The sequence below is a fragment of the Mustela putorius genome, unplaced genomic scaffold (genome assembly GCF_011764305.1).
Source record: "Mustela putorius furo isolate JIRA1106 unplaced genomic scaffold, ASM1176430v1.1 tig00537260_pilon_pilon_pilon, whole genome shotgun sequence".
Taxonomy (NCBI): Eukaryota; Metazoa; Chordata; class Mammalia; order Carnivora; family Mustelidae; genus Mustela; species Mustela putorius.
Genome location: NW_025422399.1, coordinates 432 through 144,610, shown reverse-complemented (window position 1 = coordinate 144,610; position 144,179 = coordinate 432). Strand labels below are relative to the sequence as shown.

Genomic DNA, 144,179 nt, shown 5'->3' with positions numbered 1-144,179 from the left:
TATATTTGTTGCAAACAACAATGAAGTGTTTAGCTACCGCAGTGAAAAATCAATCAAGCCCTGTTCCATATTCACAGGCTTGCAGTGGCCCCCTGGATTAGATTAACTCCGTGAACGTGTCACTCTGGTGTGGGTAATTTCTCTCACCCTTCGCTCGTCCCGTCCCTCCCCCTCCTGCCCCTGGCGGCGTGGATATTGAGATTTCCCATTGATTGACTGCCCCAAAAGAGAATGCTGGCATGTGATGTGTGTAACTCAGCGGGACGCACATAGTCTGTGTTTATGAAAATAAATAATAATTTCTGTTATCATTATTGATTGCCATCATTATCTGATTGTATCTGTCTGTGTCATGGGGTTTTGGTTATGGGATCAGAAAGCTCTCTCCACAGGAACCTCGGGCATGACCCTCCCCGACAAGCCTCTGCATTTTGATGCTTTTCGCCTCGTGGGATGAGTGTTGGGGATGTCTCCGTCCTATTCTTTGGCCAGTGTTTTGGTGAAACAATGTTAGCTGTGTTCGATGTGAGGCAAAGGAAACTAATTCTGTTGGAATAATAATGGGAGGAGCCCCACATTTATTGAGGATTTGCTGTGTTCTAGGGGACAATGTACATATATTGCCTGATTTTATCTTTGAGATAAAGCCCTTTACTGAGGGACTGAAATAAACCTCATTTTAGAGATGTGAGAACAGGGGAGCCTGGGTGGCTCAGTCAGTTAAAGCGTCTGCCTTCAGCTCAGGTCATGATCCCAGAGTCCTGGGATAGAGCCCCGCATTGGGCTTCCTGCTTAGCAGGGAGCCTGGTTTTCCTTCTGTCTCTGCTGCTCCCCTTGCTTGTGCTCTCTCACTCTCTCTGTCAAATAAATAAGTAAAATCTTTCAAAAAAGAGAGAGAGGAGAGAGAGAGATGTGAGACCAGAAGTCAGAGAGGTTACACAATGTGCCTAAGGTCACACAGCTGGTGCATGGTAGTGTTTTTGGACTGGAATTCATGTTTTTACTATCCTTCCTCTCATATCAAAGAGAATATCTGGGAACGCCTGGGTGGCTCAGTTGGTTAAGCAGCTGCCTTCGGCTCAGGTCATGATCCCAGCGTCCTGGGATCAAGTCCCACATCGGGCTCCTTGCTCCGCAGGGAGCCTGCTTCTTCCCCCACTCTTCCTCTGCCTGCCACTCTGTCTGCCTGTGCTCACTCTCGCTCTCTCTCTCTCTGACTAAATAAATAAAATCTTAAAAAAAAAAAAAAAGAGAGAGAATATCTGGTCTGTTCATCTGAATATACAATGTAAACCATACTCTGAGTCAGCAGGAACTAGAGGACAGCCTGTCAAGGAAACTGTAGAAGCTGCTTGTGTCTTGGGCACAGGTGAGTTTCCCATGTGGTGTTGGGGGAAGGAGGAGCAGAAAGGATGCCTGGAACTAGGTCATGGTTTACCAAAGCTGGGTGATTATCAGACTCTGGGATGGCTTCAATCGTTCCCAGCTCACTGACTCAGAACGTGCGGGAACAGAGCTAAGGGACCTTCCTGTACCTCTCAGCTCTATCCCAGTCCTGAAGACCACCTGGATTTGTGAGGCATTGGCACAATGATGACCTGAAGATCCGCTCCAAGGGGAAGGTTCTCTGGTTTCATTGTTAAGTTCTTTCTTTGACTTCTTCCTTCCCCCTACCTCAGGGTACTACATAGAGTAAGCTGAGGGCCACCTTATTATCAAAACGAAGTTGGCGCTAGAGTGAGTGATCTGATTTGGAAGTAAGCTTCCGCAAGCCATCAGAGTTTAGGTTGCATGTGAGTGGTTCTGCCCTTTAAAACTCAAGTTCTTTCCCCATCCTAGTCCTTATGGAATCAGCAGGCAGCCCACCTGATGGCCCAGTGTGCCCTGAGAGAGAACTCTTTTGCAGACACTCACTAAAATACATACCGTGTGCCAGACTTTCTGCTGCGTACATTACAAAACACCATCTTCTGCAGCCCTGTGGGGGGCGTGCTGTTGTCATCCCCATTTTTACAGATGAAGAATTTTTTACTTCAGAGCTGAAATGACTTACCCACAGGCTATAGCTGCTAAGTGGCAGTCTCATTTTTAACCACATTCTCAAGGACTTTCCGAAGTCTCTGATCGTAACACCATACGGGAGGTCTCCAGGAAAGGGAGCAGCCCACACGTCAGCCATCATCGGTAAGGTGGAAATCACCCCTGTTAATAAAATAGAGTACTATGCCAGCAGTATGTGGCATGATGCCAAGTGAACAGTGGACGGTCAGCATTATTCCCTTTCTCCTCTCCCCTCCCCTCTTGTCTGTCACCCGGAGACCAAGAGTTTCAGGAAAAGTCCGATGAATATAATTGTAAAGATTCAAAGCAGTGTGACGTCAGGGGACCAGCGATCCATTGTGCCTGATTTTGAATTTGTGTTTGTACTGACTCCAGAGCTGCCTCAGATTCAGAGTGCATTCTTGGGCTACAAAATATTTTCTTTCATCTGAAAGCTGCCTTTGTTCTGCTGCCTTTCCAGTGTGTGTAATCAGATCCAGTGTTAATGTAAATATAAGCAGAATCCTATACCTGGTTTAAGATAAAGGTCACTTTGTCTCTTGCTCTTACCCCCCCCCTTTGACGGCGGCCATGGCTTCTTGGATGTGATAGGAACTGGTAAATATAACTTCCCATACATACACTTAATAGTGGTTGGGAAGCTGAGAAGCCCGCTAATATTAGAAAAAGAAAAGAATCCTGTTAGTGAAGAAAATCTTGTTGTTTCCATGGCCTCTGATGCGGTTTATATCTTCTCGTCATGAGCCAGGACTGTATCTAGACTGCAATCTGTTCTCTTCTTGACGTCAGCCATTAACTCATGTGCATTTCAGAGGTGTGGTAAGGTTGGCCCGGCCAGGCTGGCTGCTGGCCCTTCCCAGGCCCTGCAAGCAAGGGTCTTGTCCCTGTCTCAAACCTAATCCACACGGACCCAGATGGACTTTTCTCAAAAGAGAGGTTATCAGTATAGTTTCATTTCCTCACCCATCTTTTCCTTTCAAGAGCTAGTTCTCTGTATATTTTTTACAATAAGCAGAAAATCCAGGCACAGCTGGATGGTTCAAGGAGAAAAGGGCCTCCAATTTCTGAATTTTTAAGGTGGAATTACCTGAATTAGGAGTGTGATGAGAAATAGACTGTCCCCAGACCAGGTCCTGGCTCTGAAACGTGAGCTCACTGTTGCTGCTGCGGTGAGAGGGGTGAGTCCCATGCCCTGACGTGATTTTAACTATTTCCCTAGAGGTTAATGCATGAGAAGGTCCCTTTAGGCAGGGGGTGGGGGAGGTTGGTGGTGCAAAGGATCTGGTTGGAGGAAGACATTTTATAAGGCTACTTTCATGTTTAGAGGAGATTCTTATTAACAGAAAAAAATACTTAATTCTTTGGATTCCTTAGAATGATTGAACTGGAAGGAAAAGAACTTTCTACCTAAGCATGGTAATTTGCTTGAACGGAGGAGAATGGGGTCACACCCTTGTCGTTTGTTGTGATCCAATGGACTTCTGTCCTTTACCAGAAAAATGATAAAGGCAGTGATAAAAACACACAGGCATTCACTCTCACACCTTTCTTGCTCAAGAGTATATGAGGGAAACCCCCACTTACACACATTTAAACAAATTTATTTACTTCAGGGTTTCTTGGGACCTTGAATATACTGATAGAGGATATCAGACTCCAAAAAAGATACATGACATGTGATATTTTCCACTAAATTTAGCTGACCACGACCAAGGGCATCACATGAAAAGCCCTTTTCTCGGCTCATGGGATCACTTTTCTTTATGACATTCTCCTCAAAATGTGGCCTTTGGCCCCATGCCAGTCTACAGATAAAGTACCAGAATGTGAATCATCCTATCACCCAGCCTCTGCCTTGTTCAGCTGACACTTTTATTTTCCAGACCAGGACTTTCTCAGTGAAGGAAGCAATGCAATGATTCTGTCTTAAGCTCCTTATCTTACCATCGACCATTAACAAACAGCTTGTGGTACTGTGACCTCAAGCTGCACAGCAGTCGACCTCACTCGGGGAAATGCTGGCTGAAGAACTGGGTCAAGGAAGAAGGCGTTCACCTGGTGGCATTTTCACTCTGCTCTTCCTGCCTTGCCATCTCAGAATCACATTGATGGGGAAAGATTCTTCACTTTCAAGGTCATTAACATGAACTAAGCACTTAACAGTTCTGGCACAGCTCCAGGCACCTTGCCTACTTCCCCGTTGAAGCTTTACCTGAACTCCAAGAACTTAAGACTGCTCTTGCCAGGGATACCTGGGTGGCTCAGTCTGCTAAGCAATTGACTCTTGGTTTCTACTTAGGGTGTGATTCTCAGGGTTTTGTGAGTTCGAGCCACGCATCAGGCTCTGCCCTCCACACAGAGTCTGCTTACAATTCCTTCTTACCCTCCCTCTGGTCCTGCTCCCACTTGCTCACACGTGTGCTCCCGCTCTCTCTCTCTCCAAAAACAAATAAAATTTTTTAAAACAAAATGAAAAAACTGTTGTTGCCATTTCAGATGAGGAAACTGCTTAACAGTCTGTGCAGGGTTGCTCACTAGCAAGGGACAGAACCAGAGTTCATCCTAGACTCCCCCCTTTTAGCCACCATGGTATCCGGCTTCCCCAAAATCCAGGGTTCTCAACCATCTGAGCCAATGGAGGTTTTATTCACATTGTCAGAAACCTCTTGCAGCAGGAACGCTGCATTAGCTGATCTAGAAACCATCCCTGTTCACAAAAGTCTCCTTCTGTATAACTTAGCATCTCTCTAATCATCATTTATAAAGGGAAGGTTGCACATCCATGGTCCCAGATAGACATGGCTGCCCTCATGGGGCTGACAGTCCATGAGAAACTGGGTGGTTACACCCCTTTGTCTGATAGCGAAACGCACGGACTTGCATCCTTGCCTGATGCTGCAGTCAGCCCTGCCCGAGCTCCTCAGCATTTGCTTCTCTGCTCTGTGATCCCAGTTCCTCTCATTATTTCAGGGTCCAGAGTTCTGCAGCTTTGAATTAAATAAGGACATTGCCTATTTAAAGATTTTATTTATTTGACAGAGATCTCAAGTAGGTGGAGAAGCAGGCAGAGAAAGAGGGGGAAGCAGGCTCACCGCTGAGCAGAGAGCCCTATGAGGGGCTCGATCCCAGGACCCTGAGATCATGACCCAAGCCAAAGACAGAGGCTTAACCCACTGAGCCACCCAGATGCCCCATTTAAATGCCAAAATATCTCAACACAAGGGGAGCCAAATTCCTCCAATTATTCCATTGCATTTGCAAACAAGCAGATGTATAGAAACATGTGAGAGCTTGATTTAAAAAAAAAAAAAAATCATTGGCTCTCCAAATTTAAAGAGCATCTGAGAAAAGTATTAGGCGAGGGGTAGTGAGGGGAGTGGGGGGACATAAGATCATCAATGAGTTCAGGAGTTGTGAAGTTAGATACGGAGACTGAAGTAACCAAAGACAGCCGTATTTGGTCCCCATTGTTGTTTCCCACAATAAAGTCATCTCTGCACCTGAACCCACCGTTGACTGTCACATCAGTCCTGATTAAATGTACCTTTGCCCCACGCCATGGTCAAATCAACTAAGAACAGATGCACCACCCGGGTCTCACTAAATCTACAAGTATTTCTTGAGTCCCTACTATAACCAGGCCTTGCGACGGGCCCTGGAGTGGCAGCCGCAAACATGAATGACCCGGTTCTTGCCCTCGTGGATCTTACAGTCTCTTTTGGTCAGAAAGGAAACGGATCAAATGCCACCCCCGCAATATGAAACTGACACCGGGTGGGGGCTGCAGAAGAGAGGTGGACGGTACACAGGAGAACAGATGGGAGACTTTGATCCATTTGGGGAGAGCAAAGAATAAGTTCCTGAGCAACTCCTAATTGAGCTGAAGCAGAAGGTAGGTGAGGCGAGAGGGAGGAACATTGCAGGCGGAGGACGTGCCTCGGGCCAAGGCCGTGAGGAGGGAGGTTGCACAGGTGAGCAGGGGATGGAACAGGCCAGAGTTTCTGGAATCCTAAGCACGAGGAAATGTGTGGTGACAGCACGGCACAGGTGACAAGGCAGGCAGGTCGTGGCCAGATGTGCTGGGTGTCACAGACCTTGCTCAGGGATCTGCTCTTCCCTTCCAAGAGCAGTGCGTGCCCTTTCTTCTCTGCACTGGTCCTTTTTGGAAACAGCCCTTCTTTGCACTAAATGCTAAATGTTCGGCACCCAAGACAGACATATATACCACTGCAGAAAAGCTGTCGGCACAAACCAGGAAGTTATTGGCAGATGCAAAGGGTTTAAATGGAGGAAGCCGGCGGCATCTTGTTGGTGTGGCCAACAAGATGTTGGTGTGGGGCTGGAGGAAGCCAAGACAGAGTGCACCTGTCAGAACTGCTTACGACGTATAAATCATTACCTCAATTTTCCATGCAAGAATTGGGCCAGAGAGAAAGAAGTGACTGAGGTAGGTTAGCAGTGCAGAACCATTTTAAAAAGCTCTTGACTGCCTCCAAAGCAAGATTTGCTCTACTATCCATGCAGAGAGAACAGAGCCTGTGCCCAGAGGAACAACAGAGACAAATGCCCACTGGTTCCAGGAAGGGGCGATTTGTTTCTCTGGCATTCACTAATGGCTCTTACCACCCATCTAACAAGAGCGGCCACCAAAGCTTTCCCGCACTCCAGAGGGGGAGCCCATTTGGTATTATGCGTGTTTTTTGTGTGCTCCTTGATTTCCCTACTGTGTCATCACCATAGCGATCATGGTTATTGTCATCATTTTCCTTCTCTCAGTCACTGGCCAAAACTCTCCAAGATAACCAGGGACCATCTGGGACTAACCTCCTGTCCCACAGTCCAGGATATCAAGGTGTATCTAGGAGCAGAAAACAACCTAAAAGAAAAGACTTGAATGAAGGACAGCAGATCTGAAGGTGTTCGGTAAAAGTTGAAAAGCCTGAAATGATTGGACGGTACCCAAATATTCATTTCATGTTAGGTTCTATAAAATACCAGAGAGCTAGCAGAATGTGGGAGCCTTGGAAGGCTCCAGTGGCAGAAACCCCAGCACTAAGGAAGCCCAGACTACTGACTTGGGCAGCAGACCTTAAAGGAATGCTGCCTCGTGAGTCTTCTGGGCCCCGGTAGACCGAGGGGACACACCTGTGGGGGAACTCCTTCATTCTCCAGTTCCCCAGGCTTTTGAAAGGGGCTTTGGTCACTGGAACCTGCATTCAAAGGGAACCCGTGGTTTGTCAGCTCTGATATTCCTGTTGCCAGTGATCAAGGAACCTTTCTTCTTTTGCGCCTTCATGTATTTTAAAGAGAAGCATATCTTCAAAATCACAACACAGCCCAAAATGTGTTGGCTGCCAGTTAAAATTCCCTAGGACTTAGAAATGCAGTCTATTTTCTCTGAACAAACCCAAAATATGAGTCAAGACAGTACACAGAGGGATGTGGGAGCTGAGCGAACAAGTCACATGGATACTTTAAAATAAAACAGAATAATTGCTTGTTTGTTCAGAATGTGTGAGCAAAATGTTCTTGTTGCCAGAAGAAAAATGTGAGGCCGACTTATTTCCACTTATCCTCTGGTAAGGGAGGGAAAGCCCACAGTTGGAACTGTTGTGGGAGACAGTCTAGTAGAACAGTTACAAGAGTTTAGAGAAGAACTCTGGATTCGAATCCCAGCTCTGTCTTTGTATGGCTTAGGGCCTTTTATTTTATTTATTTTTAAGAGCGACTGTGCGAGCCAGCTGAGGGAGGGGTTGGGGGAGCAGCGCATGGCAGAAGGGGAGGGAAAGAGAGAATCCTCAAGCAGATGTCCCGCTAAGCACAGGGCCCAATGCAGGGCTCAATCCCAGGACCCTGAGGTCATGACCTGAGGCAAAATCAAGAGTTAGATGCTTAATGGAGTGCGCCACCCAGGCGCCCCTGGCTTTGGGCCTTTTATTTAAGTTTTCAAAGTATTGATTTTGCCCTCAAGAGGGGCCTACATTACCCTACTTACCAGCATAGGGTCTGGTTTTTAGTATTAACCATTCAGTACTAGGTAGCCAGCTTCAGGTTGGGAATTAGGAATGCTCAGTACAGAGATATCATCAGTAAACCCCAGTTATTGTTTTGAGATGGGAACATACAGTTTTGAGAATAGGGGGAAAGGAAAGACTTCTAACTGGATCAAAGGGCCCAAGGTCATTTGCCTAACCCACATCAACCTCAGTATTTAAGATTCTTCAGTGAATGTTCATATCCCTGGCCTAAAGGACATTTCCATTAAAGATTCAGAAATATATGAATACATACAGACAGACGGACTCTCACTGGGAAGGAAAAAAAAGAAAAACCCCTGTAAGTGAAGATAAGGAGATAACAGAAAATATGTCATCAGGTTCAGTCTCTCGATAAAGTCGAGGTATGCTCCCATTCTCTATCAACCTTTTTTGGGTGACCAGTGAACTTTTAAGTTCTCACTGAGCTGAGAAAAGTTCTGTGCTTAGTAGTAACTGCTTCCTAGAGAAGAAGCTACAGCCCTTTTTTTGACGGGAATGGCCTTTGGGATGATAGCCCCATAGTTCATGGAAGGTTGTCAAAAGTTGGCCCAGGATTCTGGTGACAAGGCTTCTTTTAGATTCTCTGCCTCAGCCTCCAGCCATCAGTCAGCGAAAGTGCAGAATTCTTTACCTACATCAAAGGATTCACACTCAGATGTTAGACCTGTCTTTATTTTGTTAGCATTGAAGGTAACCTTTTATGTATCTCACTTTCCCTTACCAAAAGAAAAAAAAAAGTTCTCTTGCTGTTTTTTCCTGTTCTTGACCACTGAGAAAAGAATTGTCTTTTTTCCCCCGGCACAAGCTCATTATTAATCTATTTCATATTCACAAATTCAGATTCAGCATTGGACATTAAAATTGACCTAGCAGAAATTTCCCCCTTAATTGGACCGCTTTTCTATAGAAACCATCCTGCCAGCATCTGTGGTAAGATATGTTCTGGAAAATCAAATGATCAAGTAGAATTAGACTGCTCTCTCTGTTTGCTAACAATGCTATGACTTTGTATAATTCTTACTGATTATCAGAAGGGAAAAAGCTATAACTCAGGCACAGATGAGCTTTATTGGCGTTGGGCCCTCCTAGGGAAGAAAATATATATTTTTTTCATATATATATATGCAGAAGCATTTGCAAGTGCCTTATATGTTGAAAGATTGAAATTCCAAACAGTCTGTAAACTTAGCTTGCTTAAATCTGTAACCTTAAAAAATGAAAATGCCTCCCTATATTTGGTATCATAACTCAAGGGCTGGGTTTATCTTCTTCTCTATAATTAAAGACAAAAAAAATTATAGATCTATAAATATATCTAGAAGAGAATGTCATTTGAAACGAAAGCGTTCTCGTGAAGGAAAAGTAAATAGTTGGGGAGAGCCCAGAGTCAGATGCCTTCAAAGGCTTAGAAATTAACAAGAGAATGTTAAATCACCACCCCAGCCTGAACAGCTGCAGGTTGTCCTTGTAAAGAGGGAGAGGGGTGTCCGCCCCCTTTGTTTACATGCTGAACTGTACTATGGTTCCATTTCCCCTAGCCGTCCTCAAGCATCTCCATTTCTGCTGGTAGCTTCCCCTGTCAAGAGAAATCATGTAACTTTCATCTGTAACGTTTGGACCAACTCTGCTTATGCTTCCTGTGGCCTTTGAGGTATCCCCTCTCCAGCACTCTCCCCGATGAGAAGCCTTTCCATTGCCTCCAGTCTTAGATTCTCCTCCTTTCGGTGGGAGAGCCCACAGATACCCATTGAGTCTGTTCCCTGAGCGAATCTCAGTCTCCTTTGATCCTGTCGTTATGAGACTGAGGAATAATTAGTCCCAGTTTCCTATATTCCAAACAGTTTCAGACCAACTGTGTGAGTTGGTGGTTTGATGCTTGTTCGTCAACAGCACGGAGGCTTTAAAAAAAAAAAAAAAAAAAAAAAAAAAGGCAGTGTTTTTCCTTTGGAGGACTTGAAGAATCTTCATCCATAATCTTCTCCCCTGGAAAATTTACATCTTGCCTCCTTGGACATCTCCCATGGTGAAAACGGCAGCAAACAATTTTCCTCCTCTGTGTCTTTCTTTTCGGCACATTCTTACTTGTCGATCAATAAATTACCCCCTGCCAGCCTCCAGCAGCCTGGATTCCTTCTTCAGCGTTTAGGTCCTTCTTTTGTGTTTAAAAAAGAGCTCATTATTTTTCTCTTAACCTCCAGTGAAATCTTCTCTTGATTCTCTCCCTTTATCTTGCTTATCATTTCACTTAATTCTCAGCCCAACTGGCCTCATCTGCACCTGCCCGGATTCTCCACATTTTCCCCTTTAATAGCTTGAAGTTAATAAGACTACCGTTGGAGTCCCACGCTCTTTCTCTGATCACACCACGATTAGGAAACGGGATTTAATGGTAGTAGCAAGGGATACAATAGAAGGAAAGCCAGGGGCTGCCTGGGTGGCTCAGTGGGTTAAGCCTTTGCCTTCAGCTCAGGTCATGATCTCGGGGTCCTGGGATCAAGTCCCACATCGGGCTCTCTGCTCCCTCCTCTCTCTCTCTCTGTCAAATAAATAAAATCTTAAAAAAAAAAAAAAAAGAAAGAAGAAGAAGAAGAAAGCCAAAGTAGGGTCATCGTCAGGTAGGCAGTTTTCTATTCACTGGGACAGATGGGACCCCGTGTCCGAGGATACCCCTCACAGATTGTCCTTGTTTCATATAGTGGTAGTGAGGATTGCATGAGATAAATCACGTCATGTGCTTGATGGAGTGAAATAGGGCAAGCCCCCTCAAAGCATTAGGTACTATTAGGGTTCTAGAAAGCAAGAGTAAGAGACCTTACCTCACACCTTCCTGGGTTTGGAATCTGCAGCTACACAAGGCCAGCCAGGAGTACCAGCTCTCCATTTGTTTATGCAATAACTCATCCAAGGAAACATTTAGCACTTCCCAACTGTGTAAAGGCACATAAAATAGCATTGAGCCACGGAAAGTCTGAGACCATCTTGTTTGTCGTACCGTTCCAAAGATCCACTGTTGTGCCTGACACAAAGTACGTTACCTATCAATATGTGATATCAATATGTATTCATCACCTAATGTGTCCCCAGTACCATGCTTGTCACTGCCTAATATCACTCTGTTCCCTGAAGTCTAGGCTATGTATTTCTATTGGTATAAGACACAGCTTTAAGTAATATTGAATCGCATAACACATGAAGTTTTTCCTTTCTTGTTGCTTTTTAAAATTGTTCTGATTGTATCAAGCCCAAAGTCCCACTTTGATATAAATACTTTTTAGCCCCTGTAAATTTTTTTTAAAGATTTTATTTATTTATTTGACAGGCAGAGATCACAAGTAGGCAGAGAGGCAGGCAGAGAGAGAGGAGGAAGCAGGCTCCCTGCTGAGCAGAGAGCCCGATGCGGGACTCGATCCCAGGACCCTGAGATCATGACCTGAGCCGAAGGCAGAGGCTTTAACCCGCTGAGCCACCCAGGCGCCCCAGCCCTTGTAAATTTTGATTTTTTAAGACTGAGAGGTAGTTAAGGCTTTCCAGGTGACCCATCTGACTAGAATATAAGAACATTTTTTCATCTTGATAAATGCCCTCTTTAATCCCCATCACCTATCTCACCCATCCCTCCACCCACCTCCCTTGTGGTAACCATCAGTTTGTTCTAAGTCTGTTCTTGGTTTGTCTCTCTCTCTTTCCCCTTTGCTCATTTGTTGTTTTTTTTTTCTTAAATTCCACATAGGAGTAAAATCATATGGTATTTTGTCTTTTCTCTGATTGTCTTCACTTAGCATTATACTCTCTAGCCCTAAGCATGCTGCTGCAAATGGCAAGAGTTCATTTCTTTTTTATGGCTGCATAATATTCCTTATCTTCTTTATATGTTCATCTATCAGTGGACACTACTGTTTCTTCCATAGTTTGGCTATTATAAATAATGCTGCTATAAATATAGGGATGCATGTATGTCACCTTGAATTAACATTTTTGTACTTTTTGGGTAAATACTCAGTAGTGTGATTACTGGATTGTAAGATATTCTATTTTTAGCTTTCTGAGGAAACACCATACTATTTTCCACAGTGACTGCATCAGTTTGCACTCCCACCAACGGTGTGAGAGGGTTCCTTTTTCTCCACGTCCTCACCAACAGTTGTTATTTTTTATATTTTTTGTTTTAGCCATTGTGACAGGTGTAAGGTCATATCTCATTGTAATTTTGATTTGCATTTCCCTGGTGGTGAGTATGTTGAGCATCTTTTCTGTGTCTGTTGGCCATCTGCATGTCTTCTTTGGATAAATGTCTGTTCATGTCTTTTACCCATTTTTAATTGGATTATTTGTTTTTTGGGTGTTGAGTTGTATCAGTTCCTCATATATTTTGGATACTAACCCTTTATCAGATATGTCATTTGCAAATACCTTCTCCCATTCAGTAGGTTGTCTTTTAGTTTTGTTGGTTATTTCCTTCACTGTGCAGAAATTTTTATTTTGATATAGTCCCAATAGTTTACTTTTATTTCTCTTGCCTCAGGAGACACATTTAAGAAAAGTACTGCCATTGCTCATATCAAAGAAATTACTGCCTATGCCCTCTTCTAGGATTTTTATGATTTCAGGTCTCACATTTAGGTCTTCAATCCATTGTGCATTTATTTTTGTATATAATGAAAGAAAGTGTTCCATTTTTATTGTTTTGCATGTAACTGTCCAGTTTTCCCAACATCATTTGTTAAAGAGACTGGCTTTTTCCCATTGTATATTCATTCTTCCTTTATCAAAGATTAATTGACATATAGTTGTAGTTCTATTTCTGGGTTTTCTCTTCTATTTCATTGACTGTGTGTCTATTTTAATGTCAGTACCATGTTTTAATTACTACCACTTTGTAATATAACTTGATGTTTTGAATTACGATATTTCTGGTTTTTTCTTTTTCAAGACTACTTTGGCTATTTGAGGTCTTTTCTGGTTCCATACAAATTTTAGGATTATTTTTTCTAACTCTGTGAAAAATGCTGTTGGTATTTTGATAGGGATCCCATTAAAATCTGTAGATTTTAACATTCGTTCTCCTAATCCATGAGCATGGAATGTCTTTTCCATTTCTTTGTGTCATCTTGAATTTCTTTCATCATTGTTTTATAATCTTCAGAGTGTAGGTCTTTTACCTCCCTTTTTGAGGTTCTTACTAGATATTCTATTGTTTGGGGTACAATTGTAATTAGGATTGTTTTCTTAATTTTACTTTCTGCTGCTTTATTGTTAGTGTTTAGAAATACAACAGATTCCCGCACATTGATTTTGTATCCTGAGTTTATTTATCAGTTCTAGTAGTTTTTTGAGGGACTCTTTAGTGTTTTCTCTATATGCTATCAAGTCACCTGCAAATAGCAAGAGTTTTTCTTCTTCTTTACCAATCCAGATGCCTTCTATTTCTTTTTGTTGTTTGATTACTGTGGCTGGGACTTACAATACTATGTTGAATAAAAGTGGTGACAGTAGACATCCTTGTCTTGTTCCTGATCTTAGGGGAAAGGCTCTCAGTTTTTCCCCATTGAGTATGATATTGGCTATGAATTTTTCATATATAGCCTTTATTATGTTGAGGTATGTTCCCTCTAGATCTGCCTTGCAGGAGGGTTTTAATCATGAATGAATGTTGTACTTTGTCAACTGCTTTTTTCTGAGTCTATTGAAATGATCATTTTTTTATGCTTTCTCTTTGTGATATAATGTATCATGTTAATTGTTTTGCAAATACTGAACCATCTTTGTATCCCAGGAATAAATCCCATTTGATCATGGTCTGTGATTTTTTTATTTTTTTATTTTTTTTTTTAGTTTATTGTTGGATTTGGTTTGCTGATATTTTGTTGGGGACTTTTTCCATCTGTACTCAGCTGAGATATTGGCCTGTAGTTAGCTTTTTGCTAATGTTTTTATCTGGTCTTGGTAACTGGGTGATACTGGCCTCATAGAATGAATCTGACTTATCCTTCCTCTTCTATTTTTTGAATAGTTTAAGGAGACTAGGTATTAACTTTTCTTTAGGTGCTTGGTAGAATTCGTCTGTGAAGCTATTTTGTCCTAGACTTTAGTTTTGGATTTTTGGTTTGTTTGTTTGTTTTTTTTTTCCATTTACTGGCTCAATTTCATTGGGGTATTTGGTCTGTCCAAATTTTCCATTTCTTCCTGCTTTAGTTTTGGAAGATTAAGAATAGATTCTTGTTTTGGGGTTTGGGGAGGTTTTTGCTTGTTTGTTTGTTTGTTTGTTCTTACATTTCACAGAAAACCGTTTTTCGTGTGTTGCTAGATGTAAAGTTCCGTAACAAAGTTAATTTCATTAACTAAAAAGCAGATTCATTTAAAGAAAATGTTAAACAAGTAATAGTCTGGGTAAAGGTGATAAGGTGAAAAAAGAAGAAGAAGAAGAAGAAGAAGAAAAGGAAGCTTTTTCAAAATGAAGATACTTAATCCTTACCCCAAAACAAATGAATTTAAGTCTTAAAGTATAGATGTGAACAATCTGTATTTTCTTTCTCTTTAAGACACATGAGATGAAAAATCAGTTTAGGTATCTCTGAATGAGAAAATCTCCAGTTTCCTTTATGTAAATTTTTTTCGTTCAGTCCACGAACATTTGCTCAGTACCTACTATGTGTAATGCCGTCTTTCCTGGATACTGAAGATAAAATGGAAAACAATTTAGAAATAGACCCTGCCTCCATGGAGCTTACGGACTAGTAGAAGCTTAAAAATATTGTGTTCCCTGATTTTTTTGCCTGCCATAAAAGTTTCTTCTATGCTAAATCACAGCCTGAAAACATATGAAATTGTCATAACTTTGTGTACACTGGTTTGTTTCTGGCATTGAGTTTCCTGTTCGGGGGGAAAGTCTGAAGCCAGTCTTTATTTCTACTTCTCATACTTGACTCATTTTAAAGATCTGCATAACCCATATACTTAGGGTACCATAACTTCACTAGGGTATGCCTTGGTATTAAACTTTGTGTTTTTCTTGGATTACTATACCCTTTCCATCTTTTCAATCTTGGGTTTGAGTCTTTATTTCACAGAATTTATATAGATACATTTTAATCTTTTTTTTAATGTTCACTTCTTTTGATCTTTTTATAACCAACAATTATACATGCATTGGGTCCTCTTTGTTTTGTGTATATATAATTGGTTCTTCATTGATTTTTATATCTTTGTACCTTTTCATTTTGTTTTGTGTCATTTCCTCAAGCCTATAAACCATGTTGTTAAGTCTGATTTCCACTTCCTCTGTTTTACTGTGGTTGCTTCAAGGTAGCTTACTTATATCTATAACTTTTTCTTTTCTCTTTCATTACCTTTCTTTTATGCTAATTTGTTTCTAACCTATATCCATCAGTCCATGTCAGAAAGCCTCCCAATTGTTATTCCTACATTCACTGACCCTCCACTCCCCTCAACCCACCAACAATCTGATAACCACAAAGTACTTAGACGGAGCTTTTAAAAATGCAAATCAGATCTCTCACTCCCGTTTTAGCAGCCTCCATTGGTTTCCCTTATCACTTAGAATGAATTCCAAAGTCCTTATCATGACTTACCCGGGCCCTGTTATTGGCTTCTTCCTGCAAATTATTTGATGATTTGCTTGTATTATTTCATTCTTTTTTTTACACTCTCAATTTCTGAGCTGTTTTTGGAAAAAGATTATTTCATAGCTATAGTATACCAATAGCACCTTGCATTTGGTAAGTGCACAACAAATATTGCCTACCAATAGTTACATTAACTTTTTAAAGTATTTAGTTATCATTCTCTATGTAGTCCTTGACAAAAGAAGATAGAACACCCGTCGTATAAGCCAAAGAGATTGAAATGTGTCAAAAGTTTAGAGTCCATGATATGACATTTTTTTTTAATTCTGACATTGGAATGTTTCATGGCATCATTTATTTCCCTAATTCTGTGTTCATGGCTTCTAAGCTGTCAGTGTTTCCTTCAGATCACTAATTCTATCTTCTGCCTCAGTTACCCTAGCTTTTAGAGAATTAAGGTTAGATTGAAACTCATAGAGAGCCTTGTTAACATCATCCCTGGTGGCTTTCACATATGCCCTAATCAATTTTATCAATTCCATCAAAGGCTTTCTCTAACCTAGCTATTGCCTGGATAATTGTTAGCCTGAATTCCCTTTCTGACATACTGTTTATGTCCATATCCAAAAGCTGTGATGGAGAGGGCCCAGTCTCCGAATTTTTCCTCTGTTGGGCATTCCTCCTCCTAGTAATTTTGGTGAGAGATGGCTGAGGGATATGTAGCTGAATATATCAACTGTGATACAGGCAAGGTGCACTCTGGAACACTTTTGAGCAATTGAGTGTCCCCACCAAAAAGAAAGAAAAAAGAAAAGAGAGAGAGACAGGAAAAGACAAAAAAGAAAAGAGAAGGTCCAGCCTGAATGGGCCCCAAAGGTAAGATTTATAAAATATATATATGAAAACAGACAAACAAAAAGATCAACAAAAGTATATGACAAGGAAAAACAAACAAATAAATAACCCCAAAGTGAAAATGAACCCCAAATATAAGATTTATATACTACCAGAACAAAAACAAATACACAGAAACACTGATGGAAGAAAAAGATGGGAGGGAGGTTATAAATTCTCAGTGTGGGCGAGGAAGGTTACTTTGATTCTTCCTGGATGTATCTTGATATCTTTGTTAAAGGACTCAACTTTCCTGAGATAAAGGGGGATTAAAACTGGTTTACATATATGGGTAGCATTGATTGGGGAAAGGGAATTACCTTGAAGCTTAAGTCTAGAAGAAAATTAATAAATAAAATTAGAAAAGTAAAAGAGAAACAGAGGTGTATGTGTTCAAAAAGGTTATTATGAAATTTGATGTACTGAACATCTCATTTTGATGGTAAATAGGTTAAAAGGTTACATAAAAAACTATGAAAAGAACCAGAATAGTGGGAACGAATTAAAAATAAAAGTTGTATCTTTTATTATTGTATTCAGATTGTGCTTGCATCCTGTCTCTGCTGATCCTAACCAAATGACCTTGTGACTTGTCATTTAACTTCACCGAACTTCAATGCTTTAAATATCTATAAAATATTTATAAAACAGTATCAACTGTGTGGGATTTTTGTGACGCTTGAAGAAGGTAATGGCATATGGGAAATCGTAGATATTTGTAAAAGGGTCAGCAAAGTGACAGTTTTGAAGAGGCTGGGTTCCGCTGTCGTCTAATGCAAGGGTCAGGTTTGTTGAAAAATATTCCTAAAAAATCCCTTAAATCACCCATAAGGTATACAGTACATAGTTTTTATAATCTCTGTACAGAATAATAAGTGTATATAGATATGTACCATATAAAGAATAATTTGTAAATAAAATCTTTAAAAACAACAACAAAAAAAGCTTTAAAAGGGCACCTGGGTGGCTCAGTGGGTTAAAGCCTCCACCTTCGGCTCAGGTCATGATCCCAGGGTCTTGGGATGGAGCCCCGCTTCAGGCTCTCTGCTTGGCAGGGAGCCTGTTTCCTCCTCTCTCTCTGCCTACTTGTGATCTCTCTCTGTCAAATAAATAAATAAAATCTTAAAAAAAAAAAAAAGGAAGAAGAAGAAGAAGAAGAATGTGCACTAGAAAGCTATCAAAAAAAAATTTGAAAGGCCATTTATGAAAAACAGACAGCTCTATTTTTTTTTTTTTTAATAGGTGAGTGGGAGCTGGGGTAAGTGGAGAGTCAGGGGGAGAGGGAAAGAGAGAATCTTAATCAGGCTCCATACCCAGTGTGGAGCCCAACACAGGGCTAGATTTCACAACCCTGAGATCACGACCTGAGCCGAAAACTGAAGTCGTCCACTTAACCAACTGAGCCACCCAGGCATCCCAAGACTGCTTTAAACCCTAGCAGCTCGTTCAGCATATCAAGATGCTAGGGGATGAAACCCACAGTCAGCCGGTCTGAGGAAAGCGCAGATTGACTTCCCACCTCCTACTCCTGCAGGGCTTAACTCCCCTGAGCGGAATGCAGTTGCAATAGTCAAAGTTATTTAAATTTGTTTCCTTCTTTCATTTTTCTGTTTTATGCTAAGCATATATAGTTGAATACACACATTAATGCAATTCAGTGTATAATTATTATTCCCAGATTAGATGTAAAATGCGCTCTCAGGGGAATGTGAAAGAAGTAGAAATCAGGTAGAGTAATTTGGTGTTCAACTGCAGTGATTTTCAATGAACTGCATATTTGTCCTGTTTTCCATCTGTATGATTAGTTTTCCCTTCCTTTTAACTGTTAGCTTCAGAGATTTATGGCTTTTAAAGGGGGTCCCCTGCTTTGGCTATTTGAGAAAATAATTCGTATTCCTCCCTTCAGGAAAAAAAAGAAAATTAAGAGTTTATGGTGTCCTAGGAGTCAGCCTCAAAGGCTGTAAGCTCCATCCTGGCACCCTCCCCCCTGCTCTCCACCATGGTACAGGCTCACATTTTGCAAAACTCCGGGACAAAGAAGAGGTCCAGAATGAATAAGGAAATGGATGCCCACCTTACAAACTTGAGGGGAACAGATAGGATAGCGAGTTCAGTTCTAAAAGGGCAAAGCACAGTGCTGGTACATGCAGAGAGAAAATCCTACCATTCATGCATAGAATATGAAAAGAGGAAGCGAATGTGAATGTGTGGAAAAAAACATGCCAGGGTCTTCGTGAATAATAACATAAAAGTGTTAGGTTGAACCAGACCGGGCATAAGTCATCCAAAATAGTAGGTTGTTCAGAAGTAATTACCAGATTTTACTCAGGATAAACTCTTATTCCTAATACACTGTAACAATGTGGTCTAAAAAAAAGTATGTGATTGCCACAGATAAGTCACAATTTGTAACATTGTTAGGGAATTGAGAGAAGATGGGAAGAGAGAGTTAAAAGAAATGGGTTCATTGCCTGAAGAAGATTGAAGGGTAGTTACAACAGCATTCCAAACACAAGAACTTTTCTATCCAGGGAGGAGTGGCCAGTTGTGTTTTGCTCTTGAACCAGAGACTGTTTTAGAAGTCTGAATTATAATACTAAGAGCTTTAGTCAGGAAATGATTCCAAGAAGGCTGTCAGAATAGTGCCAGGTTGAAAGAGGAAGCTAGAAAATTCGTCCTTTTCTACAGGACTCTTAAAATACCAGATTCTCCACTGGTCTGAGTATATATGTGCATGAGGAATGGGGTAAGTTCTATGAACTAGCACAGTCAGCCTACGGGAGGATTTAAGAAAGGGGTCATTGGAAGTGAGGAATGGAGGTGATTATGAACATGACACGTACAAGGGAAGAGATGAGATTTCTTTTTTTTTTTTTTTTAAGATTTATTTATTTGACAGAGATCACAAGTAGGCAGAGAGGCAGGTGGGGTGGGGGGAGCAGGCTCCCTGCTGAGCAGAGAGCCCTATGCAGGGCTCTTTGTAGGCCTCGATCCCAGGACCCTGGGATCATGACCTGAGCTGAAGGCAGAGGCTCAGCCCCCTGAGCCACCCAGGTGCCCGAGATGAGATTTCTTTACAAGGATTTGACTCTTCCCTTCTTCCTACCTTTCTCCCTCCTCTCCTCTGTAATAGTGACCAGCACTTGGTTTGAAAGTGTAATGGAGACAGGATCAGAGGGACTCTTTGGAAACCACAGTCAGACTCATGAACAGATAGAGTTACCTATCTGAGGAGAGGAGAAAGGGCCAGACACCCAGGGAGAAGCAGGTTAAGAGACCAGGCCACCCCAGGGATGCCTGGGTGGCTAAGTTAGTTGAACATCCAACTGTTGGTTTCAGCTCAGGTCATGATATCAGGGGTTGTGGGGTTGAGTCTTGTGTTGGGCTCCATGCTCAGTGGAGAGCCTGCTAGAGGATTTCTCTCCCTCTACTCCTCCTCCAATCACGTGGGAGTTGGCGGGCAGACATGCTCTCTCTCTTAAAAAAGGAGAGAAAGAGGAGAGGGAGAGACCAGATGGCCCTGGAGAGACAGAGAGAAAAGCAAAACATAGTTCCCAGGTCCCTGAAAACATGCCACATCTCCAGTCCTCATATATGCCATCTCTGGTCCTGACAAGCCCCAAGCTTTTCCTGTCCTACAGTAATCCTCTTGATGGTGTTGTATAGGAGTTTTTCTAAAAAGTAAGTTTGTGGTGGTTTCTGTTTCTTGACGTCTAAACCTTCTGGACTCAATGATTTCCTGCCCCTCAACACCCCTGCCTGCCACTTTCTTCTCGGAGTCTTGCCATTCCTTTTCTCTTGAGGTCCTAGGTGCTGCTGCTTTTCTCAAATGCACTCTTCTCTCTCTGGCCCCATTCCTTCACCTCTGTTCTTTGCCTCTCCCTGCTCTCTCTCCTTGGAACTAGCAAAACTTCTCCTCCTGAGCTCTCTCTTCCCTCACCCACTTCATATAACAGTTCATTTTCCAGGATTATTACATTTCAAATTCAGCCCTGCTGTTGGGGAATGGAAGATCTCAGGTGCCTCCCACTCTGCAGCCAAACTACAGGACACGATGCTGTGTTCTCCAAATTCTGAACTCATTCACCCATCTTCTTCATTATACAGAAAAATCTGGTTATCCAGAGTCCATAATTCATAATTTCACACACTCACACACATACCATTTCTCCACCCCCTGTATTTCACTTTTAAAAGAAAGGGGTAAATCCTGGAGGAGGGGGATGAGGGAGAACTTAGGAAACCATACTCAAGTTAAAAAGCTCAAGTAGTATAGAAGACCTTTGACTAGACATTCATTTATTTGAAAGAAAAAAAAAAAAAAAAAGACCTGGGAATTTTAATTGAACACATAGTATGGACTATGAGGGAGGTAAATCAGTTTTAAACTATAGGGAAAAACACACATGTGGTGTGAAGAATATAGGTCCGTCTATGGTCAGAACTGGTGAATGTGTTCCGTAAAGCAAAGCTTCAGCAGAGGTGAAGCAATCCTTGGCATTGGCAGGGTATGAAGATTGGGGTCTTGGTATAATTTATTTAATGAGGCATAAGATGGGTTAAGAGCTGGTCTCAAGTGTTGCAAGTGCTTTTGTTTGGAGGAAGGGGCTTGGCTGGCTCTTTGATGACCTAGAGAACTAATAGGTAGACCGTGCAAGAAAGTAGATCTGAGCTCATAGGAATGAGGAAGTTGTGCTCATTAGAGCTGCTTTTTTCCCCAGAAAGAATCTTCCCAGGAAGAGTCTGGTGCAGACTGAAAAATCCTAAGAATCCTGCCTTGGCAAGACATTAGACATTGGGATTTTGCTGCTCTTTCTTTTATGCTCCAAAATTAACTCATGGTTACAGCAGCAAGTGAAATAATACTAAACTGTGGACCCACATCTCAGTGCAATTCCTGTTACTAGTTTGGTGTGTGTCTTTTCATACCTTTCTCTTTGCTTACACAAGCACATATTAACATCAGTAGATGGATAGGATTAGGTTTTGTTTTTACAAAGTTGAGACCCATACACATTACTCCACTAAGTAATAGAAGCATCTCTTCAGGTCAATCCTTCCTGGAAGTAATGACAGATATTTTTAAGTATGGGTGTACTATCAGTTGTTAAATCGTCCTCTTATTGATAGACATTTGGGTTGTTCGTAGATTTTGCCACAGTGCAGTTATAACCAACAGTGCTGCAGTAAGTGTGCACAAACATGTATTATCCCAAGCTACTGTTCTATTTTTGTAGAGTAGTATCCATTAAAGTAGGATTTGTTTACACATGAAAAGATGTGTACATTAGTTTTAATACCTACTTCCAGGTCACCTTCTGGAATTTTCTTGCCGTTCATAATCCAACCAGCAAGTGCCCAATTGCTCCTGTCGTTACCAGGATAGGGTATTATTAGTCATTGTAATTTTTACCCATCCAAGTAGGGCTACTACAGATGAGGGAATATAATGTAATTGTTAAGGGTAAGGATGCTCTTGCTAGAATACAGAAGTACCTGTCTCAGCTCTAGCACATGCTACCTGTGTGACTTTAAGCAAGACACATAACTGCTTCGTGTCTCTTATCCTCCTTTGTAAAGAGATATGAATACCTACCTCATAAAATTGTTATGTGTTTTGATGAATTAATAGTGATAAACACTTAGAACAGTGAGTGGCATATAGTAAAATTTTTGTAAGTAAAAATTAAAGATTAATAAGATTAAAGATTCACAAACTTAATTTGCATCTCCTTGATGACTAGTAAAGTTGGCATATTTCTATGTATTTCCTGGTCGTTTGGTTTTCACTTTCTCTCAATTTTCTCTTCATATCCTGTGCCCATATTTTTAATGAGCTGTCTTTTCACCAGTTTTTAGGAACTTTTTGTATATTTTGAATGCTGTCATTTTTGTCTTCCATAAAAGATTTCCTTCCTAATTGTTTATGTAAAACATCAGAGTGTCTCTTTAAAGTTAACATAAAAACCTCAGTCAGTACAGAACTATAAAAATAATTTAAAACTCGGGGCACCTTGGTGGGTCAGTTGGTTAAGCGTCTGCCTTCAGCCCAGATCATGACCCCAGGGTCCTGGGATTGAGTCCCACATCAGGCTCTCTGCTCAGTGCTTCTCCCTTACCCTCCCCCCACTTCTCATGATCTCGCTCTCTTTCTCTCTCTCACTCTCAAATAAATAAAATCTTTAAGATAATAATAATAATTTTAAACTCATATAATCTCCTACCACTAAAGGTAACCATTGTTACAAGTTTGTTGTATGGAAACCCTTCCGTCTAACCTCTCAGATTCATTGGCTGCTCTCAGCCTTGGCTCTAGATATTAGTCAGTTAGGGGGCTTTTGAAGTATCATTACTTGGGTTCCACCTCACAGGCATTCTGACTTAACTGACCAGTGGTCAGGCCCAGGCATCTGTTTTTAATAAGAAGTCTCATTCGATTCTGATATGCAGCCAGGAATGGGAACCAGGGGATGCAGTTCTGAAAGGAGATTCATAATCGTTCCTAAATCATGGTGTCATTCGTAATCACTACCGCCATCTGTTGGCGGGAGGCAGAACTGACACCATTTAGCTATTTGTATAGCTTTGTGCATATCTCTTGAAAGGCCATGTTTCCAAGTTCTTTGTACACCTCCACGTCTTTTCAGTGTCATCACTTCTCAGATGCGACTTCCAACTCTACGATTCTTGAAGTAAATACCAGATTTGTATTTATCTTCTTGGTTCTGTATATTCTGCAGTAACAAATGACAGAAAGTGGTCTGATGCTCCTGAGGTGGTGTCTGTCTTCGGTCATCAAAGACTCAGTGATATTTATGCTAATCACTGATAGGAGAAAGTGTGTGGATAGATTTTAGAAATACTCCTATCAACAGCGGCTGAAAACCAAGACAAAAACAGTTTTGTGATTAACCGAACTAATCAGAAATTACACCCGTTTCCCATCCCATCTCCTTCTCCACCTATAAGTGTTAACTGAAATTTTCCCCTACTGAGATATTTTAAGATGTCTCCTTTTTTTCCTGCAGAATTACACAATGTGAAACATCAAGGGAAATAACAGGAAAGGCAGTGAACAGGGAAACATGCTTTGAGAAATAGCAATGTTGGCAGAAAATGGAAGTGTCTGTGAGAAAAAAAAATAAGATAAAACTGGCAGAATTACAGGCTGCTGCATGGACTGGTAATTAGATAGCGAGTTTATCTTCTGAGGGAAAGATATTTTTCCTGTCTTTTCCATAGAGAGGGCAAAAAAAGTCAAAGACACTAAAAGCATGAAATTGTTGATCTGCCATAAAAACTATCTTTGATGCATTGGGTTTTAAAATATATATATTAATTCCTCGGGCAGTTTTTATGGGTTGTATGTCTTTCTTATAGCTGGTAACAGAGGATAAGTCTTCCAAGTACATAAAAGTGTGTGTGTGTGTGTGTATTATATACATGTGTATATGTATAGGAGTATTTATGTCTATATGAGTGTGTGTGTACATAAATCTATACTTTTTTAATTCCAAACATCTCTGTGAACAGAAACTCTTTGCTACATATTGTATAAGTTAATACTGGGTTTCTTTTTTCTATCCTAGATTTAGACGTTGTGTCTGATGGGTTTCTTTAGGAGCTGGGTTTTTCAACCTCACAATGGTTGATTTGGCGGCCAGATAGTGATTTGTGGCTGGGGGCTGTCCTGTACCTCACAGAACATTTAGCCTTGTCCTTGGCCTCCGCCCACTCGATGCCAGGAGCATACACCCAGCCGTGACAACCAAAACTATCTCCACTCTTGTCCAACAGAAAAATTGGCCACTGATTAGAGGATGCTAGAGTCCTGCTCTGGAGAAGTGAATTTTTACTACCCAATTTACTACCCAATTCCCCAATCTACCAAATTCCCCAATCTAAATTAGAGCCCCTATTTTTTTTTAATGAAACATTATTTTGTTTCCTCTCTTGAAACCCTGTACATCTCCTATCACGGCAGTGACAGTTGACAGGATTATCTACCTCGAGACCTTAATGTCTTTCTTCTCTATTCTACTTTAAGTGCCGCAAATAATCTGTTTTGTTCACTCTCTACACGTACCACGGAGAGCAGTGATTGGCACTTCATAAATGTTTGTCAAATGAAAGAATATAATTCTCAGATATTTAAGAAACGGAAGCACAAAAGCCTGACTTGGTCCAAAGGGGTTTTTCCTCTAAGGCTTATTTCAATCTACATGACAAAGCCAGTAAAAGAAATCAGGGACATATTGAGGCTGTTGAAGGGTGTGATCAGGGAAATCTAAAAATTATATTATTTGGATAGGATTCCCCGGGGGTTTTGGCGGGCTGGTCTTGAGTGGCAGTTTCATTCTGGAAACAGCTCTGGTCTGTCGCCGTAAACCGGAGCCAACCTATCACTCTTGCTTTCTGAACCCCATCCACCACTGGTCCATGGAGGAAACAAGTTTTTTGACCAGGGCAAGGCTTAATGTTTCATTAATTCTCAGAAAGAACATGCCCCAGGACCAGGAAAGATGTGCCTGTGGAAAATAAACCTCGGTGTAGACAGCGCAAGAGACCTTCACGTGATGCTTTTCATGTTTTTAAAAAAATGGAATTAAGATGCATATTTTTTAAAATGAAAAATGACTGGCATTCTTCCCACTGAAAATGGGAAGTAATTGAATTTGTTAGTGGTTTATTTTATTTGACAGTCTTTGTACATACTCGATTTGGTTTGTTACACTGAATTACCCTTTAATAATGGGTACACAGAATGCCAGACTCTGCCCCCCAGGTTGGTTTGATAATTGGATGAACGACCATATTGTTCCAGGGTTTTCATGACAATGTGGACAGAAGCTATTTGGGAAAACTCCTAACCAGAAAAGCCTTCAGCTGTTTATTTATTTATTTATTTATTTTTCTGGTGAAGTTAATTGCTACCCAGTGAACAATCATCCCACTAGCCACTTTTCCTTGGCAATGCCGAGTTCTGTAATCACGACTGAATTCCCTGGTTGGACAGAAAGGACGCCTAAGCCCCAGAGCCAGTAGAAAAAGTCCTGAAGTCTTCCTTTAGCAGTCTCTTGAAATGGACCGTATTTCTACAATTGGTAATCGTAAGAATTCAAATAATAGCGTCCATAGTGGCTGAAGCGAGACTGCCACGTTCAATTCACAGCTTAAATGAGCGTTATGACCTCCTGTGCTTCAGCATCCACATCTAGAAAGTGGGAATAATATCAACACCTTCTTCTTAGGGTTATCGTGAAGGTTCAGTAAGAGGGTATACATTAAGTGCCCAACACTGTCCTGCCCAAAGTAGATTTTCCTTAAATGTTTTTTCCTTACTAGATAGTACTCCTCAGGCCCTGTGCTGAGTTTTCTCAAAAAAGCTACTGGGAGTTGCCAAGTGTAACATCATGCAAGGGACCGTTCACGTGGCAAAAGGTGAAGAAATTCCCCAAGGCCATGTGGCTGGTAAATGGCTCACCTAGGATTCAAGCCCAGGTCTACTTCCAAAATTCTCTTACACCATACAATGTAGACTTGATGTTCGTGCATCCCCTAGAAGATGTCTGAAAACTTCTCTGCCTTCCTGAACATTTATATGTAGACGGCTAAGCATTTTCCATCGTAATGGTAAATAATTACAGAAGATGAGTTCAGGAGTATATTGAACATAGGCAGTTTCAAATAAAACCATTATATCACCTTTTTCATGCATCTACTGGAATTTAAATACCACCTTAACTGGATACTCACCAATGTCCATTGAAAGCATATGGGAGCAAGTTCTTTAAAAGTCAGAACTTTATATTGCTTTTGTTCTTGAAACATGTATTTTCACTTCCCCCAAATAAATGCTAAAAGCCTTTTTTGATTGTTTCTGCAACAAAAATAGGTACCCCCCCGAATATATGAAATTCTCTTGTAGATGTAATTGTTTCTAAAATTATTAATAGAATACAGCTGACCTGAACAACATAAACACATCATTCTGACAAATAATAATTAAACATAAGAAGTAAAACTTTATTAGAAATTCATACTATATTGAGCCGGAGCTGGTGACATTTGTGGAGCATAGATTAAAGGCACCATCCACTTACCTCTCCCAGAAGTGTTTATACCTTGGCTAGTGCGCCACAGTAGGATTGGAGATGGGTGAATGCATGTCTTCTCTGTTTTTCTTTTGCAAAGAGAGATAGGCTGTGGGTATCTCCTGAGATGATTTGCTTTCAGCAAGGAAAATATGTGGAAGTTAGATAAGGGGAAATGGTTGCCTTTTTTTTTTTTCTTTTTTGGTAGAGTGGGGGAGGGCAATAGGATAAGAGTGAGAGAGAATCCCAAGCAGGCTCCACACCCAGTGTGAGCACAAACTCTCAACCCTCAGATCAGACTTTGACCTGAGCCAAAAATCAAGAGACAGGCACTTAACTGACTGAGCCGCCCAGTCGCCCCAAAATGGTCACCTTGAAAACTGTTCCATATAGTTGTTGGGAAGCCATCACATACTCCTGTTTAAGGATGGCTGCTCTGCCACAAAGCTATATGGTTTGGGAACAAGGATACTTACAGGAGGACCCAGTGGCTCGCCTATTTTCAGGCTGACCTACTCGGTCTTCCTTGACACTGAAGAAGTCTGGCTTTATACTAAACTCACAGTAATTGTCATTGGAGAGCGTGAAGGATTTCCTTGAAGAAAGCCCAGAGAGACCTTTGGTGGCAAACTTGAAGTGAGGCTTGCATCCATGACTTCCTAGGTTCTCCACCTGCCTAACCATTTATTGCTTCTGGATGGAAGAGTAAAATCACCCCAGATTCTCCACCCAGCCTTACACCTGTGGTCCCAAGCACCAGGGTCACGGTTTCCTTGCACCAAGGAGGAGGTAGGCAGCTCTCCTCTCTTTCTTTTCCATGTTGAACAGCCACGGTTTCGGCTTCCCCAAAGGGCTTGTCAGGAGCAATGAGAAAGGGAAGGCAGTTGTGTTTTATCTGCCTCCAGAAAGAATCCTAAGGACCCTCTGTGTGCTAACTGCCTGGCATGTGATAATGTTTATTGAAGGTTCTGTCTGGGCCCAGTATGTGGTCATGATATTGCTCTGTGTCCTCCCTGAGTGCGGATACGGAGCACGTAACCCATGACTGTCCTTTGGCCTATCAGTCCCAATATGAAATGTTGGTATCTCAGTATCTCCACTATTGGGAGAGTAGTGGGGAGCATGGGTTGAACAACGAGAAGGAGATATGGAACAAGCATGGAGGGAAACTGATAGCAGTTTTCTCAAAAGGCCCCATAATGCCAATTATGTCATGTGTACTTAACAACCAAGGTTGTTCAAATGCATGCCTGCTGGACTCCAACATATTCGACCCGAGCTTACCAACCAGCTGAAATCCATTCACATCCTTCCACACCTGACACTCTCTCTCTCTCTCTCTCTTCCTTCCCCACGGCTCCATCTTCTTTCTGTTCTGTAGCTCCTCTCGGGCCATCTCTGCTCTCTGAGCCTTGCCTTGAGTCTGTCAGCTTGCTGGGGCACCGGAGGTTGCCATGGTAAACACAGCTGTTGTTTTTTCTCTGTAAAGAGTCGGTGCTCAAAGGCACGGGGGTCCTCACCTCTAGCCTCTTCCTGCTGTGCGTTTTCACAGATGTCGTTTCAAGTGGGGGCCGCAGGGGCTGCAGGATTCTGCACAGCTTCCCCTGTGTGTCTCTGAAGGGGGGCTTCGTGACCCGCCGACGCCCGCCTCAGTGCCATGGAAGATTGTGAAGAATCGCCCGCATGGTCGCCAAATAAGCCCAATGACAGCAACATTCATTTTGTTAGTAAATGGGTTCTGGGGACTGAAAGATGATCTTGTATGTTCCAAGAGGAGGGACAGGAAAGATAATGAGAAAGGAGCCGAGGCAGGAAGAGTAAAGGCCAGGTGGGGAGAGACGGAAGGAGTGGTGAGAGAGGGAGAGCGAGCAAGGAGTTTCTGAGCAGGAAGGCGAGTGTGTTGGACGGCTCCCCGAGTCTCCTTCAGCCTTCCAGTCACATCTGTGATGCAGCACGGACTACTGAGCCCACGTCTGCTGCCATTGCTCCCTTACAGACTCCTCTCCAGCCACAAAGATCCCTTGCTGTTCCTCCGGTACTGTAACCTCAAGTGCCAACGTCACACTTTCCCCCCTTCCCTCACGGGCTCCAACTTTCACACCTGCTCTTCCCTCTGCCAGGAATGCTGTTCCCCAGACAGCCGTCAGCTCCCTCCCGCACTGCATTCTGGTCTTCCCTCAAAAGCCACTCCCCATCCATACCCACCCCCTTCCCCAGTTCAGGCACTCTTCATGTCTCATACAGAGGGGGGACTTGAGCCCATCATTAAGTCACGGCCACCGCCCCCCCCCCAGAAACACGTGGAGTCACACAGTGGTGTACATGTTCTTCATTTTCCATTTTCTCCTGTCTGAGCTTCTGCATGGGTTGGTCCCTCTGAGTACAGCATACCCCCTCCCTTCTCCACCCCCCATTCTGCCTGATGGACTCCTGCAAAGCCCTTTGCACCCTGCCCGGTTTCATAACCCTCTCCCTCTGAGGTCTCCCTGGACCTCCCCAGGTGGACACAGAGCCCATTTGGCCAACATGGCCTGGGCGGTGCCTGGTGGCCTCCATCACAGCACAGATCTTCTGCCCTGAAATATCTCTTTACTTGTTTCAGTCCCACACACCCCACTGTGCTCTTCCAAGGCCCAGAATCGAAATTGACCAACGGCTTAGACTCCCGGAGTCAAGCATGCCAGCCATGCCTACCAGCTGTGTGACTTGCCAGAAATTCCTTAACCTTTCTGGCCTCAGTTGCCTCCTCTGTGCAACAGGGATCGTAATATCTACCAAGCTAAATCATAGAGTACTCATGAGAATTCAGTGATGAGTTGCTGAAATGTTTAAAACCTGCTAAGCAGTCAGCTGGGTGAGGAGACAGTGAGGACGTGTGAAATCCGAGGTGGAGGGCGTGGACGGCCTCTCTCAGGGGGTGTTATTGAACAAAGACCTCAGCGATGAGGAGGAGGCAGCCATGTGGTTCTTTGGGCTCTTTGCACTGCCCTAATATTACAGGTGAGAGCTCTGTCAGCTTTCAGCAGGTTGCACTCTGAGACTGATCTCTTGGGACGTGGCACCCTCTCCAGCTCATCTTCTAATACAATGCGGGCTGTCTTGCCAAGCGGGCTGACATGCTCCTCCTTCGGAACTAGGCTCGGGGCGATGAGGGGAAATGGAATGCAAGTGCAGGAGGAGGAGGCACCTGAGGGAGGGTTTGAAGGGCATCCCGCAGCCCTCTGGGGCTGGGGATGCTCTTCTCATTTCGAGCACAAGGCAGCCTGGTCTCAGCTGATTTGAGCGTCACCCACCATGGCCACCATGCCTCGGAAAAGAGACTTTGACCTACAAGCTAAAGGTCTTGGTTTGTCCAGTTTTTGTCCTGACACTTGGCAGAAAGGGGGCTCTGGTCCTATGAAAACAGTTTGGGCACATGGTTTGGGGGCAGATGAAGCTCTGGGATGGGAGGGAGAAACCCAGACTGTGCTAGCAGCCCCTCTCTGGGTGACTGGACAAGGCACTTCACCTCAGCAGGTCCTGATTCCCTCACCTGCACGTGGTAGGTACTGCCTGGGCCAGTTGTTTTCACACTTGCCTTATTCACAGAAATACTTATTTAAGCAAGATATGATTGGGAATCCCAACGGACTGTCAAGAGTGATGAAGGAGGTAAAACCTAGACAGCCAGGGCTCTCATTAAATTCCCATCCCCCTCCTGCGTGCACACACACACGTGGCCACACACGTGTGCACACACATGCATGCACACACACAGGATTGTCCTTGGGAAAGGCTCTAAGCACCCTTCCAAGATTCATTGTTCCATGAGTCACTGTCACGTCACCATAGCACAGAGTCCTTTCAGAGTATTAGGCTGAACCATACACAGTTATGGAGATTTGATGATTTTTGACCTGCAAAAATGACAATTTCTTATTTCCCTTTAGCAGTTTCGTCTGCAGTAGTGTGCTCACTTGGGAACCACACTGCCTTGGTTCAGCCCCTCGGCTTACTGTCCATGTGACATTGGACGGGATACTTTAGTTCCCTGAACCTTCCCTAGGAAATGAGTGAACAGAAGAATCTTCCCCGGGGCCTCTGCCCCGAGAAGGCAGAGGGTTGAATGAAGCAGAGCCCTGGACTTGGGGCAGGGGTGGGGTTGGGGGTGCTCTAACACAGTGTCTGGCACAGGACACGGAAGCCCTACATGAATGTCATACAGAGAAAGTCCTGACGAGTGCCGGTGGGTCCAACTCAGAGCGCAGTGCCTGGCTCCTCTCCCTGTCTGGCCCAGAAGGCACTAGGTAGCCAGAGCAGTTGGCAAGCACAGTCCCAATGGGGCTTCCTGATGGGCTTGCCGTCCGGCTTGAACCAGACCTCTTCCTTCCTGTGAGGGGCATCATCAGGCAGTGGCCAGGCCTCGCCCCGGGCATGGGAATGGTGCCAGACTAGCTTGAATGATATTCTTCCCTCTGCCTTATCTGGGGGAAGCATCAGAGGCTCCCTCCCCAGACACCTCCGCAGAGCCTTCCCCATTAAGTGGTACATCATGGAATATGTCAGCCTGAATTAGCAGGCAGCCCCATCACGTTAAGCTAACGCTCTGGGCTGGCAGTTCCCACTTTGTAATGCCTCTTGATCCCGGCTGTCACGCTCCCTCCCTGTCACCACAGCCACGGGAAGCCTCTGCAGACAACGTGCTGTAATGAAAGAGGCTAAGCGGAGGACGGGAGGAGGAGCTACAGGAAGTCCTTGCAGATTCCATTTCTTCTGTGGCCCTGGGGAGCCCGCTTTGAGCTCTGCTACATCTGGGGGTGGGGGGCGGGCAGAAGAAGCACAGGTAGCCCTCCAAAGCACCAGGTGGGGAACTCCTTTATGACACACTACAAAAGTGTGGCATGTGTTTTTGAAAGCACACAGAGTCGCCCCCCCCCCATTCAAATACCAGGAACACACCTACAACATCATATTGAGGTTGCTAGAGGCAGCTTAACTGTAAACCTCGTGGACTACCACTACAGTTACTACTATCAGTAACGCTGTCAGTTCCACAAATACTAGTGCTGTGTATGCATGCCACATCTGGACCATTCGTCACTTTCTGTCACGTATGATACATGAGTGTGGTGGGAGACGGTGGAAGGAACACCAGCTCTGCAGTCAAGTAGGCTCTCGTATTAAATTCTGAAAATGGCCTAAAAAAAAATAAATAAATAACTAAAAAAAAAATTTTAAAAAATAATAAAATAAATAAATAAATAAATGAATACTGAAAATGCCTCAGAGTCCCCACAGCCTCCTCTAGCTGGGCAGCCCTGGGCCAGTGACTTCCACTCTCCGAACCTGAGCTCTCTCCTTGTAATAGTACTCCCACGAGTACCTATTTCACAGAGCTGGTGAAAGAATTCCCAGGAAAGATGTATGAAGAATGATTGACACAGAGGAGTAAATGCCCGATAACTATTTGCGAGGAGAGTTCCCAAGAGCAGAGACACTTTTTTAAATCCATTACAAAGTCTTGACTTGGATGCACCCTTCACTGGTGTTGATAGTGTACCCTCTTCCTTTCCAACTTTTTACTTCATTTGTCCTCTAACTTGTACTCCACCGCACCTCAGGAATGATCGCATCAAAAGTTTGATCATACCACAGTCATTGAAAGTCTTTTCATTTCTGCTCATTTCTCTAAAGATAATAGCAAAAATCTTTTGGAGGTGGGGGGCTTGCCTGTGACCTCTCCTGTTACTTCATCTCTTACCAAGGTTCCAATCACTCCCTCTATCTCACCCACATTGACCTATCAGCCCTTCATTCCTGTCCTACCCCCACCACAGGACCTTTGCATGGGCTATTTTCTCCAGCTGGAACATTCTTCTCTCCCCTCCTGGGCTAGTAAACATCTTCTCATCCTTCACAGTTATCCATCCCAAACTTCCTTAGCATCAGCTCTCCAGAACTCTCTGGCCATTTTAGATCCCCCCTTGCATGCTATTCTCTCCTTTGGGACACTTACTGCATTTTATTATAGCATGACTTTGTATTTACCTCCTCCATCTAGACCAGCTGGATGAAGGCAGGAAGTGTCTGGTTTTGCTCACCAGTTGGATCCCACCCCACCCCACCCCCGGCCCTTGCAGTCAAATGCTCTACCACTGCCCCCAGGACCTTGTATATAGCCTAATAAATGTCTTTCAAGGGGGAGAAGAAGGCAAAACAAGAGGATACATTATCTCCACAGATCCCAACTATCCTTCCTGATAACTAGAGGTATTACTGTTAATCACCCATGGTCACACAGCCTTTAGGCTTGCCATGAATCTGTGATGAGGTCTTATAGTTCTTTTAGTTCTTATAAGTTCTTGCCATTCCTGAGCTTATGCTCTAAAACCATCATCCATAATTGGAGGGGAAGGGTTCACAAAGATTTGCCCTCCCCTCCCTCTCCTGGTGGTCGGAGGATTCCTAGCTCTTCCTACATCCACGCCGCCTGTCTAGCACCACAGCAATAGAGTGCTCTGATTCTTCTTTTTTTTTTTTTTTTCTTTTTTTAAAAGATTTTATTTATTTATTTCACAGAGATCACATCATTTATTTATTTCACCACCAGAGATCACAAGTAGGCAGAGAGGCAGGCAGAGAGAGGAGGAAGCTGGCTCCCTGCTGAGCATAGAGTCCATGATCCCTGGACCCTGGGATCATGACCTGAGCTGAAGGCAGAGGCTTTAACCCACTGAGCCACCCAGGCGCCCCTACTCTGATTCTTCTGAATTATTTATCTGATTTTAAAACTCTTCAAAAGTTTGAAGGAGCTAAGCTCCTCCAAGACTGAACTGGGAGAATTCTGTTTTATAAAATGTTACATTGTTGAGATGAGTATACTTCACAAAATGTAACCTTTGTTTCTGCCCTCTTCCCCTCACCCCCTGGGCTGAAACAAATCCAGAACTGAAGTCTTAATTGAGCACCTGCAAACGAATCAGTCAGCAAGTCCGCTCAGTTGCAAGAGATGACTTCCTTAAAAGGGAAATCGTTTTGGTCCTTTTACTTTCTTGTTTCTGGTAAAGGATCACATCTGTGTTTTGTGTTTGTTTTGTTTTGTTTTTAGTCTGCCCCCTGTCAGGCACTGGTAGGTTCTCTCTCACTTTCTCAGGAGCCAGTTCACCCGGGTGTAGTCAGAAGTGCCCTTGAATTCAAAGAGGGAGTCAAAAGTGCATTGCGTCTTTGTTCATATTTGCCAGGAAGAGCTTGGTGTGTTGGAATTAATGTAACCGCCTGATTCTTTGACCTATGGGGAAGATGACATTTGCTCAAATATTCTTATTCACTCATTCAACAAATAATCACTGAGTATACTTTATATATCAGTAAGATGACCACATACTTTATTGTCCAAACTAGGACAGTTCTGATGTGGAAGTGGATATTATGGTACATGAAGACAACAGGTATAAACCAAGATTTTCCCAGGTAAAACAGGATGTCAATGAGTGCTCTATATGCTAATGGCTGAATTTGGGCTCTTAGAATCTTAGGTGGTGATATATTTTCCCAAAATGCCCTTAAAGATTGGAGAAAAAGCCAGGATGGGGTCTAGACCTCCTAAGATCTGTGGTATAAATGTAGATCAAAGTTGAACTAGATATTTCTAAAACTTGCCCACAACTTCCTTTTCATTTATTTATTTATTTATTTATTGGTAATTTTTTTTCAGTGTTCCAAGATTCATTGTTTATACACCACACCTAGTGCTCCACCACCAGGCTGACCCATCCCCCCCCCTCCTCCCCTCCAAAACCCTCAGTCTGTTTCTCAGAATCCACAGTCCCTCATGGCTCATTTCCCCCTCTGATTTCCCCTAACTCACTTCTCCTCTCCTTCACTTACTCCACAAGTAAGTGAAGCCATATGATAATTGACAACTTCCTTTTTAAACTACACTTCTTTTTTTTTTTTTTTTAAGATTTTATTTATTGATTTGACCGAGACACAACAAGAGAGGGAACAGAAGCAGGGGAAGAGGGAGAGGAAAGAAACAGGCTTCCCGCTAAACAGGGAGCCGGATGTGGGCTCGATCCCAGGACCCTGGAATCATGACCTGAGCCAAAGGCAGACGCTTAACGACTGAGCCACCCAGGTGCCCCACTATACTTCTTTTTGAAACAAACAAGAGAGCAGCTTAGAGCAACAGCTCTGGGAGCTAAGGACAGCACTGTAGATTCTCAGTTCAGTGACCCTAGGATGAGGCCCCCTAGAGCAGCCAGGGAAAAACGCTCAGAGCCTATAAAGGGTAAAATTGCCCATGAGGGCTAAGTGATGGTGACATCTTTTGAGAAGGATGTAAAACTGAAAGGAATAGACCAAAAATAAACAAATAAATAAATAAAACTAAAAGCAGCAGAGGAGACAGAAACCTGGGATTTATCAGTCTACTTCTCTAACTTCAAGTTTTTAACTGTGGTCATGATTTTGTGTGAATGGTGAAGGACATAAATGTGCACACGTTTTCCCTGGTGAAGAGCTTTGGTTCTGAAGTGATCTGTTTCTCTTTCATCCCAGGTGCCTGTCCTGAGACCCATGGACCTGATGGTGGAGGCCACCCCACGAAGAGTATTTGCCAACGCACACACATATCACATCAACTCTATATCAGTCAACAGTGACTATGAGACCTACATGTCAGCTGATGACCTGAGGATTAATCTCTGGAACTTTGAAATAACCAATCAAAGTTTTAGTATCCTTTCTTGGGGGCCAATAACCAGGTGGCTTGAATCCTAAGTATTCAGGTATGATCAGGCTTGGGGGGAAGTAGAAGAGAAAGAAGCCATTGCTACCACTGCTCCTAGCAGTTGTGGAGGGCTGTTCCCTTTTCATTTGTGTCGGCATCCATCCTTCTTCCTAACAAACTTAGAGAAGTATTGAATTACTGACGTAGCAGTCCAGCGCTGCCTCTGGGTTCGAACTCAGAGTCAGTTCGTTGGCATAAAAACATTCGTGTGTCGTGAACTCAAGTCAGTTGCAACTTTATCAACTATAAGATAAGACCCCAGAATTCAGTTAGGGTTCCTTCCTCTTGTGAAAGGATTTGTAAATGGCCTCTATGGGCAGCAGGTACTCGTGAGATGGTTTTCGTTTTATCAACATGGTAAAATAATACTGGCTGCCATTTATTGAATGTGAAGCACTACAAGAGGAGCTTCATGCATTGACTCTCATTCTGAGAAGTGCATATATTGTAATTTTACAGATTGATGAATTCCCACAGAGCACACCTGTATAACCAGCATCCAGATCAAGAAACAAAACTGTGTTAGCAACCCTCACATCCCCATCATGCTTCCTTCTAGTCCCCATACACCAAAGGTATATTTGATATAACAACCCCCTAATGTAAATATTACTGTCCCCTATTTAGCTAAAATCCAGAAACATCAAGAAAATTGTTGAATGAGTGTCTGAGCCAACATTCTAATTCCATTACAATGAGTCTCTGTTTCATAATATGGGTCATTTATTCCCTACCTCTCCTGTGGTCCATCCCTCCACAAGCCTGACTCCTCACTTGAATTCCCATTCTCAGGTAATGATTTCTCTATCCAGGCTGCTGAGCACCTGACCTGGGAGTCATTATGGATTTTTTTTTTCTCACTCACCAACCTCCCTACGCCCAGCCCAATCTATGAGTCCCACTAGTGCTTACTCTGAAGTATATCTCCGATCAGCTCCTTGCTCTCTCTCCCTCTCCACTCCTGCTACCCTCCATGAGCATAGGCCACTATCCCTTCCTCTATGTGACTATAGTAATCTCCTGTTTAGTCACCTTTTTTTTCTTGATCTTCTACATAGTTCATGTTCCCATAAAAGAGTGGACCTTTCAGTATTTAATTCAGATTTCATTCTTCCCCTGCTTAAGACACTCTAATAACTTCCCAGTGGATTTAGAATAAAACCCAAGTTCTTTACCTTGAACTTTAAGATTCTCTATGGCCTGGTCCCTGCCTCCCTCTTTGATATCCTGTCATATCACTCTCCCCAAATTCACTCTGCTTCAGCCAACTCATCTCTTCTGTTCCTGGATAAACCTTGTTCTTATGTCTCTTCTTTGTATTTGCTGTCCCCCTTTCTGGAATACTCTGTCCCCAGAGTTCACATGGCTAACTACATCCCATCGTTCACATTTCAAACTCATGGCACCTCCTCAGTGGCCCTTTTCCCATTAACTACCAAGTAGCTACCAATAGCCTTCTATCCCTCTTATCTTCACAGTACATATCACTATTTGAAATTGGGTGCGTGTGTGTATTTTGGATTTCCCCATGTTTAACTGTAAATTCTATGAGAGAAGGGACTTTATATGATCCATTCCTATATCTGAGTACCTAGAACATTCTGAGATACAGAAAATGCCATTTTGATTAGCCAGGGCAAGTTTGAAGTGTGATAGATCACTGAAACAGAACTATCCAGTAGACAGTTGATTGCTTTTTTTTTTTTTTTAATATTTACTTAGAAAGAATGAGCTGGAGAGGGGCAGAGGGAGAGGAACAAGCAGACTCCCTAGTGAGCAGGGAGCCTGACCCAGAGCTCAATCTCACAACCCTGGGATTGTCACCTTAGCTGAAACCAAGAGTCAGATGCTTAACTGACTGAGCCGCCCAAGTGCCCCAGCGATCATGAAATTTAAGCTGGAAATTTCACTTAAAAGTACGTTCGTTATAGTAAAGCTATGAATCTTTTGATAAAAATAGACTACATAGTGTCTCAAACACAAAGAAGATGATTTCTGTTATAAAGTCCATTATGATCATCCCCACCAAAAAGCAATCTCCTCCAAACTGTGAATCAAAGAAATAGGTCCTTCCATCTTGCAGCTCCCCACTGTCACCAGCCTGACCTGCAGTCAAGACAACAAAAGGAAATATTGTAGAGAACCCCACACAGGAGGCTCTTTTGGGCCAGGCCCTCAAATAGCATGAATCCCATTGGTTAGAAGTCAGTCACATGTCTACCTCTAACTGCAAAGCACGCTGGGAAATGTAGTGTAGCTATGTGTGTTTAAAAAATATATATATTGACCCGGTTTTGGTACACAGTTAGCTAGTCTCCACCACAGAAAAGTGCTTGATAGTTGCCCAAGGCTTTTTTTCCCTTACGTCTTTATTTAAATAGCAGTGAACTTACAGTATTATATTAGTTTCAGCTGTACAATATGATGATTCAACACTTGCATAAGTCACCCAGTGCTCATCACGACCCTCCTTAATGTCTATCACCTATTCCACACATCCCCCACTCGCCTCCCCTCCAGTAGCCATTACTTTGTTCTCTATATGGAAGAATCTGTTTCTTGGTTTGCCAAGGTCTTCTAAGAAAGGCAGTTTAAGCAAGCAATGGCAGTGATGGAGGCACTAAGACCTGATCCTCAGGACCATGACTGACACCTCCTGTTGGTTACAGAGCAGACTCTACCTACTATCTGAGCCTCAGAAGGTCTGCCTACACATTTTGTCTGGAAGTTCAACCGCAAATAGGATGAATGTGGGTTGTGGTTCCTCTCTCCCTTTACACCTTTTCCAAGAGCCAGGAATCTGCTTGGTCTCAGCTGCTCTCTCTCTGAGCGCCTGCTGTCCCCTGTCTAGGTGACATGTTTTCTGGATTTGCCTCTAGGCCTTCAAGAGGGAGGGGGGTTTCTTTAGGCATTTGGGGAGACAGATGCCTTGGGGAGAATGCAAAGGGGAAATATTAATAGCACAATTTAGGTTATATTCTGCAGATGTGTGACAGCCTGCCAGATGCCGGCATACAAATGAGACTGTGCCACTCACCCTGAAAGCAGCCATATGTAAAATCATCATCGTCATCATGAGGATGATGATCACTGGTATCTATTCAGTTCTTTTCAACCACACCGCCTTAAGTGCTGAGCTGACGGTACAAACTGGGACCCTTTTGCCTCTTGTCACTGAAGTGTAGCCACCTCTGGGGGAGGATGCGGCCAGCTTTCAAAACACCCTCAGAAAAACACCAGCCAGCAGGCAGCTCTTATTAAATCACACAGTGTTTAGTGCCATTTCCGTTATGCCTCTTGTCCACTGCGGGGGCTGGAAAACGTGGTTCAGGTTAGAATGCTGGGAGTTCCCAGAGCACAGTAGGAGTACAACAGGGTTGGTAGTGAAGGGGCTTCTAAGCATGATGGGGCCTTTCTTTGTTTTCAGAATTAGCATTTACAACCGTGAGGACTAGAAAAATAGAACTATCATATCAGTCTGATGATTTCATAGATCCTGAAAAATCCACTTAAGTTACAGAGGAAGTATATGTGAATAAAAGTGAATAGTAAGACAAGCGGTCTTGCAGTCTGGTTAAAAAATAGTCATGACTTCCCCTGCCTGGCATTTGGTGTGACACTGGCATTATGGTTGAGAACACAGGCTGTGGAGTCCTAAAAGTTCTAGAAGCTCTCAAAGTCCTAAAGTTTACTCTCAGCTATACCACTTGCTGAGTATGGAAGCTTTAACATGGTTCTTAATTTATCCGGCCCTCTGTTTCATGATCTTTAGAGAGGAGCTTTATCAGAGAGGATTGTGAGAACTTTTTAAAAGATTATATTTTATTTATTTATATTTAAAAGATTTATATGTTTAATATGTGTATGTGGATAAATTTTATATATACAATTGACCCTTCGACAGCAGGGGTTTGAACTACACCAGTCCACTTACACACTGATTTTTTTTTTTTTGATAAATGCAGTACAGTACTATAAATGTATTTTTCTCTTCCTTATGATAGTCTTAATAATGTTCTCTTTTCTCCAGCTTGCTTTATTATAAAAATATAGGTTATAATTATATATAGCATACAAAATATGTGTTAATCAATTTAGGCTATCAGTAAGGTTTCTGGTCAACAGTAAGGTATTCGTCATTAAGATTTAAGGGAGCCAGAATTTACCTGTGGATTTTTGATAGCACGGGTGTCTCTGGCCCTAGTCCCCACATTGTTCAAGGGTCAACTGCATATAAAATATATCCATATATGTGTATATACCTATATATGTATGTACATATATGGACACATATAATGCTTGTACATAGATGCACACAGAAACATACATGCTTAGGTCAGTGCCCTGCTAAATGAGCAATCAGCAGGTTTCAAAACAAGGATGATCATCATGGGAAGAACAAGGAAACTAAAAAAGTTGAATGATAGTATAGTGGATTCTATTCTGCTTAATTCATTGTCTGGTCTTCTCCATTCTAGACTCTTCCTTCGGTTTTGCAGTTGGATGCTCTTTTCAAGATGTTGCTCATTCTACTCTAGATCCACATGCTTGCAGGATCTCCAAGGCCCAGGGCCTTGTGCTTAATACCAGATCATATTGTATCATTCCTGGCCTCATGACAGCTTGAATCCTCTCCCTTCCCTCCATAGCCAATCTGTCTTTGTCTTATATAACAGGTTCTGTCTTGAAATGGTCAGACTGTGTGGCCTTAATGGGTTAACTACTTTAGGATAATAATAACAACTCATTGCTAGGGTAGTGATTTCTAAGGCAAGAAGCAACCCTAATTTTCAAATTAGTTTTCTGTGGTATACTTCAGATACTTAGAACTCTCTCCTCAAGATTAAGAATGAGTTCACCAGTCCTTTACTAGTCCAATATGGGACCTATTAATAGACTCCTGTCAAGTAAAAGTAAAGAGACAGCCTTCAACAACTGGATAGTGGGTACCTAGTTTGTGTCCAGCGCTGCACTTAAGCCACGGAGATAGAAAAAGTGAAAAGAAATTTCCTGCTTTCAGAATGACATTCATCAAATAATCACTCCCTCCTGCCACATGCCCTTTGTTCATGCTAGACCAATCTCCCCGAACCTCTTTGTAATTACAAACAGAAGAAAGCCCTGTGAGGAAAGGAAATACAGTTGTGTGAATGCTTCGTTTTTGAAATCTGATTCAGATGAGAGAGTAAAAGAAGACTTTGCAGAGGAATTGATGATTGGGTTGAGATCTGAAAGAGAAAGAGTATGAGCTAACTTGGCAAAGTGGTCGGGGGAGATTGGTCTAGCATGTACGAAGGGCATGTTGCAGGAGGGAGGATGACGATGTTGGGGGAACTCTAGAAAGGCCATTGTGACTAGAGCTCAGAGAATGTGGTGGAACATAGTGTAAGCAAGCCAGCAGAAGCCACATCTTACAGAAGTCTGTTCTCTGGGCATGACACAGAACATCTCTCTGAGAGAAGACATCTGGAATCAGAGGGTGCTTCATTACTGACCTTGGTCTTAGCAGCCCTGTGCATCAGCTTCATTTGCCAACTAAGCTGAGGCCCTTTGGGACTGGATTCCCTCATTAGGGGACCTCAACTCCTGGCTTTTGTCTCTCTGGAGTACCTTGGACAGCGGCCTTCCTTTCATTCTGGTGGGATTCTACCAGCCAGGCTTTGAAGGAGACTGTGGGGCCTGATACCAGTTCGTCTCCCTTATTGCTGCTCTGGCTTCCATCCACAAATGTACATATCACTCTGAGACTGGCATTTAGTGTAAAAGGAGAGCATTCCAGTGACAGCCCTGGTGGGTTTTTGAAGGCCTGGTGCTTTGCTTATGTGGCTGCTGACTCTCTGTGCCATACCTCAGATTTGATGAGATGAGGGATTTCCCTCTGCGTGGAGAAAGCCCCTTGGACCTCATGTTGTCAAGGGATCAGGCAAGAATGCAGCTAGGCAGACTTCTTGGGCTTTTTGAGCTTCCTAGAGAAGTAGAGCTTAGTCGTTAAGAGTGTTTAGTAGTTAGTAGTAGTTAGCTTGGAAGTTAGACTCAGGAGTTACATTCAGTGGATTGGAATCCAGTTTTATCTCCTAAAATATGTGTGACCTTGAAGAGTTGCTTAACATCTCTCTGACCCTCCATTTCCTCATCTGTTAAGGGAGATAATAATACCAGGTATCTTGTAAGGTTATTGTGGGATTAAATGAAATCATCATGTCAACTTCTTAGCCAAGCACCTGGCACAGAGAAGAGACTTAATAAATAGAAGCTATTATTATCTGTAACATTTTCTCAGGCCTCTGTTCTTCTAATCTTGTTGCCTGGATCCCATTCTTTTAAAAGAAAAAAAAAAAGGTAAATGATTTACAGTATCCAGGCCTGGCATCTTGACCTATTATTGACCTACTATAGATTTTCTGCATTTTAAAAAAACTATGCCTAAGGAAGGCTGCTAAGTCACAGTGACTTAAAGTAAAATCCATAAACATTTATTGAACACTTACTATGTGTACTGGAAATGCCAAGATGAGTAAAACTCCATCCCTGTTATTATGGCTCTTATAATCTGAAGGGTAGATGAATCAGAGTTCAACCAGAGAAGCAAAACTTTTGGGGGAGCAGTGTGTGTATGTGTGTGTATCTGTCTGTTCGTCTGTCTTTCTGCCTACAGAGAGAAAGAAAGGACAGGAGGGAGTGGGAGAGGTACTGACTTATTAAAATGAATTAGCCTTGCAATTGTGTGGCTAGCCAAGCAAGTCCGGGATCTATAAGGCAATCAGTCAGGAATGGAAAAATCACAGGTGGGTTGGAATAGCACAAGCACGAATTGAAGCTTGTCCACACATCGTGGTCAGGAAGACAGAACAGTTTTGAACCCAGCTGCCTTTAGGAGTCACTTACTCAGGGGAGGCCTAAAATTTCCCTTAAATATCTTCCAGCTGATTAATCCAGGCCCACCTAGGATAATCTTCCATTGATGAACTTCAGGTCAACCTCTTGGGGTCTTTAATCACATCTGCAGAATCTCTTACAGCAGATTCCCTAACAATAGAACTTGTGGGAGGAAGAGTGTGTGTGTGTAAGAGACAGAGAGAGGGAGAGAGAGATACACAACAGCTGCTTCCTCCCTTCTGTCCTCCAAACCTCCTGAGCCCATGTTAGCCCAACATAACCAGAAATATCCTACAAAGGGAACACTAGGGATTCAGCCTAACTAAGTTAACATATCACAAAACCAGCAAAGCAAGTATGTGGACAAAGGGAGACAGACATGTTGTCATCCTAGGGAAGGTGAGACTAAGAATTTTTGGAGCCTGTATTAAGTACCAGGTATGTTCTACACATCATCTCTTGTAGTTTCTGCCCTCTTTTTGTAGATGAGCTATCAAGTCTAAAGGCTTTCAATATTATGTAGCTGGTCACAGACTTGGGGATTAAAATCTCAGTCACTCTTACTTCATACTCCAGTGAGATATCCTCTAGCTCACCATCTCAGACTACTCAGTTAGTACTAATAATATGGACTTCATATTAGATGTATTCAAGGTGCTAGGACACAGGACAGGGAGAATCATGAAGGAAAGGCTAGAATGCATCATAAAGGGTAACATCCGAACTGAACTGTGAAGGGAATACTGGGTGTTTGCTAATGATGGAATTCACGCTCTATGTCACGTGAATAGTAGAGTCCACAGTTATGGGATTTTCAAGTGCTCCTCCCCCAAATCATGAAGATAATCTCAGCCCAGTGTCTTTTGTAGCTCACTACATACTCATAAGCAGTAACTAATGTGGCACCATGTGTCTCTTTGTCAGTATCTCATATTGAGCCTAGCAATTGGCAAACCCTCCATAAATATTTGCACATTGGCTTTTTTTAAGCTCTTAAAAGAGGAATATCCCTTAGAGTCCTCTTCAGAGATTGCCAGTGTCTTATCATCAAGTAACACATCCATTCAGCTAACAAGATCTGGAAGCTTGGTAATCAGTACTTAATATCCAAAGATTGTATTCAGACTTTGGAAAGGCGGGGGGGAGGAAGTTCATGTCCCCTAAAAGGAAATCCAACTCTAATGTGATTAAGAATGTTCTCCATGTTCGGTACTGACAGACTCTAACTATGGCAACACGAAAAACTTCAACTGCTCTTGAACATGGGTGTCTTTCCCCGGCCAGGGTAGACTCCACTCTCCAGCCGGGTCTGCAGAAAGGCCTCCTGTTCAGTTTTCCTGCCCTTGATTGGCTTAGGTGGGGCTTAGCAAATGAAACAAAACAAAAACAAAAGAAATCTTGTTATTACCAACCAAATCTGCACAGATAAAGACAGAAGCATGCAAGGTTGTCAGCTTCAAAAGCCCACGAAACTAATGCATAAGCTATCTGTGGAAAAATAAATTTTTTTGAGATGGGATTATTCAGTCTACTGTAAAGCTATTTAATAACTTTCTCCATGAAATTATTTCATAATCAAAATTCTCAGAGGTTATTGGAGTAAATAAGATAATGCCCATTCAAAGATGAAAAAAATCAAAACCCAGAGAGAAAAAAAAATGGCTTTCCTATGTTCTGCAAGCAAAACAGACTTGGAATCAAAATTGAATCCCAATCTCCTGACCCAGTTTTGTTCCAAGCATGATATTTATCACAGTACCATCTTGAACTTTACCCATGGTGATCAGGCCTCTGGTCTTTCACCTGTCTCATGGATGGTTCTAACACAAGGAAACTACTTTTTAATATTTATTGTTTAAAAATAAGTATTTATTGTAGAGATTATTAGAATCACCTATAATCTCACCGCTTAGTTTTGATTGTATATACAGGGAATACACATCACAGTTTAACATCATGCTAGCTAAGTCAACTACAAGGGCTGAGAAAAACAAATAAATAATAAAAGGAGAAAAAAATATTAACTCTATTTCTCCAGAAAACTGCCTTCCATTCAGCCTAGGACCTACACACACCCTGTCAACCCACACAAGTACCATTTCTCCCTCTCTTCCCTGCTTTCTTTTTCTGCTTAGCAGTCATTACTGTCTAGTATATTATATATTATGCTGATCTGCCTTGCTTTGTGACCATGTGCCCTGCTAGGATATAGGCTCCACAGATCAGGAGGATGTTTTAGATGTTTTGGTCATGGCTGTATCCACCCCCACCCCCCCTCCAACCCAGAAAAGTACTAGCAGTTTCTCTGTAAACATTTGTGGATTTACGTGAAGGAATGAATGAATGAGCGAATGGTAAAGGTAAATTACTCTTTGTAAACTAGACTTACTAAAGGGTAACTTACATGCTGACCTTCCATCTAATCCCTATAAGATACTAACCACATTTCCTTCCATTCTATATTCTCTCTCTCTGTCCCTCTTCCTCTGTGTTTTTTTTTACATGACTCTGGTCAGACTGTGTATATATGTATCTAACTTCTCTCACCTAATTTTATATATAAATATATATATATATATTTTATATGCACACATTTATACTATACATATATATTTATAGTATATATAGTATAATAATATATACTATATAATTCATATAATACCTTGTCCTTTCCTGTCCTGAAATACTACTTGATTAAGAGAAAATGGGGAAATGATAACTGATAATTGAAAATTCATAGACCCACCCAGATGGAACTATTACTAACATTTAGAATCTTACCTTTTGGCTCATCAGTTCCAGAGTGTAAGTTTTAAATGACCTTATGATCGTGCTATAGATGCCGTGTTTCACAGCTTTTTAACAGATTTAGAATTTCATTGCAGAAACAATTTAATGAGGAAGATCAAAATTTACTTCCCTATTTCTGTATATACAGTTTATTGTTGCTCTCTTTTTTAATCGTGTTGCAGTAGACTTTTTTTTTTTTTTTTTTTTTTTGTAGAAAGCTTTTTCCAAATTGGAGATGAAGGAAATGACTTTTGAATGGCCCCCGTGCTACCCCTTAGCGTCCTGCCATTACCTTCTCTATTCCCTCACCCCACTGGTGATGTAATTTATGACTCTGGCTTCTTATTTGTTTCAAGCCAATCCCTTAAGGGGTGACCTCCCAGTGTCTTCAATTATTATTTTAAATGATGCCTTAGGCCCTGCCTGGCACAGTGATGCCCTCACCTTCCGTCCTTCCGCCTTCCAAGCATGGAGCTCAGCTGCCAAACTAGCTGTGCCCCCTCCTGTCCTCGGAGCTGCCTCCAGAGTCCCAACCGAGAAGCAGATTAACCCCTTTTGTTAGCAGAGGTAATTTGTCTGGGCTCAGCATTAATAAGGAATGCCATAAGCAGTTGGGGTCAGGAAGAACAGATCTGTCAAGCCCCAGGGTTAATTTAATAGCAATCTGTTGGCTGTCTGCCTTGTATATTAGCCATGAATCCGGTGTTATGCTTTGCTTTTGCCATTTAGTTCTTCGGGACAACAGGGAAATAATTTGGATAGAGAGTTCCAAAGCAAAGGGAAGAGAAAATTGACTGTCAAAATGCATCATTCTGTTTTCAAGATAATACAGGAAGCCACGCACTGCTTATCTCTTTTCTCTTTCCCTCCCGACATGAAGGGCAAAACCACATATGCCGAGGGCATGCATCTCCCTTTAGAACAGAGTAAGAGGAAAGTCCTGGGTTTCTATATGCGAAATACCCCACCCCTTCCTCCCCATCAGCCGCAGAATTTAGGTAACTAGTCCCCTCCCGCATGTTTTTTAGAACTCAGCAGATCCTCCATCAGTGAACAGTTCAAGAAATCCCATATGTTTCTGTTCCAGTTGATGGCTCAAAAAAGAAAAAAGTAATTATCCCATCATAGGAGACAGGAATCCTGCGTCAGATGCTGTGTCCAAACTCTGATTCTGAAAAATGTGGCCACCAAAGTGGTCAGTGAATTTAAAAAAACACAGTGAATTTTAAAATGCCCTCTGGGATTCGCTGGAGGGAGAGAGCCAGGATGACTGCAGTCAGAAGGGCTGTCTCTGGAGGGTCCCTCCTCAGGGGAGGGAGAGTAGCCTGTGGCCCAGCGCCCAGGCCCTGAACTTAGACAGACCGGGTTGGAATCCCAGCTCCGCCCCCTGCTCTGTGACCTGGGTTACTTCATCTCAGTTACTGCTTCTTCCCCTGGAGAGCAGGCCTGTTCCCAGTACTGACCTCAGAAGGCAGAGAGGAAGGTCAAATGAGACAATGCGTGGCACTCGGTAAATATTAACTGTTGATTATTATCCTCTTGCTGTCCTTGACATCACAGTTATTAAAGAGAGAATTGGAGCCATTGCTGAACCCCCTGGAGTCAGACATTCTAGTCAAAAGGGCGATGCTTGGGGATGAGGGATGATGGGGAGGCATCAACGTCCAGCTTGGGTGGCAGGGAGGGAGGGAATGCAGGAAGGAGGAAGCCTAGATCCAGAGGAAGCAGCCCTACGCAGAGTCCGGAGCCCATGCCCGTGGTGCTGTTCTGGGTGCTGGGGGATGTTCCTTCCTGCTTTCATGGATATCTTTAAGCTCTGCATTTTCACACGTTCTGACTTCGGGCTGTTATTTTTAGGTAAGAAAGAAATAACAGTAGCTGTAGCACCTCCCCCTCCCACACAGCAATGATCCCTTCCAGTTAGGCTTGTTTTTAGAGCTCTCCTGGTAGCGGTTGAGAAAGCTGACACCAGATTTTCGTGCCCTATTTTAGGAAAAGAGAAACACGCTCCCTGGCGTGCTAGGCTCTGGAGGCTCTTTCTAGAGGGCGATGAGATCTGTCAGCAGCTACATGCGAGTCTCTGCTCACCCGATCCCCCAGCTCCCCAGCCATGGTCACCTAAGCCCAGGGCAGGGGCCTGGTGTGGGTGGGGGGAGGGCAGAAGAGAACATCAGAGAGGCAGCTTAGGGCCTCCTGGGGCCCAGCCTCCTGCGCCCCAGCAAGCAGTGCTAACTGCAATCAGATTTAAAACCTTGGCAGCTGTTGAGTTGAAAGGTAGTGTTTTGTGAATCCAGGGGACCCACCTGCTCTGGAGACCCAAGTCATATTCGCATCTGGGCTTGGTGGGGGAAATGGTAGTAAGACGTAGTGTTAGTTGAGTCGCGAACTAATTTTAGAAAGCCCCGACAGGGCTTCTGAGAGATAATTGAAGGGGAGAAAGGCACAACAGACTACAGAGCCCTTATGGCGCCAGATCGCTTGCTGGAGCACAGCAAACGTGCGGGAACGGGTGACTGTGTCCATGCCGGTGTGACTGAAGATACCAGCACATTTACTTGTACCTCATCTGTGCTCCAAGGAGAGGACTGTGCCCCTAACTTTAAGAAAAGCAGAAAAGGTTTGCCTCTATCCTAGCCTAAGAGCAGAGTCTGTGTCATGTTATTGCTTGTTCAGTCGATGCACTGTTTCCCAAAACGGGATGGAGGAGCTCCCGGCACAGACATCAACATTCTTCTTAATTGATATGCATTTATTTCACATATATTATTTAAAATGTAACTAGCCCCTTAAACCCATGGTTTCATGACTTTTAGCTTACGGCTTCGACAAGGCTAAGGGAACGAAGGGAGTCAATAGTGAAACCAATCGGAAGCACACGTGTTGAGCAGATCCCCGCCGGAGATGTATGTGTGGGCGCAGTCACAAAGGGGGCTCACCAGTGGGGAAGTCTAGGAAAAGTGGGAATCGCTTTGGTCAGGTTTCCCGTGTGGCAGCATCCGCGTCATGAGCCCCGTGCCTTTGCAGGCAGTTTCAGGTCCTCAGCGCCTCAGCCAGGTGCCCCCCAACCTGCATGCAGGTGCCCCGAGCTCTGGGGTAGCACAGACCCGTCCCTTCCCTCCTGATGGACCTCGTGCCCACGGAGTTATGTCCATAATTCAAAGACCAGATGTTTCATTTCCGTATACAGGGATGTGGTCTTGAAAAATGGAGTTATAATAGTTCTTGATCAGAAAGGAAAATACTAAAGAAGGAAAAAAAAAAAAAAAAACCATGCTAAAACAAAGATATATTCCATGGGAGGCTGAAACGGTCCCACCATGCAACTGGGGGCTTTTTTGGGGGGCGCTTAAAACTCCCAGCCAAGCTCTAAAGCAAATCACAGCTTCTGGAAGCTTGAGGTCCCATGTATCTTCGGGGAGTGAAACGGTGTGTAATTCCTCGAGGGCACAAGTTTTTCTCCTGAGAGGAAATCCTGGTGCCACCCCTCCAGCAATGGGACATGGGGCAGGCCCCCCCCTCCACCCCTGACAAATCGGGATCAGGAAGGGATAGGTTATCGCGATGTTCTGAGGCTTAACTGAACTAAAATACATGATCTGCTTTGCACAGCAACGGGCCTACAAAGAGTCAGTGCTCACTAAGTAGTGGTAGCAGCCACTGTTACTCTCACCAGTGTGCTGTGAAAGATCTCACGGATTTCATGGGAGAGGATTCACAGTCTACTGTGGACCTCAGTTGTCAACCCAGGAGTCTGGGGAAAGATGCAAGTAAACTGAATTATTTAGCTTGGTGGGGCTGGCTTCATGACCACTGTTGTTAGAGGAGAAATGGAAGTCTTTGCAGTTCAAGTTCAGCACCTGTTAGCGTGATAGCATGAGCAGATAAGTCTGGTGGTCGATGGGGCATGTTCTCCCTGGGGGAGACCTGAGTTCTAATGATGCCTCCGAGCCCTGGGCATCCCTAGGCCTCTCTGCCAAGACCAGGAAGTCCTGCCCGGGTGCTTGTGTGGTTCCTCTGCGGATTCGCCGCGAGCGGTAAATGCTCACAGGTTACACTAAAATCAGGCGGTACTACTACGCGTCACCCCTGAGGTCCTGCCTGCTTGTCCCGGTTCCATCCTTGACCCGCCTGTGCCAGATATCGTGGACATTAAGCCGGCCAACATGGAGGAGCTCACGGAGGTGATCACAGCGGCCGAGTTCCACCCGCATCACTGCAACAGCTTCGTGTACAGCAGCAGCAAAGGGACGATCCGGCTGTGTGACATGAGGGCATCGGCCTTGTGTGACAGGCACAGCAAATGTGAGTAGTGAGCCTCGCGCCGCGGATGGGGTGCGCCGGGTGGGCGGGCCCCAGACCTGTGGGAGGAGAAGGGGAGAGCCTAGAGGACACGGATCCCCATCCATCCCCACCTGACAGCCTCTGGGGGCCAAGTCCGGGCATTGGCCTGACTCAGGAGTCCGCTCCACATCTGGTGTTTTGGTACGCGTGCCCCTTCGCGTTCAGTTCCACCAACGTTCGCTTAAGGTTGTGGAATCCCCAGGTGAATGGGACACGAGCCCGGTCGCATCGCCTTGTGACCTGATCCAAATTATGTTTTAACATCACTCTGGCTGCTGTGGGGAGAATGAGCTTGAGGAGTCCCCTGAAGGGAGACCGGTTTGGGGATCGCTGCGATAGGCTGGGGTGGGGGCCAGGGGGAGGAGCGTGTCCTGGTTAGGGGCTGGTGGCTTCTGCACAGACCTTCACAGTCAAGAGGGCTCCTGGACAATGTGAGAGGCTGAGAGTAGGCAGGCAATCACGAATGGCTGCTGGGGGTGTGACGAGGTTAATCACAGTCTACTGCATATTTAAAACTTGCTATGAGAGTAGATCTTAAAAGTTCTCTTCACCAGAAAAAGAATTTGCAACTCTCTGCAGTGATGAATGTTAACTAGGCTTATTGGTGATTATTTTGTGATGTATACATACATCAAACCCTTACATCGTATGCCTGAAACTAACACAATGTCATATTTCAAGTGTATCAATTAAAAAAGAAAAAAAGAATAATACCCATGGGAAGGGGTTAGTGCCTTCCTGAAGAGGGTGTGGCTTTGGGAGCCAGAACTCTACTCTAGAGGTCTAGTGGGCACCGGGGAAGAGCTTCAGAGAAAGGGGATGGGTTAAACAAGCAGCCAGACTCAAAGCTCATGGTCGTGCAGGGTTTCAAGGCCCTGTTGGAGAGAAGTAGCTCCAAACTAGTGGGGACTGAGTACTTAGAAACCAAAGGCTCTAAGACCCCTGTGAGCAGGTGAAGTGTACTGGCACCGACAGTAAGTATTGTGGTGGACAGGGTTTGGTCCTGGAACTTTCTAGAAAAGAAAGTGCTCCCAGAGAAGAAGTGCCTGCAGGCAGTGATAATCCATGTCTAGTGTCAGGCTAAGTAACATGAAGCTGCCACGATGCTCAGAAGGGACCAGAGCTCTTTTCGTTCCCCCATCACCTTCTGCTTTTTAGCCTATACCTTTGGCTGTGGAGACCGAGAAAGGAAGACTTTCTCTCCCATTGTCCCAGTTTCCAGATTCATTCCCTGACATGAGTGATAGGATGCCTGAGTCGGTGTATGGCCAGGACAGGGGTGAATATCTGTGTCATTTTCATCATTTTTCCTTGCTCTTTGGGCATGAGAAGTATCGCACAGGGGAGCTGGTGTGTAGACTGTGGTGGTGTGTAGACTGTGGTAGTGTGTAGACTATAGATTCTGAGCCACACAGACCCAGGTCATAGCCAGGCTTCATCCCTTCTGAGCTGCCTGACTTTGTCCATCTGTCCCTAACCTTTCTGAGCCTGAGTTTGCCGTGGGGCCTAGAGGAACGATTAACAGTTGTGTATTCTATGCTTAAAGCAGATTTCAGTTCAGATTATCTACATTCCAAGTGCTCAGTAGCCACATGTGGCACGTGGTTATCATATTATTAACAGTGTAGGACATTGCCATGACGGTGGGAAGTTCTATTGGAGAGCGCCTTTCTAGACGGTTAGCTCTTTGGACCTATTCTATCTTCTTCATAGCTGTCTCCCCAGCACCTAAACCAGGGCCTGGCACATGAGAGATGATTAATAAATACGTGTTCCTGCGGGGGATGGCACTGATCTTTGAGCAGGACTTACTTAACTTACCTAAGCTGGCAAGAGGAAACATAGTCAAGGCAGAGGGATGAGCACGGGCAAAGGTGCTGAGGCATAAAAGATCAGAACGTTTGCTGGACTGCAGGGTGAGTGAGAAGGCTGGTACGTAGGGAAGGACTTGGAGAAGGAAGTGAGTTGGAGCTCAGGAGGGATGCGGGGGCCCGAGCGTATGGCCATCTCGAAGAGCTTGAATGTTTTCTCCAACCCAGTGAACAGCCACTGAAGTAACCAAGGGGGTAATGAGATCAGGATTTCTCCCAGTCAGGGGCTGGCCTCTACAAGGGAGAAAAGAGAGACAAGGAGACAAGTTAGGAGGATACTATCATGTAGACAGGGATTTCTAACGGCAGCACTATTGAGTCTGGGGTACGTAGTTCTTCGGAGAAGGGTGTTGTCCTTTGTATAATGTTTAGCATCTCTGGCCTTCTCCCCATTGGTTGTGAGTGGCCAAAGCAAGTTGGGACAACCAAAATGATCTGCTGATGTCGTGAAATACCGCGGGGTGGGGGTGGGGGGAGAAAATTGCTCCTGGTTGAGAACTACTTATCTAGACTAAAATCCCTTATCAGTCCTTCAGCATGATTTTCTTATATCTGTGATGTGTCTTTTACTATTGAGAACTCCGAGGGGTCCACTGCAAAGCTAAGTCATCTCCTGCATTTGGTGCACATGAAATTTGGCTCATGACCAGAGATGGACCGAGGCAACATTTCAGGCGCAGTTTTAACACTCAAATGAGTGGTGGAGACAGGGGTTGGGCTGTTCCGCGGAGGTGGGACCCTTGTGACAGATGTCACAAGGAAAGCAGAGGCTGAGTAGTCCTTCTGAACACACATAGGATCTGGTTAGGTGGGAAGCGGGGGGCGGTGCGGGGTGGTGCACACAGGATAGGCAAAAGCCTGAAGTTAGGAAGTTACGTGGAACCTTTATATAGAATCAAGTTTGGGGGAACGAATATCCAAAAAAGAGGTAAAAGAGGGGTGATGGTTCATATCAGGTTGGTCCTGGAAGATCAAAGTTAAATGCGTATGACTTCATGTATTCACTCATTCATGCATTTGTTCATTTACGCATTGAGTATGGACCCCACACTCCTGTGGCAGCCAGTGCTTCTTAAGCATTTCCCCCAAGTCGCACAGCTCGCGGGTCAGGCCGTGAGCCTGGCCACAGAGCAGGAAGGGCCTCCAGCAGCAGTCCAACCTCTCCCGCAGGCCCTGGGTGGCCCGGCCCACCTGCACAGACAGAACAGCGGAGGCCAGAGTCCCTGGGGGAGGAGCCGACCACCACAAACCTACTCTGAAGTCTTATTTTTCTATCCTGAAATTTCACAGGAATGGTGCATTTTACTCCCATAGAATGTTGATTTTCAGTTTAATAATTACACTTCTCCCCCACTCCCAGATTTCAAGCAAAATGGATGTTTCCCAAAAATGCAGTGTACAGCCTGTGGCTTTCTGAACTGCCTGGTGCATCCCCGTATCTTCCTCCCCCTCAGATATGGCCGTGCGGCCCAGGTTGAGAAACACAATCCCTAGTATGTGGACAGTGAGTTGAGATCATTTGGCTGGAGAACAGAGTGACAGAATTTATGTTTTATGGAAGATGAACACAGTGGTGGTGGGAAGAAAGGTAGGACAAGTAGAACATTTTGCACTCATCTCAATACAGAGGCAATTCATAACCTACGTAAGGGTGGTGGCTATGGAAATCAGAAGGAAGGAAAGAGGGAAAGGAACCTTTTTAAAAAGATAACCGTGGGGGACATAAACAGTATCAGAGGTTGGCATTCATGGTGCATGGATACTGGTTGTTCATTGTTCTCCCCTTCTAGACACCGCCCCTCTGAGGTTAAGAACTAAATCTGTTTTTACTCACATCACATTGCCAACGCCTGGCGCATAAGTAGGTGCTCAGTAAATACTTACTTAGTAAAGGCATTAATGCTTGAGGGTGATATAAACAGCGTGTGGAATGGGGACCATGGAGAAGCCACACTGGGGCACAGTGAAGAGTTGGGATTCAGTGGGGGACGTGCTCTGTGTGGGGTGACATGAGCTACATGAGCTACCTCGGGGGGCTGACCTCTCTGGTGAGTGAAGGCAGATCCGGCTCCTGGGCTGCTGACCCAGAGTGGATGTGGGACATGGCACGAGGGGCCCAGGGTCCTCACGGCCCAGTGGGGCAGACACGAGCCTGGGCTTAGGAGTCAGACTCAGACATTGAGGAGGTGGGATGAATCCTGAACCCTTAAGTGTGGGAAAAGGACAAGGCCTTAGAAGCTGCCAGAGCTAGAAAGGTTCTGAGCAGAAGCTTTGGAATCAGAACTCCACTCTGACATTCAATTACTAGGTGACCTCGGGCAAGTTATTTAATTCTTCTGAGCCCCGTGTTCCTCATTTGAAAGTAAAAATCATCAAGACAGCCTCCTCGGGCTGGTGGTTCATGAGAAGTAGATGTCATCACGTGTGTGAGATGCTGGCATCTGCCAGGCACGCAAGAGGCAGGAAGGGGCACAGACGACCTGAATCCCCCTGTTCCTGGCCTGCAGCTGGGGCACAGCACGAAAGCCTCAACCCTTTTCCAGCAGATATATGAAGCCCCATTAGTCATCTGTTTAAGTAGTTTTTATTGAGCACCTACTATATACATCAAGTACTTTACGAGATTGGAGACCCAATGTGAGTGAAACCATACCTGGTTTCCTCCCTCTTAGAGCTTCCTGTCTTTGTTAGTGAGAGTTCTGCAGACAAACAGAACCAATAGGAGGTGGATAAGTAGGTAGGTAGGTAGACTAGGTAGGTAGATAGATATCTCGTAGATACATATGTGTGTGTGCATATAAGAGAGAGATTTATTAGAAGTATTTGGCTCATGAAACTAGAGGCTGACATGTCCCAAGATCCACAGTGGTACAGCAGGAGACCCATAGGAAACAGTGGTATATTTCTAGTCCAAGTCCAAGGACCCAAGTCCAAGGACCCAAGACCCAGGAGAGCTGATGGTATGGTTTTAGTTCAAAGGCCAGTAGGCCCGTGACCCAGGAAGAACCAGTGTTTTCAGTTCAGGTGCAAAGCCAGGAATAAAGGAATGCTCCAGCTCAAAGGAGTCAGGCAGAAGAATTCCCTCTTTTTTTTTTATTTATTTATTTTTTTTATTAACATATAACGTATTATTAGTCTTAAGGGTACAGGTCTGTGAATCGTCAGGCTTACACACTTCACAGCACTCACCATAGCACATACCCTCCCCAATGTCCATAACATAACCCAACCATCCCCTCCCCTGCCCCTCTCTCCACGCCCCCTCCCCCCAGCAACCCTCAGTTTGTTTTGTGAGATTAAGAGTCTCTTATGGTTTGTCTCCCTCCTGATCCCATCTTGTTTCATTTTTTCCTTCCCTACCCCTTAAACCCCCCACATCGCCTCTTAAAAAGAATTCGCTCTTCTTTGGGGAGGGCTGTCAGCCTTTTTGTTCTGTTCAGACCTTCAGCTGATTGGATGAGACCCACCCACATTAGGGAGGGTGATCTGCTTTACTCGGTCTTTCAATTTGAACATAGAAGCCATCCAAAACCACTTTCAGGGGCGCCTGGGTGGCTCAGTGGGTTAAACCGGTGCTTTTGGCTCAGGTCATGATCCCAGGGTCCTGGGATCGAGCCCCGCATCGGGCTCTCTGCTCAGCCGGGAGCCTGCTTCCTTCTCTCTCTCTCTGCCTGCCTCTCTGCCTGCTTGTGATCTCTCTCTGTCAAATAAATAAATAAAATCTTTAAAAAAAAAAAAAAAAACCCACTTTCACCTAGAATAATGCTTGACCAAATATCTGGGCACCGCAGGGCTCAGGTTGATACATAAAATTAACCTTCACACGAAGGAAGAAAGACTCGTTCATCAGGGAATAACAAACAGGACATTGCAGCTATTAAAAAGTAGCATGAAAGAGAGAACCGTGGTGCTAGGAGGGAATGAGACAAGGAGCATGCACCCCAGGCAGTAACCGCCGAGCTGTGACCTGACCCCTGAAAAGCCCCCTGCAAAGGAACAGGGAAGAGTTCCCTGGGCCCATGGAATCAGGAGGCCTGTTCAGCCACAGGCTGCTCCCTGCAGCCTGGGTCACCCAGCCCTAGAGAGGCAGAGCCCCGGGATAGTCCCCAGGGGGGCGCGGGAGCTAGCTTGCGGGCTGTGGGCCTGTGCCGCAGCCCTGCCTCGCCACACTCCACCCCGACACCGACAGCCGCAGGGCTCTGAGCTGCCAGCCGCCAGCCTCCTAATCTAATTAAGAAGCGAAGAAAATTCATTTTCCTGACTCGTCCGAAGTGCCGACCTTCTTCAGTGCACACCCCCTTTTGTTCAGCTGCAGGGGCGGCCCCGGCTCCCGCCGGCTGGGAAAACGAGCTCAGTCTGACCTCTCGCCTGACATTTCATATTGATTTTCTCCATCCTCCTCAAACGCCAGCCGACGATGGCTCAGCCAAGGTGTGTGAACGGAATTGAGACAGTTCATCAGAGTTCAAAATGAAAAGCAACGTTGGCTTTTGGAGATGAGCTCTGAGAAGGAGAGTATTTAATAACCGTCGGCGTTTAATCAAAATACCGAGGAGATCCGTGTGATCAGAGCTGCATATATTAATTTCCATATGTCCCTCACTCTGCATACTCAGCAGGGGTTGGAAGGGATGCTTCACTCCCTCATCTCCCTACTTTCCCTTCTGGCGGTAGCGACAAGGGTTGCATTTGCTGTTTGAGATTTTAATGCCTGGAACAATAGGGTGCGGATGGCAGCAGCCCTTGGCTGGGCTGAACCATGCTTTTCCTTCTCAATTCATGACTGTTGGCAGGTGAGTGGAGAAACTGGCCAGATGGGACCAGTGACAACCTAGGAAATGAAAAAGAAATGACATCTGAACTCCTTCCCAGTACACTGCATAAATCTGGTCCCTGCCCACCTCTCCAACGTTAGCTCCCCATAGTCTGGCCATACAGGCCTTCTTCCTGAACTTCTAACACACCTCAGGACCTTTGCACAGGCTATTCCTCTGCCTGGAATGCTCTTCCAGCATGTTCCTTCTTGTCTGGACTGTTCTTATTTTTTTTAGGTCTGGGAAAATCTGACCTCCTCAGGGAAGATTCCCTTTTTACCTCATTTACACCCTATTTATATCTCATTACCCTGTTTTATTTCTTTATTTTTTCATAGCATCCATCTCTAGATGTTTGCTTTTCCTTTTCTGTCCCAACTAGGATGTAATCTCCATGAGGGCAGGGACCGTATCTCACCAATCACTGAATTCTCAATGCTTCATGTAGTGCCGGTCACTATGGGGCTTCACAAAACATCCATGGTAGAAAAGCAGGCAGATGGGAAAGAAGGTGTATTTGCTTACTAGCCTTGCTGCAACATTCCACAAACTGGGTGACTTAAACACCCATCATCTCCAGCTCTGGCACCAGAAGCCCTATGTCAGAGCACTGACAGGGTTCACCTCTGAGTGCTGTGCAGAAAGGGCCTACTGTAGGCCTGGCTTTCTGATGACTGTCTTCTCCCAGTATCCGCACAGCCTCTTTGCTTGGCACGTGTCTGGGTCCAAAACTCCCTTCTTCCAAGGACACCAGTCCTATTGGATTAGGGTCCACCCTAGGGATGTCATTTGAATGTAAATTGCCTGTTTAAAGACCCTCTGCCCAAATACAGTTACGCTCTGACCTATTCGGAGTTAGGGCTTCAACATAAGAATTTGGTCAGTGAGGGACACAACTCAGGGCCTAACAGAAGACCGGAGTATCATCAGGAGCACGGCCCTGGAAGCCGCAGCAGCAGGTGTGGGTCCCAGGCTCATTTGCTGTGATCCAGAAAAGCCGCAGGTAGAAATCCTCAAATGGAAATGGAGAAAAGAGGGGGCGGGGTGTCCCCTGAAGGGCCCTAGAGACTGAACTTGCCAACAACCTGTGAACATGGTTAAAGATGGAGTGAACGGAGGTGATTAGGATCGACGTGAAGGCGGGCTGCAGGCGCAGACCCACCATGAACGCAGCAAGGCGAAGAGAGTAGGTATAGACGGAGACTGACAGGCAGGGGTGAGGTCAGAATCCTGAGACACAGGCACCCTGCCTGTCTTCCACATTCCCCTCAGAGCAGTATTTGCACTTCTCCGATTTGAAGTCTGTGGTAACAGGAGAGCCCAGCGGGGATGCTGAGCTCCAGAATGGAAACCTAGGGTTCCATCCACACACACCCTTTGACAGGACCTGTCTTAGGTACCGGGATGGGTGAGGCCGTGCACAGCCCAGCTGGGTGTTCCTCGTCTTCATCCTTTTAAGCTGCTGTGGTAGACTCCAGACTGGGGCGCTTAAACGCCCCACATGGATGTGTCTCCGTTCTGGAGGCTGCAAGTCCAAGAGCAAGGCCCAGGCAGATTCCATGTCTGGTGGGGACCTGCCTCCTTGTTCATAGACAGCTGTCACCATGCTGTGTCCTCGCGTGGTGGGAGGGGAGAGGGAGCTCTCCGGGGACTCTGTTTTATAAAGGCACTGTTCCCATTCGTGAAGGCTCCACTGGGGACCTAATCACCTCCCCAAAGCCCCACTTACAAATCCCATCGCACTGGGGATGAGGATTCAACACGTGAATTCGGCAGCGAGGACACACATTCAGTCCACAGCGTTCCTGTGAGCTCCGGGCTTTCTTCCCTTCTTCCAGACTAAACTGAGCGCATGAGCTCAGACGGTGTCGGCGTCGGGGAGGGAAGTCAGTCTGGTGTCCACTGTGGCTCAACTGGGTGACCCAGAACAAGTTTCTTAATCTCTTCTGTGCCTCAGTTTCCTCGTCTATAAAACAGGACCATCTATAAAAAAGGTATGTGGGAATGCATACCTTCTGGGTAGACCTTGTGGGGCTGCCAGGAGAGAGCCTTGTGAAGCCTTAGAACAATGGCCAGCCTGTGTGAGCCCGTGTCAGATAGGGTTGGGATGCTGGAGCTGTCCTGCTTCCCTTCCACATGTGTCTTTTAAGAGTGAGAACAGGAGCAGCGGCAGCAACGGCCATCAATGGAGTCATGTCTGGGACCACTACCTCAGCTAACTTCTAGAACATGTTACGACGCCCGGGAAGTAAGCCAAGGTGCGAGCTCATTCAGACCTCCTGACGGCCTTGTGAGGGGCATACCATCACAAGTCACATTTTACAGATGACGCAGAGGGGAGATGATACTCATGGCCACCAAATATTCCTCTTGTGGCAGAACACGAAACGCTCCCCAGTGACAGAGCTGGAGTGTGACCCAGACCTGTACCCTGTAACCAGGACACCAGAAATCACTTACCCAGCTATGATTTATTCAACACCTAGTCACGCCTGTCTTGACAGAGCTCACATGCCAATTGGGGCGAGGGGGGGCATGCCAGTGTACGAATGAATGTATTCATGTCACCCAGTGACAAAAGCTGCAGAAATAAACAGGGTTAAGGAGTTGCTGGGTGGAGGTATTTGCCTACGGTGGTGGGGAAAGCCTTAGAACTGAGACTTGAATTGTCAAAAGCAGACAGAGATAACATTGAAGCATGAAGGCCCTCACATGGGAAAAACCTTGTGCGTTGGAATAATAGAAGAAAGACCAGAGTATGGGGGGCTGGTGGTCGGAGCCTCGGAGCAGAGGAGGAGGAGGCGGAAAAGGCAACTGGGGACCAGAGGAGGTCATCTGGTAGACCAGGCAAAGCGCCTGGATTCTGTTTAGAGTGAGGTGGAAGCCAGTAGATGGTTCTGAGCAGAGAAGTGGCCAGTACTCTGCGTATAGCCATAAAAGAGATCTCAAAGCGGGAGGCAAGACTGGGAGCAGAGAGACTGGTGAGCAGGCTCTTCCCTCAGCCGGGACAAGAAATGATAGGGACTCTGACCAGGGCGGGGGCACACAAGGGGTGGGAAGTGCACAGAGGCAGAATCTCCTGAGGAGGCAGAGCTCCGCGGAACCACTGAGAGGCCGGCGGTGGAGAGGTCTAGAAACGGAGGAATCTCAGATAACTCATGGGTTTTGGTCTGGAGCGACAGAGGGCATAGTGGGGACATACAGTCGGATGAGGAGACTGAGGCAGGAGCAGGTTGATGTGGAATGACCAGGCATTGTGTCTGGGTGGCACCAGATTGAGGTGTCTCTGCCCACCCCCATCCCCCTCCCCCCCCCTTGTCAGGAAGTCTGCAACACGTGGACACCTGAGTGTGGACGTCAGGTGGGAGGTGCAGGCTGAAGAGAGAATTTAGGAGTCGTGAGCTGCTGGGATATAGAAAAGCATAGGAGGGGGTGAAGTGGCTTAGGGGAGAGGGTGTCAGTGGAGAGGAGCGGACAGTCCTGGACAGAGGCCTAGGGCTCAGCAAAATTCACCTAAGGGTCAGGGAAGAGTGGGTGGTTTTGACAGGAGGCTGAGTAGGAGCCTCCAGGGAGTTAAGAGGAAAACTCGAGCTGGGGAAGAGACAGGTAGGGAACAGTGGGGTGTAAGCCAAGAGAGGAGAGAAGGTCAGGGTGAGGGGCCGGGCGGCTGTGGGCAACAGTGATGGGAGGCCCAGAACCCCCTTCCCTTCCCGGCCATACCGGTGAGTCTGCTGCATAAAGTCAAGATGGGACCTCTGACACTCCCTCATCCAGAGGAAACCAAGGCAGGCTTCCTGGCTAGGGACAGTCAGCACCAACCCTGCAGGGCACTTCCGTCTGCGGTCAGGGGGCTGGTGTGAAGGTGATCTGACTTTTTCATGTTATGGGGGAAAGATAGGAGCTCTAGAGGCCATCAAGTCTGAGTTGTTCTAGTGAACAGTGTAGTCATTAGAAGAACAGCCTGATTCTGTTGTAGATGGAATACAGTTTGATACCCAACCTAAAAATCCAGATCTGAAATTCCATTTTTCTCCAGAAGTGTGTATAGTAGAGGGGATGGCTCTCCTGTATTTGGTTTAAGCCTCATGACAACCCGTGAAGACTGGTTCTGGTAACTGCTATTTCCAGATGAGGCACAGAGAGGTGAGGACATGCGCCCCAAATCACAAGGAAGAAACCAACAGTTGAACCCAGGTCTGTCTTCTTCCAAGAGAAGAATCGATTCTTTTCCTGGCTCTTTGGCAGGTAGCGAAGGAGCTCGACCTTTTGCTAACATCCAGAAGGATTATTTCACAGGGCTCCATTTCATATAATCCCCATCAGCTGGATCCCCCAGCCCAGTAATTTCCAACTGCAGGACTAACTCTGCCCTTGCAGAGAACATGAAATCCACTGTCTCATTCTTCACCCTCATCTACAAACAACTGCCAAGTCCCACCTCTCTAGACCACTAGATCCCTTAATAAAGCTATGGTTCATTCCCCCGGTCTCTGATGGAATGTGCCCGAAGACATCAGTGACAATGCAGCCGCAATGAATCTTAAAACCTCTGAGGTTTGACACAGCTTCCAAAAGGGGTTCACTATTGATCAGGGACATAATTAACTGTTTATTTTAGGGGCGGTGAGGTGAAAAAAACAAGGCCCTTTATTAAAATGCTTTTGCCTGATGACAGGATTACAAACACACAGACACCACTCCCTCCTGGAGAAAAGCCAGAGACTTGCTGTAAGGAGTAGAATTCACTAAAACCAACCCTCCCCTCACCCCAATCCAGTGTCTACCCCATGCAAGCTTAGCAGCCATTAACAGAAGAGCAGCCAAGATCCAAGCCACAGAGTAAAAATAGAATTCCTTCCCCCTTTCCCCAACCTCATTTCCATTTTTGATTAATTTAGCCAGTTCTGTCAATTAGTCATCCTGGAGACTCCAGTTGAGTGCATTTTCCTAAGAACTAGAAGGCTTATTAATTTTGGAGGCAAGTATCATTCATTAGCGGTTGACACCTTCCCAGGCCTGCTCTCTCCCTCACTAGGGGCCTTAGGTGGGAAGGCCGCGTAGCCACAACTGGCTCAGGCATGTGGCTGCAGCCCCAGAGACAAGAGATGGGAAAGGCTGGCCATGACGTTGTAAGTACACCTGGCTGCTTTGGGCGTGGGACATCTCAAAGCCAACTTGTCTGTCATCCTCATCTATGACAAGCCTTCCCTGGCAAAGCGGTCACAGGCACTGGGTAAGCATCCTGACTTTGAGATTCAAGAGAACCTTGGTTAAGGGATACCTGGAAGAAATGTCTCCCCAAGAGAGGCATTGGCCTGGGCAGGATAGGTCTTAGAGGAGCCTGTCTGTTCCTACCACAGGTGACATCAGAAAGTTCACCTCTTCTTCTGTGTATCAGTTTCCTCTGGGTGCTATAACAATATATCACCTAATTTTTCTGTAGGTCAAAAGTCTGACATGGCTCCCATGGGCTAAAACCAAGCTGTTGGCAGGGCTGTGTTCTTCTGGAGTCTCTAAAGGAGAGTCCTCGTCTTTGTTTTTTGAACTTCTAAGAGGCTACGCCCATTCCTTGGCTTCTGGTCCCTTTATCTGAAAGCCCGTGACAGTGGGACGAGTCCTTTAGCATAACACATCTCTGACTTGTCTCTTCTGCCTTCCTCTTCACTTGTAACGTCTTCTATGAGTGTACCGCACCTGCCCAGGTAATCCAGACTAATCTTAGTTTAAGGTCAGCTGATGAGCAACCTTAATTTCATTTACAATCTTAATTCCCCCTTGTAATGAAAAGTAAAATAAAGTGAATTCTGGGGATGAGCACGTGGACGTCCTTCAGGAGTCAACCCTGCCTACCGTCGTCGTCATGTTTCACCAAGTAGGACTCAGTGCCCTCCATCTGACCACCTGATACTATCGGTCGAAATTCTGCTTCCATTGCCACCTGCCCCACTGAATGGTTGAAGCTCTTTATTTGCCCTGTGGCACTTAGCCTAGTGAAGGTGTTAAGCAAATGCACGTCGAACAGCTCTAGTCAGGCAGTATGATCAATTTGCACGTGGGGTTTCTTTTTATATAAATGAAAAGGCTCACATTTTATATAAATGAGAAGGTGGCTGACCTCATCTGTGTTCACCCATTTCTAGCTTTGGGAATGCACTGGCATTCGTAGGCAGGCAAAATAAAGGGCAGAGGAGTCTCTGAAATGAGGGTGATCAACCAGCTTGTCATTCATTTGACAAATATTGATTGCGGCTACTTTGTGCCAGGCTCTGTGTCTAGGCACCAGGAGAATACCTCCTGCCCCCATGGAACCCTGTCCCTGTGGATGGGTAGATGGAGAACATACACACAGGCCAATAAGCTAAGGTGAGATCTTGTAAGAAGTGTTCCTGGAGAAGCAGTGGCAGCAAATGCAGAGGCTGTGATTCCGGACTGTGCTTGCCAGGGCGAGAGGCAAAGGAAGGCCGGTTTGTCTGTCTGTAGTGTGGTGAGGGGAGCAGCAAGAAGGGAAGTGGGGGGAGCAGGCTGGTAGCTCAGGTCACAGAGGACTCTGCTGGCAACTGATGAGTGGTCACTAGGGGATCACTAGGATTCAGGGGTCACCCCACATAACCTGCAGGCCTCATCCCCAGGGTATGCCATGCTAAGGGCTTAAGAGTCGGGCAACTTGGTTGCCCTGTTGGCAAGGTAAGGCGTTTGGCTTTTATTTTAAGTGGAAAGAGGAAACCTAGGAAGGCTTGTGCAAAGGATTGCCATGCATACTTAGGGCGCCTGGGTGGCTCAGTTGGTTAGGCATCTGCCCTCAGCTTAGGTCATGCTCTCAGAGTCCTGGGACCGAGCCCTACATCAGGCTTCCTGCTCAGTAAGGAATCTGCTTATCCCTCTGCCTCTCCCTCATGCTCACTCACTCTCTCTTTCTCTCTCTCTGTGTCAAATAAGTAGATAAAATCTTAAAAAAAAAAAAAAAAGTACCATGTGTAGACTTGTAAATATATCACTCAGGATATGGAAAGAATGAAGTGTGAGAAAGAAAAGTGGATGCTAGGAGAAGAGTTAGAAAGTCATCAAATGGTCCAGGCAAGAGAGAACAGCGGCTTAGATCTAAACTGGCCTCATGTGGGCTGTGCTTTGAGTGGAAAGTGAACTTGACTTGTTTGAAATCTAGACATGGAAGGCGAGGTAAAGGGAAGGATCCAGGGTGATGCCCAGCATTTTGGCCTAAGAAGATGCCCAGACGGAGGGCAGTGAATGAGCGGGCATAGACTAGTGGAAAGACCGTTTGGGAAGGAAGTTCACAAATTCTGTGGACATAAGATTCATATTTAAAAAGGCATAAACAATTATATCAATACCTTCTGTGGTTTAGCATTTTACCACTTACAGAGCCCCTTCATTTGTTTTCTTACTGATCTTCACAAAACCCTGTGAGTTCAGAGTAGTTCCTCCTTTTTGCAGCTTGAGGAAATGAACACCCAGAAACATTAAATCTAACACACCTACGAAAGATGGTGGGTTTATCGTGCGTTTATTTCTTCCTCTGATGAATACGGCCACCTTCTGTACTTGCCCAGCACTGGAGGATAGAGAAGGGAATGGGGAATCTCTCACGTGTGTAATTGACCCATGTTTAAGTATATCAGCTAATTCGAGCCCCCTGTGCTGTTCACATAATTCCATTCTGACAGCTCAGTAGGTGGCATCCGTAACTGAGTTGTGAGATCTGCTGTCCACTCACGCAGCTCCCAGCCCCATCAGCACAGGTCCCTTTATCTGCTGAATTACGCCGAGCACCTGCCGGCCTCCCGTTGTCCTCAAGCACAGCCCAGAGGCAGCACAGGGCAGAGGAAAGCTCACCCCCACCAAGCTTCTTATCATGATACTTGCTTCTATCTTCTCTCACGTCTTTAACCTGAACATAAAGATTTGAATAGGATTTATCTAATGGGTGGTCATCTTCAATCCTGGGGTCGACTCATTCATCCTGAAATTTTTGGTATCATTTCAAAATCCCCAAAATGTCATGAAATTGTCATTGGAGAGTTGACATAAGGGAAGACAGGGTCACCCAGCTTGGGAGAAAAAGATGGTGAGATCAAACAAAGCAAGGAACCAACCAGTGAATAAATAGGAGTCGGGTGTTGTGTTCAACACAGAGGGATAAGCAGCCGTGGAAGAAGTGGCCCCTGGTTTAGTGGACTTACCTCTATTGCACAGGAAGATATGAAACTATGGATGTGTCTTTTTTTTTTTTTTTAAGATTTTATTTACTTATTTGACAGAGATCACAAGTAGGCAGAGAGGCAGGCAGGGCGGGGGTGGGGGAAGCAGGCTCCCTGCTGAGCAGAGAGCCCGATGTGGGGCTCAATCCCAGGACCCTGGGATCATGACCAGAGCCGAAGGCAGAGGCTTTAACCCACTGAGCTACCCAGGCGCCCCAGCTATGGATGTTTCTAACATAAACTTCGTTTTAATTTGAATGTGAACTTCAGATTCCCAGTGTCTGAGAGTGAAACCACTGACTACGTAGTACTTATGCTGACTATCATGTTACATGTTAAAACGAACTGCGATGCCAGATAGCCTCCCTGTATCCTGGGAATTCCTCAAAGTTCCAAATCACGGCATTTTTTCAGTCCCTGTTTGCTGGGATTCTTCTGTGTTTGTGCCAATCTAGAGCCACAGAAATACAGATGTGTGTTAACACAGCACACGGCTGCTCACACCCAGGGAGGTCAGGAAGGAGCAGAAGCATTCCAGCACCCCTGAACAGCACCCAATATATCCCGCATGCTAACTCACGAATGAATGATTGGAGACTTGTTCATAAAAGAACGAACATCAGATCAAATGTAGCATGCATCTGACAATACACTAGGGCTGTGGTTCTGAAGCCAAGGATGAAAATGAAGATGTAGGGTGTTCTCTTGTCCCGCTGCCTAGGAAAAGCAAATGAGCCGACCCTCGGAATTTTCTCAGTTGTAAGCTTTCCTCCTAGAAGTCTTCCTGAAATATTTGTGGTCTGTGTACATGTCTAAAATACAAAATCATATATTACTTAATACTGAGGTCTAGATAACCTCCTTTAAGAGTCATATTGTAATGTTTTATGATGTTCTGACTTTTGTGTCCTGATGAGAACATGAGAGCTCCGCTCTTGAAGTTCAGGATGGGAAGGCACTGGTTCTGAATCCGGTGTCCAGAAGGAGATCAGTGGGGGGGGAGGGCAGTGGGAGGGAGAAGAAGGGACAGGGAGTGCGAGAAGAAGCATTGGAACAGAGCGGCCACCTGATAGCTTTCTGATTTGGAGTTCCTAGCTCTGTTGAGGTTTATGAAGGTAAATCCTAAAGGCCAGTTAGAGGTATCAGTCAGACTTGTGGTTTGGAAACCAGGTTTAAATGAGGCTAGAAAGAGGATACACACTCCGTGGTCAATAGCACTGGTTCTAGGGTCAGACAAACCCGGTGTGGGCCTAACTTCTTGCACGTAAGCTCTGTAAGCCTCAGTGTCTCCCTCCACGCCACGGGGACAAGACTGGAGTCTGCATTATTAGATTGTTAGGAGGATTCAGTGAGATAAAGCCTGGCCCACGGAAAGCACTCAGTATTTATTAATATTTTATTCTTTCCCCGACCATACATGAACTCAGAGTTAGAGATGAGAAAATGAGGGCTCAAGAAAGCAAGTAACTTCGGCAAAGTCAAAGATCTAGTCATAGGCGGAAACCAGATTCAGACCCAGGCCTAAAGCCTGTGGCTGACGCTGTTGAGAAAGAATACCCAGAGATACTGCCCATCATGGCCTCACCAGGCTGGGTAAGCCCGGTCCTGGGAGAGCAGAGGAGGGCTCAGGCCTTCCTCTGGTGGAGTCTGGCTTTCCAGACATCAACCCACCACGGCTCTGGTGTTTCCTGAGCCCCCGCTGAGCAGGCACCGGGAGCAAGCCACAGAGAAGTGTGTGAGCGTCATCTTCAGCCAGGTTCCCTATGAGAACGGGATGCAGACTGTCCCTCCTGTCCTCCCCTTGAACAAGTCATTAAGCCAGAGTGCTTGCTGAGGGACACAGCCTTTATTTTCTGCAGGGATGGCCGAATGCGTTCTGTCTCCGTGGTCCTGGAGGCTCTTTGGAGAGTAAGGGGAGCCCATGTGGGGATGGTGTGTGTAGAGCCAGTGAGGAACAAGAGAGGGCATAGCCAGCTGGTAATAAGGGGCTCAGTTAGTCTGGTGACTGCCCTCCACTTTGCCCCTGCAGCTCTGTGTTACTGTAAAGAGATAGCTCCGTCCTGATTAATCCCGTGATTGGTGAGAGCACAGAGCTAATGACGCCCAGATCAACGTTTAATATTTCAGCCACTCATTGCTTGTACTGGAACCCTGCCTTTTGGCGCCTGCCATTTCCGGGGTAAAGGGCTCACCCTTCCTGGTCATGGGACTAGAGGACAAACAATGTAGAATGGGGCACAGTAGTGGCCCTGAGAGCTGCAGCTGGGTTCACATTCCTGCTCTGCCCCCTCCTGGCCCGTCCTAGGAGCAGGTGACTCTTGGAGCCTCATTTCTTCATTTGTAAAACGGAAATGTTGAGAGTATCACATGCATAAAGTGCTTAGCACAGTGCCTGACAGGTGCGAGACTTTTTCTCCATGCATTCCAACATGGTAGCTAATACCATAGCACGCATGGGAGCTCCAGGAACATTCAAGACACGAGTCTGACTGTCTGTGGATTAGGAACAATGTTTTCCCGTAGAAAGCAGTGCCAGGAACACAGGCATTGCCACAGGGCCATGAGAACACAATGAAGCGATAACCAGCTGACACCACGTCCCTCTCCTCCCCACACCTGGCCCATGTCCAGATGGACCCCCCCAACTCAGCCTTGAACCCCTGACTTCATTCTGCAAGGAGATTACCATCAGCAGGGAGCCGCCCCTCTCTCCTTTCCGTGTTTCTGCCTCTCATTGCAGTGATTATGTATCTGGCCTGGGAAATGGTAACATCTTGGGAGTGCAGGTCTGGTCTCCGTGATGCCATGACAACCGGCTTCCCAGCGATCACCCCTAATAACGACCACACACTCACAGCCCCTTCCACTTGGACCGAGGTTCCCCAGGGAACTCAAGCTTCTCTTGGAACAGCTGCCCAAAGCTTCCTGCTGGGAACAAATTTTCAGAGAGACAGAGAAACAGACAGAAATCAGGGAGACAAGAAGGCTCTCGCCTCTCGTGCCCGGAGTGAGCCCAGAGACCTGAGGACACTGTTGTCATGTTCCAGCAGCCCAGTGGCTATAGGAACGCACACAGTGGGAGGCACGAGGCCCCACCCTTTGCTACTCACCCACCTGACAGAGAGAGGGTGTACTGGAGAAAAAGACCAAATCAGAGCATTAGTGGAGCCAGGCCTCACTGTTAAAAGATTTCTTCATGAGGCTCCCACTGTCAAGGCATCGTGTCCTGAGAATGGGTGCTGCCTCCCTCCCCACCGCTGTAGGCTGGAGACCATGTGCTCCAAAATCTCCAATCAACATCCTTCCAGAATGACAGTTCTCAGAAAGGCAGCAGCCCTGCTTGGCTAATAAGTGATTATTCCTCCCAAAGGAAGGACAGACAGGCCCCAGTTAATACACTTATCTGGGGATGTTGGCCCAAATTCAGCCTTTAGATTGCCAAGTACGCCCTCCGCAGAACACAGGTTCCCACTTCCCCTCTCTGTAGAGCACAGAGTCCAACTGAGTCTCCTTCATGATCAGTGTCTAACCCCAGGGGATTAGACTGGGGTTAGATTAACACTGGGATGCCGTTCTCACTCAGGGAGCACATGCCCCGTAAACACAGGTCCTCAGTATTATTGCATGTGAACCACACGTCGCAGACAACAGCCCGTGTGGCTGACGCATGAATTGCATTTGCCCACACGCTAGAATGTTTTAATTGGTTGCTAACAATGAAACATCTGGATTTCTCAAAAAGACTTGGATTTTACAAATGAGACAGGTTGGCTCTGCTAGACCCACATTCCTGCATGGCAGCGATCCGCTGGAGCAGTGTGGAAACTGCCCCCCCCCCCCGTATCAGTTGTAGACACAGTAGTTTGCCGTAGTCCCCGCCACTCTCTGTTGTAAGTCCATGCCTGCCTCGTCTGTCTCACCATGCCCCTGGCCCCTGCAGGTGGGAGCTCTCTAACCCCCGTGCGAATGATGAGTGGGCTGGGAAGGTCACGGGGCAGTATCAGAAGGGGCCCTGATCTCCGACCTAATCTGGAGGGCCCTGGATGGTGGGCTGATGAGGCGGCACTGTCGGCTGTTGGCAGTAGGGAGTCAGGGAGAGGAGGCAGGGTAGGCATCTTTGCAGGGAATGGCATTGCTTTGGGAAGAATCCAGTACTCATCGGGATCACAGGTAGCCTCGTGTTCTGCTCCACCCTCCTGGGGTCTGGGTCCCATGGCTTGCTCTCTTTGCAGCTGCTCTGTCTTGGTTCCTCTGGACTGTGTCAGCCTCTGGGTACAGCAGCAGGGCGGGGGAAGGAATGCAGGGAGGAGAGGGTGCCCGGCTGTGCTGGTTCATCAGCTCCCCTAAAAGCAGCAGACCAGTCACAGCTCATGCTGGCTTACTTTCTGGGCCAGCTCAGGAAGCAGCACTGCTAAGAGGGGCCCATGGGGAGACAGAGCTGCCTCGAGGCCGAGGGACATCAGAGCAGATTCTGAGAGTCTGGTTGAGCAAAAGAGCACACACACTCTGTCCCCTTCCTTTGATGGTAATACGGGGGAAAGAGGGGTATTAATTTCCTCTTGCTGCTGTAACAAATTACCACAAACATAGTAACTGTCATGATCTCAAATGATACAAAATTATCTTACAATTCTGAAGGTCAGAAATCTAGGATGTGTGACACTGGGCTAAAATCAAGGTGTCTGCAGGGTTCTGTTCTTTTCTGGAGGCTCTGTGAGAGAAGCCGTTTCGTTGCCACTTTCAGATTCTAGAAGCAGCCCACATTCCTTGGCTCCCAGCCCCTTTACTCTAGCTTCAAAGCCAGAGGTGGCTGTGGAAACTTTGTTCCACTGGGTCACTCTGCCTCTTCCTTCCCTTATAGGGCCCCTTGCCGCTCCTTAAGGCACATCCGGATAACCTAGCACAATCCCCCCATTTTAAGGTCAGGTAGTTCACAACCTTAATTCCCTTTGGCCCTCTAAGATAATCACAGGTCCCGGGAATGAAGGCGTGGACATCTTTCGCTTGGGGAGACTTTTCTACCAACCACAGAAGAAACAAGCAACTTTTCTTTCTTTAAAAAAGAAAGGGTGGGGGGGGGGGAGCCTGGGTGGCTTAGTTGGTTAAGCGTCTGCCTTTGGCTCAGGTTATGATCCCAGGGTCCTGGAATCAAGCCCCACATCTGGTTCCCTGTTGGTGGAAAGCCTGCTTCTCCCTCTCCCACTCTTCCTGCTCATATTCCCTGTCTCGCTCTCTCTCTGCCAACAAAATAAATAAAATCTTAAAATTTAAAAAAAGATTTCAACCATGGGTCCCCTCTTTGTTGAAGACAGAACCAAAGCACACAGGATCCTCACCTCTCTTGCTCACTTCGTGACACCCCATGCCTGTCCACGTACCTTGAGTGCATGTGGGTTGAAGACTCTGTGACGCTGGTGTTTGTTGATGCTGAACGTGGCCAGCCACTTCAGTAGGCATCCTATCTGCTTTTCTACCTCTGCTTCTTAAAATGATATCTGCATTTTAAAGATAAGGAATCTGAATCTCAGAAAGCTATGGAAACTTGAAAAAAATCGTCCGGCCTGTAAGTGGCGGGCCACAGATTCTAGCCCAAGTGTATCTGCCAGTACCCACCTCACATATGCACTGGAGGAAAGCACATTTGCAGTCACTAAGCCACAGTCTCATCCTCCATGCTTTCCATGGGATGTCTCTGCGCCAACAGCAGTCCTCCGATCCCACTGTCCCCCCGAAATGGGCGGATTCCTGCTGACTGCCCTGTCCAGCATAGGCACCCCAATCATCTCCTGACCATCAACATCGAGGGTCAGCAATCTAGGGTCTCCAGGCCAAATCTTCCCCACCATCTGTTTTTGCACAACTCTAGTGAAGAATGAGGGTTTGGCATTTTGAAATGGTTGAACGAAGAGGAACCATACTGTCTCATGACCTGTAAAAATTATGTGAAACTGAAATTTGGTGTCCACAAGGAGCACTTGATAGGAATATATGGCCATCTGTTTACAGGTCGTCTGCACTGCTTTCACACTATGATAGCTGCGACAGAGACCGAATGGCCCTTAAAGCCTAAAATTCTTGCTACATGGCTCTTTACATGGAAGGTTTGCTGACCTCTGATCTGTCTAGTGCTTATTGATCCCTCAAGCTTCAGCCTGTAACCAAGCCTTCCCCGATCCCATCAGCTAGATCGGACCCCACTCGCCTGACATGTCTCCTAAGACATATAAGACATATTCCTTATGTCTCCTCCCTCTGAGTTGTAGTCCATTTCTTTTGTCTGAAAAAAAGGTGTGTGGGGGGGGGGGTTGACTCACTATTTCTTAACTTTGAATAATTGTTTATTAGAAGATCTGTTTGTGAAGTATATCCTATATGCTGACCTATTCTGCAAAGTTATAGAAAAGTCAGGGACCAGCATAATCCTTTCTAGATGTATCGCTTACTCTCCATGATGCTATACGTTGGACTCCCGCGGTGCTCACTGCTGAACACGTATTTGTAGAATTAATGGAGGGTTGTATGAAGAGCAAATCGCTAAGGCTGAATCACTGGGCATCACTCCTTTTCAACACAGAATCCTGAGTCTTAATCTGATCTCAGACTCAGTGTGACCTCAGACCTCTGCCATTCTGTAGCCCGTGCCTGGGGATGGTGTCTTGAGGCCCGTAGTAGTATATTCATTACTAATTCATTCTGAAACTTCTTTCACTGTCCTCAGCTGGAGGAAGGCCAGCATGATCAGTCTGTGGGAGTTCTTACCCTCCCTGGGAAAATCACTGGCCATATCTCTCATTGGGCAGAATAACTGGATGTGGCTTCTGGATAGGACAGGTTACTGGCTGCATCTCGGTCGTCGGGCCTTTTCTCTCCAGGCACAAGACTGTTGCCTGCATCTCTCTGAAGGAAAATCGCCATCCGCCCGCCTCTCTAGTTGTGTCGCCACCACAGGGAGGTAGTCAGTCACATCTCCACAGAGAAGAGCGTGCCAGCTGTCCTTCTCTGCAGAAGATGTGTCAACACAAGTGAGCACTTTAAAACCCCAGGTGTGATTCTGAGTCTGTGCCTCTGTCATCATGAACCCACCTTCACGTCTGCCTGCCTTCTTTCCTTTATGCTCCCCTCCTCTGCCTGCGTTACCCATGCCAGGGCAGCGGTGACAACGCGTGCCAGCCAGCCACCACCACTTGTCCCGGGGAAGGTGCGTTCCGAGGGAGTCCAGGACAAGCTGTTACATGTCTGTGTGCCAGCGTAGTTAGAAGACAGAGAAATCCATTTCACAACTAGTAGCTCTTCCGATCTGACCCCAGTGGGAGAACACCGGAGGCTTTTGGGCTCCTCTCACACCACGCTTGCCTGAAGCAGCACCTTCTTCCCTGTTGTTGTGGGTCCAGGCATGAGGCCACATGCTCAACCCAAAAGATCTATCTCATCTCCCCTCCAAAGTGGGTACTCCTCTTAGCTCCATTTGGCAGCTAAGGAAAACGAAGCTAGGAAGGAAGCAAGCCACTTGTCCAAGGCTTTGTAACTTAGAAGCAGCAGAGCTGGAGTTCAGCCTGGGCCAGCTGAGCCTGGGACCACCTGTCCTCTTAGCCACGGCACCGTGGACAGGAGTTCCAGGACAGCATCCAGCATGAGGTCCCGTGAAAGGAGCCACACACAGGAGCACCCTGTACAGACTCTGGGTTCCCTCCAGCCTCTCTTCTCCTGGCCCCAGAGCCCACACGGGCACCCTGCATGCTTCCCCTCACCTTCTGTCCCTGTTGTAATGCAGAAGGTTTTAGCTTTTGGTTTCTCCTAAATCAACAGTTTTCTTCTTTTTTTAATTATTATTTTTCTATTAACGTATAACATATTACTTGCTTCAGGGGTATGAATCATCAGTCTTACACAATTCACAGCACTCACCATAGCACATACCTTCCCCAACGACCATCGCCCAGCCACCTTCTCCCTCCCCTACCCCTCCAGCAACCCTCAGTTTGTTTCCTGAGATCAAGAGTCTCTTACAGTTTGTCTCCCTGCCAGTTCCATCTTGTTTCATTTTTCCCTCCCTTCTCCCCATGAATCCCTGTCCTCCCTCTCAAGTTCCTCATAGCAGAGAGATCATATAATTGTCTTTCTCTGACTGACTTATTTCGCTCAGCATAATACCCTCTAGTTCCATCCATGTTGTTGCAAATGGCAAGATTTCGGGGGATTTTGATGGCTGCATAGTATTCCATTGTGTATATACCACCTCTTCTTGATCCATTCATCTGTTGATGGACATCTAGGTGCTTTCCATAGTTTAGCTATTGTGGACATTGCTGATATAAACATTCAGGTGCACGTGCCCCTTCAGATCACTACATTTGTATCTTTAGGGTTAATACCCAGTAGTGCGATTGCTGGGTTGTAGGGTAGCTCTATTTTCAACTTTTTGAAGAACCTCCATACTGTTTCCCAGAGTGTCTGCACCAGCTTGCATTCCCACCAACAATGTAGGAGGGTTCCCCTTTCTCCACATCCTCGCTAACACCTGTCATGTCTTGACTGGTTATTTTTGGCCATTCTGATTGGTGTGAGCTGGTATCTGACTGTGGCTTTGATTTGTATTTCCCTGATGCCAAGTGATATTGACAATTCTTTCATGTGTCTCTTGGCCATTTGGGTGTCTTCTTTGCAGAAATGTATCTCCATGTCTTCTGCCCACTTCTTGATTAGAGTCTTTGTTCTTTGGGTATTGAGTTTGATAAGTTGTTTATAGATTTTGGATACTAACCCTTTATCTGATATGTCATTTGCAAATATCTTTTCCCAATCTTTCGGTTGTCTTTTGGTTTTGTTGACTGTGTGTCCTTTGCTATGCAAAAGCTTTTGATCTTGATGAACTCCAAATAGTTCATTTTGGCCCTTGCTTCCCTTGTCTTTGGCGATGTTTCTACAAAGAAGTGGCTGTGGTTGAGGTCAAAGAGGTTGCTGCTTGTGTTCTCCTCAAGGATTTTGATGGGTTCCTGTCTCACATTGAGGTCTTTCATCCATTTTGAGTCTGTTTTTGTGTGTGGTGTAAGGAAATGGTCCAGTTTCATTCTTCTGCATGTGGTTGTCCAATTTTCCCAACACGATTTGTTGAAGAGACTGTCTCCATTGGACATTCTTTCCTGCTTTGTTGAAGATTTGTTGACCATAGAGTTGAGGGTCATTTCTGGGCTCTCTATTCTGTTCCACTGATATATGTGTCCTTTTGTGCCAGTATCATACTGTCTTGATGATGACAGCTTTGGAACAGAGCTTGAAGTCTGGAATTGTGATGCCACCAACTTTGATTTTGTTTTTTCAACAGTCCTCTGGCTATTCAGAGTCTTTTCTGGTTCCATATAAATTTAAGGATTACTTGTTCCATTTCTTTGAAAAAAAAAATTGATGGTATTTTGATAGAGATTGCATTAAACATGTAGATTGCTTTGGGTAGCATAGACATTTTCACAATATTTGTTCTTCCAATCCATGAGCATGGAACATTTTTTCCATTTCTTTGTGTCTTCCTCAATTTCTTTCATTAGTGCTTTATAGTTTTCTGAGTACAGCTTCTTTGCTCTTTGGTTAGGTTTATTCGTAGGCATCTTACAGCTTTGGGTGCAGTTGTGAATGGGATTGACTACTTAATTTCTCTTTCTTCTGTCTTGTTGTTGGTGTATAGAAATGCAACTGATTTCTGTGCATTGATTTTATATCCTGACACTTTACTGAATTCCTGTATGAGTTCTAGCAGTTTTGGAGTGGAGTCTTTTGGGTTTTCCACATAAAGTATTACATCATCTGCAAAGAGTGAGAGTTTGACTTCTTCTTTGCCAATTCAGATGACTTTTATCTCTTTTTGTTGTCTGAATGCTGAGGCTAGGACTTCTAGTACTATGATGAATAGCAGTGGTAATAGTGGACATCCCTGCTGTGTTCCTGACCTTAGCAGAAAAGCTCTCAGTTTTCCCCCCATTGAGAATGATATTCACGGTGGGTTTTTCATAGATGGCTTTGATGATATTGAGGTATGTACCCTCCATCCCCACACTTTGAAGAGTTTTGATCAAGAAAGGATGCTGTACTTTGTCAAATGCTTTTTCAGCATCTATTGAAAGGATCATATGGTACTTGTTCTTTCTTTTACTAATGTATTGTATCACATTGATTGATTTGTGGATGTTGAACCAACCTTGCAGCCCAGGAATAAATCCTACCTGGTCGTGGTGAATAATCCTCTTAATGTACTGTTGGATCCTATTGGCCAGTATTTTTGTGAGAATTTTCTGTGTTCATGAAGGATATTGGTCTATAATTCTCTTTTTTGATGGGGTCTTTGGTTTTGGGATCAAGGTAATGTTGGCCTCATAAAATGAGTTTGGAAGTTTTCCTTCCATTTCTATTTTTTGGAACAGTTTCAGGAGAATAGGTATTAAGTTTTCTTTAAATGTTTGGTACAATTCCCCTGGGAAGCCATCTGCCCTGGGCTCTTGTTTGTTGGGAGATTTTTGATGACTGTTTCAATCTCCTTACTGGCTCTGGATCTATTTAGGTTTTCTAGTTCTTCCTGGTTAAGTTTTGGTAGCTTATACATCTCTAGCAATGCATCCATTTCTTCCAGATTGTGAAATTTGCTGGTGTATAGTTGTTCGTAATATGTTCTTGTAATTGTCTGTATTTCTTCAGTGTTGGTTGTGATCTCTCCTCTTTACTTCACGATTTTGTTAATTTGAATCCTTTCTCTTTTCTTTTTGATAAGTCTGACTAGGGGTCATCAATTTTATTAATTCTTTCAAAGAACCAGCTCCTAGTTTCATTGGAAACTACTGTTTTTATATAAATGAATGCTGGCTTCCCCACTCTGATACCTGGGAGCTCTGCCACACTCAGACACCCCTGGTCTGTGTGTGACCCCAAGGGTCCTGAGACCACACTGTCCCCACGAGGGCTCCACCCCTGCTTATCCTTTGGAGCAACATCCCTCAGTGGAACAGACTTCTAACAGTTCCAATTTTGAGCTCCACTGCTTGCCGGGAGGTGGCTCCTCCCCCCATGATCCATCTTCCCATGTATCAGGTCAGATTCACTTCTCCACATGTCCTACCTTCCAGAAAGAGGTAGCTTTTCTGTTCATAGAATTGCTTCTCTTCTTCTTTTCTATCTCCGGTTGAGTTTGTAGGTGTTCAGTGTGGTTTGAGAACTATCTAGCTGAACTCCTGGGACAAGATGAAATTTAGATCTCCTACTCCTCCACCATCTTGCTCCTCCCTCATAAGTTTTCTTCTAAACTCTTCCTCAGTCTCATCACTTCACCTCTGTCCCAGGATTGCAATCCCATCTTCAGTTACCCTGTGGTCTGAGTTCTCTCAGGTGAACAGTGCTCTGCCAGACTCCATGAAGGAGAATATGCTTAGTTACATGCAGACATGTTCCTAGATGCACAGATTATAACACAAAACTCTTTCTGTGCAGGACACCTAATATGCCCTATAAGACTTAAAAGAAGTGTTGGTTGCTTTTGCCTATAGCATCGTAACCCCAGGTATTCTGAGGAACTTTGTACTAGAGAAATGATAGGCTTCAAGTAATGTGTGGAAAAAAAATATATAATACAGTGAAATAGTGGGGAGGGAGATGGTGTGATCCGATAAGATCTGAAGGCAGGACAAAAGCTGTTGGTTCTCAACCAAGGGCAAGTCATACCCTCCCAGGACACAGTTGGCAATTTCTGAAGCCATTTTGGACTGTCCCAAATGTCCCATTTTGGACTGGGGCTTAGGGATTTAGTGGGCAGAAGCCAGGGATGTTGCTAAAGATCCTATAGTGCCCCAATAACAAAGAATGATCCATCCCAAAATTTGGTAGTGCCTAAGTTGAAAAACCTGGATTCCTAAAGAATAAATTTTTTTCTGTTTGCAGGACTTCTCAGCATCTCTAATAGGCTGATTACATTTTCAACCCCCAAAACTGAATAGGAGTTCCCCAAGCTCTTTTGACCTCACATTCCAGTATCCCTGATGTATTCTTGAGTGCCCTGCTGAAGTCACCTTGGGAAGACTAGCCTAGAGTACAGGGGCATTGGTTGAAGAAAATTAAAAGACAAGACCTCTGAGATTCACCAATATTGTGATCTGAGAGGCGGGAGTCACTTGGTAGACAATCCTACCTCCTTCTTATGACAGACAAGAAAATGGGTCCAGAGAGCCAGTGGTGGTCCAGCCTTTGAAATGAGAGGCAGATCAGAGGTTAAAAACATAAACTGGCAAGAAACCAAGTTAAAATCCTTGCTCTGCCTCCTATGAGCAATAGAACCCATGCCTGAGTTGACTGACTAGACTGATTTGTCCAAACCGGAAATAATACCTATGAATATTGAGTGAGATAATGAATACAAAGCACACAGTGTAATGGTTCAACAGGTAGTAGGTATTATTAGGAGCTACTAATTTGTGTCCAGCCTGGATTCCAACATAGCATCCATGACTCCCAGGCTGATCATCTTTCCAGTTTCCCATATGGCCTCATGGGAAGGTAAGGAGTAGATAAACAGAAGTGGGCACTCATAGGTACATCTAGAAAAGTAGGGAGCCCAATTTGATTCAGTTGTTTGAACAGGGAAATGATATTGACGGAGCAAGGGAAGGGCTGATTGTGGAGACAGTGTGACAAGGAGGCAGACAGAGGGTCCTTTGCCTCTGTCTACTTCTCACTAACCATATGATCCTGAGCAAGCTACCTGGCCTCGCTTGGCCTGTCTCATCTCTAAGTAAGGGCAGTGAAAGTACCTTCCTTATAAGTGTGAGTGTAAGTGGGATCATGTGTACAAAGCCTGAGGACCAAGAAAGCATAGATACCATTACTGCTGTTAATGTTGTCATTGGGGTCTCTGAGACACAAGCTCCCTGTTGGCAAATCTGACACATCCCCACTGCTTCAGTTTGGGCTCTTAGGATTCTCATCCAGAGTCCTTCCTCACAAAGGAAATAAAACTTGTCTTTGCTTTGTCAAAGGTCTCTTCTTTTCTCCTCCTGATGGCTTTATGTTCTAGAAGCTAGTTGAAAACCATGTAGGTCAGCAGGATTGTCAATGCTAAGCCAAGGGTCTCCAAGAGAAATGCCCAGGCACTCAATACTTTTGTACCATGTATTTAGTAAATGACCTGGAACACACAGTGGTGTTCCATCTGTATTCCCTTAGCTGGGTCCCCAGCACCTTTCTTTCCCTCCAATAATGCCGTAAAAATCTCACTTACTCATGTCTGTAACTAAATGTGATCAGTTAACATTTGTCCTTTCCTCTAGCCTGTGAGCTCCATGAGAGTAGGACTTGATCTTTCTCCGGGTGTCCTTGGTATACAGGGCCTGGCATGTGTCCACCCCCCCCCCAAAAAAATACTTTGTATGTTCTAGATGATGTACTAAGTGCTCTGTGCATATGTGTGCATGCATGTAAAAGATACTCAAATAGCTGATAAATGATTATTCAGGCTGAATTACTGAAAACCTTGAATTACAGATAACTTCCTATGGAAGGTATTTATTTATTCATACTTTTCAAGGAATTGGAACAAAGTCAAAGTGAATAGAGCATTGCTTTTTCCTTTCAGGACCTAGTGAGTTAATAAGTATTATCTTCCTGTAGAAATTAAAAATAACTTGTTAGTATTCATTCAGCTAACATATTTAGTGAACATGTCTTGTGTTTCAGAGACTATAGCAGGGCAAAATTAAAACCCCTCCCCTCATAGAGCTTGTATCTTAGGGGACACAAAATAAAAAACCAGTGCATATAAACTGGTGGAGAGGGGCATCGAGAAGAAAGGTTGTCTTGCTGACAGGCCACAGGGATTAGAATCCAGGGGTGAGAGATGGCCTAGGGGTCCGGGCTTATTGTGGTATGAGGGTCTTGAGTCATACAAAGTCCTGAGGTCCCCAACCTATGCTTGCTGATGATGATGTAAATTGAGCTCATGAGACCTTACTGTAGAAACTGTATTTCTACAGTGTTTGAAATGAGTTGATTCTGTTGAGGACTTTGGCTATATGAAAAGGATAGGATAGGAGCAGTCACCATTCACCCCTTTACCCACTGTCATCTAATTAATACACAATTTTAAAATATCCAGTGATAACCAGGGGGCAAGAGCCTTCTGGCTTTGTGATTCCATGATTCTATGTAGACTCTACCCTGGTTACCTGTTCAGAGCTAGACCAGTAAGGTCTTGAGCAAGAGGCAGGGCAGAATCACATCATGGTTAAGAACAAGGGCTTTGAAGTCCGGTGGATTTTACTTGCAAAATGCAGCTCTACCCCAGTTGAGCTGTGCTGTCCTCAGACGGGTTACAAACCTCTCTGTGCTTTCGTATTTCATATCTGTGAGCATCATTGCTATGGGAGAAGATTAGTGTAAGGACTAAATGGAATTAAACATGTAAAGCGCAGAGCCTGGAACATAGGAAGCTTCCTGTCAACAGTCATCATCAACACTGTGAATTGTTGCTGCTGAATGAATGAATGAAAAGAAGTCATGGAGTGGATATTAAAACTTGGATATACATAGACAGGGAATAAGCCGCAAAGTACTGTGATGGCCCGTCCATTGTCCGGAACCTACCCTCTTGGGTCATACACAGTAATTAGTGGTGGGATGATGAGAGAATTGTCTTCTTTCGTTCCCCCTCCATCTTCTGGGGCTGTCATTTTCGGGCTTTACGAGGTTGCTACCCTAGCATCCCAATGAGCCATGTATATGGAGAACAGATTGCTAGGTATAACCTTGTAAACGTTCTTTATGTCACTGAAATAGCCCACAAGTTCTATAGTCCTCAGTCCCCAAGTCTCAGTCTGGAATAAATATGATTGGCTGATACAGAACCAGTACATGCTAATGAGGATAAAAATAGCTCCTGACATTTATTGAGAACCTACAGTGTGCCAATCATATGTTCCAAGAAATAGGCATCCCCCTTCTGCAGCTGGGAAAACTGAAATCTTGGAGTAGGAAATAAAATGTGAACAGCTGGTAAGAGACAGAGGCAGAAATTGATGGACTGCAGGGGCCAGCATGCTGATCTGTCCCATTTATGGCAGGTGCATCAGGTGGAGAGGACCATGCCTCAAGGCCCCCACTTGTCTGTTGAGATGTTTGCATGGGGCTTGCCTGAAGTCCCCAACCCTCATGAGGTTCTGTGCAGGAGAAACTAATGTGAAGATCTAGTTCTCAATTATGTTCTCCAAGTCCAAGGGCCTTCCTGAGTGCTTAAAGTCTAAGAGGTTTTTCTGTGTCAGTGGATTTAATTCTCAAGTTCAGTTCTGACTGATGAGGGGTTTTTGTGGTTCTCTTAAATGGTGAGGTGACAAATATTTTGGTTTGGCTGAGAGTTTCATTCGGCAAGGTTTGAAAGGCAACTTATTATAGCCTTAGGCTTTCTGCACAGAATGTGATACTGACGCTATGTGTGTTGAGCAAGAAAGAGAAAGCTCTGGAGGATGTGTTACCTTGCAGAATGGTGTTCCATGTAGCCAAAAATTGTGATACAAACACTTGTTAAGTGGAACCATACTCACTTACTATTGTTACAGGTTAAAAGTAAGTATGGACAAACACACCTAACTCCCCATCCGATATGCTGAGCCCCCAGACACCAAAGAATTCATTCACTGATCTAGCTTTGGTTCTAATCGAGCAACACATGTTTATGGAACATTTGTATGGAAGACTTTCAGTCCATAGAAAAACCAGAAAGAAGCTGACAAAGCAGTTGAGATAAAAGCAAAGGCAAGGATTGTTAAATAATGGGAGACTACCTGAGCTCCTATTAAAAAAGCAGGCCAGACCGATTTGGGGTCTGGGGGGAACTCTTCCACAAAAAGATCATTTAAGGCTAAGATAGTAGTGAGAGATGAGATCTGTGAGTCCCTCAGAGTTTGAGTCAAGGAAGGCAGAACAATCGGGCATAGAAATCGAAAGGTCAAGATATACCTAAGCTTTGGGGCACCTGGGTGGCTCAGTGGGTTAAGCCTCTGCCTTCGGCTCAGGTCATGATCTCAGGGTCCTGGGATCGAGCCCCACATCGGGCTCTCTGCTCAGCAGTGAGCCTGCTTCCCCTTCTCTCTGCCTGCCTCTCTGCCTGCTTATGATCTCTCTCTCTCTGTCAAATTAAAAAAAAAAAAAAAAAAACCTGTGACCTAGAGATATGAAAATAAATATCCACATACAAGCCTGTCCGTGAATATTCATAGTAGCCACAAAGTAGAAACCCAGGTGTTTATCAAGTGTTAAATCGATAAACTACATGTGGTGTATCCATACAGTGGATATGTACCCATATTCTGCCATAAACAGGAGTGAAGGGCTGATACCTATGACAGCATCGGTCAACCATGGCAACGAGGTACCGAGGAAAAGCAGCCAGTCACAGGGAAACTCCATCTCCTGTAATTCCATTTATGGGAAAATTAGGCAATTCCATAGAACAAGAAAACAGATTCGTCATTTCCTAGCACTGCAGGAGTAAGGAATGACGACTAACTGCAAACGGGTATGGAATTCTGGGGGCGGGGGGGGGGGGGAATCAGTTAATGCAATTGTTTGAAATGTAGTCTTTGGTGAAGCTTATACAATTATGTGATTATACTGAAAAAAACCAATGAACTCTAAACTACAAATGAGCAGATTTTTATGGTACATATCTCAAAAATCTTATCTTAAACGCATTTTTTAAGCATCTCAGATGACTCCAGGAGCGGTGACATGCAGCGACCAGGGGAATTGTGAAAGAGTTAGGTATGTCAGCTTGGAGCTTGGCAAGGCTCTGTGCCCAACCTCTGGATGGTACATGTCTTGGGCGAGTCCTTCCATGTAGAAAGAAAATGCAGAAACCAGTGACTGCTCTTTCTGCTTCCAGGTTCTGTACCAGTAACTTGCTTACATCCTGCAGATTCTACTCCAATGAGACTGCTGGCTTTCTGGCTGGCCCAGACGTGATAGAGTTAGTTGATAAGGATGTACTTATTTTCTCTTGTTTTTGCTTCTGTTCTGCAGTTTTTGAAGAGCCTGAAGATCCAAGCAACAGGTCGTTTTTCTCTGAAATTATCTCTTCAATTTCGGATGTGAAGTTCAGCCACAGTGGGAGGTATATCATGACCAGAGACTATCTGACCGTTAAAGTCTGGGATCTCAACATGGAAAACCGCCCCATTGAGACTTACCAGGTACGGACCACTACCTACCCACAGGTACACAAAGCACTTCCTTTGCAGGCCTCCATATCAGCTTCTGGCTGAAAGGCTTACAATGCGCAAGAGTAAGAGACCATACATCATCATGTCATGTATATTGAATAAAACGGTGCAGTCTGTAAGTGCCGTAGGGTATTAGACAAGGGTACATAAGGAGGGAACTTGAATTCAATTTAATCCGTACCTACTGAGTGTTTAATGTGGGCTGCATAGTGTACATAGAAGCTACACAAGACAGTGATGGTGCTGCTCTCCTAGAGCCGACCGTCTGGTGGAGAAGCCCAGGGATGAATAGGGTCTGAGTAGGTGGTGATGCTAGAGATGGTGCTGGTGTTTCGGAATTCAGACCGGATCCCGCCCTAAACAGCCAAGCGGCACTCGGAGACCTTGGAGGAGGTTTATTTCACACCAGTGGGCCCAGAAGAGAGTAATCGCTCAAGGTCTGGGCCCCGAGCACAAACAAAGGGGGTCATTTATACATTTGTACTTCCGTATCTGAGCCACTCTTGGGGCGGCAGTCGGTGGGGCTAGGGGGGAACTTGGAATGGCCCTGGGGTTGGGACTGGGATTCCCCTGGATTGGTCAGCCGCCTCAGAACACGGATTTTCCTTTTCATTCCCCCCTTTGATGCCCCTTTAAACACCTGGTTTAGAGGGCATCGTCTATATTATCTACAGGGCAGTAGTGAGTAAGGAGCATCTGGAATCTGAGCCCGGCAATTGGTGCAGTGGTAAACCTGGTGATGGCATTAAAAATACAAGGACTAAATGCTACGGTGAGGAGCATAAAGAGGAGGCCAATGAGGAGGGGAGAACCAAGGGAACCGTTTGCCGGTTACGGTAACGCGAGAGTTTGCCCCCTGCCCCTCGCTGGGTCGGGCAAGCTGAAGGCAGTGAGGGGAGCCAAAGACCAGGACTGACTGGGGTCAAGAAAACTATAGTGCAGTGTGCTTCAGAGGTGACAGTAGAGGGTGTATGAAAGTGGGGTCCACAACCTTAGAGGGCGCCATCGTGGCTAGCCCGACAGCAGATAAAACCTGTGGACAAGTAAGGGCGGTAAAATACTTGAGTCATTCCGTAAGCCACAACAATGGCAAGTCTCTGGGGAAAGTCCAGTCAGAAGGGTAGGCTCCGACCCCTAGGATGAGGGTATCGTGCTGGTGAGAATGAGGGGTCATGGCGAGCAGGTGTCCGTCCATCGGTAGGGTCTTGTCGGAGTCGAAGCCAGAGTGCATCTGCAGGGTTTGGCAGATGCATTTCCCACTGGTATGGCTCTTCATCCGAGAGATGGGCTTTTGTCACTCTGGAGTGGTGGACCCACGGTGTGACACCAGAGACTCTAAGGGCAGTAGGGAAAGTTAGAACAACAGAGTGAGGCCCTATCCACTGTGGCTTGAGGGGGTCCCTTTTTCAATCTTTGATCCAGACTGAGTCTCCTGCCTGGAAGGAGCGCACCTGGGACCTACCTGGGGCCCTCTCAATGGTATACCTTTGTCATTTACTTAGGGTGGCCCCCAGGGCCTGAAATTGTATTTTTATTTTTTTATCCCCAATCTGATGTAAGTTTCCTGGAAGGCTCCCCAGGCACAGGGGAGGCCGTCCATACAGTAATTTGAAAGGGGAATGACCTAGTGTCCCAGGCATGCAGCGGGCACAGAGGGCCAGGGGCAGCAGATCCGGCTCCAGGAGGCTAGTCTCCTGACAAAACTTTGCTGAAGTTCCCTTGAAGGTGGGATTCATTCACTTTACTACCCCTGAGCTTTGGGGCCAGTAGGCAGTGTAGAGCCTCCAGGAGATGTTGAGACATGGTCAAGACCTGCACAGTACGGGCTCACTGTTACTATGGATTGTTAACGGCAGGCCGAACTGGGGCATGATCTCCCACAAGAGAACTTTGGTTACTTCCCGGCTTTGCTCAGTCCTGGTTGGGAAGACCTTGACCCATTTAGAGAATATCACTAGGAGACATCTGAACCCCCCTGCTCGGCTGCATGGTTATGAAGTCTATTTCTAGATCTTTGAGAGGGGTTACTCCCCTCCTCTGGCTACCTGGCCGGGGCCGCGGTGCAGGCCGAGCACTATATATAGCTCTATATAGGTTGTGCATTGCTCACTGGTTGCTCGGCCCAGGGTTGGCAGCTAGCTGATGCAGCCGTGCTTCTGGAGGAGGGCCTCTAATGCAGTTTTTCCCCAGGTGGGTGAGTGGGTGGTCTTTTTTGACTAGATGCCCTCCTATTGCTGTTCGTATGAGGACGTGTCCTTCTGGCATTACCCACCATCCCTTTTTAGTCAGGGTGGCTCCCTTAGCCATGGCCCTTTTTTTTCTTTTTAGTGTAACTGTGCAGAAAGACTTCTTCTGGGGGTGTCAGGACCATGGTGAGGGAAGGGGCTCTGTCCATGTCCTCACTGGCTGCAGTCTTGGCAGTCTCATCTGCCAGATGATTTGCCCATGCTATGGGGTCGTTTCCTTTCTGGTGTCCCTTACAGTGCAGGATTGCTACTTCCTTTGGAAGACCACTGGGTGCAGGGAGATGGCTACCTTGTTGATGGCCTGCAGGTCTTGGACTGGTCGATATCCCTCTCCTGGCTTCTTAACTGGCGGGAGTGGGGTGTTCCAGGCCAACTGGCACTCAATTAGAATACCTGCTTCTTTAAGTCTGCCCAAATGTTCTAGAATGCCAATCTTCACTTTTTGTTGGAGAGGGCTTTGCCTTTGCCTCTGGAGTTGGGCTCCTGGGATCAGTTCATCAGGGATAGGGGCCCAGTTCTGAGCTAGTCCAGGTGGGCTGTCTTTAGCCCATACTGAAGGTGAGCCTCAACTCCGGCGGGCCATTTGGCTAGGCCTGGGCACTGAATAGCCTCTATTTTTTTCCTTGGTGTGGTAATTGCTGGCACCAGAGTCCCTATCTCCTTTTGCCCTCTGTTTAATTGGAGGCTGTTGTGCCCAATGGCCTCCAAGTTTATCTGAGCCCCAAGCTTAGAGAGTATATCTCGGCCCAGAAGGGGGATGGGGCAATCAGGTAACTAATGGAATTCATGTCAGACCTTATAGCCCCCAAGTTTACACTGACAAACCTGGCAAAAGGGCTGTTTTATTGTCCGTGTCCTGGTAGCCCCAAGGATGGTTGTGGTCTCTTGCTGAAAGGCAGGAGGTGACAACAGAGTGCTCAGTCCCAGTATAACCATAAAAGTCACTGGTTGGCCTCTTATTTGACCATGGGCTCAAGGGGGCTAAGAAGAAGACAGCCTGGTCCCCCTTAGTCTATTTCAGCAAGGCCTATAAGGTCCCCTTTTGGGGGTTTTTCCTTGTAGCAGCTAAGCTTTGGGGCCCTTCCCTGGTTGGGACATTTAGGTTTTTTTAATGACCCTTTCCTCCACAGTAGGCACATTGATCACCGGGCAGGAGGGTCTGGGTTCCCCCCTTTTGGTGGTTGGGGCCTCTCTGCCTCATAGACCTGCCAGCAGGGCCACTCTGAGAACCCTTTCCCAGAATGAACAAGTGGGCTTCATAATACAGCATGGAACGGCTGGGCTGGACTATCCCGTCTTTATCGTGCCTCTCAGGTTCTCCCTTCCCTCGTACCAGCATTTGGAGGATGTTTGGCCCGGTCTGAGGTGCAGCCTGGCTACTGGTCCTGGAGCAAGTGGATCCTCTGGGCCTGGGGCACTAAGGAGACTGATGGTGGAATGTTTGGAACTGGAGGGGGCCATGTGTAGATGGCCTTGGCGGGTGCCTATGGAGGAGCATGATCGGCTTATCCTTGGGATCTCCAGTGAGATCTGTGGAGGCTGGGGCTTCTGTTGGTCTTTGTGGGCCACCTGGATGAGGCAGTTAAGACCCTGGCATGTCCCTGCCTGTTGCAAGCGAATCGCACCCAGTAGGGAGGGTCTGGGCAATTCCTAGTCAGTACGGAAACCGGTCGGGGCGTCCTGGCGCCTCTGTTACAACTGATGAACTGTTGGGACATCCAGTGTCCCTGCTGAAGGCCATGTGACATTAAAGGTGCGCCATTCTAACTCGCATAGAGTTCTCCATTTGCCTGGATGCATCTTAACTCCATCACCTTCTGAAAAGCCCTTTTTAAGATTTTTGATCATGGTCTCAAGAACTGTAGTTTTACTCTGCCTTAATCCCACAGTGATGTGCCCGGGCGTGGTGGCATAGAGACAGACAGAGGGTGGGGGCCCCTCCAGAGGAGAGACCAGTCAGATGCCAGCCTGTCCGCCCTCCCGGAGGAGACTAGGATGCCTCTTAGCCATAGTGAGTCTGTGTAAACCCCAGACTGGCGCCCCAAAGGGCTCGCTAGAGACCCAATGAGGTCACCATGGAAACAGGTTGGGGCCCACTTAGACTCGGTAATCCCAAGACTGTGGAGCCACAGAATCCATCTGCCTGACAAGCCAGGTCAAACTGCACATTCACTCACACATTCATGCCGAAGTTATTACAGTTCCTCCTGCTGCGGGAGGCCCTGCCAGTGGAATTCCTTTTGGAAATTACTTACTAATCCCCCTTTCAGGGTCTTCTCACCTGAGAGACTTCCTTCCCTAGGAAGTCCTACCTGTGAGACCTCTAGATCTCTGGGAGGTGATCAAGGTCCTGCTTCCACCTTGATGGGTGGGTCTGACTGGTCCTGGGGTCCTAGGCCTTACAGGAATCCAACATCAGAACTAGGTCCTCACCTACGCAGTCTCTTCTGAGTCCAGCGGGAACAGCGGAGTGGGGCCAGTCCGAGGCAACCAGGTAGGAGACTGCCAAAGATTAGGCATTTGCCTTCTCCATTACGACCCCTCATTCCGTCACTGCCCTGTCTTAGCCCCCAAACGGGTGGCAAGAACGAGCCAGCGCAGTTGGGTTTCCTGGTCAGGGAACCAAATTTACGGAATGCAGACTGCTTCCTGGCCCCAAAAAAAAAAAAACAAAAACAAAAACAGTAGCACTCAATGACCTTGGAGGATCGGAGGCTTATTTCACACCAGTAGGCCCAGAAGAGAGTAATCGCTCAAGGTCTGAGTCCCAAGCACAAACAAAGGGGGTCATTTATACACGTGTACTTCTGTATCTGTGCCACTCTTGCGGCTGTAGCTGGTGGGACAAGGAGGTATCCTGGAATGGCCCTGGGGTTGGGACTGGGATTCCCCTGCTGGATCAGTCCACAGATTTTCCAGGGCACCTGGGTGGCTCAGTGGGTTAAGCCGCTGCCTTCGGCTCAGGTCATGACCTCAGGGTCCTGGGATCGAGTCCCACATCGGGCTCTCTGCTCAGCAGGGGGCCTGCTTCCCTTCCTCTCTCTCTGCCTGCCTCTCTGCCTACTTGTGATCTCTCTCTGTCAAATAAATAAATAAAATAAAATAAAATAAAAGAACACAGATTTTCCTTATCACTGGGTGCTTGAGGGCACAGGCAAGGAGGGTCAGCCTGGTGAGAAGAGACCCAAAGGCTGCACCCTGACTGCCAGGAACTAGCCAGAACAATAGTATGTTCACAGATGCTATGTTCAGAAAGGAGCCCTTTGTATATTAAATATAGAACATGGGCAGAAAGAAGAGTCTGGAAATGTAGGCCCTGGTAAAGAAGATTCAGTTATTTTGTCTTCAGCCTGAGTGCAAGGGAAAACCATTAGAAGGTTTTTACATTGGAAATGACAGGAGGAGATGATGGCAATTGGCACAGAAATGGTGGCATGCTGATAGAGAGGTAGGAGGAAAGTCTGTGAGTTTCACTTGCTAATTCAGTGTGGAGGGAAGAAGAGGCAAGAAGACGATACAGGTTGTTGGCTTAAGCATTGGCAAAACAGCTGGTAGATTTATGGACAAAGAGAACAAAGGAGAAGGCAGTGTTTAGAATAGAAAGGCTTTTTTTTTTTAGAAGATGAAGACCAGACTTTGAGGCAGAAAGGATTTGAAGAAACTCATTTCAGTAAGAGCACAATAGAAGCAAAGATCAAGAGGCAGGGGTAAACTAGTCTTTTTTTTTTTTTTTTAAGATTTTATTTATTTATTTGCCAGAGATCACAAGTAGACAGAGAGGCAGGCAGAGAGAGAGAGAGGAGGAAGCAGGCTCCCTGCGGAGCAGAGAGCCCGATGCAGGACTCGATCCCAGGACCCTGAGATCATGACCTGAGCTGAAGGCAGCGGCTTGAACCCACTGAGCCACCCAGGCACCCTAAACTAGTCTTTTTTAAAGATATTTTGGGCTAGATTAAAAGAGGTGTGAAAATTTTAGATAGAGGGATTTAAGTTACATATTTTTTTCTTGAGCTATAATTCAGATACCACAATATTCACCCTTTCAAAGTCTACATTAGTATATTCACAAGGCTGTGGAAACCTCATCCCCCTCCAATTCCAGAATATTTTCATCACTGACTAACATGCTGGTTGGGCTGGGGAGGAGAGACTATAGGGGGAGTGGGAGGAGTAGAACAGTTAGCAAGTGATTGCACCTTCTAGCTAGGGCTGAGAGTAGAACAGGATTGGACAACAAATTGGACATGTGGTGTAAGAGCAAGAGAAGCACCAGGAATCATTCCCAGGTTTTTATCCTGAGCAATTAGGAAAATGGTGTTGCCACTTTATGTAGATGAGGGAATCGAGATTTAGTTTGGGACATGTAGAGCCAAGTCAACACCCAGAAATTCCAAATAGATCAGTTTGGGTATACGTTAGCTTAGAGAAAAGCAGCAGTCAGGACCGTGCCCTAGGAGCCCAGTGTTTACAGGTTGGGAAGAGGAAAGGTGAGAGTAAGGTTCTGGGAGCCAAGTAAAGAGATGATTTCAAGGGCGCCTGGGTGGCTCAGTGGGTTAAGCCGCTGCCTTCGGCTCAGGTCATGATCTCAGGGTCCTGGGATCGAGTCCCGCATCGGGCTCTCTGCTCAGCGGGGAGCCTGCTTCCTTCTCTCTCTCTCTCTGCCTGCCTCTCAGTGTACTTGTAATTTCTCTCTGTCAAATAAATAAATAAAATCTTAAAAAAAAAAAAAAAAAGAGATGATTTCAAGGAGGAGGAATCACCAACTACCAAATGCTACTGAATCAAGAAGGAAAGGACTGAAAATGGCCATTGGATTTAGCAATGAGATAGGTGTAGGTGAATGGTATTAATGAAGGCCTGATTGGAGTGGGGTTTGAGAGAGACTATAAATAGAAGGACTACAGGTAGTCCTTCCAAGAGATTTTAGTCTAAAGGGCAACGGTAGAATGGGATATAGACATAAAGAAGTTATCACAGCATCTTTGATGCTGAAGAGAATAAGCCATGACTCCTTGAGGGAACAAGAGGGAACAGAGTCCATTGCAGAAGGCTATAGGTGGGAAGATGGGCAATTCATCCATCAAAGGAAGGAGAGAAGAGTAAATAGCGACGGATGCACTGCGATGGTAGCCATAGATGGTTTCTTCTTGTTGCTTCTGTTTTCTCATAAAATAAGAACAAGGTCATTAGCTGAGTGAGAAGGAAAACTATAAAATACTCATCCATGAAAGAGGCAGAGTTGCTCAGGGATCCAGTTGAGTAAAACGGAAGGAGAGAGATGGACCACTGAACCGCAGATGCATGAGGAAGGAAATAATGGGTGAAGGAAAGTAGACCAAAAAGTGGATCGGAAGAATTGATAGACTCCAGATGGTAAAGGGAGTGAACTAAAAAAGGAGGTAGCAAGAGAGCAGGACTTGTTCAACAGGTATAATTAGGATCGTGGCAAGTCACATCATGTGGCCAAGGAAGCAAAGGATAAAACACATTGAAAATGATGAGACCAAGCAACTGAGAGACCAGAGTAATGATCCAGGAAGAATAATGGCAGGAGATCTGGGTGCTAGAATTGCTTCAAGGAATGTGACAGAGGGACTCAGAACTGTTGCTGACTATAACAAGGTAGTCAGCAGGGAGTTTGGTTGGTGACATGGCTTCAAAGGACTGAGGGCTTTAGAACAGGAATCATTGTCTGGAGCAGCAAGGAGCCCACTTACCCCACTTTGACACAAGAGTGGCCACAGGACAAGCCAATCTTTCAGAAGAAGTTCAGAAAGAAGATTGAGGACACCAAGGACTTTGACCAACTGTGAGTAATGCAGGGTGCCATGAGAAAGTTTTGCAGCCAGAATTCAAGAGGATGTAGGTGGTTGAGATAGTCTATGGTTGAAACAGCCTGCCCCCCAGATCCTGCCAGACTTCAGGGTCCCACTTCACAGCAACTGCCTCAAAGCTATTACCTTCACGTTCAGTTCAGGGTGAAGCCAGCTCGAGTGTCCTCTTCCAGCTGGACACACCTCTTGTGTTACAGAGGACAATGACAACTAGAACCGGAGTGTGGGTGGTATGGACAGAGTTGTGGCCTGCTGGTGAGCCTGGATGACAGAAAACTGGATTTAGTCTCTTCAGTGGCAGGAGCAATTAGTACTTTCATTTTAGAGAAAGGCTTTAAGAGCAAAGCTGGGTTCAGAACCCAGTAAGCTCACTGTAACATGGAATAATCAGCATTTTTAGAGCGTGATTCTCAAAGCAAGTTCAGTGGCAGTAGATGTGGAAATGCTCTTTGTCAAACACTTTAAGAAAGGTCTCATAACGCACATACTGAAATGAAATATTAGAGAAGTATAACTTTAGATAGCATATTTCAAAGCAATTTAGTCAAATTTATATACTGTACCTAGATTGGTAACATACTATGTAAAAGATGGCAAATAAACTGTGACTGAATTTCTAGAACATTGTTGAAAAAGATGATGAAGCCTGGCCCCTTGGGAAATAATCCATCAGCAGTTACTAATGCCTTCTCTGGGGAGGGGACTAAGTAATATGCCTGCTCTGTATTTTCATATACATGTCCACTGGTCTCCAGCATCTTTACAGGAAGGAGAAATTGTAGACTTAAGTATCATTAGTTCTTTTCTGTAGACATCAGTATCATCAGCTTTTTTCAAGCTCTCCTATAAAACAAGGGTTGGCAAACGGTGGCTGGTAGGCCAAATCCAGTCTCCATCTGTTTCAGTAAAAAGTTTTGCTGAAACACAGCCACGCCTGATCATGGGTACATGGTTGCTTTCACACTATGAGGGCAGAGTTCAACAGGTATGACAGAGATGATATAACCCACGAGCTTAAAATACCCGCTATGTGACTCTTTACAAAAGAAGTTTGTTGACCCCCGAAATCTCAGAACCACCCAGCAGAGTTCCCACTTGCTGCGCCTCATGAACAGTCCCATTATCTACAACACAAGGCCTCCACGAGCTCATGATCTGAGAACCTCTATGTTGGGAGGCTCAGTTTAGTGTCTAGAAGGCCATACACAATAGGAACGTGGGCAACAAATATTTGGAACATGAAGAAAAAAGCATCAAATTGGGTGAGTTTTAAGTTTTCTCTTCCTCTGTGTTCTAGATGTTTCTAATCAATGTATCTTACCTTATCCTTTTCTCTGATGGAGAGAGGTCCATCTTGTTTCCCTAAGATTTTATTTTTTCTTTGAGCCACAGAATGTAAACATAACATACCTTCATGGTCGATGTTCTTTTTCTTTAGATGACATCAAGTCAAGGCAATAGGAGCTTCCCAAAATTTAGCTACTGGGGAGGAGAAAATACTGGTTTAGACCGAATTTTCCTTTAGATCCCTCCTGACTTTGTCTTTCAACAATTATTTGTAGAGTTTTTGGCAATGTGGTTCCTAATAATGGACCCACACTTCCAAAGCACACATGTTTTGATGCTTATTATTCACCTGTGATGTTTCTATAAGACAGAAGGCCAAAGGCGAAAGTTTGTATATCAAGAAAAATTTGTGAAGAACATAGACTGAGCCAAAAAAACAAATTTTAGTGATTATAGTGAGATAAATTAATGACTCTCCACTTCTTGTAATTCTGACCCTTGTAGGATTCTAAGGAGTTCTGAATCCTAGAAACCTGCTTAACCATTTGTTTTCAAAACTAGCTTCTCCCTTCTCAAAATAGACACATGCCTTGCCTGAAAAGTGCTCCATATCAGATCAGTGGAATGAGTAGAGGGGAAGAAGGCTGAAAATAAGGAGCTATTTGGCTCATTTTTTTTTTTCTCCAAAAAGTAGGAGAGCTGGAATACAGACATGTCTCATTTTATTACACTTCCAAATGCTGCCTTTTTTATACATATATTCAAACTGAAGTTGACGGCAGCACTGTGTTGAGTAAATCTACCAGCATTGTTTTTCCAGCATCATTTGCTCATTTCAAATCTGTCTCAGTAGTACATGCTATGACAATTCTGTGATGAGTGATCTCTGACTTTACTACTTTACCTGTGTTGGGGTGCCACACACAGTGCCCATATGAGATGGTGAGTTCCAATAATTTATGTTGTGTGGGTTTTGCCTGCTCCACCAACCTGTCCTTCCCCAATCCCTCTCTCCTTCTCTGGCCTCCACATTCCCTGGACACAACAATATAGAATTAGGCCAGTTGATAACCCACCCCTGGTTTCCAAGGGCTCATATGAAAGAAAGTCTCAGCGCTCACTTGAAATCAAAAGCTAGAAGTGAGGAAGCATAGCGAGGAAGCCACATAAAAAGCAAAGTCGGCTGAAAACTGGGCCTCTTGTGCCCATCTGCCCAGTTGTGACCGTATGCAAATATCTTCTCCCATTCTGTCAGTTGTCTTTTGATTTTGTTAACTGTTTCCTTTGCTGTGCAAAAGCTTTTGATCTTGATGAAATCCCAGTAGTTCATTTTTTCCCTTGCTTCCCTTGCCTTTTGCGTTGTTCCTAGGAAGATATTGCTGCGGCAGAGGTCGAAGAGGTTGCTGCCCGTGTTCTCCTCAAGGATTTTGATGGATTCCTTTCGTACATTGAGGTCCTTCATCCATTTTGAGTCTATTTTTGTGTGTGGTGTAAGGAAATGGTCCAATTTCATTTTTCTGCATGTGGCTGTCCAATTTTCCCAGCACCATTTATTGAAAAGGCTGTCTTTTTTCCATTGGACATTCTTTCCTGCTTTGTCGAAGATTAGTTGACCATAGATTTGAGGGTCTATTTCTGGGCTCTCTATTCTGTTCCATTGATCTATGTGTCTGTTTTTGTGCCAGTACCATGTTGTCTTGATGATGACAGCTTTGTAATAGAGCTTGAAGTCCGGAATTGTGATGCCACCAACGTTGGCTTTCTTTTTCAATATCCCTTTGGCTATTCGAGGTCTTTTCTGGTTCCATATAAATTTTAGAATTATTTGTTCCATTTCTTTGAAAAAGATGGATGGTACTTTGATAGGAATTGCATTAAATGTGTAGATTGCTTTAGGTAGCATAGACATTTTCACAATATTTATTCTTCCAATCCAGGAGCATGGAACATTTTTCCATTTCTTTGTGTCTTCCTCAATTTCTTTCATGAGTACTTTATAGTTTTCTGAGTATAGATTCTGTGTCTCTTTGGTTAGGTTTATTCCTAGGTATCTTATGGTTTTGGATGCAATTGTAAATGGGATTGACTCCTTAATATCTCTTTCTTCTGTCTTGCTGTTGGTGTAGAGAAATGCAACTGATTTCTGTGCATTGATTTTATATCCTGACACTTTTACTGAATTCCCTGTATAAGTTCTAGCAGTTTTGGAGTGGAGTCTTTTGGGTTTTTTTCCACATATAGTATCATATCATCTGCGAAGAGTGATAATTTGACTTCTTCTTTGCCGATTTGGATGCCTTTAATTTCCTTTTGTTGTCTGATTGCTGAGGCTAGGACCTCTAGTACGATGTTGAATAGCAGTGGTGATAATGGACATCCCTGCCGTGTTCCTGACCTTAGCGGAAAAGCTTTCAGTTTTTCTCCATTGAGAATGATATTTGCGGTGGGTTTTTCATAGATGGCTTTGATGATATTGAGGTATGTGCCCTCTATCCCTACACTTTGAAGAGTTTTGATCAGGAAGGGATGTTGTACTTTGTCAAATGCTTTTTCAGCATCTATTGAGAGTATCATATGGTTCTTGTTCTTTCTTTTATTGATGTGTTTGTATCACATTGACTGATTTGCGGGATGTTGAACCAACCTTGCAGCCCTGGAATAAATCCCACTTGGTCGTGGTGAATAATCTTTTTAATGTACTGTTGAATCCTATTGGCTAGTATTTTGTTGAGTATTTTCGCATCTGTGTTCATCAAGGATATCGGTCTATAGCTCTCTTTTTTTGGTGGGGATCCTTGTCTGGTTTTGGGATCAAGGTGATGCTGGCCTCATAAAATGAGTTTGGAAGTTTTCCTTCCATTTCTATTTTTTGGAACAGTTTCAGGAGAATAGGAATTAGTTCTTCTTTAAATGTTTGGTAGAATTCCCCCCCGGGAAGCCGTCTGGCCCTGGGCTTTTGTTTGTTTGGAGATTTTTTAATGACTGTTTCAATCTCCTTACTGGTTATGGGTCTGTTCAGGCTTTCTATTTCTTCCTGGTTCAGTTGTGGTAGTTTATATGTTTTCTAGGAATGCATCCATTTCTTCCAGATTGTCAAATTTTATTGCCGTAGAGTTGCTCATAGTATGTTCTTATAATAGTTTGTATTTCTTTGGTGTGTTAGTTGTGATCTCTCCTCTTTCATTCATGATTTTATTTATTTGGGTCCTTTCTCTTTTCTTTTTGATAAGTCGGGCCAGGGGTTTATCAATTTTATTAATTCTTTCAAAGAACCAGCTCCTAGTTTTGTTGATTTGTTCTATTGTTTTTTTGGTTTCTATTTTCATTGATTTCTGCTCTGATCTTTATGATTTCTCTTCTCCTGCTGGGCTTAGGGTTTCTTTCTTGTTCTTTCTCCAGCTCCTTTAGGTGTAGGGTTAGGTTGTGTACCTGAGACCTTTCTTGTTTCTTGAGAAAGGCTTGTACCGCTTATATATTTTCCTCTCAGGACTGCCTTTGTTGTGTCCCACAGATTTTGAACCGTTGTATTTTCATTATCATTTGTTTCCATGATTTTTTTTCAATTCTTCTTTAATTTCCCGGTTGACCCATTCATTCTTTAGAAGGATACTGTTTAGTCTCCATGTATTTGGGTTCTTTCCAAACTTCCTTTTGTGGTTGAGTTCTAGCTTTAGAGCATTGTGGTCTGAAAAATATGCAGGGAATGATCCCAATCTTTTGATATCCCGTTTGAGTCCTGATTTAGGACCGAGGATGTGATCTATTCTGGAGAATGTTCCATGTGCACTAGAGAAGAATGTGTATTCTGTTGCTTTGGGATGAAAATATTCTGAATATATCTGTGATGTCCATCTGGTCCAGTGTGTCATTTAAGGCCTTTATTTCCTTGCTGATCTTTTGCTTGGATGACCTGTCCATTTCAGTGAGGGGAGTGTTAAAGTCCCCTACTATCACTGTATTATTGTTGATGTGTTTCTTTGATTTTGTTATTAATTGGTTTATATAGTTGGCTGCTCCCACATTGGGGGCATAGATATTTAAAATTGTTAAATCTTCTTGTTGGACAGACCCTTTGAGTATGATATAGTGTCCTTCCTCATCTCTTATTATAGTCTTTGGCTTAAAATCTAATTGATCTGATATAAGGATTGCCACTCCTGCTTTCTTCTGATGTCCATTAGCATGGTAATTCTTTTCCACCCCCTCACTTTAAATCTGGAGGTGTCTTCGGGCTTAAAATGTGTTTCTTGGAGGCAACATATAGATGGTTTTTGTTTTTTTTATCCATTCTGATACCCTGTGTCTTTTGACAGGGGCATTTAGCCCATTCACATTCAGGGTAACTATTGAGAGATATGAATTTAGTGCCATTGTATTGCCTGTAAGGTGACTGTTACTGTATATGGTCTCTGTTCCTTTCTGATCTACCACTTTTAGGCTCTCTCTTTGCTTAGAGGACCCCTTTCAATATTTCCTGTAGAGCTGGTTTGGTATTTGCAAATTCTTTCAGTTGTTGTTTGTCCTGGAAGCTCATAATCTCTCCTTCTATTTTCAATGATAGCCTAGCTGGATATAGTATTCTTGGCTGCATGTTTTTCTCGTTTAGTGCTCTGAAAATATCATGCCAGCTCTTTCTGGCCTGCCAGGTCTCTGTGGATAAGTCAGCTGCCAATCTAATATTTTTACCATTGTATGTTACAGACTTCTTTTCCCGGGCTGCTTTCAGGATTTTTTCTTTGTCATTGAGACTTGTAAATTTTACTATTAGGTGACGGGGTGTGGGCCTATTCTTATTGATTTTGAGGGGCGTTCTCTGAACCTCCTGTATTTTGATGCTCGTTCCCTTTGCCATATTGGGGAAATTCTCCCCAATAATTCTCTCCAGTATACCCTTCTGCTCCCCTCTCACTTTCTTCTTCTTCTGGAATCCCAATTATTCTAATGTTGTTTCGTCTTATGGTGTCACTTATCTCTCGAATTCTCCCCTCGTGGTCCAGTAGCTGTTTGTCCCTCTTTTGCTCAGCTTCTTTATTCTCTGTCATTTGGTCTTCTATATCACTAATTCTTTCTTCTGCCTCATTTATCCTAGCAGTTAGAGCCTCCATTTTTGATTGCACCTCATTAATAGCTTTTTTGATTTCACCTTGGTTAGATTTTAGTTCTTTTATTTCTCCAGAAAGGGCTTTTTATATCTCTCGAGAGGGTTTCTCTAATATCTTCCATGCCTTTTTCGAGCCCGGCTAGAACCTTGAGAATTGTCATTCTGAACTCTAGATCTGACATATTACCGATGTCTGTATTGATTAGGTCCCTAGCCTTCGGTACTGCCTCTTGTTCTTTTTTTTGTGTTGAATTTTTACGTCTTGTCATTTTGTCCAGATAAGAGTAAATGAAGGGGCAAGTAAAATACTAAAAGGGTGGCAACAACCCCAGGAAAATATGCTTTAACCAAATTAGAAGAGATCCAAAATCGTGAGTGGGGAGAAAGGGGATAAAAAGAGGTTCAAAAAGGAAGAAAGAAAGAAAAAAGCAAAAAGAAAAGAAAAAAAAAAAAAAAGAAAAGAAAAGAAAAGAATTTTTAAAAAAAGAAAACACCTAAGAAAAATGTAAAATATATACATATATATATATATTAGATAAACTAGTAAAAAAATCGTTAAAAAAGAAAAAGGTAACAGTTAAAAAAAAAAAAAAATTTTACCCGAAGGCGAGAAAAAAAAAAAAAATGAAAAAGAAAAAATTAATTTAACTGCAAGACTAAAAAAAAAAAATCACAGGAAAAAAGCCATGAGTTCCGTGCTTGGCTTTCTCCTCCTCTGGAATTCTGCTGCTCTCCTTGGTATTGAAACCGCACTCCTTGGTAGGTGAACTTGGTCTCGGCTGGATTTCTTGTTGATCTTCTGGGGAGGGGCCTGTTGTAGTGATTCTCAAGTGTCTTTGCCCCAGGCGGAATTACACCGCCCTTACCCGGGGCCGGGGTGAGTAATCCGCTCGGGTTTGCTTTCAGGAGCTTTTGTTCCCTGAGCGCTTTCCTTAGAGTTCCAGAGGACGGGAATACAAATGGCGGCCTCCTGGTCTCCGGCCCGGAGGAGCCGAGAGCCCAGGGCCCCACTCCTCAGTGCGCCCTCAGAGAACAGCGCCCAGTTACTCCCGTCTGCCTGACTTCCGGCCGCGCTCCGAGCTCACCGAGCCTGCGACCGGTTCAAGGTAACACGGAGCTGAGAGCTTACTGTCGGCTCTGTCTCTGTAGCCGGCTTTCCCGTTCCAATACCCGCAAGCTCTGCGACACTCAGACACCCCCGATCCTTCTGTGACCCTGCGGGACCTGAGGCCACGCTGACCCCGCGTGGGCTTCGCCCCGGTTTAGCCTCTGGAGCGATGTCCCTCAGCGGAACAGACTTTTAAAAGTCCTGATTTTGTGCGCGGTTGCTCCGCCGCTTGCCGGGAGCCGGCCCCTCCCCCCGGGGTCTATCTTCCCGTCGCTTTGGATTCACTTCTCCGCCGGTCCTACCTTTCAGAAAGTGGTTGTTTTTCTGTTTCCAGAATTGCTGTTCTTCTTCTCTTCGATCTGCCGATGGATTTTCAGGTGTTTGCAATCTTTAGATAAGCTATCTAGCTGATCTCCGGCTAGCTGAAGCAGTCTCAGCTTGCTACTTCTCCGCCATCTTGACTCCGCTCCCCATCTGCCCAGTTGTGACCGTAAAGGAGGAGTTTCTGAAGGGAATTGAAAGTGCTACCCTAGTGAACAAATGAATGATAAGAAATTGAAACAGCCTTAGAAGAAAGTCTGAGTGGCTCAGAGAGGAGATCCAACCAGCCCCAGCATCCCCTTAAGCCAAAGCACAATCCAGAGCAAGGCCCTAACCCTCTTCCATTCCCTGAAGGCAGAGGTGAAGAGGCTGCAGAAGAAAATGTAAAGCTTGGGAGAGGTTCCATTTATAAAACACTCATAAGGTTCAAGGAAAGAAGCCATCTCCAAAACCTGAAAGCATAAGATTAGCAGCAAGGGCTGATCTAGAAGCTCCAGCAAGTTCTCCAGAAGACCTAGCTGAGACAGTTCATGAAGGGGACTACACCAAGCAATAGATTTTCAGTGTGGACAAAACAGCCTTCAGTTGGAAAAAGACGCCATCAAGGAGTGCATAGCTAGAGAGGAGAAGTCAGCACCTGGCTTTGAAACATCAACGAACAGGCTGACTTTCCTGTTAGGAACGAACACAGCTGGTGACTAAGTTAAAGCCAAAGCTCATTTACCACGCTGAGAATCCTAGGGCTCTTGAGAAACGTGCAAAATCAACACTGCTTGTGCTCTATAAACGGAACAACAAAGCCTGGATGACTGCACTCTGTTTACAACATGGCTTACTAAGTGTTTAAGACCTACTGCTCATGGGGCGCCTGGGTGGCTCAGTGGGTTAAGCCGCTGCCTTCGGCTCAGGTCATGATCTCAGGGTCCTGGGATTGAGTCCCGCATCAGGCTCTCTGCTCAGCAGGGAGCCTGCTACCTCCTCTCTCTCTCTCTGCCTGCGTCTCTGCCTACTTGTGATCGCTCTCTGTCAAATAAATAAATAAAATCTTAAAAAAAAAAAATTCTTTAAAAAAAAAAGACCTACTGCTCAGAAAAAAAAAAAAGAAAGATTCAAAGTACTCCTGCTCACTGATGATGGACCTGGTCACCCAAGAACTTTGAGGTTCATGTACAAGATTTATGTTGTTTGCATGTCTACTAACATAACATCCATTCTCCAGCCCATGGATCAAGAAGTCATTTCGCTTTCAAGTCTTATTATAGAAGAACTACATTTCATAAGGCTTGAGTTGCCCTAGTGATTCCTCTGATGGGTTTAGGCAAAGTAAATGCAAAGCCTTCTGGAAAAAATTTGTTATTCTGGGGAATTCACAGGAAGAAGTTAAACTATCAACATGCGCAGGAGTTTGGAAGCAGTTGATTCCCATCCTCGTGGATGAGTTGGGGAGGCTCCAGACTTTAATGAAGGAAATCACTGCAGCTGTGGTGGAAATAGCACGTGGAGCCTACGGATGGGACTGAGCTTGAGAAGAGGAGGAGCTGCTACTTACTGATGGGCAGATCAAGTCGATTCCTGAGCTGGAATCTACTGGTGAAGATGCTGTAGAGATGGTTGAAATGTCAGAAAAGGCTTTAGAATATCACATAAACTTAGCTGATGAAACAGGGGCAGGGTTTGAGAAAAATTGGCTCCAACTTTGAAAGAAGTTCTGCTCTGTGTAAATGCTATTAAACAACATGGCATGCTACAGAAGAATCCTGTGAAAGACAGAGGCCATGGATGTGGCACACTTGGACTTATTTGAAGAAATTGCCATCCCCATGCCCAGCTTCACCAGCCACCCCTGTGGTCAGTCAGGACAACACTGAGGCATGACCTTCTACTACAAGAGAACAACTCACCTGAAATCTCAGATGACTAGCATTTGTTTTCAGCAATTAAGTATTTTTTAATTAAGGTATATACATTGGTTTTTTTAGATAATGCAGTTTATTGTACACTTAATATAGTGTAAACCTAACTTCTACTCACTTTGTTACGATATTCACTTTATTACCACAGTATCTTCAAGATGTGCCTAGACTAAAAAAACACACTTGGCTTGAAATGCCCACTGGATTAATTCCCTGCTTGGCATACTGCCCTTCAGAAGCCACAGGTCTCTATTTCCTCTGTCACAACCCAGAAACAAGTCAATGGGACATCAAGAAAAGACAAAAAAGATCGGGGGACCCAGAGGCTCATCTTGTTCCCCACCTGTTTTATAAGTAAGTGCTGCTGGGGCACAGCCTCGCTCATCTGCTTATACATGACCTGTGGCTACTTCTGCATCACCAGGGCTGAGTTGAGAGGTCACCACCGAAGTCTATGGCCCACAAAGCATAAGTATTCACTTTCTGGCCCTTGATAGAACAGGTCTGCTGAACGATGGTCAAGATCAGGAATCAGCCCTTTTTTTCCCACAGACTCTCTTCTGCTCCTTTGCTCAGACTCTTAGTAATCACGAGAGATCCGCAGCTGTGCAGACAGAAATGGCCTCCCACGTCAGACCTGTGCCGCTTGTCATATACCTGAAAGGTGGCAGGAGAGGAAGGGAACGACAAGGAGTTAATTTACAGCCGAGATCTCAAGTGCACGACATAAACCTCACCCTTGCGTCCACTCCCCCATCTCACAATGCCAGAAGTGCCACCACAGAGGGATTCTCCTGTCACCAAAGCAATGAGGCAGCTACCCTGACAAGACCCAGGACTATTTGGGAATAGTCATTTGCAGAGTTAGAAATAGTTGCACTGTCCAAATGACTCAGAGCGCTTTTCAATCCCCAAACCATCTCAGGGACCACAGGGTGAATGACCCAACCGAGCTGTCCAGTCTCATGTAAAATTCCCATCCAAGAACTTTGTGGGGTCACAGTGTCTTCCAGCCATGCCGCCTTGATTCCTCAGCATCCCTGCCCTTCCTCGTTCCCATCTGTGAGCTTTGCTGCTTATTTCACTGAAAAACAGAAGAGAACTGCCCATACTCCAGGACTGCAGTCCTTACATCAGAGTCTCTCAACAGCTCACCTTGCACACACTTTTCCAAGTGATCGTACCCAAAAATGAACAGGGCAAGTCCATCCTTGCGCTGGCTCAAGACAAAGATCCAGGAGCCATCTTGACCCCTGTTCTTCTCTCCATGTGCCACAGTTGCACCATCCACAAATCCTCTCCATGGTCCCTGCAAACATGCCGAGAGGCTGACCACTTCCTCCCACAGCTCTCGCCCTGCTCCGTGCCGTCATCTGCCCCCAGGCTCTCCCTGGCCTGCCTGCCTCTGTTGCCTCCCATTTTTCATGGCACAGCTCCATGTTCCTTTCTGCGACATCACCTCCCGAGGCCCACGTGAACACTCATCTGCCCCTACGCTAGGATGAAAGCAGGCCAGAGGTATTTTGCTCGCTGCCCATCCCAAGCACAGAGCACTCGGGCCATAAACATTGGTTGAATGGAAGACCAAATGAATGGCATCCTCTGATGCATATTTGCTAATGAAAGTGGAACTCCACCACCCACTGGGCCCCTCTGCAGGCCACGGGCCACCTAAGCAAGTTTGCTTAATCCACACTTGCCACGTTAGCAGCTTACCAACCCAGCGTGACAATCCCAGGTTGCAGAGGGGCCCAGCCTGGATTCAGACCCAGGCTGTCTGATTCCAGGCACATGTATACTGGAAGAACTAACAGCTCACATCCCCAGAGGATTTCTTCACAGAAACGAGCATTTCTAAAATAGTAACTGACCCTGTCGATGTATTTCCCCAACAGGTTCATGACTACCTCCGCAGCAAGCTGTGCTCCCTCTACGAAAATGACTGCATTTTTGATAAATTTGAGTGTGTGTGGAATGGGTCAGACAGGTAAGAGAAGCTCTGTGGCTGGGGAACCTTCCAGAGGTGGGTCCTGGGCAATTTATCCCAAGCAGGGCGTGGCTAAGAGGGGTAGGAATCAGGCCCCAGGGCCTGGCAGGAATCCACTCTGTGGGTCCCTGGGTTTCCCTTGAGGTCAGACCTGGATATAAGGGAGGGATGCAGTGAGACCCCTGAATCCTCTTTCAGGACTGACACAGGTGACCATGGGACATGAACAAGAAAATCCCATCTCTTACACACCAGACGCCCCCAGAGCTAGGTCAACATGGCCGAAATGAAGAACACTAATAATGCACCAGCAAATTCCAGCGTAAACAGTTCTAATTATTGCAAAGTATGCTTTCTAGATGGGAAATTATCCCTAGATGCTTCTAGTGTAGACCTGGCCAAAGGCCCCGGTGGTTCATTAGCTGAATGCTAGTTGGCCTCATTTATCATAGTCCCTCAAAGTGATTTATTATTGTTTTAAGGCCTTTTATTTCAACAATACTTCATATTACCTTCTAGTAGTTCATTTTTAGTTTGACAAATACAGATGATTCCCCACCTTCCAGAACGCGATACAGGCTACCAGGGGCTGATTTAGTGTTTTGAGGAACACGGTCTCAACCATAGTGCTTGCAAGCATTACCTTCTGTCGGGACAAGGCATATAGGGACTGGAGCGTTTAGTAAAAACAAGTGGTTTCTGGCCATTCCCTGGCTTCCTTTGCCAATGGACCAAAATGTGCCTTCCTCTTAGCAGACCCGAAAAGAATCCACACATCACAGAGGACCCAAGTCACAGCACCCCATTGCTTTAGGGCAGAGGGAAGAGACAGCAGAGCAGCTGTGATGTATGAACCGAGGCTCCCAAGGGGAAAAGTAGCTGGTCCCGGCCCTGTGTTTTTAATTTTTATTTGTAGTTTATATAAATACATTAATTCACATATAATTTCTTTGCTTTTTCATTATTAATAAATTCTGTTATTGTCCTAATAACTTATCTTAACCTCGACTCACAAAGTACGTATCAGTCACCTTCGCACACATCCTATTACAGCATCCTGACCACAGGATGACAAGGTTGTTGTCACTATCCCCATTTTATAGCTGAGTAAACTGAGGCTCAGTGAGGTAGTGACCTGCCCCAGCTCCTGGACTAGTAAGTAGTAGGACAAGAGTAGGAAGTTTTGAGTCTGAATCCTAAGATTGACATTCTTTTCGTAATGTTACTATTTCTTTCCATAACCAAGAAAATTCTTGGTTCAGGTAAGGTTGAGAGGTGAGAGGTTTGGGGTTTTTTGTGTTTTGTTGTTGTTGTTGTTGTTTTGTTTTTTTCCAAACCAACCAACAAAAACCAAAAAGCAAGGGCTTTCTCTGTTTAAACCAAGTTGGGCCATGATAGAGGAAGGCCTTGTCCATTCATGGGGAGCAGTGAGGCCACTGGCGGAGTGCTGGGCCCTGGGGTCGGGCACATAGGGGTGGGAGGCCCGACCTGGCCATTTCATCCCAGTGTGACCCTGTGCAAGTTAGTCCCTTTTCCTCAGGTGTAAATCCCATCTAGATTATGTAAGTCCGAGCAAGATAGGGGTGGGGGTAGGGGGTGTCCAGCGCTGGGTACCCTGCCTGATAAGATAGCAACAGCTTCTTCCACTACCAGGACAAACGCATTCACCATGTCCATATCCTGGGCCAGAGTTAACACAAGCCAGCCCCTGACTGGCTTGCCTGGCACAGCTGACCGAGCACCCAGAAACACATACCCCGGGCTGTGGCCCTGGGCTCTCAGTTTTCCTTGCACCTGTCCGCGCACTCTCACCACCTGAACACAGAGGAGGCGCTGTCCTCCTAACCCTAACCAGCCGGCCGGGGCTTCACCCACCAACGAGGCCAAGCGCCCACGCGCCAGCAGCAGCCATCCTGGCTGTTACCGAGACAGAATGACCTTTCCCTCCACCCCCGACCCCAGGCTGGCCCTGCATGCAAACTGTCACTGGTAAAGAGTCAGTCCCCTGCTTCTGGAAGGCTTTGGCAGTCACTGCCCTCAGTCAATCATAAATCTGCCTGAGGGTGGAGAACTCTTATAAAAATGTGGACGCCATCTGTCAACCCACTAGCAAGCCTTTGCGCTCCCCAGTTCTTCTAAAATTTGAATTTGTTTATGTCTTCCTGAGGGAGAGCACGATGACATCCATTTTTTAGCGAAGTTTGCTGGCAAGGCTAAATTGAGAGCTGGTTCTTAGCAGGGGGAAGACACGCGAGGCTCAGTGTGCTGTTCTACCGGCCTTTCTCCCACTGTGCGGGCAGCAGAAAGCCTTAGCTGCCCGGCAGCACAGCCCCACTCCCACAACCACACTTTCCGTGTGCATAACTGATGTTTTCAGAAGGGCTCCTCCTGTCCTGACCTCTCTCCAGCCTTGCCATCTTAAGGGAGGTAGAGCTGAGATCATTAAAACCACGGGACTCACGGAGCCAAAGAACCAAAAGGGGACCCATCCCGAGTAGTAAGTAACAAGGAGGATTATCATGAGCCTTCTCTTCCAAACCAGCCCAAGAGCTTGTTGCTTTCAGGGATTCAAAACCAAGACCACAGACAGTCACACTGGCTAGGCTGTTTGGGATCTTGGGTTTAGGTTTTTAGTAAGACAGTGGTGCCAGACACTGGCCACAAAGTGGTGTCATTGGCTCCAGAAAGACAATGGGGCTATGCTCCTGCCTTTCTCCAGAGCCTTCAGTGATTCCCTGTTTCCTCTCTTACCTTGCAGCGTCATCATGACAGGCTCCTACAACAACTTCTTCAGGATGTTCGACAGAAACACCAAGCGTGACGTCACCCTGGAGGCCTCGAGGGAAAACAGCAAACCCCGGGCTATCCTAAAACCACGGAAAGTGTGCGTAGGGGGCAAGCGGAGAAAAGACGAGATCAGTGTCGACAGTCTGGACTTTAGCAAAAAGATCTTGCATACGGCTTGGCACCCTTCAGAAAATATCATAGCAGTGGCGGCTACAAATAACCTATATATATTCCAGGACAAGGTTAACTAGGAGGACAAGTTATTACTTAATAATCTCACATACTGAATACTAGTCAGACATGTTTTTAAATGTTTCTTTGGGTCTTCATTTGATGCATTGACATTAATTTCCCTATGCAGAAAACAATTGGGATAGAATTAAAAGGAGTCCAACTTTCCCAGATCCCCAGGTCTAAGAAACTTCTGTCAAACCCAATAGGTTCTGAGACATTTCTGGTTAGAATTGAGAGCTGCCAGCTAACACTAATTCTCCATAGTTGACTTGAATTTCTGATGCTTTTCTTGCCCAGTTTTCTCTGGTGGGTCCAGTGTTTTGTTTCTAGGTGTCTGCTGAGATAAAATGAGGTTGTCTGTAGTATTTAAAGAGAAAAGAGATGTTTTTTTTTTTTTAATTAAGCAATTCCATTTGATTGAAAAAAAATCAACAAAAAAATAAACACCGTTTACTCTTAGAGAATTTCTACTTTTTTGTGTGAAAAGATCACAAGCGGTCGGCTTCTCCCTCCCCCGCCACGTTTTTTAATAGTCTCATTTGAAGCAGAGATTTATGTCACGAGGCAGCAAAGGGGACGCAGAATGAGAAGGGAGGGGACACATCAGCACAACTACACTTTTTTTTTTTCTGGAAACACCATAGAAACAGCCTGAGAATTTGGCCAGGAAACTCCATGAATGCTTCAGGGGACATAAAGAGAACACTTTCTACACCGTGCTTCTCAGAGTTAGCTTGGCAAGACCATGTGGGGCCAGATTCCATCTGCTGCTTTGTTACTCTTGCTTTTTGTTTTTTTTTTTTTTTTTTTTTTTTTTTTTTTTTTAAAGATTTTATTTATTTATTTGACAGAGAGAAATCACAAGTAGACGGAGAGGTAGGCAGAGAGGGAGAGAGAGAGAGAAGCAGGCTCCCCTCTGAGCAGAGAGCCCGATGTGGGACTCGATCCTAGGACCCTGAGATCATGACCTGAGCCGAAGGCAGCGGCTTAACCCACTGAGCCACCCAGGCGCCCCGACTCTTGCTTTTTGTCATTTTAAATGGCTCCGAATAATCCTCCACTTACACGTTCATTGGCTTTTTCTCTTCAACCTTTTCCAGCTTATTTATTGCACTGACTTCTAAAGGCCAGTCCCAGTTGTTTATTACCTGGCATTCTAAGTGAAGCAATGGCGCACCGCCCCCCCCCGCACCCCCCCCCAGAAAGGCTGGTCTGTTCCTCGGGGGCACTCCTCCTTTGCAGCCCCCTCCCCTCTTCATGGGTTGCGTAAGCAAAAGTCACAATCCATCAATCTCCACTGCAGCCAGCACAGAAATGGCCAAGGCACATGCTGATTCGTGCCGTCTCATCAAGTGTTTCTAACCCACCCCAAGCTCACCATCTGGACAAATACACCACACGGCTTTCTTGCTCCAAAAACGGAGTATGGGAGAATCAAGACATCTTTCACATTATCATCAAGTCGGCTTGAACCTATGCGGTCTGCTTCATCCTTCCCCCGCCATCTAAAATTCAGACTTGTAAGTTCCAGAAGGTTCTATGTGGCGCACCTCTGGGCAGGAGACTCCGTGAATCCAAAGGATTTATAAGTGAGAAAGGGAGTCTCAGAGAGGAGGTGGGAGGCACCCAGGAAGCGGGACCTAGGCTTCAGTGTCTCTGTATCTGTCACAGTGACTCTTTCCCTTTAATTTCCCTTTCATCAACAGGAAAGGAGATGAGCACATTTCTTTTACAGTGAAATTCTCTTTGGACTGGTGTGTTCATTAGAAGTCCCAACATGCAAGGGTCATTTGCTTGGGAGGAGGGGAAAAAATCGTCTCAGAAGCCTCTTTCCATTCTAAGCTGCTATCCATTTAAATAACGGCTTCTCGGCAAGGTAACGGCAATCTCGCATTTAAGGGAGCACCATTTTGTAAGACACCGCCCAATTTCAGAAACACTGAAACATGAGAAGTACTTCTCAAACCTGAAGAAGCACATGGATGAAGACGTGACTCTGTTCTCAGTGTCTGTCCTCTTCCCTGCAATGAGAGCCTCCCTTCAAGCACTGCCCACACACTGGCCCCAGATGTCAACTCTCTGGGCAGGATTCCTGGCCTGACTGTGACAATGTTCTTGGAGACCTGAGAGAGGATCAGAAACTTCTCCAGTTATCAGGATAACTGGAAGGACCAGTGAGTTATTGTCCAGAGTTTACATCAACTGCCTCGTGGCCTTTTTTCTGCTCCTCTGACACTCCCCTCCCCTCTTGGTACCAGGTGGGGGTTGGGAGAGATGCCTGTTGCTCAGACGTAGGCATCAACCTATCTCTGTGATATTAGTCATAGAAGTCACCTTTTTTAGAAGCAAGACTTAGCCTCCTCTGAAGAAACGATAATTAGGAAATGTCCATTTTTAGTGGGGTTTTCACCATTAAAATAATCACATAACGAGTGACATAACAATCATACCCGTGCGCCACCTACAATCATTTTGTGAACCCCCAGGAACATGTTTATTAGACTTGGGGACATGGAGTAACTGGTGTCAGAGGACATATGGAGGCATCCAAGAGTCCCAGCGGACAGTGGTTCTTCACCATCCGCAGCCACGAGTGCTCCCCACAACACATACAGGAACAATTCGGTCATCGTTTTAAGGAATTCACAGCCCCCCACCCTTGCAGGCTACCTGTAGACTCCACATAAAATCCCCTAACTAGTCCCACACCTTTAGCACATAGATTTATAGTCTGAGATCCAGGGAGTGAGAGGAATTTGCTAAAGATCTCAGAGTTAAGAGCAGAGAGCAGCTATTCGAACAAAGAATGCACCAGAAGAAAACATACGAGACTCCTAGACCAGAACAGGAGGGAAAGGCCTTAGAGACGGGGCCTCAGGCAGCCATTGCCACCACCATGTATCAGCCCTGATCTGCCCTGTGCCGGATAATGAACTCGGTATTTTCAGTTGCAGTTTCCTTCTGCCCCAGTACTGGAGGTGGTCATCATCCACTCAGTCCCTGTTCCAACTGACACTAAAAGCTACTGGAGAGCTGACTAGCCAGGTTTTCAACAGTTTGTTGGTTCTAAGATCCTTCTACTAAATATTGCATGGCCCGCTGCTCGGTATGAGCCATCAGGTTATGCTGGAAGATGGCCCGTGATAGAGGGGGAACGGGAGCCACAGCTTCCCAAGCCTTCTGACGTGATCCATCTGAAACAGTCCCTGACATTTCAAAAGCTAGACTTGGACAGACATCCACGCCTTCTTGTCTGGAGGTGGAAGAGAAATCCGAAGAAACAAAAGAAGAAAGACATAAGTGAGCATCAAAGTAGTGGGGTGTAGGTAGGTGAGTAGGCAGTAAGAATCCATCTGCTTCTAAAATCCTTCAAGTCTGGCTCCTGTCTTTACTCTGTACTGGGGGAAAACAGAACATCTTTAAACCTCTCATTGATCTCATAATTAACCCAACCTTATCAACACTGATTACGCAAACCAGCATGTGGAATGTAGAACAGCAGTCGGGTGGAACAAGGATGAAGCGAACACTCCTTTAACTGCGTACCCAATGAAATCAGCCAACTATCTCTAACGTACTTCTTTTCAACACTCTAGGGCCCGTTATTCGGAAAGTTGACCCTAACACGCTCAGTCACGACAAAGGGGGGGCCTACGATTGTCCTCCCTTCAAGCCACCAGGGCAACTGCTTAAAGCCCCCCCTCCTACCCCACCTCCCTCCACCACTGTGGATGCATGCTTTTCTATTCCCTCTGCTGATTGCCTGCAGGTCTCAGGAAAGCCCTCAGAGGCCTAACAGCAAAGCTCTGGGGTGGACACTATAGTCTGCTGTCAGAATGAGGGAACCCTTCTTAACTCTTCATCCTCCATTATGGCCATTTGTAGATGAGGCAGGTGTGTTTTCAACAGTACCCCCGAAGACAGTGCAATCCACACATTCACCACCAGGAAACACTCTCCCTGCCACCTGAGTCACTGGGCATCTCTCAGACTTCAACCAGACCTTAATCCACTCCCCCCGTACTGCTAAGCCAAGTCTCAGGAACTGCCTTCCACTGGAATGACTTGAGTGGTCATGGAAAGAACGTGGAACTGGGAGACGGGAAATGTGGATCCTGCCCCTGGCTCCCTGCTAAGTAAGTAAGGAGCTTCCTCAAGTCACTCAGTGTGTACATCTGTCATGCCACCTCCGAAAGCCACTTGTCCTGGCTCACAGAATTACTGGGAGAAGCACAAGAAATGTATTTACTTATAATTGCTTTGATAAATTTAAATTTATCAATAATAGGAACAATACTATTATCAGTAATAGGAACAATACTCCCTAGAAGGACATACCGGTCATGTCTCATCGACTTCCTTCTTTAAGCCCACGAGGCTGATCCATCTCAGAAGTGAGGAAATAGACTCAAGCTGTCAACCCAGCCATGGAAGACAGAGACCCAAGACTCCAACTCCACATATCTGACTTTTAAGCCAGAGTTCTTAAAATGTGGTTTCTAATATATGACAGTAGCTGACAGTTACTGAGCGCTTCTTATTATGGGCGAGACTTGGTTCAACAATTTCCCATGTGTTAATTCCTTTACCCCTGAAATTCTAGACGCCAATACTATTATTGTTTCCATCTTCCAGATAAGGAAACAGAGAGATTGTATAACTTCACGAAGCTTGCACGGTTCACAAGGGTTCTCATCCTCCATCTCATCTCACATGTGATACAGATAGATGGCAGTTACTGATCAGAAAGCGAGTCCCAGTCCGGACCCATATAGAAGTCGATCACGATCACTCATGAAGTGAGTGCCTGGCACGTATCTCCCAGGGGCAGGGCTCGGGGTGGGGATTACTGAGCTATAGAAGCCATCCGCCTCCACCCTCCAGGAGGTGACAGCACAGAGGGGCAACATGGATGTTGTTAACCTACTTACAATACAATGAGGTATGTGTAAACTGCAGAAATAATACAAAGAAGAAAACAGTTAACAAGGACAGGGAAGAAATGATTTTCAGAATACATGACAGCTCAGCAGAGTATTACAGCGGTTGAGTCAGCAGTTAAAGCGCGATAGGGCCTTTCCAGTACAGAAAACAGCACACATGAGGTTCTGAAGCTACCATGGACATGGCATGAGAGCACAGAGTCGACGTTTCTCTCAATCCATCAGAAACCCGTTTTCAGTTTGCCAGAACTGGTCTTGCCCTTCTTTCTTTCATTCACCCAATAACAATTATGTATTAAGCCCCCGTATCTAAGTGCTGCATTTCAATGTAAAATGGATGGAAACAATAAAAAAAAAAAACCATATTTATGGGCACTGATTCTATGACAAGCATGGTATAGGCACTTTTTAAAATCATTACAATCACCTGATGGGTAAATTTGTTGTTACCTTTTTACAGTCAAGAAACATACTCCAAAAGGTTAATGACACAGTCATTGTGACCCAGCCAGAGGTTTCATCGAGATCTGTCCTGTCCCAGATCCTATACTTCTTCCATCACAGTGATGGGTTAATACATAGCTACTCTGTCTTATTTTTGTTTTTGTTTTTAACACTTGTGAGGATACAAACCATCTCTCTGCAACCAAATATTACCTGACAGCTGACAACAAATACAAATTTGATCTGTCACTAAAGCAGAGAGTGAAGTCAAGTGGCTCACAGAGGTCAGCAACCCGTGACCCTGACCTTATTATTACTGTTTAAGTGTCTTCCAATTTAGATCTTCCACGCACCATTACTTAAACTGCCGATGGCTGAACAAGGTGATCTGCCATCTCTGCTGATTCCTGCCTTGGATGCTGTCAGAACAATAATCACTACCAGGCCAGAAACAGGGATCTAGTAACCGCCATTTTCCTGACCCACGCCCTACCCCCAATTCCCTGAGAAGTCAACCTTGGTCTGTTTCATAGCTCCTTTCCTCCCAACTGTAACTCTTTGCTGTGACTCCAGGCATAAGGGCTGCTGCATTTGGTTTGAGTCAAACTGGACAGAGCACTTCTCCCAAATTCACCCTTGTACAGAAACTGAGAGCCCATAAGGAAGCGGGACCAACCACAGGTCCTGGGACTCTTGTTCTGATTGGCTAGGGGTACACTCCCTCCCAACCGAGTTAGTAAATCCTTGTGTGGGTCAAAGAGAACCCCAGGAAACCTGGAGAAGAAGCGACAGAAGGGAGCTTCTTCACGGGCAAAAGGAAAAGCACTATTTCAGCATTCTAAATAGCTACTCAGTTTGAGTCATGTTCATGCATCTCTTCATTTATTCACTCTAAAAATATTTAATGATTGACCATGCACTACCTGCAAAGCCCAGCGCCAAAGGGATGTGGGGAAGCAGTCTTGACAGTCCCTGTCCTCAAAGGGCTTGCAGCGTTGTGCGGGATACACGCAAACTCACAGGCAGTGGTAACGAGACAATGTCATGGTTAAGAGCTCACGGTGCCTGTCTTGGGTTGAAACGGGGCTCCCACCACTTAATAAGCTGAATGACCGTTGGCCAATTACTTAACATTTCTAGGTCTCCTTTTCCTTGGTAAAATAAGGGTAGAATGGCACCTATTTCATAAAATTACTATGAAGAGTGAATGATTTAGTACACAAAAGAACGGAATGACTTAACACATATGAGAACGGTGCCTGACCAACAGTAAGCACCCCATGCATGTTTCTTGCTATTGTTCGTTTAGGACTGTAAAACAGCAAGATACGTGCTCTAATGGGTATCTCAGGGCTTCGGGACAATGCAAAGTAACTCCAGTTCACCAAGACCAGGAGCTACCAAAAGGATGTGATTCCTAAGGCAATCCTTAATAGATAAATAAGGAATGAATTATCCAGGGGAAGAGAAAGGACAAGAGTGTTCCAGGTCTCAAGATACTACATGGAAAGACAAAAAACAAAACAAAAAAAGCACACACATGGTATATCTGATGAATTTAGAATATTTTGGTATGCTTCAATAGTAAAAAGTAGTAAGGCAGACCAAGAAAAGTAAGGGGACATAAGGTGAAGGGATTGTAACTCTTGATACGAGAAATAATAACAATCATTGGTGAATTTACATATCAGAGATTCTCCAGTACCTAGGCTATAAACCACTCACTTGAGGAATTACAATTTTCCTAACTTAGCAAATATTAACAAAGCCCCCTGGTACAGGAGATATACTGATAAATTCAGCTCAAGTATCAACTCCTTAGAGATGTCTTTCCTCACCACCCTAAGTTCCCTGAGGACCAAGGCCACTTTTGTATCCCTAAACCATAAAGAAGTTTCTGCCTCATAGTAGGTGTTCAATAAGTATTTGTTGAATGAATGAGCAAATAAATGAATGAAGAAGACAGGCACAGCCTCTGTCCCCACGAAGCTTACAAGATGAGCAGTTTGCCACTGGGAGTTGTTTGAGTAATGGGAACCCTAGTATTTGGCATCACAGGACTGCTCAGAGGAATCAAGAAATTTAAAAAAAAAAAAAAAATTTGAGAGCTAGTGAGCCAAGATGCTTTAAGAGCAAGCCACCAAGCTCAGATTACAAAGTTACTTCATAGAGCACATGTGTCCCTGCCTGATGCATTAGCTCCCAGCAGTTGCTAAGCTTCTGGGACCCTGTAGAGCATGCAGAAAGGTTGACAGCTTACAATCAATACCATGTGCACTGATGCAGGGCGCAACATTATCACACCCAAGATATTACCCCCACATCCCAGCACCGGCACTAAATATTCCTCATAACAAGGCAAAGAGAAGTGACAAGAGCTATTATTTTCAACCCTTCCACTTGGAAGCAAGAGGTGAGGCAAACCTTCCCTGGGATGTTCTTGGGGGAAGGCAAGCAGTTCCCCCCAAAGAAATCACTTGGAGTCTAGTGCATGCCTAATACAACAAGACAGGGATGGGAGAAGATTGGCATTTTCATTTGCCCAGGTGTCCACAATCTAGAAATGGAGACTCTGTGGGCAGCTGAGAGGCACAACAATAAATTAGAGGGAGGCGGAGGGTCTGGTTGGTGGGGAGTGTGTGAGGTGTGAATGCTGGAATTTATTCTCCAGGCTCAAGTCACTCTAATAAAAAAAACTTGAGCCCCCAGTTGGACTTTCTTATTTCAGCTTCTTTGACTGCGGCATAATTGAAAGTCATATTTCATCTAGACCAGTGGTTTCTAGCAGTAAGTGCAAGTACCTTATGAACAGTCAGCCTGAATATATCAAAGAAAGAAGCAAAAACAACTGCAATGTTAAACAGCACCTGGTCCACAATGGAGGGGGAAAGGGACTGAGTCACATTACATAGTATCCACAAAGCAGTAGCCCCCAAAGTACACTGTAGCATGGGTCTTTAGTCTATGGTGGAATGCTAACAGGAAGAAGCCAGGGCTAGGACACCAGGGTTGTTTTCTTAATTCCATGGGGGCATTTCTCTAATGGCAGCCTCCATTTTTCAGCCCTTCATTTCCTAACACGATGAGGGGTATTGCTTATTTGTCACTTTTTTTTTTTTTTTTGAAAGGGCAGAAAGGTTACTTAGTTCTGTCAGAGATACTGGTTGATGGAAGAATCAGCAGAAGCTCAAAGATGGGTATATTCATTGAAGAGATGTGACAAATGTCATAGAAACTCAATGTGTCCATCATGGAAAAGGAAGCTCAGTTCAAAAGCTAGTGTTTTCCAAAGTACAAAAAGAATGTGCCGTGTCAGGAATAGAACGTGGCTCAAAGCAGCTCTTCATTTTGACCAGCATAAGTATGGTTAACTAACTCCCATCAGTCTCTGAAGATGTCCCAAGAGGGACATAGGGTTGAATCCTGCAAGAAAGGCAATTACAGCTTTTCTGTCTTCTCCAGCATTAAACAAATGATGGATTCCTCCTAACATATCATACACACATGCGTGCATACACACATGCACAGCCTCAACGCCCCACTAACAGATCTTCCTCTCTTAGAGAATAATTTCTGAATTCATGATTCTTCCCGTCAGAATGGCGCGTGCTTCCCAGCTACTTAAGAACACAACGTGGGGGCGCCTGGGTGGCTCAGTGGATTAAGCCTCTGCCTTCAGCTCGGGTCATGATCTCAGGGTCCTGGGATCGAGCCCCACATCGGGCTCGCTGCTCAGCGGGGAGCCTGCTTCCTCCTCTCTCTCTGCCTGCCTCTCTGCCTACTTGTGATCTCTCTCTCTCTCTCTCTCTTTCTCTGTCAAATAGATAAATAAAGAAAGAAAGAAACAAATTTAAAAAAAAAAAAAAAGAACACAACGTGGAGACAAAGGTTGTAAATTTTTTTATTGCATTTTATATCAGAACTGGGGATTCATTTACACATTAAAACTCTGCTGGCTTAGTTGGTAATAAAATTATATGGCTCCACATAAGAGTGTAACGACTTCCTTTCTCACCTGCTTGTTATACTGCTCAGTCACAACACTACTTTGGATGGAATAACTATCCTGGTGATAAGCGGTAATTGACTATTATAGTTTGTGAGGACACTTCAATTTACTCAGGCACTTTCATGTCCAGAGAAGTGGGGTAATCTGCCCAGGGTTTGCACAGAAAGTTACTCAAAGACCAAGAATGAAACCATCTCCAAAATGACTTTATTTCACTTTGTTGCTTTGTTATTTTTCCATGTGCCTAAAATGAATAGGTCTATTCAAGCCTAGGTGGAGGTTCTGAATATGAAGTCTTAATTCTACTCAAAGAGCTGTCAACATTTCTGTCCATGGTACCAAAGACAGTTCTGGGGGTGGTGCTGGGAGACATGTTCCATGTCAAGTCTCACTAGAGTCCACATTGGCACAGATTCACACAGGTGGACCACTTCATTTATTCGCTACATTAACTATCATCTACCTACAAAATCAAATACTATGTTGTTATAGGTGTTCCCATAGCTCTCTTCATCAAACCATTGTTCATATTTGATTATGTCCCATTGATTAATCTACACAGATTAAAAAGATATGATCCCTAACCTCAAGAAGGATAGCCTAATAAAAATGTAATTCCAACAGGTAATTTCAACATAACATGGTTAATGCAAATGGTAGAGATATGTGTAGTTTATTGTGGGTGTAAAGTGTGAAAGCATCTGACCTCCTGGAGGGGATGAGATGAGGTGCAATCCCAAAGGAGGTTGGGGCTAACCAGATGAGCACGGACATGAGTAAAGGCAGGTACCAACCTCTAAGCACAACGAACAGTTTGATTTTGCTGAAAAGCTCTTGGCTAGGATGACTCAGGTGCTGGAGAGGTAGCAGGTTGAGATTGCAGAGGGCCATTTAGAGGACTTAGGTGTCACTCAGCAGTCAATGGAGTACCACCAGAAGATTTTCAAGAAGAGAATTGACACAGATGGGATTACATTTTTGAAAATCACTCCGGCAACTGTATAAATGACCCAGGTCAAGTAGACAAGACTGAAAAGCAAGGAGTCTACTTAGGAAGCTGCTGAAGTGGTCCAGCAAAAAGGATGAGGGCCTGAGCTGAGGGTTCAGGAAAAACTGAAGAGGTAAGATTAGTATAACTTAGAAACTGAGGTGATGAGAGCAAACCATTAATAGACAAGACAATAAGCAATGGTATGAAAAGAGGTAGATACTAAAGGAATGAGACTAGTGTTCAGGGGGAGGAAAAGAGACAGATAAGGGGTCTAATTTGGGACATAATGAGTTTGAGGAGCCAGCACGGCAACAAGGTCGAGAGAATTTACCAGCAAGCAGCAAGGGAAAAAAGTACTATGACCTAAAAATCACTGGATACAATGGAGAGTTAGTCATCAAGGTGTCCTGGCCTTTATGGAGGTGATGGCACAGAGAGAATGAAGATCAAAACTCTGCTAGCTGAGGAGAGGGCCCTGGGGAGCAGATATGGGGTAAGGGGATACATCCCAAGCAATAAAGAAGGAAGCATCAGAGTCACAAGAACCATGGGCAAAGCATATTGTCGAGACAAAGGAGTGGAATTCTCCCACTGGAAAATACAGCTCCTATAAATCTATTTTTTAAAAAAACATACATTTTTAAAAATGGGGTTCCAGACCAAGATGGTGACAGAGGAAGGCCCTGAACCCACCTCCTCCAGGGACACAGCAATTCTACAGCTATTTATAGAAAAATTCTCCCTGAAGAAGAGACTGAATAGCTTCTATATGACAAAAGACCACTGAGAACGGCAAGGGGAGCAAAATAGGGTGAGGAAGGGAAATCCCACCTTCCACATGGCAAACTACTGTGGATAAAGATAGTACTGAGAGGCTGCGAGAAGATTCATCTGACCAGGGACACAAAAACAAAACAAAACACCTCAGTTTAAGAGGGCAACTAGAATATAAAGGAAACAGCCCTCAAAACTTGCCAAACAGTGGAGGGGTTGCTGGATCTCTCTTCAGGTTAGAGGGGTTGGTGAGCACCTGATTTAAGTTCCTTTTCCACCTGGATAGTGCACATGGGAGCAGGTTCCAGGAACTGTCACTGGCCTGCCACCTCAGTGAGCCCCAGGGCCCAGAGCCCACACCAGCCCAAGCTGGCCACAGTGCAGCACACCTCAGACACCTCTGGTCTGCACTCACTACACCTCCAGCCATCTCCTGAAGGTGACACAAGTGCAAAGCACCCCAGAACACTCCAGTCCTACACCACTTTGGCTCTAGACTAACTGACAGCTACCCTGGACTGAGACCACTCCTGGACCTCCTGGCTCAGGCCTGCTTCAGCTCCAGTCACCCAACCAAAACACCACCTACACAGAGTACCCCAAGACATGCTGGTCCACCTCTCCCTGGGATTCAGCCAGCATGCAGAGTACTCCCTCTGTGGAGAGCCCCAGGACCTCCTGGCCTATCCCCACTTTAGCTTCATCTATCCTACCAGGGTAACTTCTATATGCAGAACCCTGGAAACCCTGCCTTGTACCTACTGCAGCTTCAGCTGTCCAGACAGGGCACTTCTTTTGCAGAGAGTCCTGACATCACCCGAACTCAGAACTTCTTCAGCTCCAGCCCTCCCTACAGTGCAGCCCCAACACAGTGCCTGGGGACCCCCAGCCCACACCAGCCACAGTTGCTGCCAGCCAGCCAAGGTTACCCAACACACAGTCTACACAGGGAATGAGCATAAACAAGAACAATGCTTCAAGATCAGGAGAAGAAGCTATTCTGCCTATTCATTGAAACAAGCACAGAAAGGCGAAATGAGGAAGCAGAGGAATATGCTCCAAACAAAACAACAAGACAAAACCTCAAAAAATGAACCAACCAAAATGGAAATAACAAATCTACATGACAAAGAGTTCAAAGTAATGGTTATAAAGATGTTTCACTGCACAGAGAGAAGAGTGGATAAACGTAGTGAGAACTTCAACAGAGATAATATATATATATATATAAAACAGAATGACTCAGAGATGAAGAATATAATAACCAAACTGAAAAACCCACTGGAGGAAATCAACAGTAGATTAGAGAATGCAGAAAACATTTCAGTTATCTGGAAGTCAGGGTAATGGAAAGCACCCAAGCTGAATAGCAAAAAGAAAAAATGTTAGAAAAGGGATATGTTAAAGGATTTATTCGGCAGTATCAGGTGAAGAAATCTTCATATTATAGGGTTCCCAGAAGGAAAAGAAAGAAAAGGGGAGAATAGGTACTTGAAAAAAATAATACCTGAAAACTTCCTTAACCTGGGGAAGAAAACAGACATCCAGGTTCAAGAAGCACAGAGAGTTCCCAACAAGATGAGTAGAAGATTCAGACATGTCACATCATGATTAAATGTCAATGACTAAAGTTAAAGAATTTAAAAGCAGTAGTAACATACAAGGGAAAATCCATTAAGGCTATCAGCTGATTTTTCAGAACAATCCTTGCAGGCCAGAGGGAGTAGGATAATATGTTCAAAGTGCTTAAAGAAAAAAAAATCTACAACCAAGATACTCTACCTAGCAAGGTTACCATTCATATTTGAAGCAGGGAAAAGACTTACCAAGAACAACATAAGTTAAAAGGACTTCATTACCATTAAACCAGAAGAAACATTAAAGGGACTTCTTTGAGTGAAAAAAAAAAAAAAGACCATAATCAGAAGAAAATTATGAAAGGAAAAAATTTCACGAGTAAAAGCCAACATACAATAAGAGTGGAATAATCACTTATAAACCTAGTATGAAGGTTAAAAGACAAAACTAGTAAAAATCAATTATATCTTGAAAATTAGTTAAGGGGACTCACAAAATAGAAAGGTGTAAATATGACAACACCTACATAAAACATGGAGAGGGTGGGTAAAGATGAAGATCTTTTAGAATGTGTTCAAACTTAAGATGCCATCCACTTAATATGGACTGCTATATACTGAGGATGTAACAAATGAACTTCATGGTAACCACCAACCAAAACCTGTAATAGATACACAAGAAAATAAAGAGAAAGACAAACATGACACTAAAGCAAGTCATCAACCATAAAGAAAGAGAGCCCAAGAATAAAAAAGGAACTGAGAACTACAAAAACAGCCAGAAAACAATTAAGAAAATGACAATAAACCTATACATATCAATAATTATTTTAAATGTGAATGGTCTAAATGTTTCTATCAAAAGACAGTGAGTGACAGATGGATAAATAAACATCACCCATCTATATGCTGCAAACAAGAGACTCACTTCAGACCTAAAGACACATACAGACTGGGAGTGAAGGCATGGAAAAACACATTCCATTTGAATGGAAGTGAAAAGAAAGCTAGGGTGGTAATAACTGTGTCAGACAAAATAGACTTTAAAACAAAGACAGTAACAAGAGACAAAGAATGGCATTACATAATTATAAAATGATTAATCCAAGAGAGTTTTTAATGGTAATATTTATGTACACAGTATAAGAAAACCTAGATTCCTGAAACAAATATTAACATACATAGAGGGAGAAACTGACAATAATATGATAATAGTAGGGGATTTTAACACTCTCATTTACCTGAGTGGATAGCTCACTCAGGCAGAAAGTCAAGAAGGAAACAGTGTCACTGAACAATACTTCAGAGGAGCTGGACTTAACAGGTATATATGGAATAGTTCATCCAAAACACCAGAATATACATTCTTTTCAAAAGCAGATGGAATGTTCTACAGGATATTCTACAGGAAAGGAGAGATCACATGTCAGTTACAAAACAAGTCTCAACAAATTTTAGAAGATGAAATTATATCATGCATCTTTTCCAATCACAGTGGTATAAGATGAGAAATCAATCATAAGAAATCAATCATAAATCAATCATAATCATAATCAAATGCAAAAAAAAGTGAAGCTAAACTATATGCTACTAACCAACAATGGGTGAATGCAAAGATTAAAGAGGAAGACAAAAAATTCATGGAGAAAAACAAAAATGAAAGCACAGGAGTCCAAAATCTCTGGGACAAAGCAAAAGCAGTTCAAAGAGAGAAATTTATAGCAATTAGAAAAAGCTCAAATAAACAACCAAAAGCTCATACCTGAAGGAACTAGAAAAGAACAAACAAAGCCTAAAGTTAGTGGAAGGAAGAAATAGTAAAGATCAGAATGGAAATAAAAGACATAGAAACTTAAAAAAAATGGAAAAGACCAATGAAAGCATGAACACAGATGCAAAAATTCTCAACAAAATATTAGCAAACTGCATTCAACAGTACCTTAAAAGGATCATTCATCATGATTGAGTGGGATTTATTTCAGAGATGCAAGGATGGTTCAATATCCACAAATCAACATGGTAGATCACATTAACAAAATAAAATATAAAAATCATATGATAATCTCAATGGATGCAGAAAAGCCATTTCACAAAATTCAACATCTTTTCATGATAAAAACCTCTCAACAAAGTGGGTTAGAGGAAACATAGCTCAACATAATGAAGGCTATATATGATAAACCCACTAACATCACTCTCAATGTTGAAAAAATGAGAGATTAAGGACCTAAATGTGAAACCTGAAATCATCAAATTCCTAGAAGAAAACATAGGCAGTAATCTCTTAGATGCCTTAGCAATGTATTTATAGATATATCTCCTCAGGCAAGACAAACAAAAGCAAAAACAAACTATTGAGACTATGCCAAAATAAACACTTTTGCACAGTGAAGGAAACCATCAATAAACAAGAAACCTACCGAATGGGAGAAGACATTTACAAATGATATATTCAATAAAGAATTAACATCCAAAATACATACAGAACTTTTGTAATATCAAGAAAAGCCCAAATAATCCAAGTAAAATTAAAAACCAGAAGAGACATTTTTCTGAACAAGACATACAGGTGACCAGCAGACACATCAAAAGATACTCAACATCATTCATCATAAGGGAAATGCGAACCAAAACCACAGTGAAATACCATCTCACAACTGTCAGAATGCCTAGAATCAAAAAGACAAGAAATACTAAGAGCTGGAAATGATGTGGAGAAAAAAGAAACATAGTGCTCTGTTGGTAGAAACATTAATTGCTGTAACCACTGTGGAAAACAGTATGGAAATTCCTCAAAAAATTAAAAATAGAAATATGATATGATCCAGTAATGTCACTAGTGGGTATTTATCCAAAGCAATGAAAACATTAATTCAAAAAGATACACGCACTCTTATTTTTATTGCAGCATTATTTAAAGTCATCAAGATATGGAAATAATCCACATGTTTATCGATAAATGAACAGATAAAAAAGATATGGTGTATAGCACATGGAATATTGGCCATAAAAATGAGATCTTGCCATTTGTAACAACATGGATGACCTAGAAAGTATTGTGCTAAGTAAAGTAAGTCACAGAAAGACAAACCCAATGTAATTTCACTTATATGTGGAACGTAAAAACAAAACAAATCAACAAATAGTAAAAAGAAGGAAAGCAGAAACAGATTGATAAGAACAGAAAAGTGCTGGCTAACAGAGGGGAGGCAGAAAGAGGGATTGTCAAAAAGTGCAAAGGGGAATGGGAGGTGCAGGCTTCCAGTTGTGGAATAAGTCACCGGAATGAAAGGTACAGCATAGGAAATATAATTAGTCATATTGTAGTAGTGCTATATGATGGCAGATGGTAGCTACACTTGTGAGCACAGCATAACATAAAAGATGTCAGATCACTATACTCTACACTTGAAATTAGTAGTGTGTGTCAACTATACCTCAATATAAAAACTAGTTTTTAAAAAGGTAGAAAATAACAGACACTTAACCAAAAAGATATACGGATGACTGGGTACCTAAGTGGCTCAGTCAGTTAAGCGTCTGCCTTCAGCTCGTGTCATGGTCTCAAGGTCCTGGGATCAAGTCCCATGTGGGCTCCCTGCTCAGCGGGGTGTCTTCTTCTCCCTCTGCCCCACCCCGATCATGCTTGTGTGCTCTCTCTCCTCTGTGTCTCTGAAATAAATAAATAAAATCTTTTTTAAAAAAAAGATATACAGATGACTAACAAGCAAAGGTCATTGGATAATACAAATTAAAACACTAAAAACAACTGTATAAAACACCTACACGCATAATAGAATGGATGAAATCTAAAATACTAACATCTGGAACAAGAGGGATGGACCTCTTACTATGCTAGGGATGGATCTAGTACTATGCTAGGTAAATTAAGTCAGACAGGAAAAACAAATACCATATGACTTCACTTATATGTGAAATCTAAAAAACAAATGAATATAAAACAAATAGAAAACAAATCAAATGGATTCTTAAATATTCTTAAATACAACCAAGCCCTTGGTTGCCAAAGAGGAGATGGCTGGGGCATGGGAGAAAGAGGTTTAAGAGGTACAAACTTCTGGTTATAAAAGAAGTAAGTCATGAAGATAAAAAGGACAGCATGGGAATCACACTACTCGGTATTTCCCCTAAAGATACAAATGTAGTGATCCAAAGGGGCACATGCACCTGAATGCTTATAGCAGCAAGGTCCACAACAGCCAAACTATGGAAAGAACCTAGATGTCCATCAACAGATGAATGGATAAAGAAGATATGGTATAGATATACAATGGAATACTATGCAGCCATCAAAAGAAATTTTGCCATTTGCAGATGACATTGGATGGAACTAGAGGGTATTACGCTTAGCGAAATAAGTCAATCAGAGAAAGACAATTATCATAAGATCTCCCTGATATGAGCAAGTTGAGATGCAATGTGGGGGTTTTGGGGGTAGGAAAAGAATAAATGAAACAAGATGGGATTGGGAGGGAGACAACCCGTAATCTTAATCTCACAAAACAAACTGAGCGTTGGGGGGGGTGGGGTTATGGACATTGGGGAGGGTATGTGCTATGGTGAGTGCTGTGAAATGTGTAAACCTGGCAATTCACAGACCTGTACCCCTGGGACTAATAATACATTATATGTTAATTTTAAAATTAAAAAAAAAAAAATAGGCAAAGTGACATTCCTCTAGGTACTCTACTGCCTCCACCTTAATGCTTTGCTAAGGGCAAAGGGCAATCCTAGCCTGAGGACCCATACCCCCAACCAGGATCCCGTAAGTCTACTTTAACAATTCCTTTGGAAAGTTTATCTCTAAACCCTCCAAGATAGTGCTGACAATCATTCCCAAGCATATGGCCCACTGATATACATCTAAAAGGTCTTATGAAAAGGTTTTATTACTAGTAATGAATAATTTTTTCCCAAAAATAGCTAGCCCAAGGTCCTAGAAACCTTGCTTCCAAAATTCCTTAGAGACTTATGCCATCACTAACCCCCTCCCAACTTGCAAGCATATAGTGAACCACTCCTTACAACCCCCACGGTAGCTCTTTCTGCCCATGGGTCCTGTCCCTGGGCTTTAATAAACCACCATTTTACATCAAAAAAAAAAAAAAAAAAAAGTACAGCCTGGGGAATACAATATTGAGATACCAATAATATTCTAATACCATTGTATGGTGACAGATGGAGACTAATTGTGGTGATCACTGAGTAATGTACAGAACTGCTGAATCACTTATATGTCAACTACCATAATAAGTTTAAAATAATCAATTAAAAAAAAACTGAGAATACCAGGGGGGAAAAAAAGTTAAAATTTAAATCTAAAAAGAAAAACTAAAACAAAAAAAACCCAGAAATCCAGTAGAAAAGTGGGTAATAGACTTGGAGTTAATTTACCAAAGATGATGTCGGAGGGAGAGACGAACCATGAGAGACCATGAACTCTGAGAGACAAACTGAGGGTTTTGGAAGGGAGGGGGTGGGGGGTTGGGTCAGCCTGGTGGTGGGTTTAAGGAGGGCACGTACTGCATGGAGCACTGGGTGTGGTACATAAACAATTAATTTTGGATCACTGAAAAAAAAAATAAAATAAAATTTTTTAAAAATGGATGGACATGGGATTTGGCCCATGGGGCATGGTTTGCCAGACCCTGGTTTAGAGTATGGGCACCAGAAACATCACACAGATTCAAATCTTGACTCTATTACTTGCAGAGTCCTGAACAAGTTAATAACTCCATGTCCCCATCTTTTCATCTGTAAATGGAAATAATGCTATCGCCTACCACATACGCTCATTATGAGGATTAAATATAGTGAATTTGAAGTGCTTAAAACAGTGCCCAGAACACTGAAGGGCTACGTGTTAGCTGCTGTCACCATTATCACCTTGAGCGTTGTCAACAGCACTGAGAAACCCAGCCTTGTGTCATTTCAGCACAGGATTAAACAGGACCCAAAACCCTTAGCCTAGGCTACTCAGTTACATGAGGTAGTAAGCTCTCTTTCTTGCTTAAAACAGTTTGAGCGAAATTTCTGTTATTCCTGAAGTTACTCCATCTGACTAAAAGTGAAACCAGGGTGGGTAATAATTACCAAACACCCATGATGTAAAACTCAGTCATTTCTGTGCCCGTTACAGACATTACCAATCCAACAAAGCTTTCCTTCTCCCCAAGCCAGACAGGACCTTAGATAGGGCTATGGACTTAGTTGTGTTCACTGACCCCAAATTCCTATTCTGAAGCCATAAGCCCTCCAGTCTGATGCTATTTGGAAAATGGAGCCCTTTCAAAGGCTCCATTAAGGTTCGCTGAGATCATAAGTATGGAGCCTTCATGATACAATCAGTGCCTTTATAAGAAAAGACATCGAAGAGCTGGTTTCCTCTCTTCCCTCTATCTGCACACATTAAGACAAGGCCACGTGAATGCACGGTGACAAGTAGCCATACGCAAACCTACAAAGGGAACCCCCGCAGACATTGACTTTGCTTGCACATTGACCTTGGACTTCCAGTCTCCAGCAGGGTAAGAAATAAATGCCTGTTATTTAAGTCAGCCACTGTGGTATTTTGTTATTGTAGCCTGGGCTGATTAAGACAAACGTGTTTTCTCCCCAAAACAGGACCTGAGCAGTTTCTATCAATCAGTCAAAGTCAGCATGTGAAATGACACCTCTTTCTTCCTGCTTTAGGTCATGACTTTTAGTCTGATCTTGAGTCAGACCGATGAGCTTTGTAAAGCTTCTCTTGGTGTATGCTTGTGATAAAGAAATTTGCCAAGGACCTGTAAATCTTTCAATGCGTGGTCCCCATTTCAAAGTTCTCATTTATGATTTTTTTTTCCATTTTAAATCCATATACTTTATACTGCCTGCAGAAAAACCTGCAATCTTCCTACATTCTATTTTTCTTTACCAAGTACCTTTTCTCTTAGAAGGTTCAAATAGTGCTGTTTGCAAGAATGAGGTCAGCAAAGGCTGCTAAAGAACAAGTTTCCCCTCTACCCCAGGAAGTGATAATTAATAGGCTTCAAAATGTACAGTGTCACTGATGAATGTAATGTCCTTAATCTACAGTGGAAAACAACATTGGCATAATTAATTTGATTTGCTTTACATTCATAGAAAGAGGGCCTTTTGTATTCAGAATGTAAATGAGCCAAGAACCTGGACCCTTTCTTTTCTTCTTTAAAATTCAATTAGCTTATTGCTAGCAATACACCATATTTCACAAATTCTTAACTCACGCAGTATGAAAAATTATTCCGAAGCATTCCTTCTTCTCCAATAAATGGCACCATTTGTTTGCGAGGGGGAAAAAATCCCTAGTAATTTCACGGCTATCTGTGACCTGTCTAGAGCAGGAGTCCTCCAAGGAGAGCGTGCGTCAGAATCTGGAGGGCTCATTACTGGGCCCGCCCCAACAGAGGTTTTTTTTCAGTAGGTCTGGGGTGAGGCCTCAGGATCTCCGTCTCTAACCAGTTCCCTAGTTCTCTAACTAGTAATGCTGGTGCTGTCATTTCAGGGACCACACTTTGGTTAATAGCAGAGCTCCTGCTCTAGAGCAGTAATTCTCCGTCAAGTAGACAGAAACCTCTTTCAACAGTCTCTGCTTTACACCACTCAGTTGTGTTCTTTACACTGTGTCTTCAGTTATTTTCCTATTGCTCCTGGCTGCAAATAAGAAAACCCTGACTCAACTGGCTTAAGTGAAAATTTATTATGCCATGTACCAAAAGAATCTGGAGAGAAGATGGTTCCCGGAATCTTTACTTGGGCAGCTAAGAGACACCGTCAAGGACACAAACACTTTCCAGTATATCAGTCTGACATCCTCAATACACCCTCTTGCTCTTAAGGCTCACGCTCTTAAGCTCATAATATTACCTTCACATGAGGGATCACACCAAATCAAGAACACATCTAGCAGAAGTGGGGGGCCTTCTTGAGGGCCTCTTTTGGTCACAAATGAAACCCAGCAGATTCCTTAGCCCGTTCTTCCTGGCCAAAATCATGCTGCATTCTCATCCCTAAATCAGACACTCCATGGAAAGAGGACCGAAATGCCATGATGACTCACAACAGAGATCAACACTTTTTTTTTTTTTTCTGTAAAAGGGCCACATTACAAGTATTTCGGGTTGTGAGGGCTGTGTGGGCTCCATCACAGCCACTCAGCTCTACCTCTGCAGTGCAAAGTGGCCACAGACAAAACAGAAACCCACGGACAATTCATCCCAACAAACTTTATTTACAGAAACAAGTAACTGTTAGCCATCCTGTGGTTTAAGGCGAACAGAATAAATCTGTGAGTCACACTGGGAAAGGATAGCTTGTCCAAAAACAGCAGGTTCTTTTGGCAAGGAAGAAGCAAGAAATGGCTTTTATAAAAGTAACCAGCAGCATCAGTGGGAGTATCCCCCGAATCCTACTTCAAATGCCAGAAATGAAGCCTTCCCTGAGTCTTCTCAGACTGGAGTCATCACTTCTCTCCTTCGAACCTCCCCCAGTGAATTTCTTTGGTCTCCGTTTGGAACTGGAGACAGATAGACAGGATTCAAGTGCAACAGCTTCTCTTCAAACCCTACATTCAGTTATTCGCCTGTAATACTGCACTTCTCATCCATGGGATTACCATATCGCAGTAACACCTGGCAGCTGACAAACTGAACTCTAAGGGCTTCTGATCCAAGACGGTGACATAGGGAGACCCTGAACTTACTGCCTCCATGAACACACCAAATCTACACCTATTGATAAAGCCATTCTTTCTGAAGAAGCATAGAAGAATGGAGTGCTCGGTGAGCAGCTCCTGCACTGCAAAAACAAACACACAAACAGATCACACAGAGACAGGCAAGAGAGACAGAGGGACAGTAATGAAGGGAACCCCTCCTCCTGACGTAGTGAACTGCAGTGGGCGGGGCAGTACTGAGGGACCACGAGAAGATCTGTCTGACCTGACCTGACTGTAGATTGTCTTCCCCCCAAAAGATCAAGGAGCTGCTGGAACTCTCTCCAGGTCTGAGGGGTTGGCAAGCATCACAGTTTAGGTTCCCTGTCCACCTTCCTCATACCAACGGGAGCACATTCCAGGTGCCTTGGCCAGCCTGCCACCTTAGCAAGCCCTCGGCCCCAAGCCCACACCAGCCCTGGAAGTCCTAGGTCCACAAACCCGAAGCCTGTAACAGATACACAAAAAATAAAAAGGAAGCCAAGCATAACTCTGAAAAAAAAAGTCAATCACAAGGTAAGAGAACAAGTAGAAAGGAACAGAAAGGAACTACAAAACAACCAGATAACAATTAACCAAATGGTGATAAGGATATAGGTATTAATAATTACTTTAAATGTAAATCATCTCAATGCTCCTGTAAAAAACATAGGATGGTGAAATGGATTTAAAAAAAAAAAAAAAAAAAGAGGGGGACCCATTTGTATGCTGCCTCCAAGAGACTGACTTCAAACCTAAAGATACACACAAACTAATAATGTAAAGATAGAAAAAATATTTTATGCAAATGGGAGTGAAAAAAAAAAGAAGCTAGGGTAGCAATACTTGTATCAGAAAAAGTAGCCTTTAAAAACAACAAAGAAGGGCATTACATAATGATAAAAGGATCAATCCAACAGAGGACCTAATAATTGTAAATATCTACGCACCCCACAGAGGAGCACCTAAGTAAAGAAAATATTCACAGACATAAAGGGAGAAACTGACATTACTACAATAATTGTAGGGGACTTAAACATTCCACTTATATCAATGGTGAGGTCATTCAGACAGAATATCAATAAGGAAACACATTAGAGAATGTGTCTCTAAGTAATACATTAGACCAGGTGGATTTAAGAGATGTGTAGAGAACATTTCACTCAAAACCAACAAAATGGGGACGCCTGGGTGGCTCAGTTGGTTAAGCAGCTGCCTTCGGCTCAGGTCATGATCCCAGTGTCCTGGGATCGAGTCCCACATCGGGCTCCTTGCTCAGCAGGGAGCCTGCTTCTCCCTCTGCCTCTGCCTGCCATTCTGTCTACCTGTGCTCGCTCTCTCCCCCTCTCTCTCTCTGATAAATAAATAAAATCTTTAAAAAAAAAAAAAAAAACCAACAAAATGCACGATCTTTGCAATGTACATAGAACATTCTAAAGGATAGGTCACAAATCAGACCACAAAAAAAAATAAATAAATAAAATCCCAAATTTAATAAGATTGAAATCACATTATGCACCTTTTCCAAACAAAACAGTATAAAATTAGAAGTCAATCACAAAACCATAACCGGAGAAAACACCAACAAATGGAGACTAAATCTACTAACAACTGGTGGTCAACAAAGAAATAAAAGGGAAAACCAAAAAAATACATCAGAGAACAGAATGTAAAAACACAAGGATTTAAAATACTTGAGACACAGTGAAAGCAGTTCTAAAATGGAAATTTACAGCAATGAAGGCCTACCTCAAGAAACAAGAAAAAGCTCAAATTAACAATCTACTCTTATACCTAAAAGAACCAGAGAAAGAAAAACAAAGTTAAAGGTTAGTAGAAGAAAGGAAATCATGAAGATCAGAATAGGAGTAAATGACATAAAGACTAAAAATACAATAGAAAAGATGAATGAAAACAAGAACTGGTTCTTTGAAAACATTACACAAATTCAACAAGCCTTACCCAACCCCATCAAGGAAAAAAAGAGAGAAATCGCCAATAAATAAAATCAGAAACAAAGTAGAAATAGTAGCAACAAACACCACGGAAATACAAAGGACTATAACAAACTACTATGTAAAAGTGTATGTCAACAAACTGGACAACCTAGAAAAATGGATAAATTCCTAAAAACATCAAATCATCCAAAGGTGAATCAGGAAGAAATAGAAAATCTGAACGGACCAATTATTAGTAATAAAATTGATTTGGTAATTTTAAAACTCCCACCAAACAAAACTCCAGGACCAGATGCATTCACAGGTGAAGTCTACCAAGCATTTAAAGAGGAGTTAAGGGGTGCCTGGGTGGCTCAATGGTTTAAGCCTCTGTCTTCTGTTCAGGTCATGATCTCAGGGTCTTAGAATCGAGCCCTGCATCAGGCTCTCTGCTCAGCGGGGAGCCTGCTTCCCCCCCCCCTCTCTGCCTACCTGTGATTTCTCTGTCAAATAAATAAATAAAATCTTTAAAAATAAATAAATAAATAAATTTAAAAAGAGTTAAGACATATTCTCCTCTAAATAGTCCAAAAAAAAAAAAAAAAAAAGAAACAAACAAACAAACAAAACAGAAACAAAAAAGAAGAAAAGAAAAGCTTTCAGATATATTCTACCAGGCCAGTATTACCCTGATACCAAAACCAAAGACACTACCAAAAAAGAAAACCATAGGCCAATATCCCTGATGAACATAGATGATAATATCATCAATAAAATATAAGCAAACCAAATTTATCAACGCATTAAAAGATCTTTCACCGCTATCAAGTGGGATTCATTCCAGGAATACAAGAATGTTTCAACATTTTTTAAATCGATCAACATGATATACCACATTAACAGAACAAAAGACAAAAATCATATATTGATCTTGATAGATGCAGAAGAGCAGTGTCACAAAATTCAAGACACTTTCATGAAAAACTCAACAAAATGGGTGTACATGGGACATACTTCAGCATAATAAAGGCCATATATAACACTCTAAACTAACATCATTCTCAATGGTGAAAAACTCAGGGTTTTTATCTGAGATCAGGAACAAAACAAGGAAGTCTTCTCTCATCACTTTTGCTCAACAAAATATGAGAATTCCTTGCCAGAATATTTAGACAAGAAAAAAATAAAAGTCATCCAAACTGGCAATGAAGAAGTAAAACTGTCACTACTGGCAGATGATATGATACTATATACATAGCAAACCCTCAAGACTCTACCAAAAGACTGTTTGCATAAATGATTTTAGTAAAGTTGCAGGACATAAGATTAATGCACAGAAACAAGTTATATTTCTACACACTAATAACGAAGTAACAGAAAAAGAAAACATCTCCATTTACAACTGTACCAAAAAGAATAAAATACTTAAGAATAAACTTAAGGAGGTGAGAAATTTGCATTATGAAAACTATAAAACGTCAATGAAAGAAACTGAAGACAACACTGATGGAAAGGCATTCCGTGCTCATGAGTTGGAAGAATATTATTTAAAATGTTCATAACTATGCCCCAAACAATCTACAAATTCAATGCAATCTCTATCAAAACATCAATAGCATTTTTCACAACACTACAACAAATTATCCTAAGATTTGTATGGAATTTCAAAAGACCCCAAAAGCCAAAACAATCTGGTGAAAAAGGAACCCAGCTGGAAATATCACAATCCTCTATTTCAAAACAAACTACTACAAAGCTGTAGTAATCAAAACAATATGGTACTGGCACCAAAATAGACACATAGATCAAAAGAACAGAACGGAGAGTCTAGAAATAAACCCATGCTTTTCCAGTCAATTAATTGACAACAAAGGAGGCAAGAATATGCAATGTTTTTCAACAAATGGTGCCAGGAAACCTGGAAACAGCTACACGCATAAAAATGAAACTGGACTACTTTCTTACACCATACACAAAAATTAACTCATAATGGATTAAAGACCTAAATGTGAGACTTGAACCCATGAAATTCCAAAAAGAAAAGATAGGCAGTCATTTCATTGGCACTAGCCTTAGTAACATTTTTCTAGATAGGTCTCCTGAAGCAAGGGATAAAAGTGAAAATAAACTATTGAGACTACATCAAAATGCAAATTTTCTGCACAGCAAACAAAACTAAAAGGCAGCAGGTATTTTGAAATGGCCTATCAAATAAAGGGTTAATATCCTAAACATATAAAGAACTTGTAAAATTCAACACCCAAAAAACAAAAACAAATATTTAAAATTGGGCAGAAGACATGAACAGACATTTCTCCCAAGACATCCAGATGACAAACACATGGAATGACGCTCAACATCATTATCATGAGGGAAATGCAATCAAAACTACTGCGAGGTATCACTACACAACAGTCAGAATGGTTAAATCAAAAACACAAAAAACAACAAGTGTTGGAGAGGATGTGGAGAAAAAGGAACCCCCTTGACCGGTTGGTGGGAGTGCAAACTGGTACAGCCACTGTGGAAACCAGTATGGAGTTTCCTCAAAAAAATTAAAAATAAAACTACCCTTTGATCCAGTGATTGAACTTCTGGGTATCTACCCAAAAAATACAAAACATGAATTCAAAGGGGTACATGCACCCCTGTGTACATAGCAGCATAACATTACTTACAATAGCCAATTTATGGAAGAAGACCAAGTGTCCATTGACAGATAAATGAATAACGAAGAAGTGTGTGTGATGGATATTATTCAGCCATTAAAAAGAATGAATTCAGGGGCACCAGTTGGCTCAGTCAGTTAAGTGTCTGCCTTCAGCTGAGGTCATGGTCCCAGGGTCCTGGGATCAAGTCCCGCTTTGGTCTCTCTGCTCAGCAGGGAGTCTGATTCTCCCTCTGCCACTCCCTCTGAGATCTCTCTCACTTTCACTATCTCTCAAACAAATAAATTTTAAAAATCTTTAAAAAAGTGAATGAAACCTTTCAGTTAACGATGACATGGACAGACCTAGAGAGTATAATAAAATACTAAGTGAAATACATCAGAGGAAGACAAATACCATATGACCTCACTCATATGTGAAATTTCTGAAAAAACACAAACAAGCGAGGGAAAAAAAATAAAAGACAGAGAGAGAGAGACAAGCCAAGAAATAGACTCTCCACTACTGAGAACAAACTGAGGGTTACCAGAGGGGAGGTCATGGGCTGGAGGGTGGGAGATGGGTGAAACAGGTGGTGGGGATTGAGGAGTGTCCTTCTGTGATGAGCACTGGGTGACCTATAGAATTGTTCTGTCCCTATACTATACGCCTGAAATGAATATAACACTGTATGTTAACGATACTGAAATGAAAAATAAAATTTTAAAAAAATTTTCCTTTCTTACAACTTCTAATTTCATGTTACAAGTCAGAAATCTGATTTTAAATTGAAGGTACTTTCATTTTGCCACAAGTTCAGCCTTCAAATTCTGGAATAGTGGCATGTCCCTTAAAAAAAGTAAGTGTTGCAGAGAAAAGAGACTGCAGCAGAACAAGATACATTTAAAAAGTTTACGTACCCAATTTAATATTGATAACTTACTCATAAAATAAAAAATAATTGGGAAGAATTACATTTGTAATTCAGTGTGCTAATATTTTAATACCATAAGTTACCCATTCCACTTTAGTTTTCTAAATGATTATTTTGCTGTCACCCCAGGTTGCTTGGAAAATAAACGAGAAGAGATGAGAACTATGAGAATCTCCATTAAAACTGAAACTATTGAGCAGACAAATGCTTATCTGCAAAAGGGAAGTATTACTCCTCTTCTGATTGGAGCTGTAATAGAACTTCCTGTCTCCTAAAATTAATTAATTAATTAATTAAAAAACAAAAAATAAATGGACTTAAATTGTCCTAAGTCTCTTAAGATTTTACTTACTTTTAAGATTTTATTTATTTATTTGACAGAGGGACAGATCACAAGTAGGCAGAGAGGCAGGCAGAGAGAGAGAGGAGGAAGCCCTGCTGAGCAGAGAGCCCAATGCGGTTTCGATCCCAGGACTCAGATCATGACCTGAGCTTAGGGCAGAGACTTTAACCCGCTGAGCCACCCGGGTGCCCCAAGATTTTACTTACTTTTGAGAGAGAGAGAGAGAGAGAACACAAGCAGAAACAGGCAGAGAGAGAGGGAGTAGTAGACTTCCCACTGAGCAGCGAGCCCAATGCAGGACTCGATCTAACGACCCTGGGATCATGTCCAGAGCCGGAGGCAGACTCTTAACCAACTGAGCCACCCAGGTTCCCCTGTCCTAAGTCTCTACACAAAATCTTTGTGTAGACCAGTTTCACAAAAAAGACAAAGATGGAAAAGGGGAGCATTAATTATAACCAGGGCCTATGTCCATAGAAACTTATACTCTTACACCCTTTTCTTAGGTAAATTAAGGAAGGACACGGACAAATTCATCTATGACTTCCTCTAGCATCTGCCCTTACTCTAATAACTCCCCTTACTCTAGGCCAAATGGTTTTTGAACTTATCACCTATGCTGGAAAAATACAGACCTTTGCCTGACCAAATGCCACATGGACATTTCACAGAACAGAAAGTTAATTTACACACACACACACACGAAATTTAAAGAGTCAGTGCCAGGAAGTTATATGCTGAAAAAAGTACTGGGACATAGAAATGGGAGCAGCCTGGCTGGCAGGAAGTGTACACACGGTGGAAACACTCCCCTTCCTACAAAGATGTCAGTGAGAAGAATGTGGAAAGAAGCTTATGACTTATCTCCTCTATACGCACACACTCAAACATACCTTTCAGGGTCCTTGATGACATTTTTCAGGAGAAAAGGTAATCAGTAGTGCTGGAAACCACCCCTTAGGCCACAATCTCAAGGGTTTTCCTCAGCTCACTGCTTCGCTGTGTTCCCACAAGGACACTGCCCCCCCCCCACCCGCTATCATGTTTTCACTCTGTGCCCCCACCTAGTGGCCACAGCCACACAGACCAGAGGATCATGAAGGACCTTTAAGAAAAGCCTGAGCCACACATGGAGTCTCTGAGATGACAGTTCACTTTGGTCTGGGTTCTGGCAGCAGAGTGCGGACTTGCCTGCCGAGGGGAGGGACTCTGTAGCTGCCACATGAACAACAGTCACGCCTGCCCACCCAGCTCCGTGGTAGCTGTCTGGCGGGAATCGAGAACAGAAATGGAGAGTATGTAAACACTCAGGAACCCTCAGAGCATCCTGACAAAGCAATTTTAAGACTATGGAATCTAATAATGAGCATGAGGACTTCTTTTTCTCATTTTGGTGTAATTCATTTTTTTTCCTATGTTTCAGCACCTACAATTTGAGAAACACTGCATTTCAACGAGACAGAAGCCGATCAGCAAAGGTACGAGACAGAAGCAGGTGTCTGTGCCAGGGTCCTTGGTTCCAGTCCTCTCCTGAGGCCTGATGATATCCACGCCCTTAGATTCCAAAAAAAATTCCTGAATCCTTACGAGTGTGCCTTCTTTTTTACTGAATTGCTCAGGCAATTTTCTGGGCCTTGAAACTGGTCCTAATGTATACATTCACGTGAGTTTCTGAAGAGGCAAAAAGCCCTACTGGTCTTCATCCTAGTTTCCTCAGAAGTTCTCCTAACCCAAGATGTCATCAAAACAACCCAAAGCAAATGTCATCTTTCTGCTCTCATCCTTGCCTGGACCCTTTAGTCTGAACTAAAATCACTCTTTATGTGGGGGTTCCAGAGAAGAAAGAGAAGACAAGTGACTGAAATGGGTGACAGTGAGTCAGTAACACATGTGGAGAGCCCGGTGTGCACTCACTGAGCTCACCAGCACGAGCAAGGGCACCAGGGATCGTGCACACAGGCCCACACCAGACCCAGCTTGCACCACAGGGGAGGAGAGAGACACACACAACAACTAAACAAATCAATTAACAAACAAGGTAGTTTTTGAGAGCAAAAGGCAAGGAGGGAAATTATACACAACAAAGGAAACCTATCAGCTTCTCCAAACTATGAGCCAAGGCAAGGCAAACGGTGAGCCAGAGGAAAGAGACAGATTCTTACGGTAAATATCATTTACCAAATGCTAACTCTGTGTCAGGCCTGCAAAATGTTTTAAGTACCCTCATAACATCCCTAGGAGATGTTAGCATTATCCCTATTTTACAGACGAGAAAGAAAAATGTGTTCCCTCTGTTGCCCACAATTAACAGCGGGCAAGACAAGAAGACATGAATCTTAAAAAAAAAAAAAAAAAAAAAAAAAAAAACCACCCATGGAGAACAAAAAAGTGAGACTCAAACCCACGAGTATTTTCTTGGTTACCCACAACAGTCAGGCTTAGCTGTTCTCGCTTCTTGGCAAAAAAGAACCATGAAATCCCTTCAAATACACATTCCCTTCTGAAAATCACATGCGAGGGCCTCCTGCTCAGCAAGGCTGGTCTGCACTGGTTAGCAGAAAGCAGCAGAAGCAGCAGTAGCAGCAGTAGCCAAGGGCTTTGGGTCACATAAAAGCTATTTTTGCAGGAAGCACCTCACAAAATGGAACACAAAGAAGATTGGATCTTAGGACATTATTTCCTCAAGCGACGACAGGGAATGGCTTTAAAATGTCTCATAAAATCCTGTCCAAAGTACAAATGACACAGACTTTCAACACATTGAACAGCACTGTTACTGAGTATCTGTGCTGACTTGCCAACAGCCAGAGGAGCCTGGGGCTCAGATCCTTTTTTACAGGTCCTAACCAAACCCATCGCAAACCCTCCTTCTCTCTAGGGCAAACCTTCTCTCCCTCCCTCTCCTTTTCTTGATAGGTCAGTGTACCTGTTTTCTAATAACAGCCTCGGATTTCCGAATGGAGGCCTCTGTAACCAGCTCCAGGCCGTTCGTTTCACATCCAAGCAATGAACAAAAATGAATGCAAGAGCACTGGGTACCAGGAGGTATCAAGTAGACTTATAGATTGGTGGCTTTCGTGCAATTGAAAAAAATAGAACATCCACTCCAGCCCCACTATCATAGAATTCATAGCAGCCTAAGATGATTTTTTATTGACTTTACCTACATGCTGCCTACAAAATCAAAGTACACTAATGCAATTAATATTGTCAAATACTTTAGTTGCTTTCAGCAAACATACCATGAGCTGTCTATCTAAGAGTTACAGCTGACCAGATAGGACTAATAAAAATAGTAAGTGCTCAATAAATATCAGCTATGTATCAGATCGCATCAGACCAAGGGCCACTGCAACTCTATGGTGAAAGTATTGTCTCCACATTTTAAGGGGAAAAAAAGGAGTAAAATTGAGGCTTCGAAGTTAAGTATGTTTTCCAAGGGCAAAAAAAAAAAAAAAAAAAAAAAAAGTAGAAGAAGAAGAATGGTTCAAATCCAAATCCAACACCTTCAACCTCAATCATTCTGCAAGACTGTCCAGATACCTATTTTGTGAAACTATTAGCAACAGCTACTTGGAAGAAATCAAGTATCTCTTTTTAAAAACTACTCTGAAAACCCACAGCAGATTTGTCTTCTCCTAGCCTGGAACAGAAGGAAAGTTTCACTGTGTTTAAAAGGTTTTGCCAGTCATGGGATGTTCCAAGCCTTATCTCACAATTCCCTCTCGGAGCTCTGAAGTTCCTCTCCACAGTAACCACACAATCTTTTGTCTGGTTACTCATTTGGTCAGCTCTGTCCATAGAGAGGACAGGATATCAGAAATTGATAGCTGAATAGGCTTAAGTCCCACCATAGCCACCAGGCAGGGAAAAAACCTTCTTCTAACTCTCAAGGGTCAATTCATGCCTCAACGGTCCTGGTCCAGATGAGGCCCACCTTCAAAGAAACCTTTGCCCCAGGATGGCCCCAGGTTCCCTGTAGAGTTCACTGGCACCTTATCCTTTGAGTCTTTCTGATTTCTCCCACAAGCATCCCTTTCCCTGTGATGCACAGGCCATGCCATGGCCCCATGTTTTAGAGATAATTCTTCAAAGGGGATGGCTCAGTCAGTTCCAAGTCTGCCTTTGGCTCAGTCAGGATCTCAGGATCATGGTATCCAGTCCTGCATGAAGTCCCCTGGGGTGCTGCTCTCCCTCTGCCTCCCTCTTCTTCTCGCTGCTGCTCCCCTGCTTATGCGCTCTCTCTTGGACAAATAAATAAACAGAATCTTTAAAAAAAATAAAATAAAATAAAAATTTAAAACTGGAAAAAAAAAGGAATTCTTCAAGTAAGGTGTTCTGGCCCCAATAGGACACAAACTCCAGGTTTTATTGATTAGGAGACACAGGGCCTCTGGTCAGGTTAAGTAAAATCAAATCTTGATATCTTGGGGAAAATGACCTCTGACCAAAGGATCTGCTCATCTCACTGGACTCACGACTAGACCAAAAACTGGAAGTGGAACAAACTCCTGAAAATATACCACACTCAATTACAGTCCACCTCTCTCTTCCCCACATTGGCCATGCTATCAACCACAGGTCAAAGTCAGCTGTGAATCTGTCAAACCACCAAGCAGATCCCAGGCAAGTGGAGCAGTGGGCAGGGATGCAGGAGAGGGGGGTCCTAAGTAGGGTGGAGCATTAAATGAGATGATCTCTAAGGTCCCTTACATTGTATAAGGTCTCAGTATTTGTTAGATGTCTTGCTAGAAACTGATATGTTCTCAAATACCTCCAGACACAAACACATGAGCAAGTACACACGCACACACACAAGCCATATCACCTCCTGTCTTAGAGCTTTGAGCCTAGAGTTGGATAATTCTCCCTTCTTTACAGGTTGTGTGACCTTGAGAAAATCACGTAACCTTTCTGAGACTGCCCTCACCTGTCAAGTGGAAATATAATGGAACCTGAATCCTGGCGTTGTTGGGAGACTGAGAAAGATAGTATACATTATGAATTTATGATCTAAGTCTTTACCCAAATTATTCTCTTCTGAAAAATTACGTGACATCCCTCATTATTTTCACATACTACAAAGTCCAGCACGAACAGGGTTCCTGTAGACCTAGGGAAAGAAATCTAAGGTCTAGTATATTTCTTGATTTACCAAAACCTAAAATCTCACATTCTCTCTGACCTGTAAATTTTACTTTTGTGAACATATTTTACATAAACATAACATGGATACATGAAGGCATATGCTTGAGGTATTAATAGCAGTACCAGTTTGGGCAGCTAAGGACTAGAAACAACCTAAGTGTTCATCAAAAGGAAAAGCTGGAAGGTAAATTATGATATTTGTATATGATGCATATTCTCTGAATTTCAAATAAGGTGGAAACAACTCTACCTATGTGGATAGGTAACCAGCAGTCAACGAGAAATGGTGGGGAAAACTGAGTAATAATAAATGTAGTGTAGAATGCTTGGGTTTTTATGGACATTGGGGAGGGGTTAAGTGATATGTGAGTACTGTGAAATGTGTAAGCCTGATGATTCACAGAACCTGTACAGCTGGGGCAAATAATACATTACATGTTAATTAAAAAATTTTTTAAAAAAAGAAATGCTGGGCACCTGGGTGGCTCAGTGGGTTAAGCCTCTGCCTTCAGCTCAGGTCATGATCTCAAGGTCCTAGGATCAAGTCCCACATCGGGCTCTCCTGCTTGGCAGGGAGCCCTGCTTCCTCCTCTCTCTCTCGGCTGCCTCTCTGCCTACTTGTGATCTCTCTGGTCAAATAAATAAATAGAAATCTTTTAAAAAAATAAAAAATTAAAAAATTAAATGCTTAGGTTTTAAAAAGAGAAGAAGAAATCCTACATATATATGCTTTTATATGTTTCTAATACCTCGTGAAGCTAGCTACCTCCAGGAGAAAAAACTGGGCTGCTGGGGGTCCAAGAGAAAGACATTAATTTATTCTTTTACTGAAATAAAAATAAAATAAATAAAAGACTATTATTTTTTACTAAATACTACCTATTTGCAGGTAGTTAAATTTTTCGGGCGCGTTTAATGTCTGTTAGTCTTTCAGAATGGTTTAAGGTTATAGAAAATAATTCTTTAGTTCAAGCATCTCCTTCTCAATGTAACCGTCCCAGACCCTGGTGGTCTCTCCTTCTCTAAGCCTCTGGAGCCTTGTACAGGCTCTGATTATCTGCTCTCCTGATGCCTTGACCAACCACCTGTGGATCACAGTCATGCCAACTGGATTATTGCTTGTAAAAGCCTAACACAAAACTGCAGTGTCATAGGGAAAATACTACAACATAAGCCCATGAATTTTTAAGTGTGGTTTTCTGGAAAACCGGAAAGCTGAAAAGCCTTCGGATTAAGCTAACGTCCCTTACATTTCAAATTTTATGTGTTCAAGCTCAAATACTTAACAGTGTCTCTGAGGTGAGGCCTTATGCAGCAAAAGTAAATCGTCCTTCCAGAGCTATAAGATCCTTCTACCCTCATTAATGGAACGCTAGCTTCAAGGGCAACTGGGATGAGCCCCTCTCACCGCTCTCATTAGAAAATAATTCTTTAGTTATTATCTAAAGAAGAATAACTAAAGAATATATCTAAAGAAATATATCTAAAGAATATATCTAAAGAATATATTCTTTAGTTATTATTATTTAGTTATTATCTGACTCACAATATCCCCCCCCATCCGTGCACTCAGAAGAGAGTCCCTAAATCTTTTTTTTTTTTATTTTTTTCAATTTATTTATTTTCAGAAAAAAACAGTATGTCATTATTTTTTCACCACCCCAGTGCTCCATGCAATCCGTTTGCCCTCTATAATACCCACCACCTGGTACCCCAAACCCTCCCACCACCCCCCCCGCCACTTCAACCCCCTCAGATGGTTTTCAGCAGAGTCCATAGCTCTCATGATTCACCTCCCCCTTCCAATTTACCCCCCACTCCCTTCTCCTCTCTAACTCCCCATGTCCTCCATGCTATTGTTAGGCTCTCACAAATAAGTGAAACCATTATGATAATTAACTCTCTCTTTGATCTTAACTTATTTCACTCAGGCATAATCTCTTTCCAGTCCCCGTCCAGTTGCTACAAAAAAGTTGGGTAGTCATCTTTCTGAGGGAGGCATAATACTCCATAGTGTATGGCATGGACCACATCTCCTTATCCATCGTCCGTGAAGGGCATCTTGGGTCTTTCCATAGTTTGGGGCAAAATTATAACGTAGTAAGATAACATATGGAGTTCAAGCCTGAAATCTGAAAAAAAGAAAGTATTTCACCCCACAGCAAGACCTCTCTTGGTAGTAGAGTAATGAGAAATGAACTAGGAACCTTTTCTGAGATCATCAGCCCTCTTTCCCACGGCCAGCCTCTGAAACGGAACTCCAAGGGAAGTTACCAGAGGATACAAGAAAGTAAACCAATCTGTTCAGAATCGCTATTACCAAGCAAGTTTTTTGTGTTTGTTCTCAAAACTATCACAGAGTTAGGTTTTTTAAAAAGGATATTCCTTTTTTTAAAAGACTGTATTTATTCATTTGACAGAGAGATATAGACACAAGTAGAGAGGGAGGCAGAGAGAGAGGGGGGAAGCAGGCCTCCACACCCGATGGCAGAGAGCCCAAGGAGTAGGGCTCAATGCAGGGCTCGAGCAGCGGGCTGCGAGGGACAGGACTCCATCCAGGACCCGAATATCATGACAGGAGCCAAAGGCCAGAAGGCGGAACCCTCTCAGCGGGTGGAAATAGGAATAAAAAATGAGGAGGACCCCCAAAGGATATTCCATTGTTGATCCTATTCCACAGCTTTCTGTGGCTTGAGTGTAAGCTCGCCATGCAACACTTCCCCTACACCTTCCCACACTGATTGGGAAGACTTGAGTTCCCCCCAGGACCAGGGCAGATGGAGAGGAACAGGAAGAAATGCAGGACGAAGCCTAACATCATTGAGATCTGAAGGTTCACCCAATTTCACCCTTGGTCAGCCTTAAAAAATAAGACACGCCAGTTATCCTAGGAGCACAAACGAGTTGATCTGACAGCCAGAGGAAATCGCAGTTTGAGAACACGAGCTGTGGTTGATTGTGAAACCCCAAGTGAGTCTGAGGAGGCAAAAGAGAGGTCAGATTTTGTTAGGTTTGAGGGGGATATCAGGGAGTGATGTTTTTAACAAAATGTTTTTGGAGACAAAAAATGAGTTGGGACATGGCGGCGGTTTCTCATAGGGCGCAAGCAGTTCCGGAGCGGGGAGAGATCGGCATCTCAAAAGCAGCGATGAAATTCATAGTGAAAAAATGTCCTTCCTTGTCAAAACGTAGGCATTACCTCCCCCTGCTTGGTACGGAGACTATGAGGAATCATAAGGACATCCCAGCTCCCCCTACCGGGGCTGGCCAGGCTCAAGTGTAAATACGGTTTCTTGAATTTTTCAGAAACTACATGGGAGATGATTTGAAAGACCCGCGGATTACCCTTGACCAAGGAATCCAACACTGCCACTGGGATGCACTAAGCAAGCAAGAGGTCTCTTTTTGTTACGCAGGAGCCTGCGGCGTGGGTGGTCAGAGGAGCCGCCTGCGGGTGGTAAGGCAGGCTAATGCATGCTGAGCCCACACCCGTGGCTGTGGTGGGGCCGGGTTGTATAAACAGGTACAAGACAAGGTTTTGGGTGGGGAGCAACGGCTTGGTTGAAAGTTAGAACTTTGGAGAAAAGGCATACGTGGAGTTTGCTGTGAGTGGCTTTGGGGACCAGCGCGCGCGGGGGAAGAGAAGAGGCGGGGAGGGGGAACAGGCGGCTGATTGGTTCGAGGGGCCCGCGCGCAGGAGGGAGGAGAGAGGCCGGAAAGGGGGGAACAAAGCTGATTGGTTCGGAGGGGCCGCACCGCGCGGGAGGAGAGAGCGAGGAGAGAGGCGGGAAAGGGGAACAAGAAGGGGGAAGGTAGGAAATGCCATCATGGGCCGTCTCTTATTATTTTCTATAAGCCAAGCGGTTACAGCAGGGCACAAAGAGCGATTAATTAAGCAATTAATAACCTAATTTAGCCTAAAAAGCCAGCGGTTTCAACAGAAAAGGGAAACAATGCGGTTTAGTTATCCCTATCTATTAGCTTCTAGGGGAGGGAGGTCTTTCAATGATAGGCCTCCTCGTTTGTAAAAAATTTTCTGGATTCCTGAGGGATTTCTTTTTCCTAAAAGGTCAACTGCTGTTCTAGAAGTGAGATGGATGAAATATGCACATCCCAGGTCAGTTAGAGGCTTGAAGTCAGAAGGAACCCAGATGCTGCCGTTAGGGAGGAAGAGGAAAAGTATCCCTAACACTAGACGGCCTCTCGGGCTCCAGCCTTGTCAGGAGATGTTGCTTGACATCTCTCCTTTTACGGAAATGTCCTACAGGAAAACAAACCTATTTCAAATGACTTCCTTTAGACTAAGGCTAGGTGTCTCTAAGAATTGCCACCAAGGAATGTCTACAGGTCTGGGATGGGGCCATCGCCGATAGATCCTTCAGATCAAAGGCCTGGGAAATGCTGCCATAAACAAGGACTGGCAGATTTCTTTATTACAAGACTCAAGCGCTTTATTACACAGTTTATGAACTACAAGACAAGAAGGGAATCCTCCCTATGCTGTATGTCTGCTTACTTTACCAAGAAATCTCTGAGCACATCTTTGCATGGGCTCCCATCACTCAACACCCCTGCTGAGAAGTAGGCAAGCCTCAGGAAATAAAGGTGTCTTTTCAAATGCGTCTGTTCTAGTTCCATAAGGGACTGGGGAAAGTTCTCTAAAGTCCTTGTCATTATGATTACACGGGCAGCTGAAAAGCGGACAAATTATCCAGAACCACCATTTTTGATGTTTCGTTTTTAATCGGGTCCAGGATCATTTTTTACTGGTTAAGTTCAATAAACATAGTAAGACAACAACAAGCAAACAGTTTAACCAAGCGAAAATTTGAATTCTTGTTATCAGGATTGGCATTCATGCCAGGTCCTATCCAATATTCTTTAAATCTCCCTTCCGTGTACTTGCTGGGGAAATCATTTATGGTAGATCATTCCCGCCGGAATGGAGGCTCCATGTAGTTGTAGGCCCACGGCCACCAGGAGCCCAAAACACCATATCACAACTGAGTGCAAGTGTGCCTAGAAGGAAGGATGGCCCCTGGGTTGTGATCTTTCTCTGGGGGAGTGTGAAATGAGGGACTCCACATCTAGTGGTCGGAAGGAAGGAAACTGGCAAAGGGGAAACAGTGCCTGCAGTGACCAAGGGGCCTCTGGGAGGAAGAAGGCACGGGCAGCACAGAACATTCCAGAAGCAGAGATGGTCTCCCCCGGAGCCTTCTCAGACAATTGTAGGGAATGCTTGTGGGCCTACCAAAAGAGCGGAGAACCAACCAATGGCTGCTCGTCCAGGACTGGAGGCGAACCAGACACAGCTTTCCTCTCCCGCTTTTCACGTCCCTTTCCTTGCCACCTAGGACAGCACTCATCCGGTCAGATAGCGTGATTGAAACTCCAAGGAAGGGGGCAAGGAGAAGGAGGGTACTGGGGACGGGCGAGGAAGGGAAGGACCGGAAAGAGGGAAGGAAGAAGGAGGGTGGCAGCTCCATGGGCTGGCCTTCATATCATGTGAGTTATGTGAGTTACCCTAATTTCATCCTCACCACCACCCACTGGCAGTTGGATGATCACCCAAACTCACAAGTGAGGAAACAAAGAGTTTGGAAAGGTGAGTCCAGGCTGGTGGCAGAGTCCGTGCCCTCCCACCATTCTCTGTCCACTGCTCTGATGTTCGGCGGAGTCTATTTACTCTAGTAATGGCCACCTTCTCTGAAACCTATTTGGGTATCATCCAACAGTAAAGCAAATGCTTCACTGAGGAGTCAACAGAGAGAAAGATCACCTTTCAGACGTATCAAAGTCTTGGGGGTGTCAGAATTCGAAAGTAAGCTTCAAAGGACTGTGTTTTACAGATTCATCCCGCTCTTCTCCTGTTATGGGAAGGTGCTTTTTTGCTGGTGGGAAGTTAAGCTGGAGAAGAAAGATTTCTAAAAGAAGGCCTGTCTCCTGCATTCCAACAAGACCCCCCACAACACACACACACCCCCGCAGAGGAGCTGGCACTGAATTCTAGAGCTGCCAGAAAATACGTCAGGTAGGAATTTACAAGCTTTCGGTTTTCCTGGCTCTCAATGTGATTTCTCTCTGCAATATCTCTGAGTGATGAAAATTGACATAATATGCAACACATATAAAGATCGATGGCTGCCTCAGGCTATCACTCTATCCGTTGAAGCTTCCTTTGACACCTACATCCCTGATGGGCCCCGAGAGATGATGGGCGGAGGGGAGATTGCCGAGCCGGGGGTGAAGGTGACAGCACACAGGCTCAAATTCCAGCCTTTCCCGGCGTGTTGGGGGGGGGAGGGGCGAGAACCTTGGACTCACGCCCTCGGTAAGCCCTCCCTAGGGGCGCCACTCGGCAAGGCCAGAGAGGCAGCCCGATGTGATGACTTCTATGCTTTTCTTCTTCGTGTCTTTTCCCTTTGCGTTGCCGATGACTGGACAAAGCCCTATAAAGTGCAGACCCACACACAGCTAAACACCGCACAGGGCCTTGCCCGTTGCACCCAAGAGCACATGCTGTGCGCACCAACAGAGGCTGGCCCAAAACCTTGCTTCTAGTTCAGGGGATCCCTGCTTAGACTCTTCCCTGTTCAGGTTTGAAAAACAGTACAGTCGACCTGCCCGGATGAGTTTGGCCTTGACATGAAGACGATAAGGAGAACCTGCCAGACCATTGGGCAACACCACTCGTTGTCACCAAATCTTTCACGAATGGCATTATACTCTCGCCCCCTTCCCTTTAAATTTCCGAAATCATGAGACAACCCCCAAGATAAAGCACAAGCATATGTCACACTATGTAGTTTACCTTAGCTGGATTGTATGACTGGGTCCTCACATTAACGTGTTGAACAGTAATCACACAAAGCTTCTTAGCCATTGCGAAGACTGCTGTGTATAATACAAGAACGATGCTGAGTTTACGATTATAATGATCATTCTGTTCCACCAGCATTTTATTTTTTTACACATTTTTAGTATCCCATAAATAAACCCATTTCTCTCCAGTGGCCAATGGGACTCCAAGCACATGTTTCTAACTATCCCTTGTGCCGTGTTGGCATCATGCATCCTTGAACTTCCAGTCTCCAGGGTGATTAGATCACTAATCTTTTAAAATAATCAATGGATATGATAGAGATTCATCTAATACCCTCCCCCAAATATGAAGAATTTCCGTCCCTGGGGCCTAGAACGGCCCTAATAAATGATCTCATATTCACCCCAAAACACTGTGCTTCTTTGGTACTTCCATCTCATCTTCCCCCAACCCCCCCCGAACGGTTCC

At 44.2% G+C, this 144,179-nt stretch overlaps 1 protein-coding gene and 1 long non-coding RNA gene across 2 annotated transcripts; one reads left to right on the top strand and one right to left on the bottom strand.

Annotated features, from left to right (window-relative positions):
- The first annotated feature begins 35,211 nt into the window (after positions 1–35,211).
- Positions 35,212–104,865, top strand: LOC123390183 (serine/threonine-protein phosphatase 2A 55 kDa regulatory subunit B beta isoform-like). The gene is made up of 5 exons (XM_045073794.1): positions 35,212–35,386; positions 49,244–49,408; positions 81,389–81,558; positions 101,294–101,385; positions 104,144–104,865. The coding sequence occupies exons 1-5, from the start codon at positions 35,227–35,229 to the stop codon at positions 104,421–104,423; spliced, it is 867 nt and encodes a 288-aa protein (XP_044929729.1). The 5' UTR covers positions 35,212–35,226; the 3' UTR covers positions 104,424–104,865.
- On the bottom strand, positions 81,554–92,192 carry LOC106005070. Its single transcript, XR_006604839.1, has 3 exons — positions 91,079–92,192; positions 89,795–89,929; positions 81,554–82,923 (listed from the first exon to the last, which is right to left on the bottom strand). It is a non-coding gene; the product is annotated as an uncharacterized LOC106005070 (long non-coding RNA).
- Positions 104,866–144,179: the final 39,314 nt, after the last annotated feature.

What these genes read in the sequence shown, in the direction of transcription:
- LOC123390183 (XM_045073794.1), top strand. Translation starts at nt 35,227, where the DNA reads ATGGACCTGATGGTGGAGGCCACCCCACGAAGAGTATTTGCCAACGCA. An exon ending in GTGTGACAGGCACAGCAAAT is followed by an intron (nt 49,409 to 81,388) that starts GTGAGTAGTGAG and finishes TCTGTTCTGCAG; the next exon opens with TTTTTGAAGAGCCTGAAGAT. An exon ending in GCCCCATTGAGACTTACCAG is followed by an intron (nt 81,559 to 101,293) that starts GTACGGACCACT and finishes TTTCCCCAACAG; the next exon opens with GTTCATGACTACCTCCGCAG.